General features: G+C 43.7%; 3 protein-coding genes across 3 annotated transcripts; 1 reads left to right on the top strand and 2 right to left on the bottom strand.

Annotated features, from left to right (window-relative positions):
* Positions 1-58,858: 58,858 nt before the first annotated feature.
* On the bottom strand, positions 58,859-64,680 carry LOC147095614 (uncharacterized). The gene is made up of 2 exons (XM_085973976.1): positions 64,589-64,680; positions 58,859-59,763 (listed from the first exon to the last, which is right to left on the bottom strand). Exons 1-2 carry the CDS (start codon positions 64,656-64,658, stop codon positions 58,859-58,861), a joined length of 975 nt encoding a protein of 324 aa, XP_085830102.1. The 5' UTR covers positions 64,659-64,680.
* A 9,304-nt stretch (positions 64,681-73,984) lies between these two features.
* On the bottom strand, positions 73,985-123,930 carry LOC147095613 (zinc-alpha-2-glycoprotein-like). The gene is made up of 3 exons (XM_085973671.1): positions 123,702-123,930; positions 74,883-75,158; positions 73,985-74,352 (listed from the first exon to the last, which is right to left on the bottom strand). The coding sequence occupies exons 1-3, from the start codon at positions 123,928-123,930 to the stop codon at positions 73,985-73,987; spliced, it is 873 nt and encodes a 290-aa protein (XP_085829797.1).
* Positions 123,931-136,419: 12,489 nt separating this feature from the next.
* On the top strand, positions 136,420-139,121 carry LOC147095612 (uncharacterized). The gene is made up of 2 exons (XM_085973670.1): positions 136,420-136,489; positions 138,384-139,121. Exons 1-2 carry the CDS (start codon positions 136,420-136,422, stop codon positions 139,058-139,060), a joined length of 747 nt encoding a protein of 248 aa, XP_085829796.1. The 3' UTR covers positions 139,061-139,121.
* Positions 139,122-144,179: the final 5,058 nt, after the last annotated feature.

Below are 144,179 nucleotides of genomic sequence, written 5' to 3'. Positions count from 1 at the left end.
AACACGACCACCTACATGTCCCCCTCTAAGTTACGCACCATCCTGACTTCAAATTATATCGCCGATCCTTCATCGTCAATGGCTCAAAATCCTGGAACTCCCTCCCTCACACCACTGTGGGAGTGCCTTCACCACACGGCCTGCAGTGGTCCCAGAAGGCAGCTCACCACCACCTTCTCAATGGCAATTAGGGATGGGCAATAAATGCAGGCCTTGCAAGCGACACCCGCATCCTGGACTGAATAAAAAACAATTGGTGGCCTATTGTGTACACCCAGCAGCACAATAGTTAATCTATTGTTCCTAAATCTGCCCCTCTTATTTACATCGCGATTTTTCCTGAGTAAATTGATACACAAACCCGACAGGATCGCATTCATTTTAATACAGGGCCTATTTATGTGGGTGAGTAGTGATGTGATGATCTAAAGAAAAGTACATTTTTAAAAATCATTTTTCCCCAGCTCCCTCACTCGCAGCCCCACGCCTCACAGTCTGATTGACAGTCCCACCCCTCACAGTCTGATTGAAAGCCCCGCCCCTTACAGTCTGATGGACAGCCCTGCCCCTCACAGTCTGTTTGACAGCCATGCCCCTCACAGTCTGATTGACAGCCCCGCCCTTCACAGTCTGATGGACTGCCCCGCCCCTCACAGTCTAAATGACAGCCCCGCCCCTCACAGTCTGATTGACAGCCACGCCCCTCACAGTCTGATGGACTGCCCCGCCCCTCACATTCTGATTGACAGCCTCGTCCCTCGCAGTCTGATTGACAGCCCCACCCCTCACAGTCTGAATGACAGACCCGCCCCTCACAGTCTGATTGACAGCCCCGCCCCTCATTCAAATGGACATCCCCGCCGCTCACATACTGATTGTCACACAACACCAGGTTATAGTCCAACAGCTTTATTTGAAATCACAAGCTTTCGGAGCACTGCTCCTTCTTCAGGTGAAGTGGAGAAATGCATAAAGACACAGCTTATATAGTCAGAGAATCATGTCAGATGTTTACAAGTAACCTTTCCAACTGCCATTTATCGCACCTCGGCAGAGAGATAATCACAGCAGTCAAAGGTGTGAATGGTGTCCAAACAGGTCAGTCAGGGAAACATTACATCAAAGAACAATGAGGTGGGGTCACAAGGGGTCAAATATTGCAGAAGCTGGGGTCTGTATGAAAAACAAAAAAACAGACAAAAATATTTTTTTTGGCTGGAAATCACAGCAGGTCCGGCCGCATCTGTGTAGAGAGAACAAGCCAATGTCGACTCGAGTCTGGATGACCCTGCATCAGGTGGGGTTACATGTAGCGTGACATGAACCCAAGATCTCGGTTGAGGCCGTCCTCATGAGTGCGGAACTTGGCTATCAGTTTCTGCTCGACGATTTTGCGTTGTCGTGTGTCTCGAAGGCCACCTTGGAGAATGCTTACCCGATGATCGGAGGCTGAATGTCCTTGACTGCTAAAGTGTTCCCCGACTGGGAGGGAACACTCCTGCCTGGTGATTGTTGCGCGGTGTCCGTTCATCCATTGTCGCAGTGTCTGCATGGTCTCGCCGATGTACCATGCTCCGGGGCATCCTTTCCTGCAACATATGAGGTAGACAACGTTGGCCGAGTCACATGAGTATGTACCATGTACCTGGTGGGTGGTGTCCTCACGTGTGATGATGGTATCTGTGTTGATGATCTGGCATGTCTTGCAGAGGTTGCTGTGGCAGGGTTGTGTGGTGTCGTGGCTGCTGTTCTCCTGAAAGCTGGGTAATTTGCTGCGAACGTTGGTCTGTTTGAGGTTAGGCGGCTGTTTGAAAGCCAGTAGTGGAGGCGTGGGGATGGCCTTAGCGAGGTGTTCGTCGTCATCGATGAAATGTTGAAGGCTGCGAAGAACATGGCGTAGTTTCTCCGCTCCGGGGAAGTACTGGACGACGAAGGGTACTCTGTTGGTTGTGTCCCGTGTTTGTCTTCTGAGGAGGTCTATGCGATTTTTCGCTGTGGCCCGTCGGAACTGTCGATCGACGTGTCGAGTGTCATATCCCGTTCTTACAAGGGCGTCTTTCAGTGTCTGTAGGTGTCCATCGCGTTCCTCCTCGTCTGAGCAGAGTTTGTGGTTGATACCGTCTGAACAATATAGATGTTGTTTCTGAGCTAGCACCATTTAATCTTGATAAGCATCGAGACCTTGTGGTCAGCATGTCGGGGCTGTCTCCGCCGGTTTCTGTCTCAGCCGTTGATGTTAGTGTGCAAGCTGCATTGTTAACCCCTTAAATCATGAAGGACGCGATGTCCCACTTCAGTCCCCCCTTTTGGTCCTTGGCTAAGCTACCTAAGATGACCAATTAATACTACTACTTCCTTAGGTGCCCCGCCCCGCTTGCAGTGGCCAGCTGCTAGTTTGGGGGCATCTATTGCTTCTAGAGCTTCATAATTCCTTTGTCTTGCACACGTTTGAGCAGCTTACTCTGTTCCTTAACTATCGCCTTTGCCTTGTTTTTGCTCCTGCGTTTCGATCAAGCAGCACAAGTCATTGTAAGCCAACCTAATATTAATACTAATTGTAGTGGTAGCAGCGCGTGAGTGATGATGCGGATCCAAGGGTGGATATCTACATCCAAGCCCCAGTTCTAGGCCTTTTCATACCATGGGATCTTAGGAATTCAGTTTCCATCTCCTTGTCTAGCTCCTGCAATTCTTGGTCTAGGATGTTGTGCCGTTTAATGTTATCCTGTAGAGGGTCGCTAAGGTTTTTTGAATCCTCTGAGAAATGCAGGATGGACGCTCCAAGGTGTTGCTCATATAGCCCAGGTCCACTCTGATCTCGTCTGTTAGGTTCCGGGTGACCGTTTTTCGTGCGTGAATGTATGTCATCCGTGCACGCCCGATTGTCATGGGTAAGCTGGGGGCGAAGCAGAAGTTGGGGTTAATGATGTTACATGTTAGTCCACCATTGTCGTACGTCCGTTGGGTTGTCTCCACACAACACTCACACTTTCCCCGGTAGGCAGATTGGGTCGGATCAGATTCTGCTGGGCTTATTTCCAGCGCAAATCAGATAGTTTAACTGAACTTGCATTCATCTTTATTACCTTGTGCCACCGGGTGTGGGCAGATCGTTAGGCTTCCTTCCCTGTGGCACCCAGTCAATGAGGCCCCTCTCATGGTTCCTTTTGTTTTGATTGCGTATTGATCCATTGGTTAATACTGCACGTAGTCCCTTCCCCTGATGAGTCCTATGTTCTCTACCTCATACTGCGGGTATGGTTTCGCATCTCCAGTCATTATCGCGATCATAAGCATCATTCCTACTAGCGAGGTGTGAGAGTCAGTGCACCCACCCGTCATAGGGTAGACCCTTGTCATGCCCTTTAGTACACAGCTATCCAGTGATCCTGGGTGACGAGATCATCTTAAAGTGCCTCATCTTTCAATAAGGCACTTTACAGCATTCTGGACTCAACATAGGTTTCAACAATTACAGATCATAACCTCATATACATATTTTTTATCCACACTTTTTGTCTGTGTCTTTTTTTCTTCTCTCGCACATGGCAGCTGCCTTTTGTTCTGCCAGCGCAATTTAAACTTCATCTAGAGCCATCCTATGTTTCTTAACGTGTCCCACCCAGTACCATCTCCTTTTGCCTTGAATATCTCTGAATGTCTCTTAACCTCTCCTGCCTTCTATCCTATCTCAGACCTTCCCTTTTGTTGTTGAATCCCCTCCCCGCTTTCCCAGCCCCTACACTTGTTAAAAATCTGTTCCATTTCCTGCTTTTCTCCAGTTCTGACGAAAGGTCATCCACCTGAAACGTTAGCTCTGTTTCTCTCTTCACAGATGCTGCATTATCTGCTGAGTATCTCCAGCATTTTCTGCTTTTATATCAGTGATCCTGGGTGCTGTGCCAGCTGAAGTTGGTGGGTACTATTGCTCCAGTCGGGGACCCTACCTGCCTGCATCTGTTCGAGGTTATGTCGGGCTTGTCCTATCATCCATTCCCCATATGCATGACAAGTGTCCCACTTCAATCCATTGGTGGCATCCTCGTATTCTCGATCAATTACGCGGTTAATGGTGGTCGCATGCCGCTCCATTATCGGAAGCCCCTGTAATAATATCTTGGTGGTCTGCTGCCCCAAGTCTACTCCATTCCGGACCTCCCCCATGTGCCTCTGGAGCAAAATCTGCATGGTCTCTTTAAGACTCTCTGAGCTTGCTTTCACGGATTGGATATCCAGGGCATTTATAAGGTATGTGCCGTTACTTAAGCCAGTCAGTATGTCAGATAACTGGGTCCCCTCCACTCGCAAGACCACACCGCTCGGTGTCCATTGGTTAGGATTGGGAACTCTATTGGAGGAGGGGATGTCATAGACTTTGTGGGAGCTCGTGTTGTTGGCCCTGGGGCTGTTGGCCAATGTTCAGCCCACCCTAACCGGATTAGTGGGGATTGACAGGTCTCATCATCTTGTGCACAAATGTACAACGTAGGCTTAAACCTCTGCATGGCCTTAACGCACATTGCAAATACGTGAGGCTGGTGTTCGTCCAAATTCGGGAAGATTTCCCTGTCTTGTATCCGGCAACCCTCCCCGATGATGTCTGATATATTCATACCTGTGTGGGTACCCTGTGCGGTAAGGCACTGCACATAGTTAACGCGCGGCCACACGTTTCTACAGGTATGTAATACCTGTGACATTCCTGGTAAATACTCAAACTTAGTCTGTATACATCTCTGATAGGTCCGGAGATTCATCCATACCCTATTACTATCAGATTCAATACACAAGGTCCTATTGTACATTATCGCGACGCCCAATATCATGGGTTGTGTTCCCATACACCCGCGAAAAGTTCGACGCATTCCGAGGGGTGTCTCGGTGCCCTCCCACCAGAATATACATGTCAAATATATTCCCTCCCCCACGAGGACCTGCTGGCATTTCGGGTCTCCCTGGTCCTCTGGATGATCGCGATTTTTCAGGATGTGTTCTGTTCCTTGGGCAGCTTGTGGTGTCCCTAGTATTATCAGGAACGTGGTGATTAGAGGCAACATTCTCTTGGTAGAACTTAGGGAGTGTGCCTCGAGTGTCCGCCGTACGAGGCCCATGTTAACTGTAAATAAAGCAGAAATCTGGTCGCCCCCAGGTGTTAGTACATCTTTGGCGTCTGGTCCATCATTCCTGTGTGATTTAAGATCGTTTGGGTTAATGCTATATCGTTTCAGTTGTTTCCAATGTTTCCGTCTACCCATTCCTCTCATGTCTACGCATGCGCACGTGTCACTGGTCATGATGACTTCCAATGGTCCGGTCCATCTAGGGGAGAATCCTGACCATTCTGTTGGGACTTTGACAAACACTCGTTCGCCCACCTGTGGTAAGGGCTCTAATAACCCTTGGGGTTGATAATCCTTATTTCTAATGTCCTGTAGCACCTTTACCTCTTATCTAAACTGGTTGTCTAATGTTTGAACATAACTACTAATTCTATCCTTCTTGGGTCCCAGTCCGTCGCTGTCGGATGCTACTCCCTCTGGTAAGTGCATTGCTCGTCCGGTCATGAGTTCATACGGTGTTAATCCGGTTACTCTATTTGGGTGTCTCTTCGTCTCATTAGGATACACGGAAGGACGTCCACCTATTCCTGTCCTGTTTCAGCTATAGCTTTGTCTAATGCTGTTTTTAGGGTTCGGTTCATGCGTTCCACCATTCCTGAACTTTGTGGGTGATATGGGATGTGGAGTCTCTGCCTTATTCGTAGTAGTCTATATGCTTCCTTCATGACCTCTCCTGTGATGTTAGTTCCCTGGTCCGAGTTGATCTGCAGTGGGAACCCGCATCTTGGGATTACATCATATGTGAGTATTTGGCCCACTGTCTTCGCACTGCACTCTCAGGTCGGGAATGCTTCTTCCCACCTAGTGAATTGATCTATAATCACCAAGCGGTATTTCTTCCCTCGAGTACTGGGTGTGGATCCGGTAAAGTCTATCCGGATAGTTTCACAGGGGCCCTTGTGTCGAGGCTGGTGTGCCATTCTAACATTTATAGGCCTTCCAGGGTTATGCTGTCCACAAATGATGCAACGTCGGCAATGTCTTGCTACCTCCTGTCCCTTGCCACTCCACCACCAATCTTTGCTTAACCTGTTTATCACTCCGTCCCGCCCTCCATAATCAGGCTCGTGGTATACTTATAACAAGCTCTCTTGGATACAACGGGGAGCTCCATATTCCATCCCCTCCCCTTACAGCTCTGATTTTTGTCCAATGTTCTTGCTCCTCTATATCAGTTTCTTCCTGTACTCCCTTAATGTGTACCTCCTCTTCTCCTATTCTGCATTCTGCTGTGGATACTGGGATTTCGGTGCCTGCCGCTGCTCTACCTGCTTCATCGGCTCGCATGTTCCCTTTCTGGTGCTCCTTCTCTACCTTGCGGTGAGCTTTTATCTTAATCACTGCTACCTCCTTCGGTCCCTTTGCTGCTTCCACTAATTCTCTAACAGTTTCTTTATGCCTTATATGCCTCCCACCGGAGGTTACATATCCTATCCTACTCCAAGCTGTCATTTAATCATGTATCACTGCAAATGCATATCTACTATCCGTATATACATTTACTCGTTTCCCTTCTGCTAATTTTAATGCCTCAATGAGGGCCAGTAATTCTGTTACGTGTGCTGTGACTCCACATTGTTTCACTCATCTTTGCTCTTACTCGTCCTGTAACATCTCGATTGTGGAAGTTATTACATAATCTCATTTCTCTTCGTTTTTACCAAAATTCTGCAATACTCTGTCGGCGTTTTCAAACCGGCAGTAATTGCAGCAGTTTCAATTTATCTCCGGGGGGAAAAGTATATATGTAAGTGGCTTTTATCTGTGGAGGTACTGCTGGGATGGGCACTGTACCGACGGCTACTCCGGCTGGCACTGACAGTGCTGGAGTGCCTGGGATAAACTCCACTTTAATAGGTGCCATTTTCATCCTGTCATATGGGGGTGGTATCCTCCAGCCGTCATTGTCGAGATTACTTTCAGATGCCTTTCTGTCTATGTCATCGCAGTTCACTACTTTTACCTCTGTAGGCCTTACAGGAGCTGTTGCTATTACTGACACCCGGTTACATTGTGGGCACCCTTTTTTGGTCCATATTCGAGTACATCTACAAAGTTTAAATATGCTCCAGTAACTAAAATGAGGGCTTTCCCCTCCCTTAGTTTAGCTTCTTTGTCCCACCACTCTCTCCGTTTTGTGGGTGGGTCATAAGGTTGACAAATATTTTTAAACATTTTCTCAATTAATTTCTTATTCTTGTCCGCTAGGCACTGCATCAAAGACCCCTCTGGTCCCCATTCGAGTTTTTCCACTTTCCATGTCAAGTTCCTGTTAGCAGTATGTCTCTTACGTACTCCTGTAGAGTGAGACCATACTTGCAACCGATGTTGTCAGAGGTACGTCGCTTATGTACTCCCACAGAGTGAGACCGTACTTGAAACCTATGTTGTCAGAGGTATGCCTGTAAAGTACTTTGTCCCAAAGTCAGCGCACTACTTGCAACTTATACCACGCCAAAACATTCCGCGTATTTTGCCCTAACTCCAAGCCCGTTTGACCTACCGATCAAACCTTCAGGTTTCTTTGATTCCTAGGGGCGATGGTCAGGGAATGGTGTTGTCTTGCCCTAACTGAACGTAGCAGTTTAAAGGTACTCACGATTTTGGCTTGATTTCACACGCTCATGCCTCCCATCCATTTGGAATCCTGTTCGTGACGCCAATTGCCGTGGAGAATTTTAAACCAACACTAGACACAAGGTTCCAGATCGTTATTCAAATGGTCTTTATTACACCGGTGGGGAGATAATCTCTACTGGTGCACCAGTAGAGACTTCTCTACTGTTGCAAATTTTAAGCAATCTTTTATACATTCAATCATACAAGTTCAGTCCCGTGCACGATCCCGTTACACAGTTTAATTGGCCTAAAGCCCGCATGCACAGTTGCTGATTGGCTAATTCCCTATCGCGCGTCACATAATCTTTTGCCTATATTCAAGTCCAGCTCCTGTAGCGTTAAGGTACCTCCTCCCTTATCAATAATGCACATGATCTTTATGATCTCACCTTATTGTTGCAGCTTGTAACCTTTGCTCAAACCACATGTATTTCAGTCCCATAGGTTGTTGTTGATACCGTCTGAACACCATAGATTTTGTTTCTGAGCTAGTACCATCTGATCTTGAAAAGCATCGATAACTTGTGGTCATCATGACTGGGCTGCCTCTGCCGGTTTCTGTCTCAGCCGTTGCTGTTAGTGTGCAAGCTGCATTGTTGGCCCCTTAATTCCTGAAGGACGTAATGTCCCACTTGAGTATCATCTATAAATTTCAACACTATACTTCGAAATTCTGAGTCCAAATCATTTATGTTTATGTTGAACAACATTGGTCCAGCACGAATCTCTGCAGGACACCCATCCCCACTGTCTACCAGTCCAAAAATATTGCCTTAACTCCGACACTCTGTTTTCGGTTCTATAGACATATTTTAATCCTTATTGATGGCCTACTGAAAGTCGATGTATACAACAATCAAACTGGTCGGTTATTTCTTCAAACAATTCAATAACGATCGTGAAACATGACCTTCCATTTAGAAATCGATGCTAACTGCTTTTACTGTATAAATCGTCTCAAATTGATTTGTGAAAAAAGAACGCATGCATTTATAGAGCGCCCTTCACTATCACCGGACGTCCCAAACTGCTTTACAGCCAATGAAACACTTTTGAAGTGTAGTCACTGTTGTAATGTAGGAAAGGCGGCAGCCAATTTGCACGCAAAAAACTCCTGCAAAGAGCAATGTGATAATAACCAGATAATCTGTTTTTGTTATTTTGGTTGAGGATTAAATATTGGCCAGGAACTCTGGGGATAACATAAGAACATAAGAAATAGGAGCAGGAGTAGGCCAATCGGCCCCTCGAGCCTGCTCCGCCATTCAATAAGATCATGGCTGATCTGATCCTAACCGCCAATCCACTATCACAGAACCATCTCCTGAATCTAACAGAATTAGACACATGAAATAGGAGCAGGATCAGGCTACATGGCCCCTGGGCCCGCTCCGCTACCCACAGGGCCATGAACGATCCGAACCTAGACTCATGTCCAAATTCCTGCCCGCTCCCCGTAACTTTTAATTCCCTTTACTAACGCCCCCGCTCTTCTTCAAAATAATTCCATGGGATCTTTTACTTCCACCTGAGAGAGAAGACTGGACCTCGGTTTAATGACTCATCTGAAAGACTGCATTTCCGACACTGCAGCATTCCCTCGGCACTGTACTGGAGTGTCAGCCTACTTTTTTGTGCTCAAGTCTCTGGAGTGGGATTGAACCCACAACCTTCTGTCTCAGTAGCGAGGGAGCAACACACGGACCCACAACTCACTTCGTTTATGAAAGATGCTTGAATCTTTCCCATTACTTACGTTAAGATAATAGTTTCCTGGATGTTTTGTATCTCACATTTTAAAGAAAGCAATTGCATTTGCTGTTTGCCAGTCCTCTGTCAGTACTCCTTGATGTATTGATTTTTTTATATAAGGTTACTAGACGCTCTGATAACTCCTCCCTAGTGTCTTTGCATTTCCGTGGGTGCAATCCACCTGAACCCGGGAACTTGTCCTCCTGAAGTTTGTATATTGTCTTAATTGTGGTAATAACCCTCTTAAATTCTTCTACTCCTGTACTTTCCTCTTTATTGCCCTCTTCAGTGAAGCCTGAGGTGAAGAATCTATTCAATATCAGTATCATCTCCTGTGAGTATATCTTGCTTTAACATTGCATCGGCCTGGATATAGAAATACAAACCCACAGCAGTAGCTGGTTGAATTCAGTGTGACCTGTAGCACTGTGCTTTGCAGACCATAACATTGGCGCCCTTCTGCAATATAATTGTGGCTCAGTTTCAGAATCACAGCCTTTATTTTCCATTGAATTCAATAGAAAAGAAAATTGTTCCAACTTTATACCTGGCTGCTGATTCACTGTCGTCAGTTTTGTGCTACCACTGAGATAAATTTATATTCCATAGTATCTAGTTATGGCTCGATAGAATATAACACAGAGCAATCGGTTGCTGTGTATTTAAGTATTGCTGAGAAGGCGTATAACCGTCTTGCTCCAAAAGCAGTTGTATCTATTGTTACCATTGAATATTTTCCTAGCTTCATCTTGTTTTGACTCTGCTCGAAATGAGCTGGCTAGGGCACATAGGTTCTGTTTATTGGGAGTCTGCCGCAGCTGTCATTTGTAGCTGGAGCCTCTTGCCTGGTCTACGATTCTATAAGATGCTGTTCTTTGGAACATATGAAGATAGGAACAGGAGGCGGCCATTCATCCCCTCGAGCCTTTTCCAGCATTCAATGAGATCATGGCTGATCTGTATCTTAACTCCATCCACCTGACTTGGCTCCAGATGTTTTTATACTCTTGTCTTGCAACAATCTATCCATCTCAGATTTAAAATGATTAATTAAGCTCGCATCACCTGCTTTTTTGTGGGAGAGCGTTCCACACTGCCACCATCCTGTGCGTGAAGAAATATTTCCTAACTTCTTGCCTGAATGTCCTGACTCTGATTTTAAGGTTTTTTTCCCTTGTCCTAGATTCACCCACCAGCGGAAAAGGTTTCTCAATATCTATCCTATAAATTCCTTTTAAATCCCAACAACTTCAATGAAATCACCATTTAACCTTCTATATTCCAGGGAGAACAAGCCTATTTTATGTAATCTCTCTTCATAATCTATCCCTTGGGGACCTAGTAACATTCTGGTGTATCTGTACTACACTCCTTCACTCCTACACACCAAGGCCAATATATCCTTTGTAAGGAGCGGTGACGACACACATATTATATTATTCAACCTCGACAAATTATGTAACAGAACCTAGACTGGAAGATGTCACTCACTGAGTTGATCTAATGTCTTTACAGATTTGTTTGATTCTTTCCTTGAGAAGAGAGTTTTTGCCTTCTTTCTCAGTCCGACTGGGTCAAAATCCAGTTTTTCTATTTTGATCAACTGTCTAACTAATTAACTGAGTAGGGATGCTACCCAAGCATCATAAAGAAAATGTCGGCCTCTACTGCCCCAGCTTTTCCTCACATCACAATACCCTCGAAACCTATCTGTGTTCTGGCGACCGCCTCCTACTCCAAATATACTGCTTCTGTCCGCAGGCCAGCTGTTGCTTCCCGCCGGTTTCAGGCAGACTACCATTAAGGAGCATACAAATGAGGCCCGGGAGTTAAAATTGCCTGGAACTAATGCTACCGAGATTATGGGTGTTGTCGCTTGCCTCAGCCCCCGCACACAGGATTCTAGCCGGGAGTAAAAGTGTTTTTACGTCCTCATTTTCTACTGACATATATAAATCAGTATGCTCATGCATTTCTACCTCTACATTTACAGCCCATGTGCAGTAAAATCAGATGGGATTTAAAACGGGCAGTCGAATCGTCCCATCAGTTTTACGCCTGGTAGGTTATTTAAAATCTGTTGAATGGTATTTTCCCCTGTGATGAACTAATTCACTGCTTTCAATGAATGTGAAAACGACATCAATTTGAAGAATTACTTTAAAAAAATAGATCAGGAAGGTAATTGCAAATTAATTTTCCATGGAAAACAGATAATCTGTTTTAGAACAAAATCCTGCTGAAACACTTGCTCCCTATGTCGTTTATATTTGTATAATTTATAATTTTATATGAAGATTATCCATATTTTCTTATACAAACATTTGTAATGCACATTGAATTTATTTTTCTGGAAATATTCTCCCTGATCCACTTCACAGCCCAATATTCACTTGCCATCAGTATAAAAAAGGATTTATTAAAAAGGTTTTGTTTGAAATTTTCACGTAAAATGATACATTCTCTGAACATTGGCACATAGGAACAGGAGGAGGCTAGTCAGCCCCTCGAGTCTGTTCCGCCATTCAATTAGATCACGGCTAATCTGTATTTTAACTCCACCTAAATGCCTTGGTTTTGTAGTCTTTAAATCACTTGCCTAACAAAAATCTATCAATTTCAGTTTTGAAATTTTCAGTTGGCCTAGCCTCAACAGCTTTTTGAGACCAGATTGCCAGTTTCCACTGCCCTTTGTGTGAAGAAGTGCTTCCTGACATCAATGCTGAGCAGCCAATCTGTACTTTCTGTACTGTGAGACGAAGGAGCTGTACCATTGGGACAGGCTCCACCTGAACCGGATTGAGAATAGAGTGCTAGCAGAAAACATAGATAGGGCTGAGGATGAGGCTTTGCATAGGCGAGGGTTTTGGTAGAAGTAAAATAAGGAAACAGGAGATGAGAGTAAAGGGCAGACCAAGGTAAGATATAACGATAAAATAAACAGTAAGGGGAGCAAATATAGTTATAGTACAAAAGCTTAAAAGGGTGTTAAAATAAAGTGCGAGGAATGACTCATAAAAACGAATTACATTACCTGTAAAGCAATGGGCACCATGTCTGGTATAAAACGGGAGAAATGGAGACAATAATTCGGAGTGAGGAATCAGGTACAGCAGGGATAACTGAATCATAACTACACAAAGACCAGGACGGGCAATTAAATATTGCAGGTTACAACATAGTTAAAATGGATGGGGAAGGAAGAAGGGCTGGAGTAGCTGCACAAATTGGACTTGATAAATTGGCATTAGAAAAAAGGGACCTAACTAACAGAAACATAGAAACATAATACATATGTATTGAGATAGATGATAAGAAGGGCTTGCTCACGATTATACGGGATTTGGACCGACCTTCCAATAGTAGAACGGAGGTAGTATCATAGAATAGTAGAATCTTATAGCACAGAAGGAGGCCATTCGGCCTATCGTGCCTGTGTTGGCTCTTTTAAAAAGCTGTTCCATTGTCCCACACCCAAGCATTTTCTCTGCACGTTAGCACTCTTCAAATACATGTCCAAATTTCCTTTGAAAATTCTTATGTAATCTGATTCCAACAACCATTCAGGAAGTGCGTTCCAGGTCTTAATAACCCTTTGTGTGAAAACATTCTCCTCCTTTCCCCTGAAGCTCTATTGTCAATTATTATTAATCAATGACCAATGGTTTGCGACACCGTGTCAGAGAAAACAGTTCCTCTCTGCTTGCTCTAACAAAACCTCTCAGAATCTTGAATACCTCGATTAGGTCTCCCCTTATGATTTCACCTCTGAAGAGAACAGTCACAGTTTCTCCCATCTCTCCACACAAATAAATTCCCTCATTCCTGGAGGCATCCAATCCGACCAATTGCCGCTCGACCAGTCTACTCTCAGTCATATCAAGAAACGGCTGAGTGCACTGGATACAGCAAAGGCTTTGGGCCCCGACAACATCCCGGCTATCGTGCTCAAGACTTGTGCTCCAGAACTAGCTGCGACTCCAGCAACGCTGTTCCAGTACAGCTACAACACTGGCATCCATCCGACAATGTGGAAAACTTCCCAGGTATTTCCTGTCCACAAAAAGCAGCACAAATCCAATCCAGCCAATTACCGCCTCATCAGTCTAATCTCAATCATCAGCACAGTGATGGAAGGTGTCATAAACAGTGTTATAAAGCAACACTTACTCACCAATAACCTGCTCACTGTTGCCCATTTGGGTTGTGCCAAGACAACTCAGCTCCTGATATCATTACAGCCTTGGTCCAAACATGGACAAAGCTGTTGAATTCCAGAGCATCTCCACGATCTACAAGGCACAAGTAAGGAGTGTGATGGAATACTCTCCATTTGCCTGCATGAGCGCAGCTCCAACAACACTGAAGAAGCTCGACACCGTCCAGGGCAAAGCAGCCCGCTTCATTGGCATGCCATGCACAACCTTAAACATTCACTCACTCCACTACCAGCATACCATGGCTGTTGTATGTACCAACAACAAGATGCGTTGCAGCAACTCACCAAGGATTCTTAGGCAGCACCTCCCAAACTCGCTACCTCTTACACCTAGAAGGATAATGGCAGCAGGCACATGGGAACACCACCACCTCCAAGTTCCCCTCCAAGTCACACACAATCCTGACTTGGAACTATATCGCTGATCCTTCATCTTCGCTGGGTCAAAATCCTGGAAATCCTAACACCACTGTGGAATAACCTTCACCACCACCGTCTCAAGGGCAATTAGGGATGGGCAATAAATGTTGGCCTTGTCAGCGACACCCACATCCCATAAACAAATAATAATCAAAATCCTCCAATCTACCCTCTCCGAGACCTTGACATAATTTCTAAAGTGTGGTGCCCAGAACTGAATACAATACTCCAGCTGAAGCAGAGATTTGTAAATATTTAGCAAGATTTAATTGTTTTGTTTTTAATTCCTCTATTTACAAAGCAAATTATTCCATATGCTTTTTTAATTGCCATACCAGCTTGCACTGCCACCTTCAAAGATTTCTCAATTTGCTCTCCAGGTTTCTCTGCACTTGCAACCACCCTCAGTATTCTACCAATTAGAATAGATTGCCTCTCCATGTTGTTTCTGCTATGGTGCACCACGTCACACTTATCCACATTAAATTGCATTTGCCATGTATCTACCCATTTCACCAGTCTGTCTATGTCCTCCTGAAGTTTTCTACTATCCTGCTCACTATTTAACATGTTATCAGTTTTTGAATGATCCATAATCTTCTTTCCTACTCACTTTGTACTCCCTCTCTCTTGTTACCCTCTCAATTGTTTTCTCTGTATTTACTGTAACCTTTTAAATTTAGTTTAAATTTTGCCCTTATGTCTTTAATCGTCCATGGTGTGTCATTATTGACTAGTTTGTTATTGCTTTTATGAAGTCAAAAAATAACAATTATGCTTGAAAAGATGAAGTACAAAATTAATTATCAATGAATATAAAAAGAAATAGTAAAGTATTCTACATACACATAAATTATAAAATAAAATCGAGATAGGGATAAGGCCACTAAGGGATGCAACAGAAAAACTCAGTCAATGACAGCGACATGGCAGAAATATTGAACAATTACCTCTCCTCAGTATTCACCAGAGAGACCGCAGTGGACATGACAAAGGAAGAAGAGATAAAAAAAATATATAAATACATTTAAGAAAGAATGAGGGGAGATAATAGATGAACAATCAAACTTAGAGTCGATAAATCTCCTGATTTGGATGAATTGAATCTATGCATTTAAAAGAAGACACGGAAGGCATAGAAGAGGCACTATTGCTTATGTATAAGAATTATTAAAGAATAGTTCCAGAGGACTGGCGTACACCTAATGTCATAACTATATTAAAATAGAACAAGTCCTGGGAACGATAGGCCAGATTGCTTAACATTGGTACTAAGAAAAATAATGAAATATTTACTGAAAGATGCGAAAGGAAAAAAACACGGATATACAGTAAAGAATAGTCAGCACGGATTTCATAAGAGAAGGTCATGCGTGGACAGCCTTATTGATTTTTTGAAGAAGTGATAGAAAGAGTAGACAAGAGTAATATAGTAGATTTAATCAATTTGGATTTTAAAAATACCTTCGATAAGGCACCATATACTGGACTCATGATTAAGGTCAGAGCATGAGGAGTCACGGAACATGTAGCAGAATGCATAGCAATGCAGTTTTAAGATTATGTCCCTTGTTCTCGACTCGTCCACCAGAGGAAATACATTTTCGTTATCTACTCTATCAAATCTTTAACCATCTTAAATAGGCTTATACATTCATCCAATATTTGTCTGTTAAAGCAGTCATTGGCTAACTTGTTCATAAAGTCGAAAATCTTTATTTATTATCCCAGCACCAATGACAAATCGCTAAACTACAAAGAGATACCAGTTGGCGAATTGTTTCTGATTTGTTAACAGTGGTTAGTTTGTGTATGACGGTACAGCAAGGCAGGGAATGGCAGCGCGGGTCAGGTCTAGAATGTCAGCCAGTTGAGGTCCGAGAACGCAGTTGTGAACTGCAGCGTGGGCCATGTGGGACACGATGGTCATCCAAGTCGAAAAAAAAATAGCCACCCTCTGATAAGGAATAGCGTCTACTGTTAGTTCTGGTATATCTGGTAGCGGGGACATGTCAGAAATTACAGCATTATAAACGTCTCTCCCTACAGAATCCTACCTACAGATACTCCACCAAGTGTAAAGCTAGTACAGTTTCAAATCTGTTTTTGCAAAGTCCAATGGCGGTCCCTTGCATCCTTGGAAACTATCGAACGATAATCCGTACTGCAGCTACTGAACTCGAACTATACTCAATGCTCTGCAACATGCACAACCTCTTTGCAAAGCTTAGGATAAAATAATTATTGTGCCACATTTCTGGGCACAGACAGCATGAAATAGGCGACCTGCCGGCGGCTATCGCCTCTTCAGAAGCAGCTGGTCTCTTGTAAGGATTTCAAATTCCTGCAGTCTGGCTTGTGAGCGGCTGGCCTATAATAACTCCTGGAGGGCGGTTCGAAAACAGGCTGTCCGGCCGCGATTGTAAGTTATCAGGTGCTGTGCAGCTGCAAGGGGCACTCCTTCTCCTCCTGGCTCCACAGGAACGTTTTAAACACTCAGTCATTTGTGACGGCAACTGCTGAGATCGCAATCAATGATGAAGGCCCGTCAGCGGAGGGCCCACAGCCTGGTCCTCACATTGCGCCCAATACATAGATAGATAGAGAGATAGATAGAGTTAGAAAGAGAGAGAGAGATCGATGGAGAGAGATAAATAGACAGAGAAATAAAGAGAGATAAAGAGAGAGATAAAGAGAGAGATAGATAGATAGATAGATACTCATGTTAAAGTGTCACAAAATTATACATGAGATTAACAATCTACGATGATTGCTATTGTACAGTCTAAGGACTCAGTGAGGTAGAATTGAGATCAGTTATTTCAACCGTTGCACTTGCTTAATAATTCGATCAAAGGGATAGTTAATCACATTCATCAGTTGCCCTCTAAATTTATGCTGCGCTATTGCATAAATACATGTGCTTGTGCAGGAACTCAGACTCTGAATCATAAACCCAATTTCTTCCATAATGTTGAGAGGGCCACTCTGATTTGCGAGCACAAATTGAAAGTCTGTAATTTGTGCACAGATATAATGTGTAAAATTAACCAACCATAACAGGATAGAACTGCCTGTGTTGGCGAGCAGTAAAATTCTAGATTTTCTCCGAGTCTCCATTTCTGGATCAGTGCGATTCTCAGTACTGTTATTGCCCCTGAGTCCCCTCCTGACTCTACTGGTCACTAGAGTGTGCCTGATGGTCAGAGCATTGAGCATGAGAATCAAAACAAATGGAGCGAACGGGGTTAAAACAACATCAAACCAGAGGAATGTTATCCACACGGGTGAGGTATAGAAGCTTGACTTTACATCACAGAACCACGGTTTGTGGTCAATTAGTTTCCGACGGTCAAAAATAAAATACATTGGAATGTTTTCTACAAAGATTAGCCCACACACTGCTGCTATAACGACGGCTGCAGTTTTTTCGGTGCAATATTTGAATCTCAGCTTCTGGAAACAAATGGCCACAAATCGATCCAAGGTGAAAGAGATTGTTAGCCAGACCGAACAATCACTGGCAGCAAAACCCAGGTTGAAGCTGATACTGCAGACAGGAGTGTAGTTCATTAATGAATTTTGTAAGTAAATATTATTAACCTCATACAATATCAAAGGAACTGTAGATCCGCCGATGCCATGGCTGTTATAAATCTCATCATTCATCAAGAAACTACTTGTGAAATAACGCTGGACGGCCAGCTGGTGGCGCCGTCCAAGGAGTATAAATACTCGGGCGTCAGCCCCAGCTTGCCTGGGACATTTTGTAAGACAAGGAACTAGTGAAGTGCAACGAGTCCTCCATGTTCTGAAACAAGTTGATTAAAGCCTTGCTTTATGCTCAAACCAAGTGCATAGTGAGTTTTATTATGTCAATTTAATCAACTTGATATCGACTCCACACTTTGGGCGATTTGGGAACAGCCAGCTATGACTGGAACCGCAGAAGGGAACTCAGACAAATAATCAATCCATCATGGAGAAACTGCTCAGACCCGCCCGTCTCGACCTGGACTCGAATTCACTTACAGCCGCTAAGGTATGGAAACACTGGTATCGTACATTTAGCATCTTACTTGAGGAGTGTGGTGAGAATGTTCCTAACAAGTTATGAATGCTTGCCCTCATATGTATCCCCTTATGTGTTTGATTATATCAAAGACTGTGTAGGCTATGACGCTGCTATCCAAATACTACTGCAGTTATATGTCAAGTCCCCAAATGAAATTTTTGCTCAGCATCTACTGGCCACAACTCAAAGCAACCCGGGGAATCAATTGACGAATTCCTTCAGAAGCTTCGCAGGTTCAGCAAGGATTGTAATCTTAAAGCTGTTACAGCTGAGCAGTACCAGGAAGAGTTAATTCATGATTCCTTTATTAATGGGATTGCGTCTCCCTTCATACGTCAGCGTCTGTTGGAGAATAACACCCTCAAGTTACAGGCTGCCTATGACCAGGCATATTCTCTGGACTTACCAAAGAGGAATGCAGACACCTATCTTTCACCACGTGCATGGGCTGCTGCTATCACTTTTAGTGACTCTTTCGATAGGCCTCGGGCGGAAGCCCTCACAGATGACAACTCCAACCCGGCTGATGACAACCCTACCCTAGAAACCTACACTGATGACGACCCCGCCCTAGCGGCATCTTGGCAATCTGGAAGGAAGTGTTTCTTCTGTCGAGGTGGCTTCCATTATAGGAAATTTTGTCCTGCTCGTAAAGTGACCTGCAATCATTGCAGCAAGAAAGGTCACTTTTCTAAGGTATGCCAGTCAACAGCCGCTGTTAGTAAGAAAGGCCACTTTTCTAAGATATACCGGTCGAGAGCTCCTGTTAGTTTTGCAGCTACTATCTATAAAACTGCTCCTCCCCCAAGAGCCACTACTAAGGTTACAGCTGCAATGTATAAAACTGTTCCTCCCCCAAGAAATACAACCAAGGTTACAGCTGACATAGGTAAAACTACCCCTCCTCCATCACAGCTGTTTGTCCCCAAAGTCTGTCCCATGCAGCCACAAAGGTTTCGGTAAATGGACACATTTTGAGTGCACTAATTGAATCATGCAGCTCTGACAGCTTCATTAGTGAGCGGGCTGTCAGTAAGTAAAAATTGCATATTTACCCCTCAGACAGGGAAATTGCAATGGCTCTGACGACACTGACTACCAATTCTTCTGGCTTTTGTCTTGACGACCTTAGCTCAATGGCCGCACTTATTTCTCCACCCGGCTTGGGGTGCTCAAGGACCTATGCAGTGATGTGCTCCTGGGACAGGATTTCCAGAAACAACACAAAAGACTCACTTTCGAGTTTGGAGAGTCAAAGCCAGAGCTTACTACTTCCAAAGTACCATTTTGTGCGCTTTCGGCGGCTTTGCTCGACGAGCCCTCCTTGTTTGCTAACGTTTTCCCCCAATGTGAGCCCATATTCACTAAATCACGACGTTTCAGCCATAATGATCGATCCTTTATCGAGACAGAAATCTCTCGCCTTCTGGCTGATGGTATCATTGAGCCACGTGCATCTTCCTGGCGGGCTCAAGTCGTCGTTGGTAAAAATCCTCTGAAGCAGCACAAGAAAGGTCTTTGCATCGATTACTTGCAAATTATTAACCAGTATACCGAACTGGATGCCTAACCACTACCACGCCTCGATGACATGGTCAATGACCTTGCCAACTACAAGGTATTTTCAACTTTTGATGTAAAGAGCGCATATCATCAAGTGCCGTTAAAGGACTCTGACAAGAAGTATATGGCCTTTGAGGCCAATGGTCGGCTTTACCAGGTTTGTCGCCTTCCATTTGGGGTCACCAATGGGGTGGCCGTCTTTCAATGGGCAATGGATAGCCTAGTCAAACAGGAGAACTTAACGGACACTTTTCCATATATGGATAACAGCACCATTGCTGGTCATGACCAGAAGGAGAATGATGCCAACCTCCCGAAATTTGTTGATGTTCTCCGTGATCACAACTTAACCTTAAATGAGTCCAAATCTGTGAAATCAGTACCATCACTCAACATCCTTGGCTACTGGGTGGGCAACGGTGTCATCAAACTGGATCCGGAGTGACTTTGTCCACTTCAGGAGCTCCCTCCCCCTACAAATCTCGGCTCTCTTCGTCGGGCACTCGGCATGTTCGCCTGTTATGCAAAATGGATAACCCACTTCTCCGACGAGATCCAGCCTCTGCTTCACGCAAAGTCATTTCCATTAGAGGCAATGGCTATTCCAGCATTCAACCTCCTCAAGAGACAACTGGAAAAAGCCACGCTTCATTCCATTGATGAAAATCTTCCTTATGTGGTCGAGTGCGATGCATCGGATTTAGCGATCTCTGCTACCTTGAATCAAGGTGGTCGACCCGTTGCATTTCTGTCCAGAACTTTGCAGGGTAGCGAGCTCAATTAACCTCCTGTCGAGAAGGAGGCTAAGGCCATCATCGATGCCATACATAAATGGAGTCATTTTCTCGCTCATCGCCATTTCACACTTAAACCAATCAGTGCTCCGTGGCCTTTATGCTGGATAACCAGAAACTCACTAAGATCAAGAATAACAAAATACAACTCTGGAGGATGGAATTGGCCGTCTTTGGATAAACCATACATTATCGACCCATCAAAGAGAATGTGGCCCCAGAAACCCTCACGCAGGCATTCTGCTCTTCTATATCAACTTCTACTCTGGCGGATCTTCATACTGACTTATGCCATCCTGGCATTACCCATATGTTGCACATCGTGCGTTCTAAAAATCTCCCATTTTCTATAGAAAATGTGAAAAGAACGTGCTCCTCCTCTAGAATCTGTGCAGAATTAAAACCACAATTCTTCCATCCATCGGATGGCTCGCTCATACACGCTATGCAGCCTATGCAGTGACTCAGCATTGACTTTAAAGGGCCATTGCCTTCCTCAACGCGAAACACCTACTTACTGACTATGGTGGACGAATATTCACGCTTTCCCTTTGCTTTCCCCTGTCCCAATATGCTTACATCTACAGTGTTCAAATGCCTTGATCAAGTCTTTTCCCTTTGCAGTACGGCCAATTTCATCCACACTGATCAGGGTCCCTCTTTCATGTCAAGTGAACTGAAAAGTTATCTGTCCCAATGGGGAATCGCCCTAAGTAAAACAACACTGTACCATCCCATCGGTAAGGGACAGGTTGAGAGATACCACACTATCATTTGGAATGCTGTTCATCTTGCGCTGAGGTCACGCAACCTACCAAACCAGCAGTGGGAATCTATGATCCCTGACGTGATGCATTCCATCAGTTCTCTCCTTTCTACATCTACCAATGTCAAACCTCACGAGCGATTCTTCAGCTTCCAGCGTTGCTCCACCCATGGGATGTCTACACCATCCTGATTGGCAGCTCCCGGACCTGTGCTACTCTGAAGATTTGTATGATCATCTAAAACTGATCCTCTCATCGACGAGGTAGAAATCATGGACGTCAACCCCACAGACACACACTTGCAGTACCCTGATGGCTGGGAGTCCACCATTCTTCTCTGGGACCTGGCTCCCTGTCCGGCCGGTTACGCAGACCCAACCGATAGAGGGGCCCACGGGGATGATGCCAACACTGTGCGTTCCCCCAAAGATGACACCCTACCTGGGGCATCGAGAGATCTGCCAGCTGCCTCACCGGATCCACTCAGGGAGCCGAGCGCTCCCCGTGGGTGGCCACCCGAGGCCAGGACTCTGGTCCACCCCTGGCTCTCCAACAGGAAGAAGCCAGTTCTGCACCTGTGGGGACCCGCACCCGGAGTCACGATCTCACCAGCCTCCCTCGGTTCAATCAGAGCAACACGGGCCCTGTCGATCTCCCGGTATGGATCAAGCATCCCAGTGACCAAGACATAATCTGGGGATACATGCCTTCTAGCCATAAACAAATATCTAAAAGACTGTGGCTATTCGTGGTCGGGCTGATCCGCTAAGAGGAAGTCGTCAGACTTCCAAATCATTTGGGCAGGAAGAATGTTATAAATCTCATCATTCATCAAGAAAATACTCATGAAATAATGCTGGACGGCCAGCTGGTTGCGCCGTCCAAGGAGTATAAATACTCGGGCGTCGGCCCCAGCTTTCCAGGGACATTTTGTAAGACAAGGATCTAGTGAAGTACAACTAGACCTCCATGTTCTGAACCAAGTTGATTAAAGCCTTGCTTTATGCTCAAACCAAGTGCGTAGTGAGTTTTATTACGTCAATGGCAACCAGGTAACGAGTGATGAATTTGGAGAGACCACACTTTCCTCATGAAAGAATCACAATTGTCATAAATTTTGCTGCAGGAAAGAGGAAAAAAATGAGAAGAGTGATTTTCACAAGGGAAGAATTATCATTGTATTAAAATGAAATCACATTATGTTGGATGGTTTTTGCTTTCACTCAACTCGTTCTGTCTGTTCATTAATTAACAGAATAATTCGATAACAAAACAATTAATTTTCCAGGTACATTAATATATTCCCTCCAAGAAAAAGTTAAATGCTGGAATGGTTCTGAGTGATTTCCCGGACGTAATTCAAACTATATCTTTTTAGTTGCAGAGGTCTCTTCTCACAATGTTGTAGGAAGTACAGATATTTTAGAGCAACATCCATACTTACCCTGTATCTTTATCATAAATAACCTTAGTGAGAATGTGCACCGTCCACACAGGCATGCTACCTTTATTAAACATAGCCTGAATAATACAGCAATGCAGAGTTTAGTTGTGTGATAACAGAACTCACAATGTGACACTTGACGCAGTGCATGAGGAGACAGACGGAAGCCACTAGAATGGTGTTGCACTGCTGCATGGGGATAAAAATCGTCTTGGTGCTAGCAGGAAACGGCCGATAACACATGGGCAGCAATTCACTACAAGGTAGGTATCCGTCTTAGGTGCTAGCACAAAGTGAGTGATATAGAACTGGTCGCAAGTCATAAGCCTCATCCCAGAATCAGTGCCATTGACATTAATGGAACTAACAATCTGGTGGGGCGGATACGGGCGATGGATTGGAACTACAGTCTAAGACGAATTTCTACCACAATTAATCCTTTTTGCACTATTTGAGAAGGTGAACGTGATCCCCAATACAGCTGTTTTCCAAATCCTTGCATCTGCCACTCTCCGGAACGATTGTTCTTCTCAGGGCCATTGCCCGCCACGTTCCAACCACTTTAGTTCTGCTCAGGGATGTGCCAGGCAGCCTGATGTGAGCATGCAGTCGGTACATGCCCAAGGCATTTATGGTAATGAGGCTGGGATGGAATTTCCAGCCTCTGCCTCATTGCCCTGTTATACCTCATGCACTGTGCCACAATACAGGGCAGGGGTTTGGGTGGTGGGACCACTGGAAGAGGGACCATGATCTTCCCCAGAGTCCTGCTAACCCAAGTCTCAGGAAAAAGGCGAAAGACTGAAGATTGTAAACTAGGTTTCTAAAGTTAGTCTACTCGCCAGAATCCTGAAGCCTAAGCGAGAACCCTAGGCTGTTAGTGGAGATCAGTATCCTGAAGGGCTGATCCTCGAGGCCAGAAACCTGCAGGTCCGGTAGGACTCTCTTGTGTTCTCTTAACCGTCGGGGCCATGCCTGTTGTGGGCTGTCCGCAGATCATTTAAATGGCCTGGACAGCCAAGCATGCTGACCCCAGAGCTGTGAAGCTAAAGTGCTGTTTAGTTGGGCTACTTCTGTCGAATGCTTGGAGATGGGAGGCAATAATCTTCCCAAATATTATTACTGGAAAATATTGATGCAGTTGTAGATTTTGGAACTGCAGAAACAAATCCTGTTAATAATCTGAGGATTATATTGAGAACATGCTGGAATTTGTGATCAAAATTCTCTTTAAACTGCTATCAGAAACTGGTGACATCTAACCAAACAAATGACATTATTAGACAAACAGCAAGAGCTATAATACAATTAACACAGACAAAGGTTAATAACAAGTGTGACTTACCAAGGAAACCAACCACTGCCAGAATGGGATAGAAAATTGCTGATATCTGACCAATTATTGGCCGCTCCATTTACTCTGAGAGGTAATGTTGCCCGTCGGTATGATGGCACACAGATCAACTATCTTCAGGTCAAACCTTCCTTTATATCAGAGAGAAATCTCAAGTCTACAGGATAATTGGCATTAGTTACATTCATTAAACAAGCAGAGTAGGTAACTGTTTCACTGCTACATTGATCTGAGAATAGATTATTTTAGTAATATTTCCCATTGAGATTCAGAAAAAATAATAGACTAGTAGCTTACTGTATTTTAGATTCAAAATATTTCTAAAACGCCCCTTCAACGGCACTAAACGTATCGAGTGAAATAAATGTATCTATTTAATCTACTTTATTCCAATTTGCATATCATGAAGATAAAGAATATGTTTTCTATGTTTTACTGCTGTACTCTACAGAGTTGGTAAGTTACGCGGTACACATGACATCCAAAAATATTCACAAATTCATACAAATATACAAAAGCTTGTGCATAGTAGATAGTGTGCAAAAGCTTTAGGCTCCCTGTGCCGACTGCTAGTCAGGTGCAGTGCACTTGAAGTCAGTTACACCTGAAATGACCATGCCAGGATTTGTGAAGTCAGGTCTTTAGAATGTCCCATGAACACCCAGTGTGGACGGGCACCTTGGCAGCTGGCCACGCCCATCGTCGGCAGCAGAATGGCAGCTGCTGCTGAAGGCCCGAGAAACCTGCAACAATCTGAAGCCTTCCAGCCTCGAGCATCAAATGGGTTCCTGTTACAAAGAAAGGCCAATGCATTTTTAGACTTCTTCACTTTGTTTCCCGGGCCTGTGATGCCCTCTGATCTGTGTGAGGGGGCGACTGTCATCCACAAGAGTGAGCGATGGCTACTTCAATTATGACTGTTTCTGGGCGCCCTTCCAGCGGACCCTGAGGAGGAACAGGCGGAGGGACCAGTGCTTCATCCTGGCAAGACAGGTGTACATTGGAACTGACTCTGGTGCACTCTCCCACCTCATGCTTCTTGACCCGTCAGCAGCCTTTAACATGGTTGACCACACATTCCTGCTCCATCGCCTTGCCTCCATTGAACAGCTGAGTGGGAGTACCATTGCCTCGTTCTATTCTTACCTCTCCGTTCATTCTCAGAGAATCTCCTGCAATGTCTCCTCTACCCGATTCAAACTGTTACCTCTAGATTCCACCAAGATTCTATCCGAGACTCACGCTTATTACTCATCTAAATGTTGCGCCTCGTTGACATCATCCGAAAACGCACTAGGCTCCACATGTAGACTGATGACATGCAGCTCTACCTCACCACCACCTCTCTCGTCCACTGCCTTTGATTTGTCACGCTGCTTGTCCGTCCAGCCCTGGATGAGTTGCAAGTTTATGCAATTAAACATGGCGAAGATTGAAGCCATTGGCCTCGATATTAAATACTTAAAAAATCCACTTGCTCCCAAATTCCGGAGCCATTGGCTTTGGCCCGCGCCAACAACTTCCTTCCCTGGACATTGGCTGAACTAGATTGTTTGCAACGTTGGTGTCCTATTTGACCCTGAACTGAGCTGCCGACCACATATCCTCTCCATCACCAAGACCGCCTACATCTTGCTCCGTAATATCGACCTCCTGTCTCAGCCCATCTGCTGCTGAAACCCGCATCCGTGCATTTGGTACGCCCCGACTCTACTATTCCAATACTCTCCTGGCCGGCCTCACATCGTTCATCCTCCAAAAAGTTAAACTCACTCGCACCAAGTCCTATTCATCAATTCGTATTTTTTGGAAAATTATTTTCCACAGCTAAAAGCAAAATTAAGTTACTTGAATATGTGGGTGGCAGTGCACGCCTAGTACATAGGTTTCTAATTTGCAACAGTTCCCACTAATACCTGTGAATCAAATGAAGTAAAAAGGGACATAAGAGCAGGAGTCGGCCTCTCAACCCCTCGAGCCCATTCCACCATTCAATTAGACCATGGCTGATCAGAACATCAACTCCATTTAACCACCTTTGATCCATCTTTCTTGATATCCTAACCTAACAAAAACTATTAATCCTATTCTTGAAGCTTTCAATTAACCCAACATCCTTCGTCTTGTGAGGGGAGTGTTCCAAATTTTTAAAATCCTTCGTGTGTGAAAGTTTTGCCTGATTTCCCTCCTAAATTACTGAGCTTAAATTTTAAGATGATGCCCAATTGTTTCTGGATTCGCCTACCAGAGGAAATAGTTCTTCTGTACCTATCCTATCGAATTCACAGAATATCATTTTAAATACCTCCAGTAGACCAGCCCTCAACCATCTGTAATCAATGGAATAAAAGCCACGTTTATGTAACCTGTCCTCATAATTTAAACCTTCAACCCCCTGTATCATGATTAATCTACTCTTTTCCGCTGAGATGTGATGCCAAGAACTGAACGTAGTATCTCAGATGGATCTGACCAAGACTGTATAAAAGTAATTTGTTTAAGTTTGGTTTGCTGTTCGGCCCTTTAAATGCAGGCACAATATATTGGAAGCTGTGTGTTTTTTTATTAAACAAGCTGTGACAGAATCTTGACCGAAGCGTTTTCCGGCCAATAGGTGCAGAATTTTACATCGACTGGAGCTCCTGAAGCTACAGTTAATGGTAGAACTGAGCATCTGCAGGTGCCACAGTGGGACAGATGATTGTTGCCGACATCTGTATGTTAAGCGTTATTGGGCGGAACACAGAAAATACATTTGGAAGTCGGGGGTGTGGTGTGTTACACCATACAGAAACCACTGAATTAATTTCAACAGATGGAAAATCTGCCGTAAATTCAGCTTGCGATTCTCCCCACCAGATGTTCCTGTCTCTATCTTGTCCAGATGATTCATACTTAAACCTGCCCCATGGAGCCAAGTTTACCAAAGTGCTGCGGGCACGGACGTGCCAATTGGGGCAAATAGGTAAGTGGTGGGTGCAGTGCCAACATGATCTGTGCAACGGCAGTAGGACCTCCCAGTCTGTGGGCAACCTAACAGAAAACCGCGGATGAACTTCCTGTGGTTTTTCATCCATAGATATTAATACATTTAAATTTGTAGGCAGTGCACCTGTTACTTTCTGATAAGTTGTCCGCTGTATGTAAGATGTTGCCAATGGCATGGGTCCTCAGACAATTTATTTTCAAATCTATCTATCTATTATGTCTCTATCTAGTTATTGGTGAAAAATATATTCACTCGAGTCTGTCTCAAAGTAAAAGCTCACCGTTTATTGTTCAGAGCGCTCTGGGAGAAGAGCCATAGACCCCACGGTCTAGTGATCACCTTCTCGCCGTTAGAGTGATATCGAAACTCCTTTTATACATTACAGCAAAATATTACACACAGGTGTCTTCAACCAATCACGCTCCCTTAGCAACAAGGTATTGAAACTTCTTTTCTACATTATAGCAAAATATTACACACAGGTGTTTTCAACCAATCACGCTCCCCCAGCAACAACTCACCTGTCCTCACAGGATACTAGTTTGGCAACTTAAAATGATATGGAACCTTCCAGAAGTTTGAGTGCTTTTTAATAGTTAATTACAAAATGGGCAGTTTTGCAGCTACCAATTACTGTAACTCATCAATACACACAATTTTGTTTCATCGACTTTGCATTATAGAATAGTAGAATTACATTAATACATCCAAAGGGCTTCCAGCAAATAGTTTGCAAAAGGCTGCACCACTGAATAAATGTGAAATATTTAGTTTTTCCCAAATGCAATAACTGTTCAACAATACTGTCTAGTCGGAATTTTATTTTGCTTCATATGAATACATTAACCTGACTGGCTGAAGGGTACTGATGTAATTTGATTGGAGGCCTTCTATCAATTATCTTGCCTACCCTCAATCTGGCAAGAAACTACTTTAAAATGTCCACTATTCCTCAATTCAATTAATGTCAAGCACAATGGTTTTAATGGGAGCAGACACAAACAGTTAATTCCTGCCCCTGGCCCACCACAACAGCACGTGGACATGCAATGGGAAATCCTCATGCGACAAAGATGGAAGCTTTGTGAATTAAACACAAAATGAGGGCAGCTAATGTTATAAAGCCTAAGGTGGGAATTACAGTTTGTGCCCCAAGCTGAGCCTGCCCCGTCTTAAGCTGAGTTTGTTTTGTCTTGTGCCCATGTTTCTTATTTACAAGTTCACTACTTACAATATATTCTTTAACTCTTTATGTCGCTGCTTTAATCTATATAATTTTCACCGTAACATAGTTGTCTGTCAGCTGATTTTCCGGTGGTTACCATCGCAACAAATGGTTGTCAGTCCGGCGACAATAACCCCACTCATGATTCACCCCGAGCGGTGTTTATCAGCAGCTTTAACACACTGACTTTACGTTAAATAACGTGCAAATAATGCAATCTGGATCCCAGGCTCCGACTACCTCCTAACTGTTTCTAAGATCAAGAGAACAACACAGCCGGTTCCCAGGCCTGGAGCGACCATTCTGGGTGTTCGAGCAGCTACGTGGCTTCTGACCACCGCCAGAATGCTCTGCCCCTGGGGGTGGGGATTCAGGTTCTATTCCTATACTATAATCCAAACTAGGTATCAAGGTGCGTGGAGAGGAGGGTTTCATTGGTGGTTTGTTTCAATGGGAGCGCGGTTCACAGAGGGAGTCTCACAAGGGTGGGATGCGTAAAGGGACTGGGAATTCAAAGGACATGGATTGTTTCTCTTGGAGTATTCTGACAGGGGTGGGAGTTTAACAGGAGAGGATTTTCATGGGATTCTTTCACTGGGGGAGACTCTCACGGTGGATCGAATTTGTAAGGAGGAATTTCACAGAGGGAGTTTCAGAGGGCAGCGGCGGGTTTCACAGGGCAGGAGTGTTTCACAGGGGAAGATTCACAGGGCATTTCACATGGCAGGGGGAGATTTACAGGGGATGTTTATAGGGTCTTTCACAGGGGGTTTCATGGGGCAGGGGGAGATTCACTGGTTAATTTCACAGGGGTTTCACAGGGGGAGCTCACAGGAGGTTTCACAAGGCAGGGGGAGTACCACAAGGAAATTTCACAGGGGAATTTCACAGGACAGGGGAGATTCACAGGGAGAGTTTCACAAGGAAATTTCACAGGGCTGGCGGAGATTCACAGGGAGAATTTCACAAGGAAATTTAACAGGGCAGGGCAGTTTCACAGGGAGAGTTTCATAGGGGAAATTCACAGGACAGCGGGAAATTCACAGGGGGAGTTTCACAAGGAAATTTCACAGGGCAGCGGGAGATTCACAGGGAGAGTTTCACAGTGGAATTTCACAGCGCAGCGGGAGATTCACAGGGAGAATTTCATAAGGAAATTTCACAGGGCAGCTGGAGATTCACAGTGAGAGTTTCACAGGTGAATTTCACAGGGCAGGGCTATTTCACAGGTCGAGATACACAGGGGGTGCTCACAGGGCAGGTGGAGTTGCACAAAGGGGCTTCACAGGGCAGGGGGCTTATCACAGGGGTGTTTCACAGGGCAGGGGGAGTTGCACAAAGGGGTTTCACAGGGCAGGGGGAGTATCACAGTGAAGGGGTGTTTCACAGGGCAGGGGGAGTTTCACAGGGCAGGGGGAGATTTACAGGTGGGTTTCACAGGGCAGGGGGAGTTTCACACGGGTTTTCACAGGGCAGTGGGAGTTTCACGGGGGTTTTATCGGGCAGGGGCGTTTCACAGGGCAGGCGGAGTTTCACAGCTGGGGTTCACAGGGCAGGGGGAGTTTCACAGAGCAGGGGCAGTTTCACAGCGTGGCTTCACAGGGCAGGGGGAGTTTCACAGGGCAGGGGCCGTTTCATGGGGGTCTGACAGGGCAGAGTGTGTTTCACACAGCAGGGGGCGTTTCACAGGGTGGCTTCACAGGGCAGGGGTAGTTTCACAGGGCACGGGCCGTTTCACAGGGGTTTCACAGGGCAGGGGTTGTTTCACAGAGCAGGCGATGTTTCAAAGGTTGGCTTCAAAGGGCAGGGGGCGTTTCACAGGGCAAGGGCCGTTTCACAGGGGTTTCACAGGGCAGGGGTTGTTTCACAAAGCAGGCGGTGTTTCACAGGGTAGCTTCACAGGGCAGGGTGCGTTTCACAGAGCAGGGGAGTTTCACAGGGAGGTTTTACAGGGTAGGGGCGTTTCACAGGGAAGAGAAGTTTGACAGCGCAGTTTTGCAGGGCAGGGGGTGTTTCACGGGGCCGGGGCAGTTTCACAGGGTGGCTTCCCAGTGCAGGGGGAGTTTCACAGGATTGGGGCCGTTTCACGGTGGTTTCACAGGGCAGGAGGAGTTTGACAGCGGAGTTTCACAGGGCAGGTGGTGTTTCACGGGAGATTTCACCGGGCAGGGGGAATTTCACATGGGTGTTTGACAGGGCCGGGGAGGTTGACATGGAGAGTTTTCCAGTCGGTGAGTTTCACTGCGGGCAATATCACAAGGGTGGGTGGGGGAGGGTCAAGTAACACAGAGGCGGATTTTCATGGGTTGAGTATCACAAGTTTGGGGTGTTTCACGGAGTGGGGAATTATAACCAGGGGTGGGGCGAATTTGACAGCTGGTGAGTTTCACCAGGTGACATTTCAAAGGAAGGTGGACTTACAAGCTGGAGCATCTCCGGGAGTGGGGTTGTTTCACCGGGTTTGGGGGCGGGAGGGTGTTTCACAGTTGGGGGAGTTTCAGGTCGGAAGGTTTAGAGACCAGTTTCATGGGGGAGAATTTCACTGGAGAAGTTTCACAAGGTGGGGGGAAGGGTCGTCACAGCTGATTGAGTTTCAGTGTGGAAGTTTTAGAGCAGATTTTAATCGGGGATTTTCACGGGGGCATTTCACGGGCATCAAAAGGGGAATTAGACAGGAGACGATTTTCATGGGGGTGTTACACGGGGGGAGTCTCATTGAGGAGTTTCTCTGGGGATTTTCACAGGGGTAGCTTCACGGGGGTTTTCACAGGGGCGAAGATTTAGAGTTCAGTTTCATGGGGGGAGCTTCATGGGGGGAGATTCACGGGGGGATCTTCGCGGGGGCAGTTTCACAGGGGGCTCTTCATGGGGGGAGCTTCACAGATGGGGAGTTTCAGAGAGTGGATTTCACAGAGATGTATTTCACGGGGTGGGGAAACTTTCAAACAGGGCAAGTTTAACTGGAGAGGATTTTCATGGGGGTCCTTTGCAGAGGAAAGTCTCATGGGGGGAGGAAATTCTACAGTGGTGAGGAGTTTCACGGGGTGGGGGAATTTTCAGATGGGGGAGAATGGGGGGAGTTTCTCAGGAGTCTTCCACAGCGGGAGTTATAGAGTCATTGAGTCATAACGACACAGAATGAGGACATTCTACCCATCGAGTCCATGCCGGCTCTCTGTCGAGCAATTCATTCAGTCCCATTCCCCCGCTCTATCCCCATAGCCCTGCAAGTTTAATTCCTTCAAGTATCTATCCAGTCTCCCCTTGAAAACACTGAGTATCTCTACTTCCACGAATTCTGTCGGCAGCGAGTTCCAGGTCCTCAACATTCACTGCATAAAAATGTTTCATCACATTCCCCCAGTATCTCTTGCCCAAAACCGTAAATCTGTGTCCCCTAGTTCTTGCACCATCAACTAATGGGAACAGCCTTTCCCATCTAGCCTATCCAAACCCATCATAATCTTCTACAACTCTATGAAATCACTCCTCAACCTCCTTTGCTCTAATGAAAACTAATCCGGCCTCTCCAACCTGTCCTTGTAGCTAAGATCCCCCATCCCCGGAACCATTCTAGTAAATCACCTCTGCACCCTCTCAAGTGCCTTTACATCCCTCATAAAGTGTGGTGGCCAGAACTGGATGCAATACTCCAGTTGTGGCCTAAACATCACTTTATAAAGTTTCAGCATAACTTCTCTAATTTTGCACTCAATACCTCTATTTATGAGTTTCACTGGGGGTGATTCACAGGTGGACGTTCACAGGGGTAGTTTCTCAGGGGTAGTTTCACAGGGGGAAGTTTTATAGGGGGGAGTTTCACAGGGCGAGTTTGACAAGGGGGCTTTCACGGGGGGAGGTTCACATGTGGGAGATTCACAGGGCTAGTTTCACAGGAGGGAGTGTCATGGGGAGGTTCACAGGGAGATTATCACAGCGGGAGTTCCGTGGGAGCAGAGTTTCAATGGGGGATTATTCGGAGGGGCTAGTATCACTGGGGGATTTTCACAGGGGGCTAGTTTTGCAGGAATGTGTTTTACGGGGGGCGGGTTTCATAGTGGGAGTTTCAGGGAGCTTGTTTCACAAGTGGATTTTCACAGAAGGGGAGATTTGCTCGTGTGGGAGCTTTATAGGAGCGAATTTCAAGATGGGGAGATTGACTGTGGGAGTTGCACAGGGGGTTGTTTCACAGGGGCAAGCATCACGGGGGGAGTTTCATACTGGGGAATTTCACTGGGGCGGTGTTCCGCAGTGGGTCGATTATTTGAAGGTGGAATGTAAATAGCAGCAATATAAACTGGCAGATTTGGGGAATGTAAAAGCAGTACTATACCAGTTAGGAGTGAAGTGATCCTTTTACCCACTTTTACCATACACAGGAGCTGATACTGAGACACACATGCACAGCCACTGTATTCAGCCTCAGCTTTATCAATCTTCCTCTGTTGGTGTGACTCTGGATCACTGTATTCAGTCTCACCTTTATCAGTCGCCCTCTGTCGGTTTCACTTTGTATCACTGTACTCCGTCTCTCCTTTATCAATCGCCCTCTGCTGGTGTATCTCTGTATCACTGTACTCAGTCTCACCTTTATCAACCTCCCAATGCAGGTGTCCCTCTGTATCACTGTATTTAGTCTCACTTTTATCTTTCTCACTCTGTTTGTGACTCACAGTATTAATGTTCAAAGCGACCAGACATTGTTTTTAAATTGAAAGCAGATTTTAACTCCCGTGATGAATCTTTGCACATGATCAGTCTGCTGCAATACCAAGATGCCTTATTCTGTTTACAGATCTTTACAGAGATGGGAAAGTGAGAGAGTTGGATGATTGTGATAAAAGTGAAAGGTGAAGAGGAAATTTATATCTTGCTGTGAAATTGAATAAATTCTAGAGTTTAATTGAAACATTTGGCATTCAATTGTACAAGCAACTTTATACACGAATCAGGCAACACACATCTGTTAAAGAACCACACGTACAAATTCGAGGCCTTGATTAAAAGGACATCGACGATCATAAACATGGGATATACAGGCATTTATGTACCTTTTCTGCAAAGAACCTTCATGATTTAGAATTGGGAAGTGTAATATTGTAATAATACTAATCACCTCTTTATATGCAATCCTATCTTTTAAGTAAACACATACAAACAGCGAGCATGGTGGTACCCCTGTGTTTGACCCATATACATAGGGTTGCATAGGATTTTTGGTACAGAAGCAGGCCATTCAGCCCAACCAGTCAACTCTGGCATTTATACAATCATAGAATCGTAGAATGGTTACAGCACAGAAGGAGGCCAGTCGGCCCGTCGAGCCTGTGCCCGCTCTCCACAAAAACACTTCAGGTAGTCCCACTCTCCCACACTTTCCCCGTAGTCCTGCCTTTTTCCCTTCAGGTACTCATCCAATGTCCTGTTGAAAGCCACGATTGTATCTGTCTCACCACCATTTGAGGAAGTGCCTTCCAGATCCTAAACACTGGCTGTGTATTTTTTTTCCTCATGTCGCCTTTGGTTCTTCTGCCAATCACCTTAAATCTGTGTCCGCTGGTTCTTGACCCTTCCACCAATGGGAACAGTTTCTCTCTATCTACTCTGTCTAGACCCATCATGATTTTGAACAACTCTATTAAATCTCCTCTCGACTTTCTCAGCTCTAAGGAGAACAAACCCAGCTTTTCCAGTCTATCCACGTAACTGAAGTCCCTCATCACTGGAACCATTCTTGTAAATCTATTCTTCACCCTCTCTAAGGCCTACACATCCTTCCTAAAGTGCGGTGCCCAGAACGGAAAAATACTTCAGTTGAGGCTGAACCAGTGCTTTATAAATGTTCATCATAACTTCCTCATTTTTGTACACTATGCCTCAATTTACATAGTCCAGCATCCCGTATGTTTTTTTAATAACAACTTTCGCCACTTGCCCTGCCACCTTCAACGATTCGTGCACATATACCCCCAGGTTTCTCTGTTCATGCATCCTCTTTAGAAATGTACCCTTTAGTTTATATTACCTGTCCTCGTTCTTCCTACCAAAATGTATTACTTCGCACTTTTCTGCATTGAATTGCATCTGCCACGTGTCTGCCCAGTTCCACCAGTCTGCCTATTTTCTCCTGAAGTCTATCACTATCCTCCTCACTGTTCACTATACTTGCAAGATTTGTGTCATCTGAAAGTTTGAAATTGTACCCTGTACACCCAAGCCTAACTCATTAATATATATCTAGAAAGGTTGTGGTCCAATAACGACCCCTGGGGAGCACCACTGTGTACTTTCCTCCAGTCTGCAAAACAACTGTTCACCACTACTCTCTGCTTCCTTTCACTTTGCCAATTCTGTATCCAGGCTGCTGCTTTCCGTTTTATTCCATGGGCTTCAACTTTGCTGGCAAGCCTATTATGTGGCACTTTATCAAACGCCTTTTGGAAGTCCATGTACACCACATATACCGCATTGCCCTTATCAACCTTCTTCTGTTGCCTTATCGAAAAATTAAATCAAGTTAGTTAAACAGGATTTTCCTTTAACTAATCCTGCTGCCTTTGTTTAATTAATCCACACTTGTCGAAGTGACTGTTAATTTTTTCCCGGATTATCATTCCTGAAAGCTACCCACTACCGAGGTAAAACTGACTGGCCTGTAGTTGCTGGTATTTCCTTACACCTTGTTTGAACACGGATGCAGCATTTCCAATTTTCCATCCCTCTGGCAGCACCCCGTGTCTCATAAGTATTGGAAGAATATGGCCAGTACTTCCACAATTTCCACCTTTATTTCCCTCAGCATCATAGGATGCATCTCATCTAGTCCTGGTTACTTATATATTTTAAGTGTATTCTCCACTCGAGCCGCCTTCCGTCATTCCACATCTAAATCTATAAGCATAACCCTCTGTTCCTTTCTCCCTCATATGCTTGTCTAGTCTCCCCTTAAATGCATCTATAATATTCGATTCAACCACTCCCTGTGGTAGTGACTTCCACATTCTCACCACTCACTGGGTAAAGACATTTCTTCTGAATTCCCTATTTGATTTCTTTGTGACTAACTTATATTGATAGCCTCTAGCTACATGTCTCTGCATCTACTCTATCAATATCTTTCATAATTTTAAAGGACTCTGTAAGTTCACCCCTCAGCCTTCTTTTTTCCAAGAGAAAGTAGACGCAGTCTGTTCATTCTTTGCTGATAGGTATACCGCCGCATTTGTGGTTTCATCCTTGTATATCTTCTCTGCTGCCTCTCCAGTGCCTTTATATCCTTCTCTATAACATGGCGACCAGAATTGTACGCTATGCTCCAAGTGTGGTCTAACCAAGGTTCAATATAAGTTCAGCATAACTTCATTACTTTTCAATTCTTCTCCTTTAGAAATAAACCCTCGTGCTCGGTTTGCTTTTTTATGGACGTATTAACGTGTGTTGCTACTTTTAGCGATTGGTGTATTTGTACTCCAAGATCCCTTTATTCCTCTACCCCACCCAGACTCGCACCATCCAAGTAATAAGTGACCTTTTTATTCTTCCTACCAAAACATAATACCTCACATTTATCTGTGTTGAAGTTAATTTGCCAATTATATGCACGTTCTGCAAATCTATTAATGTCCCCCTGTAATGCCTAGCAGTCCTCAGCATTGACTACCCGCCCCCACCCCGCCAATGTGGTGCTACCCGCAAATTTAGATACGGTGTTTTTGATTCCAAAGCCTAAATCGTTAATGTAAAGTGTGAGCAACAGTGGTCCCAACACTGATCCTTGTGAAACCTTCTGCCACAGTGAATAGCTATCCTTTACCCCTACTGTCTGCTTTCTGTTTTGAAGCCAGCTAGCTTACCATTCTAAAATAAAAACAGAAAATGCTGGAAATACTCAGCAGGTTAGGCAGCATCTTTGAAGTAGAAACAATTTTAACGTTTCAGGTCGATGACCTTTCGTCAATTTAATTTCATAGTTCCTCTCATTAGTTATTAGCTTTCCATTCTGCTACTTACCCCCTGACTCCACATTTTCTGACCTTGTTCATTACTCTATTATGTACTACCTTATCGAGGCCTATGAAAACCTAGATAAATTACATCCACTGCATTACCGCTCTCGACTCTCTCTGTTAACTCATCAAAAAATTCACTGAAGTTGGTCAAGCAAGACTTTCCCTTTTGAAATCCATGCTGACTATTCGTTATTTTATTTTTGGTTTCTAGATGTTTTTCTATTTTTTGCTTTAGTAGGGAATCCATTATTTTTCCTACCGCTGACGTTAAGCTGCTTGGTGTATAGTTCTCTGGACATGTTCTAACTCCCTTAAATATAGGTATTACATTAGCTATCTGCCAGTCCTCTGGAACTACATCTTTTCTGACATATTATTAAATATGTGTCGTAATGCCTCTACTATCTATTCACTAGATTATTTTAGAATGCGAAGATGTAATCCATACGGCTAGAAACATACGAAACATAGAAGATAGGAGCAGGAGTAGGACATTCGGCCCCTCGAGCCTGCTCCGCCATTCAATGTGATCATGGCTGATCATCCAAATTCAGTACCTGGTCGCTGCTTTCTCCCCATACCCATTGATCCCTTTAGCCTTAAGAAATATATCAAACTCCTTCTTGAATATATTTAATGAATTGGCCTCTACTGCCTTTTGCGTTAGAGAGTTCCACAGGTTCACCACTCTCTGGTTGAAGAAATTCCTCCTCATTTCTGTCCTAAATGGCCTACCCCTTATCCTTAGACTGTGACCCCTGGATCGGGGCTTTTATCCTCTTTCAGTTTGATTAGTTCATTTAATATATATTTTTATTTCCAATGCAGTTACCTCATTCCTAATCTCATCATATGATGTCATGTCCACTTGTTCTCGCTCCCTGGTAAACACTGAAGCAAAGTAATCATTTAATATTTCTGCCATCTTTCCATTGTTGTCTGTGGTATTAGCCTGTCCCTACCTTAGTGGCCGAATTCCCATCACGGCCTTCCATTCTTATTGATGTGCCTGTAAAATATTTAACAATTTCTTTTTTTATTCCTCGATAATGTAATTTCATAGTTCCTCTCATTAGTTATTAGAATTCATGTGATGTGTGCGATATACGAAATATGTTTATAGATAAATTTATTAATGGTGTTCGGAATATTTTGTTGTGTCTCTCATTTCATCTTTGTGCCCAGGAAGACGCTGTGATATGGCAGGTGACAGGGATTGAAAAATCAGGATGTGATGAGCTCCATGGATCTGGGGTTTCATTCATGTGAATCGGAGTCTGATGAGCCTGTCATGAACAACCCATCTGGAAGGACGATTGTATGTCTGCCTCCACCCTCCCTCCCGGTGATTACTGGAGTGCTCCTCCTGAGCGGCTAGTGCAGCAGTACCATTGCTTCAGTAGGTCGATGGTCTGCTCAATGATGTACCTGGTGGCAGCATGGCTCTCATTATATGATTGCTGGGCACGAGCGTTGGGTTTTTGGAGGGGACACATGAGCCAGGTGCAAAGCGAATAGCCCTTGTCACCTAGCAGCCAGCCGTAAGCTTGACCTGGTGGTTGGAAGAATGCTGGTACAGGAGGAACGCATCGTGGCTGGTGCTGGGATATCGGGCATTGGCGTTGAGTATTCACTGTGTGTGGTCGCACATTAAGTGAGTGGTAGCCTTTGTAGTCACTGATGATCTCAGGATTATGCATTGCTCAAAAAGCCACGTTAGTTCAGTAAATGGCATCCTGCACCCTCGGGAAGCACGCTATCCGGGCATAGCCACATGCACGCTCGTCCCGTTTCTGTCTGGTGATCGTGAAGCCAATGTAATCCCTTCTCCCGCTGCAGATTGGAAGGAATTGAGTGCCACGTTGACCTTGCCACTGGGAGAGCCGTGGTCCCCCTGACCTGAGGCTCGAGGCGAGGTTGCAGGAGGTAGCAGAGTTCAGTGACCAGCTCCTTGGTGAACCTGAGCCTCCATATACACGTCACTTAATTGAAGGTAGGAGAAGTGCTGTTGGAAGGCCCTGGGAGGATAAGGCCTCCTGTTGAGAGCCCGGATGGCCCTCTACCTCACTCTGTGCACATGATTCCAACTTTCACACTGCCTTCGCTCCCTCCACTGTATATCCTGGAGGGCGAGATCGACTGCCAGTAAAGCCCCTGTATCTTTTCGCAAGTGTTGTAGTTTGAAGTGTTTCAAAATAATGAGGGAGTTTTGCCCTTCCCAGAAGACTCTCTGACACCAAATAACCTTGAAATGACTAGAGAAAGCTCTTGCAGTAGCAGGAATTAGCACACAGCCATTCTAACTGCAAAATATTATCAGATGCGAGTGAGTGGTGATGAACCCTTTTAATAGCATCACTGGAGCCGGCTTCCTGCTGCTGCACACCATCTCAACCTGTCATTGCTTCCTCCAGACGGTAAGTTCAAAAGCCAGACCGAAGATGGGAGATCGGGTGTCAAGTGAGCATTGCACACTCACTGATTAATCATCTCCGTGATTGTCATGTCCTTGGTGATCGAGTTTACTTGCAGTGCTACTGGAAAGACGGATTCAACATGCGGCGCTAGAACTGACGTCAGATGGTGGTAGTGCTCTGATTGGCAGTTTACCAACATCTCGTGGCGCTAACGTTTGGCGCAAAACACACAAATTTCTCCCCTCTATGTCCTATTGAAGACTGTTACTATCTTCCTCATTGTTTACGGCGGCCCTGAAATTGCGATCGGAGTCTTCCCGTGGACAAATGCCTCCGACCAGCAAAGAAGTTCCCTCCCAGCTGGAGTCGCTGCGCCCACGGAGAGTTGTGCTTTCAACTTGAGGAACCCCGCCCAGGAGCGCAGTATGCACGGAACCTCGGGCTTCGTGTGTAGTAGAGGCTGGTCCACAAGCCCTGTCAAAATTTATATTTGCATAGGCCATGCCCCTGTATTTTTTTTACCTCTCCAGAGCCTTCACCATTGAAAGGGGCTGCGAATCTCAATGGTAAGTTCGTTCTTTATAGCTTTAAAAACCCGTTGTAAAGTTTTAATAAATGTTAAAGACTTTTAACTGGATTTGAAGAATTTTAAATAGGTTAAAGACTTTGAAAGAGATTTAAAGACATTTAAAAGCATTGAGATAATTTTCATTAATTTTAATTTAACAGCAAAGTTAAAGGAAAGGAACAAGCACACTTGTGATGTTGAAGAGAGCTCAGAATTTAACTGACGATGACATCAACACACTCCTCAGTGAGGTTGAGGTGAGGCACCTGCAGATCATTGGGACCGAGAAGTCCAGAGCACTACACAAAGGACAAATGACAGCGTGGACAGAAGTTGTCCAGGCTGTTAGCATGAACTCCATCATTGTACAGAGAGTGGAACAATGCTACAAAAATTGAATGATTTGATGCAACTGCAGAGGTTTGTTAAGTTATTAGAAATGCCAACTGTAAAATGTGTTAAAATTTATCTTTACTATTTCAAAACATGTTTAGTTGCATAGCTTTTGGAAAGTGATTTGATTATCTAGGCATCTGAGCCAGTGGTAAAATTTAATGGTTATGGATCAGGTCAGGGTCAACGACTGTGCTTCTAAACATCTTATTTGTACTCCACAGACTTGAGGTGTGAAATTTCAATCAGTGAACAATACCCTGTCTCCAAAGCAGCATCTGCTACTGTTTCCAAAGCAGGTAGGTGTGTGGTCTCTGCAGGAAAAACTGAAGATTCATTTTCATTTATGTTTCAAATTTAGAGTAAAACGGCACAGAACGCCAGGCAGGTGGTGGTGTTGCCACTGTGAGGGTGCTATCGGAGCAAGAGGAAATGGTCACCCACTTACTTGGAATAAGTCATGACAGTTCAGTTTCTGGTGCCCAATCCGACATTGGGGTAAGGAGCGGTGAATTGATCTGTCCAGCTGTATGTTTAAAACTGTTAGGTGTGCGTTGAATATCAGCTTCTATGATGTGGCAGATCGTGCTTCACCTTTGTAAATATTTACTGTTTCCTTCCCACACGTGGACATCTGTCTTCTCATACACGGAATGAACAGTGCATTGAATCTGCGGCTGCAGGGTGCATTGGGGAAGGGTATTACAGATGCAGTGCGAGCAGTTCGTGAGACGGAGGAGGATGAATTTGTGGTGTATCTGCTAGGGAAGGCGAGTATATGAACCCTGTGTGGCTCCATCTCCTGGTCCCTCTGGCTCTGTACCAGCCACAGATGACTGTCATTCCACAGGCAGACACAAACCAGATACTGCAGAGCAGGTGGGAGAAGCAGCAAGACGTTTGAAGCAACAGAATGGTTTTGAAACTCAGGTGCAATATGTTGAAGGGTTTATCTTCATGCGGAGAAACTTGACTCTCTTGCTTCCATCAGGCAGGGGATTGATTTAATGGGGAGCAATATAAGCAATGAGGTGGACATAGTTGATAAAGAACTCGCCAATATTACTCTGGTGCTTAATCAGATGAACGAGTCCCGCGTTCAAATATTCCAGTTGAAGAGAACAGTTTCTGCTGCCTCTGCTGGCACAGAAGCCCCCTAGCCAGTTCACAGTCCTGGCCCACGAGACAGCAGCTCCGCCAATTATGTTGGAAGCAAATGTTGCCTTTCAGCAGCAGCAGCAGCCCTGTCACGAGCCAGCTACTGAAGGGGAAGAGATGATACTCAGGGATCATTCACTAGGCATGAGAGGGCTCCGGTAACAGGAAAGGCAAATGAGCTGGAGACAGAAGGGTGCCATATTTTGCACAGCTCACCTCCTTTGACACTCAAAAGGAGATGGGATAGCTATTAATTCTTCAATGTTTGCTATTATTTAAATGTTGGTGTGTTGTTATATTGCGAAAGTTATATTTGTGAGTGATACTGCATTTAACCACTTCGTTTCATATGTATAGCCTGTACTCACTTTAAAACAATTCAACTTTTTTTTAACAACATTACAACTGTTTAAAGTTGAAAATAGCTAGTTTACATCTTGAATGCCTTTATTGCACTAAGAAACACAAAAAAGTCGCTTTAAACAGTTTACATTTTTATCAACAAATTTATCTTTGCAAATATTTACAAAGTAGAAAATAGCTAGCTGACAATTTGTATTCAAAGACTGATAACATCAAAGGAGTACATCAAAAGTCTTTGATGTTGCAAAACAAGTACACTGTTTCACTTAAATTTGGTGTTTTTTTAGTAAAGGATGAAATCAGAACAATAGTGAGAAAGGATATTGGCTCAGAAAATAAAGATGTAGAAACAGTCTGGGTGGAGCTAAGAAGCAAAGGGCAGAAAACATTGGTGGGCGTTGTCGATACGCCTCTAAACAGTAGTGGTAATGTAGAGGATGGCTTTAAACAGGAAATTAGGGATGCATGTAACAAGGGTACTACAGTAATAATGGATGACTTTAATCTACATATAGACTGGTCAAACCAAATTTGCAATAATACTGAGGAGGATGAATTCTTGGCGTGTGTACAAGATTTTTTTTTTAGAACAGTACATTGAGGAGACAACTAGGGAACAACTAGATTGGTTATTGTGCAATGAGAAGGGGTTAATTAATAACTTTGTTGTGCGGTATCCTTTAGGAAAGAGTGACATACCATGATAGAATTCTTTATTAAGATGGAAAGTAAAGTATTCCAATCCGAAACTAGGGTCCTAAACCTAAACAAAGGAAACTACGAGGATGAGGAGTGAGTTGGCTATGATAGTTTGGGAAGCTTCATTAAAAGGCATGAAGGTGGCTAGGCAATAGCTAACACTTAAGGAATGAATGCATGAATTCCAACAGTTATGCATTCCTTTCTGGTACAAAAACACCAAAGGAAAAGCGGCCCAATCATGGCTAACAGAATAAATTAAGGATAGTATTAGATCCAAAGATAAGTCATATAAAGTTGCCTGAAAAAGTAGCAAGCCTGAGGAGTGGGAGCAGTTTAGAGATCATCGAAAAAGCACCAAAAGATTGATTAAGAGGGGAATAATGGATTATGAGAGTAAACTTGCAAGGAACATAATAGCGGATTGTAAAAGCTTCTACATATATGTAAAAAGAAAAAGATTAGTGAAGACAAATGTAAGTCTCTTACAGTCAGAAACGGGAGAATTTATAATGGGGAACAAGGAAACGGCCGAGCAATTAAACACATACATGTGTTCTGTCTGCACGGAAGAGGACACAAATAACTTCCCCGAAATGCTAGGGAAACAAGGCTCCAGTGAGAAGGTGGAATTAAAGGGAATTAGTATTAGTAAAAAAATAGTGCTGAAGGAATTAATGGAACTGAAAGCTGATAAATCCCCAGGGCCTGATAATCCACATCTCAGAGTACTAAAAGTTATAGCCATGGAAATAGTGGATGCATTTGTTGTCATCTTCCAAAATTCTATAGACCCTGGAAAACTTCCTGTAGATTGCAGGTTGGCAAATGTAACCCCACTATTTAAAAAAGGAGGCAGTGAGAAAACACGGAACTACAGACCAGTTAGACTAACATCATTAGTAGGGAAAATGCTAGAGTCTATTATAAAGGATGTGATAACAGGACAGTAAGAAACTATCAATGGGATTAGACAAAGTCAACATGGAAATATGAAAGGGAAATCGTGTTTGACAAACTTACTGGAGTATTTTGAGGAGGTTACTGGTAGAATAGATAAGGGAGAAACAGTGGATGTGGCGTGTTTGGATTTTCAGAAGGCCTTTGATAAAGTCCAAAATAAAAGGTTAGTGCGCAAAATTAAAGAACATGGAATTGGGGCTAATATACAGTCATGGTTTTAAAATTGGTTAACATACAGGAAAAGGAGAGTAGGAATAAATGGGTCTATTTCGGGGTGGCAGGCGATGACTAGTGGGAATTTTCTTCACTCAGAGGGTGGTGAAGCTGTGGAATTCTCTACTACAGTGCTTGGGCCCCAGCTATGCACAATATATATCAATGATTTGGATGAGGGAACCAAATGTAATATTTCCAAGTTTGCTGACAATATGAAACTAAGTGGGATTGTGGGTTGTGAAGAGGATGCAAAGAGGCTTCAAGGCGATTTAGACAAGAAGAGTGAGTGGGCAAATACATGGCAGATGCAGCGTAACGTGGACAAATGAGAAGTTATCCACTTCGTTAGGAAAAACAGGAAGGTAGAGTAATATTTAAATGGTGCTAGATTGGGAAATGCTGATGTACAAAGGGACCTGGGTGTGCTTGTACAACAGTCACCGAAAGCAAACATGCAGGTGCAGCAGGCAGTTAGGAAGGAAAATGGTATGTTGGCCTTCATTACAAGAGGCTCTGAGTACAGAGCAAGGATGACTTACTACAGTTATACACGGCCTTGGTGAGACGACACCTGCAGTACTATGTAGAGTTTTGTGTCATTAACTAAGAAAGGGTATACTTGCCATAGCAGGAGTGCAGCAAAGGTTCAGCAGACTGATTCCTACGATGGCAGGACTGTCGTATGAGGAGAAATTGGTTTGCGTAGGCTTGTATTCACTAGTGTTTAGAAGAATGAGAGGGATCTCATTGAAACGCATAAAATTCTGACAGGGCTAGACAGGCTGCATGAAGGGAGGATGTTTCCCCTGGCTGGGGTTCTAGAACGAGTGGTCACAGTCTCAGGATACGGGGTGGGACATTTTGGACTGAGATGAGGAGAAATGTCTTCACTCAAAGGGTGGTGAACCTGTGGAATTCTCTACCACAGAACACTGTGGAGGCCAAGCCACTGAATATATTTAAGAAGGAGATAGATAGATTTCTAAACACAAAAGGGGCCAAGGATTATAGGGACAGAGGGGAATATTGTATTGAGATAGAGAATCAGCCATGAACATATTGAATGGTGGAGCAGGCTTGAATGGCCGAATGGCCTACTCCTGCTCCTATTTTGTATTTTTCTATGTTTCTATGTTTCTTTTCTGTGCCTTATTGGGCAGGGCAGGTGCAAGGCGACACAATCATCACCACGTGAACGTCTCGCATACTAGCATTTCCCTAGCAGCTTTGCTTTCGGCAGCACTTGGCTTCTCCGTATCAGGCCAGGCCACAGGCACATTTGCATCGTCCATGTCCTGCATTTCACTAGGGAGCTCGTATCCAGGGTTAAGGATCAGTCCTTCCCGCAGGGCAAAGTTGTGCAAAGCACAACAGGCCACCACAATCCTTGAAACTTTCAGAGGATAGGAGTGCAAAGTTTCCCCTGACCTGTCCAGGCACTGGAAGCGTGAATTCAGAAGCCTGATTGTCCTCTCCACCACTTTCCGTGTGGGCAAATGTCCACGTTTGTATCTCTCCTGAGCCTCATTATTGGTCCTGCAGTAAGGTGTCATCAGCCACGTTTAAAGCAGATAGCCCTTGTCGCCCAATATCCATGCGGATCCTTGAGGCAATGTGCTGATTGCGCCCTATCATTCCGAGTGACGGAGGACGAAGGAATCATATGCACTTCCCATTTAGAATCCTGAGTTGTGCATCACAGACTATCATAACATTTAATGAATGAAACCCCTTCCTGTTGATGTATGTCACAGATGCATCAATTGGTGCATTCAATGCAACATGGGTTCCATCGGCGGCCCGAATCACTTTGGGGAATCAGAAATCCAAGAAAATGCAAGTGCCCTCTCCTTTTGCTGCCGAGCAGACATGTCGAAGTCTTTGAACTCTGAAGCCCTATGGAAAATGGCATCTCTGACCGGGTGAATGCAGGCCTTCGCAGCACTCTGGGAGATGTTTGAAATGTCACTGGTATCAAAGATGTTCAGCGCTGTGGTTATCTCCATGGACATTGAAAAGGCAGTGTGGATTTCCGAGCGTGTTTGAAGGTCATCCTTTAACATGTCACATAGTCGGTTTACTGAAGCGCAGCCTCCTCACACACAACTCCTCCGACAGCATCTCAAAAGACAGTCTCTTCCTGTACACTCTCTGCGGTGGGTAGTATTTCCTCCTGATAAGACGATGGTGATGGTTCCTCAGTCTTCTTTGTTCTTTCCTTATGTTTTCGATTCTATGATCCAGAATCACGCTGATGATCTGGGCAACATCGTCAAAGGGCATGTTTCTCACTCACAGCCTTCCTCTTTAAACAGATGAAGTACATGTAAGGAAAAAATGGAAAGAGTTGTAAAAGTCATTTTAATAAAGTGAGTGGCTCGAAATTCACGTCGGGCTGTGCTGGGAAATGTGCGCTATCGGTTCAGGCTCACGTCATACCCGCCTGATGAATATCACGGCCCGATATGATTTTGTAAGAACATTAACATTTTCAGAACGTCAACCATAACATTTTTATAGGGCATAGTACATTTAACATAGAAATAATTCATTTTTCTGGCATAATTATTTAAAACATTATTAAATATGAAACAAATCATGTTTAAACAGTCATTTTCACTTTAAGAAATGAAATTTAATTCATTAGAATGCTTACCTTGCACACAGCGAGAGTTGCTCCTTAAATTACCTACACTCCTCAAAACAAGATCCAAAATAAATAACGTATTTAACAAATTAAAGTTGTTAAAATCTTACATCTGGTTTTGCACAAAGAACTTTGCTCACTTTCACAGTTAAAATGTTCCGTTTCCAAACCTCCTGCTGAAAAAGGTCTTCTTCCTGCAGCTTCTTCTGGTAGAATGCTGGCGGTCCGACTGCTTTTAATGTCGCAGCTGTTTCGGTCGTACCTCAAATCAAGCAGTTGAGACATTATCGGAACTTTGTGCCAGTACTGCTGCCTTTCCTGCGCATGTGTATGATCTTGACAGATCGGAATTACCGGTTTTCAGCGGATGCGATTCGCATGCCTGAAACCGGCACTTGCGAGCCCACTGCGGGTGTGTACGCAGCTCGTGCTCACCCGTAGGGGTCGGAAAATACGGCCGAATTATTTTAAAATACTTTCCTGGAGAGTCTGAAGCAGTAAATCAGCACAAACTCTTACAAAAGATGCATCCATTAAGTGTAAAATCATTTCAAGTGACACAAAGGCTGAGGTCAAGCATAACCGTTTTACAAATCGTACAGAGAGTGCGGTTATTAGGTACAAGTTCGCACAAATTAGAACATTCATTAGGTGCACTGGAACATTGAAAGGCAACAACAAAAATGTCATGATTAATTTGAAGAAGGGACACGAATTATTGAAGGTGAAATAGAGAGAGAGAAGAATCCCAGCTGCAGTGCTGAAGCCTGTACACGGATAGTAACTAATCCCCTCATCAAGCTGTTCCAATTAAACTATGGAAATAGCAAGCGTCCGCCAACGTGGAAGGTTCCCGAGGAATGTCCTATCTGATAATAACAGGACAGATCTAACCCAGTAAACTGCCACTGTATCAGCCTCTTCCCAATCAGTACCTCCGTTAATGATTTGAAATCGGAGATTGATGGATTTTTTCTAGCCAAGTTTATTAAGGGATACGGAGCCAAGTTAAATGCAGTTAGAATATTGATCAGCAATTTAATGGCAGAACGGGGTTGAGGGGTGAACGGCCTACTCCTTTTCAAAATTTCCGTTGTTCCTAAGTATAAGTAAAGATACGGAATGAGACATCACTGCTGCATTCAAAGAACACCTAATACCAATTAACGTCATCATCGACCCTCATTTCATGTTGTGCCAGTATCATTGGACTCCAGAACGTGTTGCAGACTTGATACAAACATTAAGTAATTCCCAGAAGAGAGATGAGGGTAGGTATTCTCAAAAGCGAGACAGTATTCAACTGAGTACTACACTGAGGACACCTAGAGAAAGTGTGATCAATATGAATCAAAGGGAAAATCCTCCACTGGATGCTTAATACCTGACATAAAGAAAGATGGTTTTAGTTTTTTAAAGCAGAACACCGAGTTTTTCATTGCAGCGTCCTTGCCCCAACCATCCACAGCTGCCTCATCAATGACCCTCCCTCCAAAGTAAGGTCAGTTGTGGTGCTGTTCACTGATGATTCCACAGTGTTTAGCTCCATTGTAAGAACAAAGGAACAGGGGCAGGCCATTCAGCCCCTCGAGCCTGTTCCGCCATTCAGTGAGATCATGGCTGACCTGCGATCTAACACCATATATCCGCCTTTGGCAAATATCGCTTAATACCTTTGGTTAACAAAATGTTAACAATCTCCGATTTAAAATGAACAATTGAACTAGCAACAATTGCCGTCTGTGGAAGAGGGTTCCAAATTTCTACCACCCTTTGTGTGTAGAAGTGTTTCCTAATTGCACTCCGGAAAGGTCTGGCTCTATTTTATAGACTATGCTTCAAGAACTAGAATCCCCAACCAGTGCAAATAGTCTATTTCTACCTACCCTATCTGTTCGCTTTAATATCCTCAAAACTTCGATCAGATCAGCCCTTTACCTTCTAAGCTCTAGGGAATGCAAACCTACATTATGTAATCTCTCCTCATAACTTATCCCTTGAATTCAGAGTATCATTCTGATAAACCTACGTTGCACTCCCTCCAAGCCCAATATATCCTTCCTAAGGTGTAGTGCTCAGAACTGTTCACAGTACTCCAGGTGTGGTCTAACCAGAGCTTTGTATAGCTGCACCATAACTTTTACTCCCTTGTATTCTAGTCCTCTAGATATAAAGGCCAGCATTCCAGTAGACTTTTTGACTACTTTCTGTACCTGTTCTTGACATTTTAAAGATCTATGTACCTGAAACCCAAGTCTCTTTAGGACATCCACAGTTTTTAGCTTTTCACCATATAGAAAGTACCCTGTTCTATCCATTTCAGGTTCAAAGTGGATGACCTCACATTTGCTTACATTGAAATCCATTTGCCACAGATTTTCCCATTTACTTAATCTATCAATATGCCTTTGTAATTTTATGTTTTCATATACACTACCTATAATACCACCTACCTTTGTATCGTCGGCAAATTTGGATATGTGACTTTTTATGCCATCATCGAAGTCGCTAAAAATGTCATGAATATTTGAGGACAGAACACAGATCCCTGCAAATTTGAGTACCTACGCAAATTTCAAATTCAGAACCCGGTCCCTGCTTTCTCCCCATATCCCTTGATCACGTTAGCCTAAAGAAATATATCCAACACCGTCTTCAATATATTTATTGAATTGGCCTCTCCTGCCTTCTGTGGTAGAGAATTCCACAGGTTCACCACTCTCTGGGTGAAGAAATTCCTCCTCATTCCTGTCCTAAATGGCTTACCCCTTATCCTTAGACTACGACCACTGGTTCTGGAATCCCCGACCATTGGGAACACCCTTCCAGCATCTAGTCTGTCTAGTCCTGTTAGAATTTTATAAGTGTCAATGAGATCCCCTCTCATTCATCTAAACTCCAGCGAGTATAAGCCCAATCGACCCAATCTATCCTCATACGTCATTCCTGCCATCCCAGGGATCAGTCTGGTGAATCTTCGCTGCACTCCCTCCATGGAAAGAACATCCTTCCTCAGATAAGGCGACAAAAACTGCACACAATACTGAAGGTGTGGTCTCACCAAGGCCCTGTACAACTGCAGCAAGACATCCTTGCTCCATTACTCAAATCCTCTCGCTATGAAGGCCAACATACCATTTGCCTTATTAACCGCCTGCTGCACCTGCATGCACACTTCAGCGACTGGTGCACAAGGATGCCCAGGTCTCGTTGCACTTCCCCTTCTCCCAATCTATTGCCATTCAGATAATAATCTGCCTTCTTGTTTTTGACATCAAAGTGGATAACCTCGCATCTGCCTAATCACCCAACCTGTCCAAATCATATTGAAGTTTCTCAGCATCCTCCTCACAGCACACACGCCCACCCAGCTTTGTGTCATCTGTAAACTTGGAGATATTACATCTAGTTCCCTCGTCCAGATCATTAATATATATTGTGAATAACTGGGATCCTAGCACCGATCCCTGCGGTACCCCACTAGTCACCGCCTGCCACTCGGAAAGAGACCCATTTATTCCAACTGTTTGCTTCCTGTCTGCCAACAAGTCTCTCTCCAAGTCAGTACCTTAACCCCAATCTCATGTGCTTTAATTTTACCCGCTAATCTGTTATGCGGGACCTTATCGAAAGCCTTCTGAAAGTCCAAATATACCACATCTACTGGTTCTCTCTTATCTATTCTACTAGTTACATCCTCAAAAAATTCCAGTAGATTAGTCAAGCACGATTTACCTTTTGTAAATCCATGTTGACTTTTCCGATCCTGTCACTGTTTTCCAAGTGCCCCGCTATTACATCTTTTATAATGGACTCTAGCATTTTAGTAGCTCTTGCTATCTATTTTGTGACCCTTTGCTGTTCTTTGTATCTTTCCCATTCGCAGGATCTGCTCTAATGTTTGCATTTGTGAATGCCCTTTCCTTTAGTTTTATGCTGTCCTTACTTCTTTAATTGTCTATCGCTTTCTTTGGCAAGCAGAGTCTTTCCATGCAGGGATATAATCTAGTGCTCTATCAAATTATTTTTTTATAACATCTCCCACGGATCTTCAAAAGCAAAATATTGTGGATGCTGAAAATCTGAAACAAAACAGAAATTGCTGGAAATACCAACAGGTGAGACAGCATCTGTAGAGAGAAAAACAGAGTTAACATTTTACGTCGATGACACTTCGTCAGAACTGGAAAAGTTGGAGATGTAACAGATTTTTAAGCACGTGTAGGGGCAGGGACAGCGGGAGGGAGGAAGGAACTAAAGGGAAGGTCTGTGATAGTCTGGAAGACAGGAGAGATTAAGAAACAAAAGGGATGATGATGGTGAAGGCAAAAGGAGATGGTAATGGCGTTAGTTAAGAAACAAAAGATGACTCTAGATGAAGTGTAAATGGCAATGGCAGGATGATCAACAGCTGCCATGTGAAAGACAGAAAATAAGATGATTGGGGCAGAGGTTATGATCTGAAATTGGTGAACTCGATGTTGAGTACAGAAGACTATAAACTGCCTAATCGAAAGATGAGGTGCTGTTCCTCGCAAATAACGCACACATAATATATATACAGAGATAGTAAGTGTGTTTTATCCATTTGTTAACTTTTTCCCCATTGCCATTTTTACAAAGGATTACATAGGCTATATTGCATATACAGCAAAGAAACAGGCCATTCGGCCCTGCCAGTCCCTGTCGGCATTTATGTTCCACTCGAGCCTCCTCCCGTCTTTCCTCATCGAACTTTATCAGCATAACCCTCTATTCCCTTCTCCCTCATATGCTGGTCAGGCCTCCCCTTAAATGCATCCATACTATTCGCTTCAACTGTGGTAGTACCACGTGCTCACCACGCTCTGGGTAAAGAAGTTCCTTCTGAATTCCCTGTTTGATTTCTTGGTGACTATCTTATATTGATGGGCTCTGGTTTTGCACTTCCACACAAGTGGGAACAATCTCTCTGGGTCTAATGTATCGAAACTTTTCATCATTTTAAAGACCCCTATTAGGTCACCCCGCAGCCTTCTCTTTCCAAGAGAAAAGATACCCAGCTTGTTCATCCTTTCCTGATTGATATGCTCCCGCTTTTCTGGTATCATCCTTGTAAACCGTCTTTGCACCCTCTCCAGTGCCTCTATATCCTTTTTATAATATGGCGACCAGAAGTGTTCAAAATACTCCAAGTGTTGTCTAACCAATGTTCGATACTAGTTTAGCATAACTTCTCTACTTTTCAATTCAATCCCTCTAGAAATAAACCCGAGTGATTTATTTGCTTTTTTACGTCCTTGTTATGCTGTGTCGCTACTTTCAGTGAGTTGCGAATATTTACTCTGAGATCCTTTTGCTCTTCTACCCCAATAGATTCGAATTTTCCAATATTTGACTTCCCTATTTTTCTTACGAATATATAATACCTCATATTTATCTGTGTTGAATTTCATTTGCCAATTATATGCTAATTTTTCAAGTTTATTAATGCCTTTTTGTAATTTGTTGCATTCCTCATCAGCATTGACTACATGAACAATTATGTGTCATTTGGAAATTGAGAAATTGTGTTATGCTTCCAAAGTATAAATCGTTAATTTAAATTGTGAAACACAGTGGTCGCGGCTCTGACCCTTGTGGAATACCACTTCTTACTGTCTGCCACTCTGAATAGCTAACCTCTACCCCTGCTCTCTGCATTCCGTTTTGAAGCTAGTAATCCATTCTACTACTTGCCCGGTGACTCTGCATGCTCTGACCTTATTCATAAGTCTATTATGTACTATCTTATCGAAGGCCCTTTGAAAATCTAGATAAATTACAACTGCTGCATTTCTCTTATCTACTCTCTCTGTTACCTCTTCAAAAAATTGAATGAGTTTGGACAAGCCAGACTTTCCCTTTTGAAATCCATGCTGACTATTCATTATAGATGTCCTTCTGTTTTCTCCGTTAGTAGGGAATCCATTGTTTTTTGAACCACTGATGTTAAGCGGACTGGTCTAAAATTTCCTGAAAATATTCTATCTCCCTTCTTAATAAAGGTATTAATTCAGATGGACCTGCCAACTCATTCCTGCATCTTCATATTATTTTCCCTTCTGTTTGAGGTTGTTCGCTTTCTTCATAGCCATTCTGACCTAAAATGCTGTTTGGAGAAAATCCCCTCTAAAGAGAGAGACAGAGCGAAAGAGAGATTTGATTACAGCGACAAAGAAACAAAATGAGACTGACACAGAGAGAGAACAGGAGAATCGCTATAGAGAGGAAACCAGAGAGATAGTCAGAAAGAGTGACAGTGAAGCAGTAGAATACAGATAGACATATAATTAGATCGTGAGAGTCAAAGTGAGAGAGAATGAGTTGTTCAATAGATAAAGATGTGCTGTAACCTCATACATTGTCATCAACTGTCGGTCCATTTGTTCTGAGTACAATAATTATTTTCATTTTCCCCACTTTTATTGCAGCAAATTTATGGACAATCTTGATTCTAACCCGTGGAAAGAGCGGTCTCTCCAAATGTGTCAACCTTTATTTGGTGGGCATGGCAGTCGCCTAGTTATTGGTCATATTTGATGTAATTCTGCATGAGATTAAATAAATTTATTTCCCTCGTTTATTCCTGGACTGCACTACCATCTGCAGTCTCAATCTCACCCTGATGCTTGATGTCATTGATTGTTCTGTCTGGCTAACAGCCGCCTTCACCGTTGATCGATTCATTGCTATTTGTTACCAGAAGATGAGAGCAAAGTATTGCAACCGTAAAACTGCGGCTGTGGTTATAACGGTGGTGTATGTTCTGAGCAGTTTACGGCGCATTCCTGCTTACTTGGTCAACGAACCAGGTGAAGTAACTTATAATGTACAATGGTTCTGTGCTGCAAAATCCCCCTTCGACACCTTGCCAACCTGGATGGCTTATATCTAGCTCCGAATTATTTTAAACCCATTCGCTCAATTTGTGTTGATTGTACTGCTTAATGCTCTGACTATCAGGCACATTGTACAGGCCAGTAGAGTCAGGAGGGGACTCCAAGGGAGCAAGGTTGTTTAGAGTCAAAATGATCCAGAGATGGAAAACCGAAGGAAATCCATCATGTTATTGCTCGCCATTTCAGGCAGTTTTCTCCTGTTTCGGATGGTATGTTTCCTCTATCTAGTATGAGTACAAATTACAGAGACTCAGTTTTTCGAAATAGATTATACTGACTCTTTCACTATCATGGAAAAAACCGGATATCTGCTCCAGCGTTTGAATTCCTGCACCAACACGTTTATTTATGCAGTGGCCCAGACTAAATTAATGAGATGAATTAATGAATCTGATTAACTATCCCTTTCTTCAGATGATAAATTTAATGACATTTTATTAATCGGACTAAACTTAAAATATGACTCCCCGGAGCCAATAACTGCTTAGAGCTGGTTATCAGTACCTGTAACGGACCTAGCTTTGTGGTTTAAAGATGGCTCTGGCGATTTTGTGACAGTTAAGTGCTGCTGGCTGTCGGTAAAAAAATCCTCCACTTTACACCACTTACCTCAACTTACACTTACATGCCTTTCAATAATAAAGATCGCAAATTTGGGGCTTTGCAAAAGAGAGACAGCTATTGTGGCCATGAAATCTAGTAATTATACAAACATATTCTCTGTTAAGTGAATACGACGACGTAGAAAGGCATTTTCCCTTAACCTAATTCCTTCAACTCACTGTCCCGTGTTTAGGTTGAGTCTCCACAGTGAGTGCTGACCGTCCATTGTACAGAGGCCTATTGCAGGCCCCCTACTTCTGGTGATATTGAGATCCGCTAACTCTGCTCAGAGCAGGGATCGACCTTGGAACCTTTATAAGGCAGAATTCCGACTTTGGTCCTCTGAGCACTGAGCAGGAGCACCGATTGAAAAAACACGCCCTCAACTAATGATTCACCATCCACTTTTTAACTGGAAAGACAGTCAGAGCCTGGGAAACACAAGCACGAATTATCAATATTGCGGCTGAGACTATGTGCCTGGTGTGTGAAGTCGATGAATCAGCCCTGAGATGTTTATATGGTGGCTGATTAAAATAAAATCAATGTGAGTGAAATGAACGATTTGTAAATATGCGTCATTTCATCGTGTTACTTCTAAATGTCTCAAAATGCCTCAAGTACAATTATTTGAACACAGCGAGTGTTTTTTTTAAATAGATAGTCATCTTGTACACATCGAAATCTCACATAGAGCCTGGACAACTGTAAGGATTGAGATTATGGCCATCAGGTTAGGATGAGAAACATTAGCCAACTTTCCCGTTCCTCCTTCAACTAAACATCTGTGAACGTCTGATGAGGTCTGATTCACCAGAACAAGCCTCCTGCCATAAAATATCAAACTGAAACTTAAGTTTATATTTTCCCCTCTTATAGTGGCCAGAATGGTTGTTGGAAGATTCAGAAAGACTCACGGGAAAAGGTGGTATAGATTATTATCTTCACTGTCTGGTTTGTAAGCCCATTACACAACCCACCTCATCTTTCTCCCTTTAATTTCACTGAATACTTAATGTCCAGGCAGTAAATGTCAATGTCTACCCGCTCTGTTTACAAAAATTCAAAATGGTTACTCCACTTACATAACGTCCAATTCAGGTTGGACAGATTTAAATTTGCGACGAAAATTTGAGGAGAGGTTTTTTCAAAAAATGTATTCATTATCAGGTATTTTAATGTTGTCATTGTACAAAGCGGTTAAAAAATGCTCCACTCAGAGAAATCTTGCCACAGTTTTTCTTAACACACTTTTGCTCTGATTGTTCAGCTTGTTGCAGGCAGTTTGCTTGAGATAGGAAAGAGGCCATTAATTTCGAGTATATCTACACAGTGCGATTTGTTCAGGCTTTTGGCTGCTATTAAAAAAGATAACAGAGATTTTTTTTTAATCAGGAAGCTTCAGGACAATTCATATCTGGGGCTTTTAATATTAGGGCAAATTCTTCTGCGAGGTTTCTCAATAGGACAGTAGGCAGATGTTTCCACTCCTGTACCTGATGTTCAAGGATCACCTTTACACATTAAATAGAGGAAATCGGACAGAGTGGGTTAAATGACCAAAACGGACCCTATTTTCTGACATTTAAATGCGGGTGGGTACATTATTGGCGTGTGCTCTGCCTTCCCAAATTTTCCTGTACACATTAGATCGACCCAAACCAATAGCCCCAACCACAGGGACAGGAACTACTATCCGTGTCTGTCTGGAGCGTTTAGAAAGAGTTAGTTGAGAGAGATAACTGCCAGATTTGATGAGAAATATTAAAAGTGTCACTACTTAAAAATATAATTAGAGCACAGTTTTACCACAAGGTTGGGAAACAAATTATTACATTGAGTAATGAAATAATGAATAGACATAAAAGGTTGTAAACAGCGTCACCGGCAATTTGAATGCCTGCATTTTATAGATAGTGTTACTTAACCAAATAAATAGGCTGTAAAGGCAGGTCATAGTATCAGTGAAATGTAGCATTAATTGAATCGTTGATTGTAAAACTATAGCTCAAATTAGTAACTGACGTTACTGCAAAGTGGTGAGATAAATGTGTGATTAACTCCTTAAATAGATTATTAAAATTTAGCTGCATTAGATAGCCAATCTACTGAATAGATTAGAGTCTATGGGCCGGAATAAGTATGTGTTACGCCTGTTTTACGCCGCTGCATATGTAAATTATGAGCAGTAACAGCTGTTAAGAAGACAAAAAAAACTTTCCGGAAATAATGGAGAACCAAGGCTCTAGCGAGAATCAGGAGCAGAAATAAATTAGTAATATTTTGGAAACTTTGAGTTTTCTAATTGTTGTTTATTTGCTGGCGGTAAGTAATTTCTGCACATCAACCACATCAAAATAAGCAGATAATATTATTACACCGACAGCAGACGCAGTGATACAGTCAAATACTGCTAGAGGCGAATATTAACAGATAATACGTGACTTACTCTGAACACCAACTTTGGCAATAGTACGGCAGTATGTGCTTTCCTTCTGTATGATTATTACCGATTGTCCTATATTCAGGGCGATGCGACGCTGTCTGTCAGTGTTATGGAAAAACAGATATTCTGCTTTCAAAATGAAGTCTTGTTAAGAGGTGAGAGAAAGCTCAAGTGTTAAAAGAGCATTGCACATTCAGTATCAGTTAAAATCATTTGAACAAACAGATTAAGCCGAGCCGTATTGCAATAATAAAAGTCAAGAATATTACACTGATCATATTTTAAAATAGAATAATGATGAAATCTGCACCCCTAAAGTAAAGGTGCAGACTCCTGAAGCTGAGGTTATTCCATTATAGGTTCATGGAAGACATTTTATGAAATAACTGTACATATTAGCGGTAGATAAACAACACCTACATTTTAGGTGCAGCATATTTTTTCTTTGTTAATTTCTATACTATATAATAGCAATAGCAGGATGGTCCGTGGTGCACGTGAGATCGAAATGAGTTCACAGATACACACAGAAAGTGAGCTAGTCACTTGTATACGGATGACCAGCCCCACGGAAATGCTGAGATGTTGGATTTCTGCATCAACAGGCTTTGGGAGGTGGAGAGGGAATCAGGGCCTGGCCTGATATATACCGGGTTTGAGATAGATAAGTGTGGATAACCATCTCAGTAGCTGTTTGGAAGGGCTACGGGGATTAATGGCCGGCAGATTCTAAGGTGTTGGAGGACAAAAAGGAGTCTTTCAAGAAGTACAGTCAAATTGTTCCCAAAAGTGATTATGATTCTCAAGATGCTGGGATTGAGGGTAAGGTTTGGATGGCGGGAGGAGTTGCCAGTTTTGAACATGAAAGTTAGATTGCCCACTTTGTACTATTAGAATGCTATTTTCATAATCTTTCCAAAGGTCCTATCCAAAATATCCCGAAAGTTGCATCCCCAGTTGAAACTGAGGTAACTGATCCCAGTCAGGTCGGCGATTTCAGGCGTTACAAATCGTCTCAGCTCCCTTCGATTATTTTCAGAAATTTTCTCCGCTTCCCTCTCCGAATTGATATTAGCGACCCCTCATAAAGAGTGCATGCTGCGAAAGTTTGATTGAACTTGTTTTCTGTGATTCTGCAACAAAATGTTTTTTTGTGTGCTTTAATTTGCATGTTTTCCAATACAAAGGGGAAATATGACATATATTGATTGACCAAACTGTATCCTTACGAGAATTCCATTGATGACATGACAATGATGACGTTAACTGTGCAGATCTGGCAGTCTGAGCAAAAACAAACATCGAATCTGATGGGGTTTCTATGCTTTTGTTTGTGCCTTTGTTTGGAAATAAATGAAGGGGGAAATTATGTTTAGTGAAGAGAGCAGCCTAGATGTAAAGCGAATGCACATGGACTGAGAACCAATGTAGTTGGCGGTTTTAAGCTCTCTAATTGTGGATCAACTAAGGCCACTTGTAGTGGAAGGACGCAATACATTTAACATTGTCTCACTAGTTAGCGGTCAGTTGAACTCCGATGTTGTTGACTTCAAGGTAATTTCTGTAGCTGGATTAATGTTCATTGAAACAGCAAGTCTCACTTTTCCCTTGTTTTGAGGCTGACTGGAGATCTGAACTCTGCGTTTACATAGAATTACATAGAATACAGAGCACAGAAATAGAGTATTCGATCCGACCAGTCCATACCGGCGTTAATTCTCCACTCGATCCTCCTCTCATCCTTCCTGATCTACGTCTATCATCGTAAACCTCTATACCCTTCTCCCTCATTTGCCTATCTAGCTTTCAATGAAATGCATCCACGCTATTCACCTCAACTACTTCCTGTGAGAGCGAGTTGCTTATTCTCACCACTCTCTGGGTAAAGAAGTTTCTTCTGAATTCCCTATTTGATTTATTGGTGACTATCTGTGATGACTGCCTTTAGTTTTGCTCTTCGCCACAAGTGGAAACACTCTCTCTCTCTGTCTACTCTATCAAAACTTTTCACAATTTCAAAGAACTCCATTATGTAACCCCCGCAGTCTCTCTTGTCAAGAGAAAAGAGACGCAGCCTGTTCATCCTTTCCTAATATGTAAAACCTCGCAATTCTCCTATCATCCTTGTAATGTTATTGCACCTTCTCCAGTGCCTCTATATCCTTTCTCATAATATGACGACCAAAACTGTACAAAGCAATCCAGGTGTGATCTAATCAAGGCTAGATACGTGTTTAGCATACTTTCTCTAATTTTCAATTATATCCCCGTGGAAATAAACCCTAGTGCTTTGTTTCTTTTTGCTATGGCTTTATTGACCTACGTCACAGCTCTTGGTGATTTGTGTTTTTGTACTCCCAGACACATTTGCTCCTCTAACCAATTTATATTTTTATTTTCCAAATAATATGTAATATGCTAATTCTTTTTACCAAAATGTGATACCTCACACTTACCTATGTTAAAATTAATTTGCCAGTTGTATGCCAATTCTGCAAGTAGAATAACGACTTCTTGTAATTTGTTGCTGTTCCCCTCAGTATTGACTAATCCCTCCCCCCAATTTGGAAACCTTCACAAATTTAGAAATTGTGTTTCTGATTCCAAAGTCTGAATTGTTAATAAAAATTGTGGAGAAATGTCGTAAACTATCAACTTGGAAACAAATTATCAGGTCAGGTAGGACCTATTCACTGTAAGAATCAGACACTCGGGGATCATTTACTAAATGAATCCATTGCTAGGAATCAATGGTTCTTTCCACAGTTAACTACACGTGTTACTGACGGGAGCAGGGTTTTAGGGGCATGTTAAGGAAACCAGTGTTGCACTTAGGTCAGTTAAAAGCAACAAATATATTTGTTGAATTGATTTTATTTCGGATCTCAAACTTTATTGTTTGTTTGTTCAGATCTGACTTCGCCTAACTTACATTTTCGGCAATAGATAATAATACCCCAAGCACCTTTGATCTCCTGCAATAAGAAATCTAATATGGTAAACAGATGACAGCTTCCATTTGCTTTAGAGATTCCAGTTTGTAGGTGTCAATTGAACAATTTCCGCTCACTTTCGATTCATGTAATTGCATTTTAGTTCTGTGAAGCCATTTAACTTATTTGATTAAATTAGTGATGAGAGCCAGAGGACGCATAATCACATTCTTCAATTCATCTCTGAATTTGCTCTGGGACACTGCATAAATGAACGTGTTTGTGCAAGCACTCAAGCACATCAGCATATACCCGCATTGTTCCGCAATGGTGAAAGAGTCGTTGTAATCTGCTTCCGTAAATTGAGTATCTGTAAATTGCACACATATGAGAACTATGAGATGTACCATCCATAACAGTATAAAACTGCCAGATATAGCGAGCAGTAAAATGATTGATTTCCTTCTGTTCTCCATCTCCGGATCAGTGTGACTCTGAAACTTGTTGTTCCCTCGGAGTCCCTTCCTCACTGTATTGGCCAGTAGAATGTACCTGATGGTCAGGGTATTGAGCAGCACGATCAACACAAATGGTGCAAATGGGGTTAAAATGGTTTCCACCCACAAAAATGCTACCCATATGGCTAAGGTGTAGAAGCTCGATTTAACATAGCAGGACCATGGTTCATTGTCAATTATTTTCCGAGGTTCATATATAAAGTAGATTGGAAAATTTTCTAAAACACTTAAGGAACACACCACTGCTATCACCACAACCGCAGTTTTTTCGGTGCAATATTTTGTTCGCAATGTTTGGTAACAAATAGCGACAAATCGATCAAAGGTGAAAGCCACAGTTAGCCAGACAGAGCAATCAATGAAAACATAATACAAAGCGTTATTGAGACTACAAATAGGAGTGTAACTCAGGAATGAATATGGGAAAAAAGCATCGTTTACCTCATAAAGTATTACATCAACTACCAGGATCATTAGATCAGCCGCCGTCATGGCCGCCAGGTAACGGGAGATGCATTTGGAGAGACCGCACTTTCCACGGGAGAGAATGATGACTGTCACCAAATTAGCTGCAAAAAATGGAAATTAAATTACTAACACTCCTTACTCTGAGAGGATGATCACTCAACAGTTCTTTGTAGGAAATTCAAATGAAAGTTTTGTTTTTGCTCAAATCTCTCTCTCGCTATTTCTCCCAATCTCACGGATAAGCCAGTAATTCTAAAAAGATTCATTGTTTTTATAAATGCACGTCACTAAGTTATTCTGAGTAACTTCAAAAGAAAAAAGATGCTGCAGTGAATGCCGGAACATAAATGGGGTTACCGATTGGCGGCCGCAATTGGATCCACAGGATTTCCATTTTCATTCATATCAGCATAAAGGAATGTGAAAGCTAGTTGCAAAAAGGTCCAAAGGGCAGATGATCTGCTTATCCCTGTCCCTCCACATACATTGTCCTGTAGCTTTCTATCTGTCTATTCAGGTGGAAACCAGCGTTACTGATCTACTAAGTGATAATATCGGGCGGACGAACCTCAACACAAGATTTAAGCCAAACGTTCCAATGAAAATGTTACCCACTATCTCCTCATTTCAAATCTCCTCAATTATGATGCATTTTAGGTTTCAGTGTGATAACACGATTCTGACAGCATTATCGTTTAGTCTTCTGGTAACAAGTGAACACTCTTCGGGTCCTTTCCGTGCTTTTCCTCAGCAAATGGCTAGCAAAGAATTATTTCTCAGTGATACATTGTTTCATAAGCCCAATATAATGGAAAACATTCAATGTTGGTTTGTGCCCAACTATGGACCGTCCGAATCGCTTACAAAAAAAAGCAGCCAGTTAAACAACGGGAGTTATGCGCGTTCTGAGCATGAACAGAGTGAATTTCGGTGATTTATCAGTTATTGGGTCGTATTTTCTGATCGGAGGCCTCCTGCGTGTGGAGGCCTCCGATCTGGAACAATCTAAGAACTTACCTGAGGGCTCCCGAGGCGCCTATACTTCCGATCCAAGGCCTCTCCAACACGAAATGTGCAGGGTCCAGGTATCCCAAAGGCGGATCAGTTCGCAAGCGTCCCTGGGGTCACGTGAGCCACGGGGAGCCGATAGAAGTAGGGATTCTCCCTTCATACACTTGACAGATAGACCTGTCAAATATATGAATGGAGATCACCCCAAAACAAATGTAAAACATTTTTTTAAATCACCTTTTTAAAGTTAGTTGAAATTACAATAAATTAAATATTTTAAACCTAAATTTAATGTTTTGGACTAAATAATTAAATCTTTTTACGGGTCTAAAATAAAATTAGCTTTTAAAAAGAACTTTAAAATGATAAATGACTGAAACTTTAAAAAAAAACTTTTCCCCCACTCTTATCCTGGTAAAAGCAGGCCTTACGCATGCGCTGTGCATGCCTGAAACCGGTATTTCTGATATCCCTACGGGCAGGAACACAGCACGTATAAAGCCGTAGGGATCGGAATATACGGCCGATTATTATAAACGTGGACGCTGGATTGCCTCAGGTGCAAAACACATTTGAAATGTATTTTAGTAATAATGTGCAATGGATATTAATATCAAGCGGGGCTTTGCAAACAGGACCAGGATTGGCTTGCGCGGTAATGCGTGGGCCGCCTGTTATCTGCCCGCTCGATGTCCAGTTACTTAGACCAATGGAGCTGAATATTGGGAGGGGCCTTTAACAGGCAGCCTGTTCCATTCCGCTCGAGAATTTCTACCCCCAGATAACTGCTGCTTCATGAATAGCTCTCCTTAAATAATTTTTCAACAGTAATCCAAAATATATTTCAAGCTGTGTATTTGAATCCACATATAATTAATGCCAAAAGCAAAACACTCTGGATGCCGGAAATCTGAAATAAATGCGGAAAATGCTGGACATATTCAGCAGACCAGGCAGCTTCTGTGGAGAGAGAAAGAGAGTTAACGTTTCAGCTCGATGACCTTTCGACAGAATAATTATTGTCCCCCATTTGACGACATAAAACAGTTCTTTGGCATCTAATCCGAGATGAATAATGTAAAAAGCAACAGCTTCTGTCTCAAATCCACATCTCTTTCAAGAGTGTAAACCTAACCTTTGGGAACTGCAGCTTGTACAAACAGAGCACTGGAAATCCGTGTGACAGAATGGACATCCTTTATAATTAACATCTCACATTTTATATATCATCCATCTGTGCTGGATGTGTGACGCTGTATTACTCTTCCCTCCAGTTTTCATAAATACTAAACGTCTTCGTAAAAACTACCAACAGATGAGTTAAAGTCTATTGTTGATTTGAACTATTTTTCTATTAGTTTATCGAACGGAAAAATAGGACCAGTAAAGAGGGTAATTTTCACCTTTACCACATGGAGGTTAATGTGAAGAACGGGCCGACCAGCCCATTGGAAACACCGCCCGACTTTCATTCCATTGTTGAGGGTGGAAACGACCCGTGCATCATGGTTGTAGTACCTGCAGCAGCACTATTAAATACAATTACTGGGGAGGAATCTGCCGATTTCCTGCGGTAAATTCAATTCTTTACAAAGTTACTCCCGGATTACAAAGCTCCTTTATCGAAGCTATGGTAGGATATCGGGAGCAGAGCAGTGGATATTCCATTGCACTTACTGTACTTCTACGATACATAGGAAACTTGGGAGAGATTGTAGTCTTTATCAACTGGGCATTAAAACATAGGCCGACTCCGTGCATAGAAATTGGTTTTGGGCGGTAGCGCTGAACAGGAGGTAGCGCATCGGCTGCCTTTCAAACGACTCGATAGATATTGAGTTCTATTGAAGTTAATGGAACTGAATATCAGACAGGGAGTGAGATGCAGACACGATAGCGCCGCTCCACCACTGTAGGTAGAAAGAGAAATCTGGCAGCTATGACCGCAGGTATTAACAGAACCCGCTCGATTTTCTTCCATTGATAGTAATGGAGGACAATCCGCTGTTCTTAGGGTATCCCATGCTCCGCGGAGGATATTGCTTTTAGTTCTTGGCCGAGGCAATGCAGAACACCTCGGATGTAAAGATAAAATCTATCCCATGTTTCCAGGGAAATCACCACTTGGAATTAGAATTACAACAGCGCAGCAGAAGCTGGACGTGCTTTAGTGGCACTTATCTCACTTGTCTTCGAACTTACCTGAGGGCTCCCGAGGCAACTATACTTCCGCTCCTGGGCCTCTCCAACTAGAAAGGTACAGGGCCCACGTATCCCGGAGACACATGCAGGTCGCAAGTATCCCTGGGATCACGTGGGCCATGGGGAGCCAATAGGAGAAGGGAAGCTCCCTTCATACACTTCACAGATCGACCTTCCAAATATATGAATGCAGATCACCCCAAAAACATAGTAAAATATTAAATATTTTATTTTAAAAATCACCTTTTAAAATTAGCTAAAATTACAATAAATTAAATATTTTAAACAAAAAAATATTTTTTGTAAAAAGCAATTAAAGTTTTTAACGTGGCGAAAAGTACACTTACCTTTTTTAAAGTACGTTTAAAAGATAAAAATAACGAAAACATTATTTTTCTTTTTACTTTTTTTCAACTCTTATCCTGGTAACAGCGGGCCCGTTTTAAAGAGTTTTCTATGGGTGGAGGTTCTCCAGAAAGCAGAACTGTCTGCCCACAGAGGCCCTTGTCTAGTGCAGGCATCCGATCTGTCAATAGCATTCTTGACAGATCGTAAATGCCGGTTTTCAGCGCATTCGCTGTGCATGCCTGAAACTGGCAATTCCGCTGATTTCCCTACCAGTGGTTAGACAGCGCATACCCACACATTGGGGTCGGAACATACGGCCCAATATATCGAACAGTTTCAGAATCCAGCACTTCAGGTTTCACTATAAGCTCTATTACCGAGTAGTTGCCAGCGATAAATGACCTCGCCTTCCACCAACACATACTGGCCACATAAACCCGCTGTTTTCCACAGTCAGTAGCAGTGATAACACTCCATGCTCCTGTCCCAACTCAGAAGACTAGTGACCGTGGGGCGTGAAATTGGTCTCGGGAGGAGGCGTAATACTGGTGATAACGAATTTACCACACGTTTTACCCAAATTACATTTCGATTGAGTTCCCCCGCATCACTCTGCGCTCCACCAAAGTGACTCAAACTTACCAGGTGGAAAAGACCAACATCTACACCATAGTCTATAGATCTGGTATAAACACAACGAAAACTTCGAGTTGCATCAAAAATGTTTTCTGCACACAAAAAATCCCAGATGGGGCTCGGCTTTCAGACATGTTTACACGCTGCTGGCCAGCTGCATGCAACACAAGGGCTCCCGGAGCCACTCCCTGTTGGAAAAGGGGGGAATCAGTCAGCTCCGGTGCTGATCTGAGAGTCGGTTACGTCTGCGGGTGGTAAGCAATCCCAGGGAGGCTACAATACGCCAGCAGTGGGTCAGAGTTTAATTATGGGCCCGGGATAATCATTTCTGGTTCTTCTGGTTTCACAAAAATGTAACAGATAATTTCCTTTGCCTTTTCTTGAGCTGTCTTCGTGAATCCCTTTCAGAATTGTTGGTTTGGCTATTCAATCCGATACCAATAATTGTCCCAGACATATAAGTACAGGAAAGTCTATCCAAGCCGAGAGATTCCCAATAAATTGCTGAAATTAAATACTTAGAGTAAACTGTGCTTCCTCTCAGGTTGTTACATTAACAATATGAGAGAAACGTGGAGCCAATTGAGTTATTTCTTTGATGACAGTAACCAGCATCTGCAAATCAAAACACATCAAAACAAACAGATAATATCATTACACCGACAGCAGGAACAATGATACAGAGAAGCACTGTTAAAGATGAGTATTAACTGATAATAAGCGGCTTACTAGGTACACCAACTACTGCAAGAATCGGATAGTAAATGTTTTCTATCTGTATGATCACCGGCTGTCCCATATTTGGAGAGAAGCGTCGTTGCCAGTAACTGTTATGGCGAGGCTGATATTTTCTTTCAAACTAAGATCTTATTTATATCTAAGAGAAACCTCAAGTGGCTCATGAGCATTACACAATAATTCTCATTAGTTACAGTCATTTTAATGAACAGTTTAAGGCGTGTCATGTTCACTGCTACTAACCAGGGGTATTTTGCAATGATTTTGCTTGTTAAAAGAGTAATGACTCTGGAATATTATTGTCATCATACGTTCCAAAAAAATATTTCGACATCTCCATTACTGCTGTCATGGTACAAGACTCCTGAAGCTGAGGATATTTAGTTATAAATTTAAGCAAGGCATTTGATGGAATAAATGCAGTTATTTTGATGGATTAGCTTTGTCTAGATCTTAGGTACATAAAGAATGTACTCTGTCCTCTTTAATATAATATATATATAATTTATATTAAGGGGGCTCAATGATACATGTGAGATTGAAGAACATTCAGATAAACACAGAACGTGATATAGCCTGTTGTATACAGCTGAGCAGCCACACAGATATGTTAAATGTTAGATTTCTGGAGGTATTAACAGGCCTATCACGGAATTAAAAGAAGGATTAAGAGTTAGATGAGCAGTTTGACCATTCGAATGTCATTTGAGTAAACCCTCTAAAACGCTGAGCCATACGTGATCCTGAATATCATTAAGATAATTCCATTGTTCTCCTGCCAGTGATGACGTTAACTGTGCATACTTGTCAGTCTGTGAAAAAAAAACTACGGATAACATTTAAGGCGTTTTATTGGTCTTTATCCGTGCCTTTGTTTGAAAATTCATCAAGCAGAAACCTAACTAGTTGTGTTTTGAAGAATGTTAATGCACATGGATTAACAATCGGCGGATTTAATGTCTCTGATTGGGGAACGATTAAACTATTCTTTATTGGAAGGAGCGAATCTATATAGATATTAAACCAATGACTCATTAACTGTGAAGTCTGTCGAGCTCCCACTTTCTTGAATTGAAGGGATTCAGTGAACGCATCCTGCATCAAGATTTCATGTCCTTAGTTTTGACTGGAGATCTGAAATGCTGGACACAAACGACAGAGCGAGTAATGTTTGGGCCAAAGCAGTAGCGGAAATGACATCTCTTCTGGACTTTATTTTAACTGTAGGGCGGGAGAGTGAGTGGCCCGCGTGTTTGGGAGAAGCAGTGCGCAGGCTCCGCCGATTTTAACGGCCGGGAATAATTAGTCCACCACCTGCTGTGTGACATCCCGAAACTGCCGAGAATCGGTGGAAAGCTGCTGTCAGGTCGGTAAAACCACGTGGCAGAAGGGTGCAGCTTGGGACCTTCAAGGAACCGCTTCCTAACACAAGGTGGTGGATGGACGGAGAAGGGAGGAGTCCAAGTTAGGGGAAATTTAAGGATTCCTTGTGCGACTCAGAGGAGAATTCCTGCTCCTACTGATCCACAGGCAAGAGTAAATATCAGATGGCTGGATCGCTTGCGGTACCGGACATCACAACCTCCGACAGCAAAGAGATCTGTTGCATGTTACACAGTGCTGCGAACAACCCGGTGATTCCGAAGAGGTCCTAGATGATGCCGCAATAAATCAGGGTCAGTAGACTGATGTCAAAGGGGCAGAGTAGAAGTACGAGCTTGGGGGACAAACCTGGGAGCCTGGTCATGCGCTGGGGCGACAACAGTTGATTAGGAACAACTTCACCTGAATAATTTCCAAACCCTCAGTAACAATAGTCCTTACATTATAGTGACCACTATGACAACAGTTTGATCTAAACCACATTATCACTGGTGACTCTTAAGCACTAGCACCATGTCAGAAGCCCATGTTACTTTTTCCTGACATTGGATCAATCTCACTAATCTGTCGCAACAAACCATTTCAGTGGTAAATGTTAGCATTCAGTTTCTGTCCTTCTACGGTTCATAACAACACGTTTCGAATAAGCAAAAGACAGTTGATGGTAGAATATATGGAAAATACTTTATTGATATAGAGCACAATAGCAAGAAATCAGATACATAAAGTATTATCCCGCCCCCCTTGTGACAGTATCCATCTTGTAGATATTTTTGCTAAGTATTTTTCCCACTTCCTTGCAGTCATCCCAAGTTCACTGTCAGCTCAAATGAATTCAACCCCGGATATTGGAAAATGAAATTCCATGCCCCTCTTTACTTTACTTTATTTCACATCCCTCTGATAGATAACAGTGCGTTTAACGCCATATTGCTTCATTAAAAATTTAGTTCCGCTATGGAGCTGATGCCATTGCATTTATTTAAAAAAATCTTACGTTCCTTGGCCAAATTAATCATTTCAGGTCGCACTGAGCTGAAGTAACTGAGCATGTCTGAGACTCATTCCTCAGTGCATCATTACCATGCATTAGCACATGCAAGTTGCCTCATGCGCAATATAACACATTTGCACACACATCCCAATGACATACCACATTTGACATCAGATACAATCCATTCCTGATCTTTTAAATTATCTTATCAAAAGTCTGGAGACTTGTCGCAGCACCCCTGCAAGGTCCCAATATCGGGTAGTTGCCAGACTTTCCAATACATTATTCTTTCTGTAGGTAATAAACAAAAATCTCGAATGGAAACCTATCAATCAATGATTCTCACCTACACATTCCTGACTTTCAATAAAATGTATATCGATACCAAATTGAAATCCTTTCATGAATGATGCCCAGGTGATTCTCGTTACTCAGGTATGCACTCACGCATTTTTTCACTATGCATTCCTCTCACGATGCTTCAAAGCCATCCTGTATATCTTGAAAGAACTGTTGTTCTAAGAGGCAAAGAAGTTCGATTTTAACCCTTAACTCCCCAAGATATCTAACATACATCTGTCCAGGATGTCCAATGTTCATAATACTTTTGTAAAACTAATATTTTTTTTAACTTTCACAGTGCCCAGCTTTGCGACTAAACTCTTCATAATGTAATGTCCATAATCTTACTTGTCTGTGTAGTACCTTCAGTGGCAGCATGTTCAGAGGGGGATGGCTGATGCCTTGCAGCTGGAGCCCCCTAGAAATGAATTGGGCTTTTCCTCATGGCAGCTGTGAACCATGAGAGATCAGCTGGTGGTTGCAACTCCAATGTCAAAGTAATGTCTGGAATGTGGGGCATGGATGGAGTAAGGTTGGAAAAAGCGCATAAAAAGTTGAGGAATCCGGTGACAATGGGCAAAGTATTACACTAATAGCCTCTGAAATTGACTTTACATTAGAAAATAGTTTAGAGGTAATGTCCAATAAAGCAGATTTATATAAGAAGGAAACAACTTGAATTTATCTAGCAACTTCCGGAACGCTGTGACAGATTTTAGGCGGCTCCAGGGTCCACTCCCAATTCCAGGCACCTCTCGGACTGGCATTCCACTTGGGACACACACCAGCCCAGGAATTTTGGGCTGCTTCAAAGGAAAGCGTTACACCAACTGGGCCAAGGTGGCTCTCTAGAGTGAGATTGGTGCTAATTTGGGCAACTTGGCTGTTGAGGTCCAAACCAGGAATAGCTTCTCTCCCCTCAACCAAAGGAATCAGGGGGAAATATAAATGAATGTTGGAGCTGGGAACTCAGATTGAGCTGTTTCAGTCACTCCCATCTCTGAATTTTGCTGCACTGAATATTATTTTTATTAAATATACGGAACCATTTAGTAGTTTTATTGGGGTACACAAGTCAATTTCTTAGTGAATCAGTGTTTTTACCTGTAGAAACTTTTATACCGTGCCGACTGGTGCCTGTGCGCCTGAAAAAAGCTCAATTCGAAGTCCCTCCTGGAATGGACGCAATCGGCGGAAACTCGCCAGGCTCAATATTTCCATCTGGGGCGTGGCCAGCGTTGTGGGCGGGGCCGACTTCGGGAAAAATGACTTTATAAACAGCGTTAAAGATTGCAGAAATTTGGTTTACGCTTGACGTAGCTCACGTTTGAATTTCCACGAGCTTTTGGACAGGTTCAGCTAATTTCACCAGAAGCAGTTTAGGAGTCAACGAAGGAGGACAAAGGGACTAATTAAAAAAGGGAAAATAGAATATGAGAGTAAGCTTTCAGGGAACATAAAAACTGACTGTAGAAGCTTTTATAGATATGTGAAGAGAAAAAGATTGGTGAAGTCAAGCATAGGTCCCATGCAGTCAGAATCGGGGGAATTTATAATGGGGAACAAAGAAATGGCAGACCAACTAAATACATATTTTGGTTCTGTCTTCAAAAAGGAGGACACAATTAACCTCCCAGAAATACCGGGGAACATAAGGTCTGATGAAAGGGTGGAACTGAAAGAAATCAGTATTTGTAGGGAAATGGTGTTACGAAAATTGATGGGACTGAAGGCCGATAAATCCCCAGGGCCTGATAAACTACATCCCAGGGTACTTAAGGAAGTGGCCCTAGAAATAGTAGATGCATTGCTGGTCATCTTCCGGAACTCAATAGACTCTGGAACAGTACCCATGGATTGGAGGGTAGCTAATGTTACCCCACTATTCAAAAAAGGTGGTAGAGAAAAAGCGGGGAATTATAGACCGGTAAGCCTGACATCGGTAGTGGCGAAAATGCTAGAGTCCATTATAAAAGATGTAATAGCAGAGCACTTGGAAAGCAGTGACAGGATCGGACAAACTCAACATGGATTTAAAAAGGTAAATCATGCTTGACTAATCTACTGGAATTTTTTGAGGATGTAACTGGTAAAATAGATAAGGGAGAACCAGGGGATGTGGTGTATTTGGACTTTCAGAAGGCTTTTGATAAGGTCCCGCATAAGAGATTAGCGTGCAAAATTAAGGCACATGGGATTGGGGGCAAGGTATTGACTTGGATAGAGAACTGGTTGGAGGACAGAAAGCAAAGAGTTGGAGTAAACGGGTCATTTCCGAGAGGCAGGCAGTGACTAGTGGGGTACCGCAAGGATCAGTCCTAGGGCCCCAGCTGTTCACGATATATATTAATGATCTGGACGAGGGAATTGGATGTAATATCTCCAAATTTGCAGACGACACAAAGTTGGGTGGGAGGGTATGCTGTGAGGAGGATGTCATGAAACTCCAGTGCGATTTGGAAAGGTTAGGTGATTGGGCAGAAACATGGCAAATGCACTCTAATGTAGATAAATGTGAGGATATCCACTTTGGTGGCAAAAACAGGAAGGCAGATTATTATTTGAATGGCAATAGATTGGGAGAAGGGGAAGTGCAAAGAGACATGGGTGTTCTTGTGCACCAGTTGCTGAAGGTAAGCATGCAGGTGCAGCAGGTGGTTAAGAAGGCAAATGGTATGTTGGCCTTCATAGCAAGACGGTTCGAGTACAGGAACAAGGATGTCTTGCTACAGTTGTGCAGGGCCTTGGTGAGACCGCACCTTGAGTTTTGTGTGCAGTTTTGGTCGCCTTATCTGAGGAAGGACGTTCTTGCCATGGAAGGAATGCAACGAAGATTCACCAGGCTGATACCTGGGATGGCAGGAATGATGTATGAGGAGAGATTGTGTCGATTGGGCTTATACTCACTGGAGTTTAGAAGATTGTGAGGGGATCTCATCGAAACCTATAAAATTCTGTCAGGCCTGGACAGACTAGATGCTGGTAGGACTTTCCCGGTGGTCGGGGAGCCCAGAACCAGGGGCCATAGTCTAAGGATAAGGGGTAGGACATTTAGGACTTAAATGAGGAGGAATTTTTTCACCCAGAGAGTGGTGAACCTATGGAATTCTTTGCCACAGAGGGCGGTGGAGGCCAGTTCATTAAATATATTCAAAAAAGAGTTGGATATATTTCTTTAAGCTAAAGGGATCAGGGGCTATGTGGAGAGGGCAGGGACAGGGTACTGAATTTGAATGATTAGCCATGATCTCTTTGAATGGCGGAGCAGGCTCGAAGGGCCGAATGGCCTACTCCTGCTCCAATCTTCTATGTTTCTATGTTTCTATTGCACTGATATAACAAGCAGAAACTCTACTCCTTTAAATTTAACTTAATGGTTCCTTTAACTAGTAAGACACGTCAAACATAACCTTTGGTTTTATAAGGCAAATAATGATTTGTTATATGGCAGAAAACTATTGCATGAGTATTAATCAATATCTATAATTGATGCAGGATTTAGAATTATATTAACTACAATAAGAATTCAAAGGCCTGTCCCAGAATAACATATTGGCCCAGAAATTTGGGTCTCCACGGGCGAGTACGCAGGGGCTACTCACCCATAGGCCCAATGGAAGTGCCGGTTTCGTGCATGCACTGCGCATGCATGGGAAACCGGAACGTCCGTTCCCTTGAAAGAAGGGGTTCAGAGGTGGAACACGTGTGCCCAAGATGCACCACATGTGCATTGAACTTACGCTTTTTTCCAGCTTTTCCCGGGAGGGAAAGTCTCCAGGAGTTACACATATAAAAAGCAGGGGCAAGGCTTGCTTTTAACAAGGTAAGTGGTGAATTAATTAAAATTAAAACATTTTTTCCCACAGGTTTATTTTTTTTCAATACTTTAAAGAAAGGTAAGTTTATTTTTAGCCCCGTTTAAAATAGTTATTTTATATAATTTATAATTAATTTAAAAATGTGATTTAAAAAATAAAATTATTTTAAGTTTTCGTGATATTTTGGGGCTTATAGTATTTATGGTTTTGACAGGTCTTCCTGTCAATTTTATGAATGGCCATTTCCCTGCTACCATTGGCTCTCCATGGGCCACGTGATCCCAGGGGACTCATCGAACTAACTGTGCCCCTGGGATACGCAAGCACTGCGCACCGGCAGTTGGAGCAGGCCCAGGATTGGAATCCCACGCGGGCTCACAGCTCAACGGCCAGCGCGCTAGGTAAGTGCAGGTCGGAGGCTTGCACCCGCGGGAAGCCTCCAACCCGAATTTCTGAGCCATTATTTCACTAAGTTGAAGCCAGGTTTCTTTAAAGCCACAAAGTTCGCTTTTTGTGAATAAACACACATTCTGGTGAGCGAGAGGTGGGCAGGCTGTACAGGTGTCTGGGGTGGTGGTGAGAAGAAGCAATGGCTGTGAAGAGTGAAGCATGGTTTCTAGACTGATCGGGGCTGGGCTAGCGATATGAATGTGCTGCTGGGAGGCCAATGGAAAGGGTTGTGTTAGTGGTTTTCAGCGAGACGGGGGGAAAGCTAGCGGGATCCTCCCCCACAACCCCCCAAGGATCGCTCGTTGAGGAGAGCCAGGTAGAAAAGTGGCGGGGGCCTGGTGAAATAGGCAATATGAGGGGTAAATAATGGCAGTTAAATAGATGATATCACTATGCCAGCTCCCAGGGATCGAGCTTCTGACCGTCCCCACAGCTCCGTGTGATGGGAGGGGGCTCAAGATGCAAAGTTTACTTTTAATGCACACGGTTAAATGTTTACCTTCTTTTACTTATCGATAGCAATATGGCTGCTTTCTCCAAAACCCAGAATGCTCCGCACTGACACTCAGTGGTCAGGGTCTGTAACTGCATACATAATCCGTTTCTATTACTGCGACACCCAAAATACTGCAAGGGCAACTTTGTGCTGTCGCTTAACAATAGGCGACACCCGATCATTTCCAATCTGTCTCTTTTGTAATGTTAGATTGGGGCAGCAGCTTCGGAATCCTGAACACACTCACTACTTTCAAAATTGAAAGAAAGATAGATAGATAGATAGATAGATAGACAGATAGAGAGATAGAGCGACAGATAGAGAGCGAGATAGACAGACACACAGACAGACAGACACACAGACACACAGACAGATACATAGTTTGATAGTCAGACAGACAGACAGATAGACAGATAGATAGATAGATAGATATGATTATATGAAGCTTTGTATATGCAGCCCATAAAACAGACCTTTAATGAACCGATTGTCTAATTACAGGGATTGTGTTAAACAGCTGGGACCTGAACAGGTTGGGCCAACGCATCTGGAAATTACCCTCAGCAGAGGATCAGCGCAGTAACCGACAAGAAATACTTTTCCAGATCATAAGGAACATCGTACCTGTTCCCCTGAGGGAGGCACCTTTCCACGGAGAGACCTGAATGAGCAGTACCGATATCTATTGAATAATTTGTGGTAGACTTTCACCGTGCCGCACTGGTGTGAAACTGCCGCTAAGGATCAGCCGCCTGTCACAGAACCTGCCCGCTTTGCATCCCATTGGTGGCAACTCCGGTTTTACAACAGGGCGGCAGGTTGGAAATCTATCCCGCTGTGTCTAAACCAATAGCAGGAGGTTCCCCTGGAGACATTTGGTGACCCTGTTAATCACCAACAGCAATTTATAGGCTAATTTCCTGTGGTCTACTCACACCCTGCTTTCCCAACCTTCATTTTTACTGCAGATTCTTGCTTTCTGGGCAAAGCTCACCGCCCCCACCTTCCCTGCCTGCAGCTCCCAATGCACTTCGGCCCATCCTCGCCTCAGAAGCCCAGCCTCAGACTCACCCTTACTGCCAGGCCGCTTTATTTTATCACCCCTCACCCACTGCACGACATTTTAGTGACCTTTCCTCGCAACACTTCCCCTCTCCTCCTCTAATATCGCAAAGTGACCCGTCCTTTCATTCCCCACCAGAGCAAAGAGACAAGAGACGAAAAACCACACTGAAGCTAAGAGGGAAATAGCTCAGCACAGAGCAAAAGTTCAAGCTCAGAAATCGAGCAGCTCCATCACCACAGTGAAAGGGAAGAACAATAAGAAAGCAGAAACAAACAGTGAAGCAACAGCAAGTCGGGCAAATAAAGATTCTGATGTCTGAGAGTGGGTGGTGAATGTAGATGAATCCATTCTCTAATCCAGATAGACTCTGAACAGCGATTGATTTGCTATCTAACACTGAGACCGTGCGGTGTGTGGGGGGTGTGGGTACAGAGTGGAGATAGACAGCAAGAAGCAATGGGAAATGTATGTAGAGATCGCAAGTGTGTGAGAAGCTCACAAGGAGGGGCGAGTGAAGATTATGGAACAGTCAGAAGATAACAGACATTTACAAAACGAGAGTAAAAGATTGAGGAACAGTCACAGACAGCCTAAAGTACAGAGATAACAAAAGTGTTGTCAGATGTTTAAAGAAAAGAGAGAGAAAGAGCAAGACAGAGAAAAGTGACGGACAAGAAATGACAGTAGCAGGGAGTGGAAGATTACAGTTTTCCTTTTCTTGTCCATTAGCAACAGAACAGAAAAGCCAAAAGTAACAAATAAAAATCACCGAGAGACAGAATATCTGGTTGATTTCTAGAGGAATAGTATAGCGCAGGAGGGACGTGTGCAATTTGGTTCAGTCATTAATTTCATTGATCTCTTTCTGCTCTCTATCTCTGTATGGGTGAGTGTTGCTAATATTGATGGTTTGTTCAGTGTTGCTGCTCATGTCCTTACCCCAGGAGACAGTCTTCCCACCCAGCAAGCTGCTGTACTCAATATGACAGGAGTATTGTTTCCCATCATCCGGATCAAATTCAAGTGTTGTCGATAATTGAAACATCCCATCTTCATTGTGTAATAACCCAGTAGATTTGCTCTCGGGGACATGTTCTCCATTCTTCAACCAGGCCACACTGATGGACTGCGGGTAAAATCCAGTCATAATGCAGTGGAGAAACCAACGATCAGCAGCCTTGGCAATAACTGAGAACTCAGGGGAAACTACATGATAGAACGACAGTTATTCTCAACTTCAATAAATGTCACACATTTCACAATAGAATGAATGAAGTCATTTTAACTTCACCACTAGTGTAAAACAGATGATATCGGATCACAGAATCACAGAAACCCCACAGTGCAGATAGAGGCCATTTCGGCACATCGAGCCTGCACCGACACATGTCCCACCCAATCCCCGTAACGCCACGTATTTAATCTCCCTAACACTAAGGGTCAATTTATCATGGCCAATCAACATAACCCACACATCTTTGGACTGTGGGAGGAAACCGGAGCACCCGGAGGAAACCCACGCAAACACGGGGAGAATGTGCAAACTCCACACAGACAGTCACCCGAGGCCGGGTTCGAACCCGGGTTCCTGGCGCTGTGAGGCAACAGTGCTAACCACTATGCCAGCCGCCTGTTAAACAAGAATAGGGAGAGTGTATAACGGAAGCTGGTCCAGTATTGCCAGTTCTACACTGTCGCCAAACCTTAAAATTACCCCCAGATTGTTCTGAACTTACCATTTCTGGTTAGTGATGCATTTCCAATTGAATAGTGTGTCCTCCATAAATCCACACAGTCCTTCCCTAAAAAGCTCCTGAAATAAAGGTTCATCTTTGTTTCCTTATCCCATTTCACATTGACTGTCTGAGCTACTGGATCGTGTACAATCCAAACCAATTTGTCTTTATCAAACCTAAATGCGTATCTTCCATCAAAAGCCAACTTCAAAACCACTACACTAGGATTGGCATCATTCAGCTGACAGCCAAACAGTCCTTGAATGTAGTGAGTACCTGGAATAGTAATTGAATCGATCAATAGCTACATAATTATCGCATCGATTCACACCAAGTCTGAGAATTTCAGTGATTTTCTAGTCACTTCACATCCAGTCATTCTTTCCATTAGTAAGGGTAGAAATGGAGTTTAGTATCTAAAACGAGCATCATCGCACAGGGACATAGAATTCACAGCACAGAAAGAGATCAATTGGCGCCAAAGCTAAACGGCAGCTATTTGCTTTAATTCCATTTCCCTGCTGATGCCCATTTCCTTCCATAATCCTCCTTTTCATATATTTATCGAGTTCCCTTTTAATTATGTTGTTGTAGCTGCCGCATTAACATTGCATATTCTAACGAAGAAAATCGTAATGTTTACCACTGTTCTTCTAGTGACCAACAGGGGAACAAGCTTGCACTGTTTGCCCAATCAAATACCTACGTAACTGCGACAACCTCTCAGATCCTCCACTAACCTTGTCTATTTCTGTGAAAATATACCATTTTCAAATCTTTCTTCATAACTACAATCACTCGTTCTAGTGAAGCACTTTTCCATGGTATTAATATACTTGCTATAATATTTGGCCAGAACTGCATGTATAACCGCAACAGTGTCCTAACCAATGTCGTCTGTAAATCAACATGAAGTCCCTGATGTTATATGCAATGCCCGTTTGAATGGGCTCAGGCCGAGTCAGCAGCCTGGTTTACACTGCACCCATTTTCTCTATTGACTTCAAAGATATAAAATGATTTGCCAATTTACCATTGCCCCAATGGAAGGGAAGGTTGGGTGGAGTGTGTAATGGGTGACTGATCCAATATTGCTCATTTTACACTGTCACAAAAAGTTAATATTACCCCTCATATATGCAACGCCACAGCAAATTAAGTATAAAATTAAACAAAGTTAGATGTGTGTGCTTTTCCTGTCCACAAAAACATACTTCTGTTGTCAAGTTTTTGTTAGATTTGTGTTCACATTTCCCTTTATACATTCCTTTGACTACCTTTACAATGGAAGCTGCCACCGCAAACTGGTCATGCTGTAATTACACCTGCCCACCGGTGGTGGCACTGTCGGACTTAGCTTTGCATTTCCCAGAGAAGCTGCTGTACTCCAACCAATTCTACTGCTCTGCTTCCCAAATTGAATCAATGTTGCTGTTTAACTATAAATCTCTCTGTATTATATTAGAAGGCGTATGTACTGCCTGTCTACACAACCGTACATGCTGTTGTCACATTTTATATCAATTTTGTCCATTATCAATGCCTATCAATTCTAAGTGCTCGAAGTGTGGTCTAACCAAGGTTCGATACAGGCTTAGCATAGCTTCCCAACTTTTCAATTATATCCCTCTAGAAATAAATCCTAGTGCTTGGTTTGCATTTTTAATGGCCTTGCTAGCCTATGGTGCAACATTTAATGATTTGTGTATTTGTACACCGAGATCCTTTTGTTCCTCAACCCCACCTAGACTCACACCCTCCAAGTGATAAGTGACCTCCCTATTCTTCCTACCAAAATGCAGCCCTCACATTTATCTGTGTTGAAATTAATTTGCCAATTATTTCCCATTCTGCAAATTTATTAATCTACTCCGGTAATTTTTTGCAGTCATCCTCAGTATTGACTATCCCATCCCAATTTGGTATCATCCACACACTTAGAAATTGTTTGCTTGATTCCAAATACTAAATCGTTAATGTAAATTGTGAACAGCTGTGGTCCCAGCAATGATCCTTGTGCAACACTGCTGCCCACCTTCTGCCACTGTGAATAGCTACCCTTTACCTGTACTCTCTGCTTTCTGTCTTGGAGCCAGCTAGCAATCTTTCTGCTGCTTGTCCTCTGACTCCACATTCTCAGACTCTATTAATTAGTCTATTATGTGGTAACTTATCGAAAGCCTTTTGAAAAATTAAATCTACTGCATTACCACTGTTTATTCTCTCTGGTACCTCTTCAAAATACAATGTTTGGTCAAGCATGACTTTCCCTTTTGAAATCCATGCAGACTGTTCTTTATTATGCTTTCCGTTTCTAGATGTTCTTCTATTCTCTCCTTTAGTAAGGATTTCATTATTTTTCCTACCACCCATGATAAGCTGACTGGTCTGTAATTCCCTGGAAACGTTCTATTCCCGTTCTTAAATATAGATATTACGTTAGCTGTCCGCCAGACCTCTGGAACGACACGTTTTTCTAATGAATTATTAAGTATATGTAGTAATGTCTCTGCTATCTCTTCCCTAGATTCCTTTAAAATGCGTGGATGGAATCCATCCGGACCAGGAGTTTTATCTTCTTTGTGTTTGATTAGATTACTATATTCCCTTTTTATTTTAAATGCACTTATCTCATTATATATCTCATCATCCAATATCATGTCCACCTTTTCTATCTCCCTCTTAATTATCGAAGTGAAATAATGATTTTATGTTTCTGCTGTCTCCCTATCGTTACCTGTGGTATTGTCCTGTCTATCCCTTAATGGCCATGTTCCCATCCCAAATTTCCTCTTTTATTGGTGTGCCTGTAAAATATTTTACTATTTTGCTTTATGTTCCTTGATAATTTAATTTCATAGTTCCTCTTTGCCTTCCAAATTGTTTTTGATTATTTCTCTCTAATCCCTTCCTATTCTCTCTTATCATGCACTCCTCTGCTGTCTATGTACTTACTTTATGCCAATTTCCTTATCCACAATTGTTCCCTTATGTCTTTATTCATCCATGGAGTCCCATTAGTGTTTAGTTTGTTCTTTCCGTTTAGCAGAATATATTTTGCTGCACTCTGTTGAAAACCATTTTAAATGTTTCCCATTGTCGTTCTACGTCGTTCTCTGCCAATATTGATGCCCATCTTATCTCCCCAAGTTCTATTCACAGCCCCTCAAAATCAGCTTTTCTCCACACTTTTTTTTGTCACACTTATGTCCTTCGCTATTATTATCTTAACGTGTATTATATTAAGTTCAGTATTGCCTTTATGTTCCCCTACTTCATGCTCTCATCTGCTCTGGCTCATTCCCCATAAATTGATCCAATATGAATCCTGCCTTCCTGGACGTTTTACATATTGGGTTAGAAAGGAGTCCCATAGATATTGTAGGGACTCCATTCCCTTAACCCCTTTACCTACCGATGATGCCCAATTAATATTGGGGTAGTTGAAATCCCCCATTGTTAATATTCTACGTTTTGTACAAATTTCTCTGATTTGACTGTATATTTCTTCCTCCCCCTCCCTTCTACTATTTGGTGGTCTGTAGACTACGACTATTAGTGTGATTGATCCTTTATTATATTTTATCTCCAACCATGTGAATTCTATTTTTGTCTTGCTGATATCTATGTCTCCTTTTCCTACCGCCATTATGTTATCCATTATGAGTACAGGTACTCCACCTCCTCCTTTCCCTCTCTATCTTTTCTAAATATGTTATACCCTGCAATGTTTAACTCCCAGTCCTGAGTTTTCTGTAGCCATGTCTCAGTAATCCCTAATTTGTCTGGTTCCTCCCAACGCATTATTCCCTCCAGATCACCTGTTTTATTACAGACATTGTGTGTATTGCTGTACAAACAGTTTAACTAATTTTCAATAGGATTTCCTCTCACTTTTTATTTAACTACCTTCTTAGACTCCTGTTCTATAACTATTTATTCACTTGCCACCAATTTCCTCCATTAATTTGTTTTTTCCTTTGTGCACTTTTCCTGTTTTGTTAATATTTAGGCTGCTTACGTTTCTGGTAGATCCCTCCCCTGTTCTTACTTGTTTGAAGCCTTTGCCACCTCCCTATTTACACTTTCTGGTAGGAGACCAGTCCCATCCCTGTTCAGGTGGAGCCCATCCAATCGGTACAGCTTCTTCCTGCAACTCAACTGCTGCCAATGCCCATGAAAAGGAACACTCTTTCCCACACCAGCCCTTTAGCCCCATGTTAATTCTCCTGATCCGTCTGCTTCGATGACAATTTGCACGTGGCTGGAGCAATAATCCAGAAATTATTACCCTCAAGGTCCTGGTTTTTAATTAGAGCCTAACTCCTGAACTCAGAGAATGCGCAGTCATGCTAGTACATGCAGAATGGATTGATAGCTGGCTTCAATACAGAATGCAGAGAGTTGGAGTAAAGGGTAGCTATTCACAGAAGGTTGATAGTGGTGTTCCACAAGGATCAGTGCTGGGACCATTGTTGTTCACGATTTGCATTAACGATTCAGACTGGAATCAAAAATATAATTTCAAAATTTGCGGAATGTAGCAAATTGGGGTGGAGGTCTAGTCCATACTGAGGTGGACTGCAAGAAATTAAAGGAGGACTTTAATAAAGTTGCAGAATGGGCAAATAATTGGCAAATGAAGCTCATTACAGATAAATGAGGTATTTCATTTTGGTAGGAAGAATAGGGAGGTCACATCACTTGGAGGGTGTGAGTCTAGGTGGGGTAGAGGAACAAAGGGATCTCAGAGTACAAATACTCAAAACGATATAAGTTGCACCATAGGTTAGCAAGGCCAAAAAAACTAAACACTAAGGTTTATTTCTAGGGGTATAGAATTGAAAAGTTGTGAAGTTATGCTAAACCTGAATCGAAACTTGGTTGACCACACTTATAGTACTGCGTGCAGGTCTGGATGCCATGCTATAAAAAAACATATAGAGGCACTGGAGAGGCTTCAGAGAAGATTTACAAGGATGATACCAGAAATGCTATGGTATACATATCAGGAGAGGTTGACCAGTCTGGGTCTCTTTTTTCTTGAAATAATAAGGCTGAGGGGTGACCTTATAGAAGTCTTTGAAGTTATGAAAAATTTTGATAGCGTGGATACAGAGACAATCTCTCCACTTGTGGGAAAGAGCATAACTAGAGGCCATCAATATAAGATAGTCATCAAGAAATCCTATCGTGAATAAAGAAAAAAAATCTTTACCCAAAGAGTATTGAGAATGTGGAACTCGCTACCACAGGGAGTGGTTGAAGAGAATAGTATAGATTCATTTAAGGGGGGGGTTGCACAAGCATATGAGGGAGAAGGGAATAGAGAGTTATGCTGACAGATTTAGATGAGGAAAGACAGGAGGAGGCGCGAGTGGAGCATAATGACCAGTTGGGCCGAATGACCTGTTTCTGTGCCATATATCCTATGTGTGAATTTAAAATCAAAACCATAAAGGGCTTGGATGGAGTGAATAAGGAGCAACTGTTTCCTGTGGAAGAGAGCTCGGTAACCAGAGAACAAAGAGTTAATGTAATTGGAAAAGGAATCAGTGGCGATATGAGGAGAACTTTTTTTATGCAACAACTTGTGACCTGGAATGCCCTGCCGGAAAGGGTGCTGGAAGCAGATTCAATAGTGACATTCAAAAGGGAATTGGATAAATATTTGAAGGGGGAAATTTGTAGGGCTATGGGGAAAGGGCAGTGGAGTTGATCTAATTTCATAGCTCCTTCAAAGGCCTGGCACAGGCACGAATGCCCTGTTTCTGTGCTGTATAATTTTATTATTCTATTATTCTATTTGCCGACCTATAAAAAAAGCATCATTGGCGTATCAAATATTAGAAATGTCAGTTTCCTAAAGAATTTGGGAAAAAATAATTTATTCAGAAAAATGCGAGATCACTGAATTTTTTGCCATCGCTCCCGTGTTAAACCATTGCAGAGAAGGCAAAATGAACCTTAATATTAAATATTATCCATTTACAAGAATATTCACATTTCCAAATAAATGTAAAATTTTATGGTTCGAATATAGTACATCATCTCATCTCATTTGTAAATCGTAAGTTTAAGATCTTAGTCCCACGTCTGACCTGGGGATTATTTGGTGACTTGGTGAGGAAGTGCACCCAGAATTATGGTGCGAAGCCGTGCAGAATCCATCCCTGGTGTGTGCACAGTGATCTGTTCCCAGCCTGCTGCTTGTAGGGAAATAAAAATTGGCCTCAGATTTGCTGAGCGAAAGAGGGGAAAAAGCAGCTTAAATATATGTAAATTGGGGTTAAAGGACGTTGTCAAGCCCCTCAACAACATTTCCCTCTCTGCCCACATTGTTACTCCTAGTTCCTGATCCTACGCGAAAACTGGAATCAATCAGAATGCAGATATTAAAGGGACCCTCAGTTGTTCTCATATAAAATGCTGGAATATTTGGGAGACATTTCTCTTCTATTATGTTGTGGGATTTCACTACTGAATGCATTTAGAATGCTTGTACTGGCTGCTGAATAATTAGCACTGTTAATGGGCTTCTGGTAATTCCACTCTGGAATGTAGTGAAGGGTCTGTTGTGATTGGAGGAGAGCCATGGGCAGTGGGGAGGAAAGGATTAGTAGTGCAGCAGCTAACTTCAGGCGGTACGAGGCTGTGCAGACAGTAAGAGAGATGTGAAGCCGAGTCTGACTTTGGCAGTCCTGGTGAGGTAATTAAGTTTCTTCCTGCAATGCAGCCAGATTCATGGGAAAAAGGTGTGTAAATTCATCTTGGGCGGCAGCGCAGAATGAGCGATAGCAAATCAGCAGCCAGCTTTGTCCACCATCTGAATTTCTATTGGATTGAAGTCAATGGAAAAGAAAATTGGGCGATAGACCAAAAAGGGCTATCGATAACCATCAGCCGCTTTCGGCTACCGCCCACTTTATACCCAATGTTGCTGCCATTGGCTTTCTCATCCACCTCTCGCCATTACTGTTGACTAAGTTGATGGGCCTATCATTACCTATTAGTGGAGACGAGGACATCAATACCGGTGCTAACTTGCTCTACAAGCGCTTCCACCGCTGCCCCAGAGAATCAGAGGACACCTGACCATGTCATGCGGCCTGATGCTCCAGTAAGATCGCTCTCCACTAACCACCCTTGAATAGGCACCATCCCTTTAAGCGACTGCAGGCTGACTTTAAATCAATAGAATTGGCGCTCAGTTCATGTATCTGAAGCCGGGTCATGAAAATTATACAGTCCGCACCAACTTTATCAATCGGACGGGCGGACTTTAGCTGGCCAACCCACCAGAACTATCCCGGAGTCTCCAGGAATTAAAGATAAATTTCCTGGACAGCACTACAAGAAACTCGGGAGAAAGATAACAATAACATTTTAAAAATTCGCAATTATAACAACATTGGAGATGGGGAAGAAAGGCGGGTTGACTGGGCTGGAGGTCATGTGATGCATGCTCCTGGAATGGTCCAACCAGAGTTGGCAACACATCGGCCTGATTCATCGCACAAATCCCCATCTACGAATGAGGGACATTACTTCAGCCCTGATGTAAATCTCTGGCAACTTTTTTAAGCGTCTAGCGCCACACCAGCCCCTATCACCGCCTCGCCTCAGGAGCTACCAAAGGGCAACTGCAAGGTCCGAGCCAGTCAGTGTAACCCGGAATAAACACGGCGCAGTCGGTGTAACCCTGACTAAACAAGAGGGCAGTCAGTGAATCCCGGACTAAACACAGGGCAGTCAGTGTAACCCGGAATAAACACGGGGTTGTCAGTGTAACCCGGACTAAACACATCACCGTCAGTGTAACCCGGACTAAACAGAGCGGCAGTCCGTGTATCCCGGACTAAACACAGGGGCAGTCATTATATCCTGGACAAAACGGGTCAAATACATTGTTCACGATGGCGGTCCTGTCGTGTAATAAAGAATATAACCGCACAAGTCCAGTCATTTGACTTACCAGGAACCACCCGTTGAAAAAAGTAAAGGCTCAGTAAAGAAAAGAGGAACATGTTTAAGGGAGTCACACAGTGAAAACCCTGCACAGCGAGACGGGAAGGATTTGTAGATGTCCGAAACCCTCCCCCATTATTCTACTTATTTCGATCAGTGAAACTCATTCTATCCAATGAGAACTAAATCAGCTCCCGTCACTGGGGAGGGAACCTTTGGCTCTATTCCCAGCTTTAGGAATTGCGGGCAGAATTGGATTAGAAAAGGATACTCTGGTCAATGACAAAGACTTGAAACTGGAGGAAAGCTGTGACACTAATTCAAAGCACCGGCGAGAATATTTCCCACTGAACTTGACCGGTAGCGATTATACAGCTGGCTGTTTAAACAGCAGCAATCACCAATCCTGTGTTTGCACCTTATCAGAACAGGTGCAAACCTCACTGGCAAATAAAGCCTCACCTTGTTAAGGTCAATGAAAGCCCAATCATAGCCTGGATACTTTCAGTGTTTCTGCTGGGTGATAGAAAGTTTACAAGCTACACAATCTGAAAATTCAACCATCCTCCCTTTCAGTGGTGGTGTAAATCTATCGGCTGTGAACAGATTGAGGCTCTGCTAAAATAGTGAAAAGAGGAATTTCAGGCCAAGCTACAAATACACTTGTTCAATGACTCTTATCACTCGCTGTACCGCTGGACATTTTCTGCCTAAAATTACTGTTGGCAATATTAGTGAGACATGTTAATGTCCACTGCTGTCACACAGGTGATATCCCACTGGTTTAAACAGGCTGCACCATTGAAATAACAGGCAATGGAAAGTTATAGCAATATGTTAAGCCTTTCACTTCCAATATCACCCATATTGAATTAGGAACAGGAGGAGGCCATTCAGTCCCTCGAGCCTTTTTGCGCCATTCCATTTGATCATGACTGATCTGTATTTAACTCTATCCAATCATGGAATGACACAGCACAGAAGGATGCCATTCAGTCCATTGTGCCCATGTTGGCTCTTTGTAGAACGAGTCAATTATTCCCACTCACCTGTTCTTTCTCCATAGATCTGTATTGCTGTTTTCCATCTAAGTATTTGTCCAATTCCATTTTCAAAGTTCCTGCTAAATTTGCTTCCACCACCCTTTCATTCAGTGAAGTTCAAATAACAACAACTCGCTGTAAATTTTACTTCCTCATGTCGATTCTGGTTCTTTTGCCAATCACCTTAAATCTGTGTCCTCTGGTTACTGACCCTTCTGCCACTGGAAACAGTTTCTCCAGATTTACTGTACATGATTTTGAACACCTCTATCAAACCTCCTCTGAAACTTTTCTGTACTAAGGAGAACAAGCCCAGCTTCTCCAGTCTCTCCACATAACTAAAGTCCCTCATCCCTGGTGCCGTTTTAGTAAATCTCTTCTGCATCCCCTCCATGGCCCTGACATTCTTCCTAAAGTGTGGTGCCCAGAATTGAAAACAATATTCCAGCTGAGGCCTAATCAGTGTTCTATAAATGTTTGACATACCTTCCTTGCCTTTGTTCCTTGATTAATAAAGCCAAGGATCGCATTTATTTTAACAGCATTCTCAACTAGTCCTGCCACCTTCAAAGATGTGTGCACATACACCTCATGTTCTCTGTTCCTGCTGCCCCTTTAAATTGTACCATTTAGTTTATATTGCCTCTCCTCATTCTTCCTACCAAAATGTATCACTTCTGTGCTTCAAATTTCATCTGCCATGCGTCTGCCCAATTCACCAGTCTGTCTATGTCCTCCAGAAGTCTGTTGCTATCCTCTTCATTGTTCACTACATTTCCGAGTTTCATATTATCTGCAAACTTTGAAATTCTGCCCTGTAATCAAGTCATTAATATATATCAAAAAGAGCAGTGGTCCTAATACTGTCCGCTAGGAGACAACACTATATAATTCCCTCCAGTCTGAAAAGTAACCATTCACCACTAAATTCTGCTTTCTACCCCTTAGACTATTTTGTATCCATGCTGCCATTGTCTCTATAACCCCAAGGACTTTAAATTTGGTAACAAGTCTATTATGAGCTTTTTCTTCAAACACCGTTAGAAAGTCCATATACACAACAGCAACCCTCGTCAACCCTCTCCGATACTTGCTCAAAGAACTCGATCAAGTTAGTCAAACACGATTTGCCTTTAACAAATCTGTGCTGCCTTTCATTTATTAGCCTATACCTTTCTAAATCCCATTTAATTGTGCCCTGGATTATTGTCTGTATAAGGTTCCCCACCACCATTAGGCTGACTGGCCTTTAGTTGCCAGGTTTATCCTTCTCCCCCTTTTAAACAGGGGTGTAACATTTGCAATCCTCCACTACTCTGGCACCAAACCCCTCTTTAAAGTTTGTGGTGCGACCATTCGCAATTTACACCCTTACTTCCCTCAGTAACATAGGATGCATCCCATCTGGAGCAGGTGACTTTTCTACTTTAAGCACTGCCATCCTTTTAATTACCTCCTCTTTAACTATGTTTTTATCTTTTCCAATAGTGCTACTGCCTCCTCCATTACTTCTACATTGGCAGCATCCTCTTCTCTAGTGAAGGCAGATACAAAGTATTTATTTATTGTCTCAATTGTGTCCCTGCCTCCAGAAGAATATTTCCTTTTGTTGTTCAATCCTTTGGCTACTCTTTCAATCTTTATATTTTTGGAAATTACTTTTGGGTTCCCTTTACGTTAGCTGCTAATCTATTCTCATGCTCTCCCTTTGCCCTTCTTATTCCTTATTTAGATCTCCTGTGTACTATCTGCATTCAGCTTGGTTCCCTACTCTATTATGAACCTGATATTTGTCATCGGCTCCTTTTGATGTCTTATTTTAATCTCTATATCTGTAGTCATCCAGGGAGCTCGAGCTTTGGATGCCCTTCCTTTCCACCTTGCTTCAAATGTGTCGAATCTGTACTGGAACTATCCCCTCTTTGAAGGCCTCCCAATGTTTAATTAGTGTGTTGCCTGCAAATTTTTGATGCCAATAAATTTGTGCGATGTTCCTTTTCATCGCATTGAAGTATTTATTTATTATCTCAATTCTGTCCCTGCCTCCAGAAGAATATTTCCTTTGTTGTTCATTCATTTGACTACCCTTTCAATCTTTATATTTTTAGGAAATACTTTTGGGTTCCCTGCGAAACTATTCTCATGCTCTCCATTGTCACTTCTTATTCCTTATTTACATATCCTGTGTACTATCTGCATTCCTCCAATTAAGTATTTGTATGCTAGATTGTTCCTTTTCCTTTGCCATAACTATTCTAAAGCTAATGATATTATGATCACTGTTCCCCAAGTACTCCCCCACAGAAACATTCACCAATTTCCCCCTTCATTCCCCATAACTAGATCCAGCTTTCTGGACTGGAAGCACGCTGATTAAGAAAGTTCCTTTTTACAGATTTCAGTAATTCCCACCATCTCTTTCCCCTTTGTCTTTTACTATTCCAGTCAATTTTAGGAAAATTGAAGTCCCTCATTATTACTACTCTATAGTTCTTTCATTTTTCTGTACTTTGACTTAAGATTTGCTCTTCAATCTCCTTACCACTACGTGGTGGCCTATAGTATACATCCAATAGCGCAATAGGTCATCTTCTCCAACGCTAACCCAATAGATTCTGTCTTTGACCACTGAACTACATCATCCTTCTCCAGTGGAATAATAGTTTATTTGATCAATAATGCCACCCCTCCATTTGTTGCTTCCCTATCTTTCCTGAATCCCATGTGGTGACTTATGCCTGCAGTTCACGAACTATATTTACCAACCTGGTTATTTTTGCACATGCACTCCAAAAGACATACTTGCTCTCGAGTCAGTGCAAAGAAGGTTCACTCGGTTAATCCCGGGGATGAGGGGATGGACATATGAGGAGAGGTTGGGTAGATTGGGACTCTACTCATTGGAGTCCAGAAGAATGAGAGGCGATCTTATTGAAACATATAAGGTTGTGAAGGGGTTGGATTGGGTGGATGCGGGGAGGCTGTTCCCGATGATGGGTGAAACTAGAACTAGGGGGCATAGTCTTAGAATAAGGGGCTGCTCTTTCAAAACTGAGATGAGGAGGAACTACTTCACTCAGAGGGTGGTAGGTCCATGGAATATGCTGCCCCAAAAAGCTGTAGAAGCTACATTATTACATACATTTAAAACAGAAATAGACAGTTTCCTAGAAGTAAAGGGAATTGAGGGTTACGGGGAGCGGGCAGGAATTTGGACATGAGTCTAGGTTCGGATCGGTCATGGCCCTGTGGGTAACGGAGCGGGCCCAGGGGCCGTGTAGCCTGATCCTGCTCCTATTTCATGTGTCTAATTCTGTTAGATTCAGGAGATGGTTCTGTGATAGTAGATTGGCGGTTACGATCAGGTCAGCCATGATCTTATTGAATGGTGGAGCAGGCTCGAGGGGCCGATTGGCCTACTCCTGCTCCTATTTCTTATGTTCTTATGTTCTTCAACCCATCTTATCCTGCCTTACATTTGCCCTGGCTTAGCACCCCTATATCTGAACTATCCTTTACTTTAGTGCGATTAGTCTCTCCCAGTCCTCTGTGCACCTTGTTTCTCCTCTATAATGTGCTCATCTTCCTGCGAACTTAGTTTAAACCCTCTTCCACAGAACACAAAATGCTAGAGTCCATTATTACGGATAAAATAGCGGAGCACTTGACAAATGGGGAAAGGATCGGACAGAGTCAACATGGATTTACAAAGGGTAAATCGTGTTTGACTAATCTGCTGGAATTTTTTGAGGAAGTAACTGGTAAAATAGATGGGGGAGAGCCAGTGGATGTGGTGTACCTTGAATTCCAGAAAGCCTTCGATAAGGTTCCACACAAAAGATTATCATGCAAAATTAAGGCTCATGGGATTGGGGGCAAAGTATTAACGTGGATAGAGAACTGGCTGGCGGATAGAAAACAGAGAGTTGGAATAAACGGCTCGTTTTCGGAGTGGCAGGCAGTGACCAGCGGGGTGCCGCAAGGATCTGTCCTGGGACCCCAGCTGTTCACAATATATATAAATGATCTGGATCAGGGAATTGGATGCAATATTTCCAAATTCGCTGACGACACTAAACTAGGAGGAGGGGTGGGCTCTGATGAGGATGTCAGGAGGCTACAGTGCGATTTGGACAGGTTGGGGGAATGGGCGGATACGTGGCAGATGCACTATAATGTGGATAAATGCGAGGTTATCCACTTTGGGGGTAAAAACAGGAGGGTGGATTATTATCTAAATGGCAATAGATTGGGAGATGGGGAAGTGCAGAGGGACCTGGGTGTTCTTGTGCTCCAGTCACTGAAGGAGAGCATGCAGGTGCAACAGGCGATTAAGAAGGCAAATGGTATGTTGGCCTTCATATCAAGGGGGTTCGAGTATAGGAATAGGGATACCTTACTACAGCTGTACAAGGTGCTGGTGAGACCGCATCTGGAGTATTGTGTACAGTTTTGGTCGCCACATCTGCGGAAGGATGTTCTTGCCATGGAAAGAGAGTAGCGGCGATTCACCAGGCTGATACCTGGAATGGCGGGAATGACCTACGAGGAGAGATTGAATAGTTTGGGCTTGTACTCACTGGAGTTTAGAAGATTGAGAGGGGATCTCATCGAAACATATAAAATTATGGCAGGCCTGGACAGGCTGAATTCAGAGAGAATGTTTCCAATGGCAGGGGAGCACAGAACCAGGGGCCACAGTCTAAAAATAGCGGACAAATCATTTAAAACAGAGATGAGGAAGAATTTCTTCACTCAAAGAGTGGTGAGCCTGTGGAATTCCCTGCCACAGACGGCTGTGAAGGCTAATTCAATAAATATTTTCAAGAGAGAATTGGATATATTTCTGAAGGCTAAGGGGATTAAAGGTTACGGAGAAAAGGCGGGGACGGGGTACTGAACTGGTAAGATCAGCTATGATCTCAGACAAAGATCAGCCATGATCTCATCGAATGGCGGAGCAGGCTCGAAGGGCCGAATGGCCTACTCCTGTTCCTATCTCTATGTTTTCTATGTTTTCCCACAAGGGCATTTGTTACAGCAATGTGAGGCGCAACCCGACCACCTTAAAAATTCTCCTCCTGCCTCAGAGCTGATTCTATTGCCCCAGAAATCTGAGGTCCTCCCTCCAGCACCATTTCTCAAGCAATGCGTTAACCTGTCTTATCCTATTATTCCTATACTCACTAGCACTGTGACACTGCAGGAATCCAGAGATAACTACCTTTCAAGTCCTGCTCTTTAATTTTCCTCTGAGCTCTGAAACTTTGACTGCAGGACCTCAGCCCTTTTCCTTCATGGGTCATTGGTTCCCACATGACCACTACATCTGGCTGTTCCCCTTCTCTGCTCAAAATGTTCTGCACCCTCTCAGTGATGTACACGCCTTGGTTCCATAACCTGTAATAACATTGCCTAAAAAAATCTACCAATCTCAGTTTTGTCATTTTCAATTGATCTAGCCTCAACAGCACTTTTGGGGAGAGGGTTCCAGGTTGCCACTAACCTTCATGTGAAGAAGTGCTCTCTGACCATCGCCCCTGAAATGTCTAGCTCTAATTTTAATGTTATGCAACCTTATTCTGGACTCGTACCAGGTTAAATACTGTCTCTCTATCTACACTGTCAAATCATTTAATCATCTTAAACACCTCAGTTAGATTACCCTTTAATGTTTTATAGCCAAGGGAACATAAACCTAGACTATGCAACCTGTCCTCATAATGTAATTCTTTTTTGCTTCGGTTTCATTCTGGAGAATCTGCATTGCATCCCCACCAAGGCCAAGATATCCTTTCGGAGGTGCGGTGCCCAGCAGTGAACTCAATACTCCAGATGGTGCCTAACCAGAGCTCTGTACAGCTGTAACATAACTTCCACCACTTTGTATTATATCCCTGTTGAGAGAAAGGCCAACTTTCAATTAGCTTTTAAAATATTTGTTTGACTTGTCCACTAGCTTGTAGTCATTTCAGTACTTGGACCCTTAAATATCTCTGCTATTCCACAGCTCCTAACTTCTCGCCGTTTTGAGAATACTCTGATCTCTCTTCCTTATGTCCAGGGTGGATGACCTTGTGGGAGACTACAGTCTCCCGCGTAAAGAAATAGGCAACACAGCGAGCTACAAGAAATAGGTCTTTACTCCAACTCTCACAATACAGCACTGAATTCGTAAAGCCCGCAAACCTGTGATGCCTCACGGATTGGTCACCTGCTGGAACCTGATTGGTTTTCCTTCTCTCAGCAGCAGGCAAGTCTGAACATGACTTATTCCTCTCAGCTTGCAACTGTCTTGTGGGGGGACGGGAATACATCAGTTAAAAGGGGATTATACAGGTTTATCTACATACACACAGTGTTTCCCCTATCACATACCCACCCCCAGAATCCTCGTTAACTGTAAAAGTCTGTCTCTGCGGAGGTTTGACCAAATGGCCGTAGCGGCTGTAGTACCCATTTGGCGCATGAGGAGGGCTGTCTGGGAGGTCGGCCGGTTGGTTCATCGGCTGGTCTGGTGGCTGGTCTGCCAGTGGGCTGGCTGGACGGGCTGCCGGAGAAGGTGCGGCGGTGGCCGGGAAGTAAGGTTCTGGCGTGTCTTGGTCCTCTTGTGGGGCCACCGCCAATGCGGGAGGTCTGCCCCGCCGTGTGGGAAGAGCCGGACGAAACGGGAAGCTGAGGTCCAGGTGCGCCGGTTTGAGGCGGCCTGCTGAAATAAGGTCCGGCTTCCCGCCGACGTCGATAAGAAAAGCTTTGTCCCCCATCTCCAATACTGAGAAGGGGCCAGTGTATGGTGCCTGCAGCGGGACTCTGTGCGCGTCCCAGCGCACGAAGACGGACTCCACATGTCGTAAGTCCCGAGGCATGTAGGATGGCTGCGGGCCGTGTTGCGAAGTGGGCACTGGACGGAATTGCTGGGCCACGTCCTGGTGCAGGGAAAGCTGTCTGGCAGTCGTCCACGGCTCCGTTGTCAGGGTGAGGAAGTCGCCTGGTACTCTGAGCGGTTGGCCGTAGACCATCTCGGCCGCGGAGGTGCGGAGGTCCTCTTTGGGCGTGGTGCGCAATCCCAGGAGGACCCAGGGTAGTTTGTCGATCCAGCTGGTGTCGGCCAGGCTGGCGACGAGGGAGGCTTTCAAGGAAAGATGAATGCACTCGCAGAGCCCGTTGGCCTGCGGGTGGTAGGCTGTTGTCCGGTGCAACTTGGTGCCGAGGCCGTCGGTGATGGCATTCCACAAGTGGGAGGAGAACTGGGGGCCTCTGTCCGAGGATATGTCGGTCGGCACGCTGAACCGGGCCACCCATGTCGAGATGAATGCTCACTCGACGTCGGTCGTGGTGGTGGAGGTGAGTGGAACTGCCTCGGGCCATCTGGTGGTGCGGTCGACGATCGTGAGCAGGTGTGTGAAACCGTGCGACGGCAGCAAGGGGCCTACCAGATCGATGTGGACGTGGTCGAAACGCCTCTCGGGCACCGGTAAACACTCCAATGGCGCCTTGGTGTGCTGCTGGCCCTTAGCACGCTGACATGCCATGCATGTGTTGATCCAGTGTCTCACATCCTTGTGGAGTCCAGGCCAGACGAACTTGGCGGACATGAGTTTCTGAGACGCACGCATCCCTGGATGTGAGAGGCCGTGGATGATGTCGAAAACTCACTTGCGCCAGGCGGATGGGGTGACCGGCCTAGGCAAGGGGACTGAGACGTCGCACAGGAGGGTATTGCCGGCTGCGTGGAAGTGGATGTCGGCCAGAGTGAGGCTGGTGGTTGACGTCCTGAGGGCCTAGATCTCCGCATCGGCGGCCTGGTCTCTCACCATGCTGGCGTAGTCGACGCCCAGGTGCACTGCGTGGAGCGAGGGTCTTGAGAGGCAGTCGGCCACCAATTTGTCCTTGCCGGCGACGTGGCGGATGTCCTTGGTGAACTCCGAGATGAAGTTGAGTTGGCGCTGTTGGCGCGCGGACCAGGGTTCATGTTACTTTGGCCATGGTGAAAGTGAGCGGCTTGTGGTCCATGAATGTGGTGAATGGCCGGCCCTCCAGGAGGAAACGGAAGTGCCAGATTGCCAGGAACAGGGCCAGGAGCTCTCTGTCGAACGTGCTGTAGGCCTGCTCATTCTTGCGCAGCTGTCGGCAATAAAATGCCAGTGGCTGCCACACGCCTTCGACCCACTGTTGCTGGACAGCGCCGACGGTGTAATCCGAGGCGTCCGTGGTGAGGGAGGTCTTGGCGCCCGGGTCGGGGTGGGCCAGTAGTGTGGCGTTGGCCAAGGCGCTTTTGGTCTGGTGGAAGGCTGTCGCCATCTCGCTGGACCAGGTGAGTTGCTCTTTGACCGTTTTGCCCCTGGTGGCTTCGTAGAGGGGGCGCATGAGTGAGGCAGCCTTGGGCACGAAACGGTGATAAAAATTGACCATCCGCAAAAATTCCTGCAGCGCCTTGACCGTGGTGGGCTGGGGAAAGTCCGCCACCGCCTGCACCTTGGAAGGTAGGGGAATGGCTCCCCTTGGTGAGATTCTGTGGCCGAGAAAGTCAATTTGGGCTGCTCCGAACTGGCATTTGGCCGGGTTGACGATTAGCCCGTGTTGGCTGATGTGCTGGAAAAGAGAGCGCAAATGCACGATGTGCTCGGCCTTGCTGGTGCTGGCCCCGAGGATATCGTCCAGATAGGCGAACAGGCAGCTCAGGTCCCGTAGGACGGAATCCATGAGCCGTTGAAAACCTGTGTGGCGTTCTTGAGCCCGAAGGGCATGCGCAGGAACTCGAACAGTCTGAAGGGGGTGATGACCGCCGTCTTCTGGACGTCTGCGTGGTGGACGGGGACCTGATGGTAGCCGCGAATCAGGTCGACCTTGGAAAAGGTGAACTTTCCTGCTAGGTGTGCCGAGAAGTCTTGGATGTGCGGAATGGGGTATCTATCGGGCGTGGTGGCATCGGTGAGCCATCTGTATTCACTGCAGGGGTGCCAGCCACCGCCCGGCTTGGGCACAATGTGGAGGGGGGACGACCAGGGGCTGTTCGAGCGGCGGATGATGCCCAGTTTCTCCATCATGGCGAATTCTTCTTGGCCACCGCCATCTTGGCTGGGTCCAGGCGTCTGGCTCGGGCGAACACTGGTGGTCCCGTAGTGGCGATGTACTGCTCGACACCATGCTTGGCTGCCATGGCTGAGAAGATCGGTTGTGTGAGCCTCGGGATATCAGCGAGTAGGTGGGCATAGTTGTCATCCGCCGGGACAGAGCAGGACCTGACGAGGGCCGGGCTGTTGCTCTGCTGGCAGGCCAGTGAAGCGAAAGTTGCTGCCTCGATCAGGCGCCTGTCACGGGCGTCGACCAGGAGTCCATGGGCGCAAAGAAAATCGGCGCCCAGCAAGGGATGTGCCACCGAGGCCGTCACGAAATCCCACGTAAATCGCTGGCCGTTGAAACAAACCAAGGCCCGTCGCTTTCCAAAAGTAGCGATGGCTGCGCCATTTGCCGCCATGAGGGGTGGGCCGCTGCAGCCTGCCTGGATGTCGAGCTGGGAGGCAGGAATTATGCTGCATTGGGCTCCGGTGTTGCAAAGGAATCTGCGCCCTGAAAGGGAGTCAGTTATATACAGCAGTTTACCTGCAGTGCCGATGGCCATCTTGGCGGCGGGGGTGCGGTCGAGCGGGCCTAGACGGCGGCGCGGGGCTGGCGCATTGGGACGGGTGGCCATCTTGGTTTGATCAAAAGTGCAGGGTGCTCTGCAGCGTTGGGCCTTGTGGCCGAAACGCGCGTGGTAGAAGCATAGTTCTGTGGCCTGGCGTGGCGGCGCACGCTCGGTGGTGTCGGGGAGCCTCGCGGCTGCACAGCCGAGTTGGGCGATGGTGAAGACTTTGTCTGCGGCGGCTGCCAGTTGTACGCAGTCCGTGATCGGGGACCCCGCGAGGGCAGTCTGTACCTGCTTAGGAAGCAGGCTGAGGAAAAGGGCCCAAAACATGAAGCACTGCGGCTCAGAGCCCAGGAGCGCAAGCAACCGGCTCATCAACTGGGTCGGGGTAGAGTCGCCGAGGCCTGGTAGTGAAAGAAGCCTACGGGCCCTCTCCTCCCCGGACAGGCCGTAAGCCTGCAGCAAGCGGCCCTTAATGGTTCAGTACTTGCCGGTCTGTGGTGGATTCCCCAGCAGGTCGAGAACTTCGGCGGCGGTGGAGCTTGCTAGTTCTGAGACTATGTGGAGGTACCTTTCTTCATCATCTTGAACCCTGCGAAGGGTGAATTGGGCCTCCGTGTGCACGAACCAAGCTGGTGCTTGGTGTTCCCAGAAGGTGGGGAGCTTCATGGACGCGGCGCCGGCCGACATCGGGCTGCTGCTGGTTGCTGTCGTGTCATTGCTGGCCTCTGTAGGGCTACGTGAGTCGGGGGCTTCGGCCGCCGACATTCGGGGTCACCAATGTGGGAGACTACAGTCTCCCGCGTAAAGAAGTAGGCAACACAGTGAGCTACAAGAAATAGGTCTTTACTCCAACTCTCACAATACAGTACTGAATTCGTAAAGCCCGCGAACCTGCGATAACTCACGGATTGGTCACCTGCTGGAACCTGATTGGTTTTCCTTCTCTCAGCAGCAGGCAAATCTGAACATGCCTTATTCCTCTCAGCTTGCAACTGTCTTGCGGGGGGAGGGGAATACAGCAGTTAAAAGGGGATTATACAGGTTTATCTACATACACACAGTGTTTCCCCAATGTGGCAACGCCACGACCTCACATTTTCCGAAATATAAGTCATCCTGCCACGGTTTTCCCTCTAACTTAATCTCTCAATGTCCCTTTGCAACTTTCTTCTCCAATCTTCACTATTTACTGTGTGACCTAACGTGGTATCATCAGCAAACATGGATATATGACTCTCTACTCCTTCATTCAAGTAACTTAGAAATATAACAAAAATCATATCTGCCAATCTGTGTACATACCAATAACTCTATTCTCTCTCTCCTACATTCTAATCAATTCTCTATCCAACCCAATAAGTTGCCTCCAATTCTGTACACTCCCATTTTTGTTACCAGCCTCCTTTATGGAGCCTTGTTGAATGCCTTCTGGAAGTCCATATAAATAACATACATAGACAATAAATTACCTACCATGTTATTTACCACCTTACAAAATTCAATTAGGTTCGTTAGGCATGACTTGCCATTTACAAATCCATGCTGGCTTCTCTGATCAGCTCATATTAGTCCAAATTCTCAATCAGTCTGTAAATGAGTAACACATTTCTAGGCGTAGCTTTCAAGATATTCACTGAAAATGCAATTCTAAAGTAGCAAACGAGTCTTCACTGCAAGAACTACCAGCTAGCCTTACATTCTTCATCAGAAGGTGGCTGCTTACATCATCTCGGTCCTGTCTAATTTGCCACAGTGTGTTTTTGAGCCAAGTCCTTACCCGACATATACTCCAGCAAACCCTTCATTGTAACCTTGTATGAGTGTAGGAGGGTCTTTCTATAACATTTGAAAACCATTATTGCAGATGATATCTCCGCTCATAATGTTCTCTGAACACGGCCAGTTGAGGTCAAAGGAACTGAGGGTCACGCATCATGATGTCGTGGCTAACACTGGGTAGTGTAACTTGGAGGACGAGGACAGTTATGTCCCTGAGCATGGCAGCAATAGGAAGTGCAGTTTCCCCAGCTTTTATTCTGCAATGTGCTCAGGCCATGCAGTTTTGCAGAATTGGTGATTAACAAGGCCTTAACAGGGCGAGCACAATTTACACACAAATTGGGACTCCTGCAGTCAACAGCAAAGATACTTCCATCCCATTCATTTGGACTGGATATCAACTGAGCACCATGGGGTAAAAAACAATTGCAGCACTCACTATTCCTGCAATAATGGATTTGTATTTCATAACTGCAATTTATGGCCATTTTATGCATATGATTCTACAGGGAGGCATCTGGAAATCCTCAAAACTACACAATAAAATCTAATTGGAGAGTACTTTTATCACTCACGAATCAGTTAAACTTTTTATGGTATATTGCTATTAGTCAATGTATTGCTTTTGTTTATCAGGAACCACATGATGGCACTGATTATGCAATGCTGGCTGTTGGACTTTGTACCTAGAAACCTTTACCTCACTGTGCTATTTCCTTGGCAGGAACATTGAATTGTTTGCAGTTGCTTACCCAAATAAATTAATATTTAAATTATATTTCCATTCTGATTCTTACAGGTTTAGAATTTGATAAAACTAGTTCCATTTGAATCCCAAAACAACTTTTTCACACGAAGTATTGTGAGAGTGTGGAACACTGTGCCCAGAAATTCACAGATGCAGTATTAAGTGAGGTGCTTAGAAAACAGAAATAGCGACTTAATCTCCCCCCATCAGCATATCCCTCCATTCTTGTCCATGTGCCTATATCGCTTCCCCTTTAAGAGTTCAATGCTATTCACCTCATCGACTCGACGTGGCAGCAAGTTCCACATTCTAACCACTCCTTGGGTAAAAATGCTTCTCCTGAATGCTTTACTGGATTTACTAGTGAATATTTCATATTTTTGGGCTCTGGTTTTGGACTCCTCCACAAGTGGGAAACATCTTCTCTACCTCTACTCCATCAAGTCCCTTCATAATTTTAAAGACCTCTATCAGGTCACCTCTCAGTCTTCTCTTATTCAGAGAAAAGAGCCCCAGCCTGTTCAGTCCGTCCTGATAGTTATAACCTCTCAGTTCTGGTATCCTTGTCAATCTTTTTTGCAGCTTCTTCAGTGCCTCTATATCCTTTTTGTAATATGGAGACCAGAAATGTAGGCAGTACTCTTGTGTGTCGTCTAACCAATGGTTCTGTACAAGCAGAACATAAATTCTCTGCTTTTCAATTCTACACCACTAAAAATTAACCCCAGTGGTTTGTTTTCAAGTTTATGGCCTTATTACCTTGCATTGCTCTTTTTCTGATTTCTGAATGTTTACCCGTATGTCCCTTTGCTCCTCTGCCCATTTAGATTCTTATTTTCCAAAGAGCATCTAGCCTCCTTTTTCCTCCTACCAACATGAACCACCTCACACATATCTATGTCAAAATTCAGTTGCCATTTGCACACCCATTCTACAAGTTTATGAACATCTTCTTGCATTGTGTCGTGGTCTTCCTCAGAAATAACAATGACCCAAATTTAGTGTCATCCGCAAGTTTAGAAATTGTACAAATCATTAGTAGAAATGGTGAACAGCATTGGTCTCAGCACCGATCCCAGTGGAACACCACTTCCCACCTGCCACCAGTCTGATTAACTACCTTTAACCACTATTAACTGTGTTCTGTTTTGTAGCCAGTTTGCTCTCCATTCTGCTACTTGTCCCTTGACTCCTTAAGCACCGAACTTTCTCTCGCCTTTGTCACTGTTTCTTTCTCACTGCCAATGTTTCTTTCTCTCACTCTCTATTCCTTCTTTCTCGCTCTGTCTCTGTTTCTGACTCTCTTTCTTTAGCCTTCTGTCTCTATCCTTGTCTTTTCGGTTCCCTTTTGTCACTCTCTCTTTTCTCTCTCTCTGTCTATCCCTATCATTTTATCTTTCTCTCTCTGCCTCTGTAACAACCTCTCTCCCTCTCAGTCCCTATTTCTCACTCCCTCTCTCTCTCTGTCACTGTCTCGCTCTCCATCCCTGTGTCTCTTTCGAACCCCCTCTCTTTCTCGCTGTCTTTCTCTCTATTTCAGTCCCTATCTTTCTCTTTCACTTTGTCTCTTTCTTTAGCTGTCCCTCTTTCTCTCTCTCTGTTTGTACCAACGTCTCTCTCTCTCTCGGTTGCCTCTCTTATTTTGTATTAATTGAAAAGTATCCTGAAACACTTCAGACTCACAGGAGGGGTGGGAGAGAGTGAAGGGAGAGTGAGAGCTGAGGGGAGGGGGGGTGAGAAAGTGCAGGGTAGGGATGGGACAGAGTGGAGAGGTGAGCGAGGGGGAGGGATGAGAGTGGGATGTGGGCGAGAGTGGAGGGGAGTGAGGGGAAATTACCGAAAGGGAGGTGGTGATTGGAAGGGGTGGAGAGTGGAGGGATGGAAGAGACTCGAGGGGGAAAGTAGAGGGGAAGGAGAGTGTGGAGGGATGGCAGAGACTCGATGGGGAGAATGGAAGGGAGGGAGAGAGACAAGAGGAGTGGGAGATTGAGACGTGGAGTGGAGAATGGAGGTCAGGAGAGAGTGAGGAGGAGGAGAGAGTGGAGAGGTTGGGTGGGAGAGTGGAGAGGAAGGGAGAGTGGGGAATGGAGTGAAAGTGTGGAGAGGTGGAGTGGGAGAGCAGACGGGAGGGGAGGGTGGAGAATGGAGTGAGAGAGTGGAGAGGTGGAGTGGGAGAGTGGAGGGGAGGGGAGAGGAGAGGGAGATAGTTGTTAGGGAAGGGGAGAGTGGAGGTAAGGGAGAGAATGGAGGATGTTGGAAAGTGAGTGCAATGTAGTGGAGGGGAGAATGCTGGGAGACTGGGGGGGAGGACGAGACTCGAGAAGGAGAGGGAGAGTGGGGTGATGGAGATGGTGGACGGTGTAGGAGAGGGATTGGACGGGGAGGGGTCAGAGTTGAGGGGAAGGGAGTGGAGGGGACGTGTCGAGAGTGGATGGAGTGACGATAGGCAGAGTGTTGAGAGGGAGGGAGAGAGTGTCGGGAGGGAGCGGGAGCAGAGGGGATGGAGAGTTTGGTGGTGAGGGAGAGAGTGGAGGGGAGGGAGAGAGCGGAGGATAGGGAGAGAGTGCATGCGGTGGGAACAGATTGGATGGGAAGTGGGGCTGCGCAGCAAGAGGAGCATCAGGGGGAGGGTTTGGGAGGGGATTGGGTGAGTTTGGATGGGAGGGCAGGGTGAGAGAAGAGGGGAGGGGAAGTGGACTTGGAGGGAGAGGGCAGAGAGCGGAAGAGATGGGACAGAGAGGGAGCGAGTGGAGTGGGGAGGGAGGCAGCGAAGTGGAGAGAATGGGGAGTGGAGAGGGAGGAAAATTCCTTCATCTGGTGCTATACAGGAGGCAGTAACTCGGGTTTGTAAAATGTTTAAGGGCTCCAATAAATACAATGGGGATTGTTTTATAAATGCATCGTTCTCCACATCGGTATACAGAGCTGGAATCCAGAAAAACATTACAACAGTGGACAAAATATTAAACCGGTTCACTGCTTCCCTGAGACCCTGATTATCCTCCACTCAGGGTTCCTGAACTGCTGATTATCTCCAGCAATTTCTGTATCTGCTCAGCTTTCCAGCATCTACAGTATTTTGTACTGGAATGTATCCCTGGTTTACTGAGTCCTGTAAGTTTCACAGATTCCCTCAGACCAGGGCCTGGAATGTATCCCTAGTTTACTGAGTCCTGTAACTGTTAAAAACTCGAACACACCAGGCCTGGAATATATCCCTGGTTTACTGTGTCCTGTAACTATCACAGACTACAACAGGCCAGGTCCTGGAATGTAACTCTGGTTTAATGTGTCCTGTAACTGTTACAGACTCCCTCAGACCAGGGCCTGGAATGTATCCCTGGCTTACTGAGTCCTGTAACTGTTACAGACTCCCTCAGACCATGGCCTGGAATGTATCCCTGGTTTACTGAGTCCTGTAACTTTTACAGACTTCCTGAGACCAGGGTCTGGAATGTATCCCTGGGTTACTGAGTCCTGTAACTGTTACAGACTCCATCAGACCAGGGTCTGGAATGTATCCCTGGTTTACTGAGTCCTGTAACTGTTACAGACTCCATCAGACCAGGGTCTGGAATGTATCCCTGTTTAACTGAGTCCTGTAACTGTTACAGACTCCCTCAGACCAGGGTCTGGAATTTATCCCTGGTTTACTGAGTCCTGTAACTGTTACAGACTCCCTCAGACCAGGGCATGGAATGTATTCCTGGTTTACTGAGTCCAGTAACTGTTACAGACTCCCTCAGACCAGGCCCTGGAATATATCCCAGGTTTACGGAGTCCTGTAACTGTTTCAGGCTCACTCGGAGCAGGGCCTGGAATGTATCCCTGGTTTGCTGAGTTCATAACTGTTACAAACTCCCTCAGATCACGGCCTGCAATGTACCATTGGTTTACTGAGACCTGTAACAGTTTCAGACTCCCTCAGACCAGGGTCTGGAATATATCCCTGGTTTACTGAGTCCTGTAACTGTTTCAGACTCCCTCAGGACAGGGCCTGCAATGTATCCCTGATTTACGGAATCCTGTAACTGCTACAGACTCCCTCAGACCAGGGCCTGGAATGTATCCCTGGTTTACTGAGTCCTGTAACTGTTACAGATTCCTCAGACCCGTGCCTAAAAGATAGTCCTAGGTTCATGAGTCCAGTGCTGGTAAATGTTACAGGGTCTTTGACTCACGTTTCTCTGCCTGTTCCCATCTCTCATTCCCTTCTTTCTCTCTCTCTCTCTTTCTACCTGTCTCTTTCACTCGGTTCCTTCATCTTGCTCGCTCTCTATGACTGTCTCTCTTTCTTTTTGTCTCTCTCACTCTCCCTGTCTCTCACTACCTCTGTGCTTGTCCTTCTCTCTCACTCTGTCTCTGTTTCACTTTCCATCTCTCTATCTGCCTCTCTTTCACTCTCTCATACTCTCTCTGTCTCTATCTCACTTTCCCTTTCAGTCCCTTTCTTGATCTATGTCCCTGTTTCTCTTTCACCGTACTCACTCACACCATCCCTCTATGTCCCTTCCTCTGTCTCACAGATTATTGTCCCTGTGACTTTCTCTCTCTCCGTCCATGTCTCTCTTTTTCCAGCCACTCCCTAGAATTGTATTCTTTCCTGTCTCTGTCTCTCTGACTTTCATTGTATCTCTCTCTGTCTCGCTCTATGTATTTCACTCAAGGAGGCGCTCCTTTCTATCTCTTTCTTTATCAGTATCTTTGTGTCTCTCACTTCTTTCTCATGCTCTCTCTGTCCCTGTCTTTTCTGCCTCTCCCTCTCTCTCTATTTTTCTCCGATTTATTCTTGAATGAAAGGTACTCTGAAATATATGAAAGTGACAGATATTGAATCACATTTCTGTAGCATTGTTATACGTTCAACATTCAATTAGGTACTGAAACTCTGTCAGGTAAATGTAGTTTCTGAACCTGAAAGATTTTAGCTTTTAACGTTTTGCTGGGCCCTGAGATCAAATGTTGTTTCCATTCAGACAATGCAGCATTTTGGAACTGGCGGTTATCTTTGAAGAGACAGGAGATGGGATTGTTCAGTGTAGCCTCAGGCCTCACCATTCAGGCGTGGGGTGTGGGAACTACACCACCCGCCCCACAGCCCAACCACCACCCAGCGGCCTAAAAGTGATCGTGGCCCAATTTCCAGGCCCATGTTTTAAACCAAACGGCTAAAACGAGGCCCATTGCCGACTTCAGCGCCCCTGGTGCAGGCCAGCAGACCGCATCATGAAGTTCTACACCATCAGGCCGTGATTTTTTTTGACCATGTATCTCAATGATAGGAAAATATCCCGGACTGAAGGTGCTGAATTTCCTCATCTGCAGTTTAGCCGTGATTCAGGATTGGGAAATTCCTGTCATATTTCCCTGAAGTAGTGAGCAATCGGGCTGATTAAGGAAAATAAACCCACCTTCCAACTATCAGTCACCAGCCCCTGATTTAGCGGATGAGAGTGTGAGGATCGGCTGATTACAGCGTCAGTCTGGCCTGTGATGCCACCAGGGTTGAATTGCCCATTGACACATTGCTGGATAGTTGACCAGAGCAGCACACGTGATTGTGGACAATTTCATATTATCTGTAAATCGAATCCAATTTCTGAAAAGGCGAATGGAAGCGAGAAACGTTGTGCAAAGCGGAATTTAAACCATCATCATCAGAGGATTTGCCTTTTGTGATAACAGGGCCAGTGGACACCCCCCGACTTGTGGCGAAAATTATTGGGATTTCTCCCGGACTTTCAGCAGAAAAGATCATCTTTTTACTCACTGAAGGGATTGTGTGTCAGAGAAATGTCATGAAGGGAGTTCCCCCCGTTGTTATAAACTCTTCAGCTCCAGCCTGACATTTCCCAGGCTTCAAGGCAATGACATCTTGGTGGATTATTTCCTGATGTGGGTGCCGGTGGCCAGGCCGGCATTTATTGTCCAATGGCGGGTTGCTGGGTCACTTCAGAGTGCGGCTAAGAGCCAATCAGGTTGGTGTGGGACTGGAGTCACATGTCAGCCAATCCAGGCAGGGCTGGGAGTTTTGAGAGTTCCTGAGGTGGGGAAAGGCGCGGTAGAAATGCGGGTCTTTCTTTCTCTCTTTCTTCCACAGCAGCTGTAACAGGTGCCGAAAGCTGCCTCTGGTATTCACCCCGAACAGCTCCAGGCTGTGAGCAGCAGGCGCCGATCAATTCCAACAGTCAGTGGGCTCGATCTGGACTTTGTGCGATAGTAAAACGGGTGATAGCCAGTCGGCAGGCCCTTTTACAGCTCTCCAGATTTTTACTGCCATTGAACTCAATAAAAGGGGGAAACGGGGAGAAAGATGGAAAACTGGTGAACGACTCGCTCTCGCCCTCTTTACGCCATCGCACAGTGTCAACATGAGCCCGAATGGACACGCACATGGTGGGAATCCACTACAAACAGCAAATGTTGCAAATATGCAGCAGGTCAGTGTGAAAGGGACAGAGAGGTTAACTCTGGGAGCTCAATCTTCACCAGAACCTGCACGGAACGCCTCAAAGCTTCATTCTAAAGTGAATTGAAAGGTGTAAAAGAGTTTCCCGGGTCGCTGGAAACCGTTTCCCCCTCTGATAAAATAGTGAACCCCTCCCTCTGTATTTTTTATGGTTTGTCCTATTTATCGGGAGGTTTACAATGTTTTCCAAGTTCCCAGCAGGTAGAAAGAAGCTTTTAAAATGCAGCTTCCCACCGGCTGGAGTTACACTGAAACAGGTGTAAATGCAAACCAACCAGGCCGCTTTCCTGCCGGAGTCTCGCCGCTGGGCTCTGGGTCACTCGGTGTCAGGTCAGGACTGGGCTCGCAGTTATACTGACACTTCCGTACCCGCAAGCCGCTTAATGGGAACACACTGTTCGTCCCCCTCCTGCTTATCAGAGCGAACATAGAAGCTGTCACATTAACTGAGCGGTAATTACAGGCTGTCCGGACAGTAATGGGCATCATCTAATCCAAGCAAAGGGAGAAGCGAGTCTGAGAAGCAGGATGAAGATTCCAATCCCACTTCATCGCTTCACTTCAGCATTCACTGTCCAATTTCCCTGTGCGAAAGAGTGGATGTGACCGACAGGCCTGCCGATTACAGTCTGAGATCAGAGGGTGAGCCTGGAGACATTCAATGATGCAGCGGGAACCGGCTACTCACCAGATAGGGATCGGGTGCAGCACTGGTCTTACACTGCACCCAATGTTACTCTCCATTGAAGTCAGTGGAGAGTAAGATTGCGCGCTAGCGGGAAAGCAGTGTTCCACTCACCCTGTCGGATCCCACTCAGCCACTTTGGTTAAAATTCCCTTAACTTCGGCTACCATTACAGCAGCGGTGTGTGGGCTAATGTTTTATTTTTTTCTTTCCAACTTACTTTACATTTGAACTGCTATCATTTTGTGCTTCTGAGCTGGGAAACCAAACTGTAAAATATAAATTCAAAGTACTGAGTAAACATAAGGACCGAATGTAGTGACTTTCAAATGGGGACTGAGTTATTCTAGGATGCTCCAACCATCTCAATTATTCCACTTCCTAAATTACCCTAAATCTTCGTATTTAGCTTTGAATTATATAAAACCAAATGCATTTGTAGAAATTCCTCAATTAAAGATTCTGTGGAACTTCCCAGTTCCCTGAGAGCACAACAATCATTTCATGAGCACTTTAAACTGTAAACTTATTTCTTTATTTTTCTGTTATTGTATATTCGTACAGAAACAAATTTGATAAAGCAGTAAATCCAATTACTCAACATGGATTTACAAAAAGTAAATCATGCTTGACTAATCTACTGGAATTTTTTGAGGATGTAACTGGTAAAATAGATAAGGGAGAACCAGTGGATGTGGTGTATTTGGACATTTAAAAGGCTTTCGATAAGGTCCCGCATAAGAGATTAGCATGTAAAGTTAAGGCACATGGGATTGGGGGCAAGGAATTGATTGGATAGAGAACTGGTTGGCAGACAGAAAGCAAAGAGTTGGAATAAACGGGTCTTTTTCCGAGTATCAGGCAATGATTAGTGGGATATCGCAGGGGTTGGTCCTTGGACGCCAGCTATTCACAATAGATATTAATGATCTAGTCGAGGGAACTAGAAGTAATATCTCAAAGTTTGCAGACGACACAAAGCTGGGTGGGCGTGTGTGCTGTGAGGAGGATGCCAAGAAACTCCAGGATGATTTTGACAGGTTGCGTGATTGGGCAGAAGCAGGGCAGATGCAAAATAACCTGGATAAATGCGAGGTTATCCACCTTGGTGTCAAAAACAGGAAGGCAGATTATTATCTGAATGGCAATATATTGGGAGAAGGGAAAGTGCAACGAGACCTGGGTGTCCTTGTGCCCCAATCGCTGAAGGTAGGCCTGCAGGTGCAGTAGGCAGTTAAGAAGGCAAATGGAATGTTGGCCTTTGTAGCGAGAGGGTTTGAGCACAGGAACAAAGATGTCTTGCTGCAGCTGTACAAGGCCTTGGTGAGACCACACTTTGAGCATTGTGTGCAGCTTTGGTTGCCTCATCTGAGGAAGGATGTTCTTGCCATGGCGGGAGTTCAGCGAAGATTCACCAGGCTGATACCTGGGATGGCAGGAATGACGTATGAGGAGAGAGTGGGTCGGTTGGGCTTATACTCGCTGGAGTTTAGATGAATGAGAGGCGATGTCATTGAAACTTATAAAATTCTGACAGGACTGGACAGACTAGATGCAGGAAGGATGTTCCCGATGGTCGGGGAGTCCAGAACCATGGGTCACAGTCTGAGGATAAGTGGTAAGCCATTTAGGACAGTAATGAGGAGGAATTTCTTCACCCAAAGAGTGGTGAACTTGTGTAATTCTCTACCACAGAAGGCAGTAGATGTCAATTTATTAAATATATTCAAGAAGGAGTTAGATATATTTCTTAAGGCTAAAGGGATCAAGGGATATGGGGAGAAAGCAGGGACAGGGTACTGAATTTGGATGATCAGCCATGATCTCATTGAATGGCAGAGCAGGCTCGAGGGGCCGAATGGATAACTCCTGCTCCTATCTTCTATGTTTCTATGTTACTCCTCCGATACCTAGTGCTCTGCCGTGACTCCACCAAGCTTCTGCATCTGTGTTGTCTGAACCGATTACAAGGAATTACATGATAGAATCTTCAACACAGGAACAGGCCATACGTCTCACTGGTCTATCTGTTGTTTATACTCCACAGGGGTGTTATCCTAATCTAATTACCACTTCATACCCTGCCCCTATGTATCCCTAAATTCCCTCCCCCCTCAGGTATGTATCAAGTCCATTCTTAAAAATAGTAATGCTCTCTGCTTCAACCGTTCCACTTGGCATCGAGTTCCACATTCTCATATCTCTGTGTGTAAGGAAATGTCTCCAAAATTCTTTACTTATTCTGTCAGTGTCTACAAGAAACCAGCTCCAGCCTGTCTAATATATCCTCATGGTGGTGTCCTCCCAAATCTGATAACATCCTTGCAAATATTTTCTGTACATTCCCCAATTCTTCAATATCCTTTTTGTCGCATGGAGACCAGAACTGCCCACAGTACTCCAAGCCTAGTCTAACCAAGGCTCTGTATCAATGTAACATTACCTCCCAGTTTTATGTTATGTTCTGCTGGAAATGAAACCTAGTAATTTTTTGGAATTTTTTTTGGTCTTATCAGCTTCCGTTGCTACTTCAAAGGATTTGTGCATGTCATTTTCTAGGTCTGTTTGCTCCTCTACCGCATTTGCTTTCTTACCATCCAATGAATAATGAGCCTCCTTGTTCCTCCTACCAAAATGAGCCACCTCACACTTCGCCATATTGAATTTCATTTGTCATGTATCTGCCCACTCTGCAAGCCTGTTTGTGTCTTCTTGTATTTTATTGCAGTCCTCCACATTATTGGCTGGACACCCCAATTGGTATCATGTGCAAATTTCGACACCAGGGGGGCATACACTTCCCGGGAACTTTATAATGGATGGCTGATTACCAAATTCAAAATCATCCCCCATACATCGACACTCTCAGTCCAATTCATTGATGTTTATGGTGGACAACAGTGGTCCCAGTACAGATCCCTGCGGGACAGCACTTCCCACTTGCTGTCAGTCTGGGAAACTTTCCTTATCACCCACCCCCATTTTATGTATTCTAACCATCTTTCAATTAATTCTGATACTGGACCTCTGACTCCACAGGCTCTGACTCTTGCCATGAGCTTCTTATCGAGCACCTTATGGAAAGCCTTTTGAATGTCCATGTAGATCACACCGACTGCATTGCCGTTTTGTATTCTTTCCATTAATCCTTCAAATTATTCAATAAGGTTGGTTAAACATGGCCTTACTTTTACAAATCCATGCTGACTATTTTATATTATATTCTCCGGGGGAAATTTTTCTTGGGCCCAGCGCAGAACAGGCGATGGTGAAGTGACTGGAAAACATTTAATTTATGTGGCATTAAGTGGGATATCCAAAAATGAGTAAATTATATATTGCAACCTGTAGACTTCTAGCATTTGATAATCAAGTCAAATGTGTTGTATTGTAATTCTTTTACTGAATTCAAAACTGGAGACTGTGAAACAGGCATCTGACCTGAACTTGCCCCGACCTGCCGCGTTAGTTTAAAATTACTCCCACATTTTCTCCTTCCTGTAATTCATCATCGGGTAGCAATATATGTCATAATGACGTAGAGAATTATGAACACAGATTTGTAAACTAAGGCTTCGCCTGATATTCCATCCTGCTAATCAACTTCAAGATATTTAATTTATTTCCCCTATCTATAGCAACAATGACACTAAATATTGAGGCAGAAATTGCGATCCCTATGGGTATGTACGCGCCGTGTACTCACCCGTAGGGACATCGGAAATGCCAGATTCAGGCAAGCATTGCCAATGCGCTGGAAACCAGCATTTCCAATCTGGCAAGAAAGCTCTTGACAGATCGGACGCCTGCCCTGGAGCAGGGCCTCTGCGGGTGGAGAGTTCCATTTTTTGGAGACCCTCCGCCCGCAGAAAACACTTACAATTCTTGTGCTTGTAAAAGCAAGGCCTGCTTTTACCAGGCTAAGAGTTGAAGGAAGAAAGAAAAATGTTTTCCTCTGATTTATCATTTTAAAATACTTTAATGAAAGGAAACTTTATATTTACCCCCGTTTAAATCTTTAATTATTTTTTTCAAATATTTAAATTTTTATTTAAAATAGATAATTTATGTTATTTCAAGTCATTTTAAAAATGTGATTTTTTTTTTAATTTATTTGAAATTTTGCTTATGTTTTGAGGGTGATCACTATTCATAGATTTGACAGGTCTTCCAGTCAAATCTATGAATGGAGATTCCCTGCTCTGATTGGCTCCCCATGGCCCACGTGATCCCAGGGACGCTGCAAACTACCTGCGCCCCTGTGATATGTGTGCCCTGCACAGTGGCAGTTTGAAGAGGCACAGAAATGGAACTCTGCGCCGCCCCGGAGCCCTCCGGTACAGGCAGAGATTTTTCCCAATCGCACCCCTCCACCCGTGAAAACCATACATTTCAATTCGGTCATAGTGAGTAACAGACCTGGAGATATAAAGCTGTTGGTTATTTCAAATCATTCTGGTTAGTAATAAGAAATTAAATTCATGAAAATGAAATATTAGCTGAGAGTTAGCTTTCTTGAGTTATACAGAAGATGCTTTGGCCCATCTACAAATTGAACACGTTGCTTCACACAGTACATTACATCGTGTTTACAGCACAGAAACAAGCCATTCGGCCCAACTGGCCCTTGCCAGTGTTTATGCTACACACCAGCCTCCTCCCACTCTATTTGCTTCATCTCAGCCTATACAGTTATCCTTCTGTTCCTTTCTACCTCATCTACTTATCAAACTTCTTCTTAAATATGTCTATGCTATACGCGACAACCACACCATGTGGTAGTGAATTCCACATTCTCCCCACTCTCTGAGTAAATACGTTTCTCCTGAATTTCTTGTTTGATTTATTAGTAATTATCTTATATTTGTGGAGCCTAGTTTTGGATTCCATACATGTAGAAACATCTTGTCTAAGTCTACTCTATCGAACCCCTTCATAATCTTAAAGACGTCTCTCAGTTCACACCTCAGTCTTTCCCTTTTCTAGAGTAAAGAGCCCCAGTCTGTTCAAGTTTTCCTGATAAGTTATAACCTCCCAGTCTGGTGGCATTCTTGTAAAAAATACATTCTCCAGTGCATCTATATCTTTTTTTATAATATGCAGACGAGAACTAGCATAATAATCTAAACGAATTCTGAGCAAGATTCAATACAAGTTTAACATAACTTCTCTGCTTTTGACTTGTTGTTATCTAAAAATCAACCCCAGTGCTTTGTTTGCATGTTATGGCCTTATTAACCAGAGTTACTGCATTTATTGATCTGTGAAAGTTTAAACCTAGATCACTTTGCTGCTCTACCGCATTTAGACCCATATTTTCCAAGGTGAATGTGGCCTCCTTACATCAGAACATAAGAAACAGGAGCAGGAGCAGGCCATTTGGTACTTCGAGCCTGCTCCACCATTCAATAAGATCATAGCTGGTCTTCTAACTCATCTTCACTTTCCTGCATATCCCTTGATTACCATAATATTCAAAAATCTGCCCATCTCTGTCTTAAATATATAACGACGGAGCCTCCATAGCCCTCTGGGGTAAATAATTGCAAAGATTCACCACCTTCTGAGTGAAGACATTTCTCCTCATCTCAATCCTAAATGGCCAATTCCATCTTCCCTGTCAAGCTCTGTAAGAATGTTGTATATTTCAATGAGATCAGCTCTCATTCTTCTAACCTCTAGAGAACATAGACCTAGTCTACTCAACCTCTCCTCATAGGACATTCCCCCATCCCTGGAACCAATCTGGTGAACCTTCGCTGTACTCTCTCTATGGCAAGTAGACCCTTCCTTAGTTAAGGAGACCAAAACTGTACACAATACTCCATATGTGGCCTCAGCAGGTCCCTACATAATGGCAGTAAGTTTTTAGTCTTATACACAAATCAACATACCATTTTGTTTCCTAATTGATTACTTTACCTGCATGTTAACTTTCAGTGATCCGTGTACAAGGACTCTCAGATCCCTCTGAACACCAACATTTCCCAATCTCGCACCATTTAAAAAATACCCTGCTTTTCTGTTTTTCCTACCAAACTGGATAACTTCACATTTCTCCATGTTATATTCCATTTGCCATGTTCTTGCCTAGTCTCTTAGCTGTCCATATCCCCTTCAAGCCTCCTTGCATCCTCCACACAACTTACAATCTCACCCAGCTTTGTATCATCAGCAAACGTGAATATATTACATTTGGTCGCCTCATCCAAATCATTGATGTAGATTGTGAATAGCTGAGGCACAAGCATTGATCCTTGCGGTACCCCACTAGTTACAACCTGCCAACACGACAATGACCCTTTTGTTCCTACTTTCTGTTTTCTGTCCTTTAACCAATCCTCAATCCATGCTAGTATTTTACCCCCAAACTATGATACCTAATTTTGTTTACTAACCTCTTGTGTGGCACCTTATCGAATGCCTTCTGAAAATCCAAATAAACCACATCCACTGGTCCCCCCCTTATCTATTCTGCTAGTTACAACTTCAAAAAACTCTAACAGATTTGTCAAACGCGATTCCCTTTCATAAATCCGTGTTGACACTGCCCAATCCTATTACTATTTTCTAAGCGCCCTGTTACCAGGACATAATAATAGATTCTCACATTTTCCTTACTACTGATGTCGGGCTACCTGGTGTGTATTTCTCAGTTTTCCCTCTCCCTCCTTTCTTAAATTGTGGGCTGACATTTGCTACCTTGCAATCCGTGGGAACCGTTCTAAATTCTATGCAAATATGGAAACTGAGAACCAATGCATCCACTATCTCTATAGCCACCTCTTTCAAAGCCCGAAGATGTAGGCAATCAGGTCCAGGGGTTGTATTGGCTTTCAGTCCGATTAATTTCTCCAGTACTATTATTTTACTATTACCAATTTCTTACAGTTCCTCATTCTCACTAGACCCTTGGTTCTCCACTATTTCCGGCAAGATTTTTGTGTTTCTTCCCTGAAGGCAGGCACAAAGCATTTCTTTAATTTCTCTACCATTTTCTTATTTCCCATTATAATTTCTTCTGTCTCAACCTCTAAGGGACCCACATTTACTTTCGATCTACTTTGCTTTTTTATGGACCTGTAAAAGCTTTAACCATCTTCGTTTATGTCTCTAGCTAGTTTACTCTCATATTCTATTTCCCCTTTCTTTATCAATTTCTTGGTCATCCTTTGCTGAATTCTAAAATCCTCTCAATCCACAGGTTTACTACTCTTTTTGGCAACATTATAAGCCTCCTCCTTTGATCTAATACTATCTTTAGCTTATCTTGTTAGCGAAGGTTGTACCACTTTTCCTGTAGTGTTCTTGGCCCTTAAAGGAATGTATATTTTTTGTAAATTATGTATTTATTTTAAATGCTAACCATTGCTTGTCTACTGACATAACTTTAAATGTAGTTTCTCAATCTACCTTAGCCAACTCGCCCCTCATAACTATGTAGTTTTCTTTGTTTAGATTTAAGACCCTAGTTTCGGTCTTAACTACATCACTTTCAAAATCAATATAAAATTCTATGATATTATGGTCACTCTTCCCTAAAGGCCCTTTAACTACACGAATATTAATTAACCACTTCTCATTGCACAATCCTAGATCTAAAATAGCCTGTGCCCCAGTTGGTTCCTCAACATACTGATCTAGAAAACTATCTTGCATACATTCCATGAATTCGTCCTTCACACTAGTACTGCAAATTTGGCTTGCCCAGTCTATATTTATATTCAAGACCCCATAATTACTGTATTACCCTAACCCTAACCCTAACCCTAATTTTCTGATTTATTCTCTGCCCTACAATACAACTACTGTTTGGGGGCCTTAAAACAAATCCCACCCATATTTTCTGCCCCTTGCTGTTTTTTACCTCCACCCAATCTGATTCTACTTCTTGATTTTCGGAGCTAAAATCCTTTCTCTCTACTGTCTTTATCCCATCCTTTATTATCAGGGTTATCCCTATTCCTTTCCCATTTTGACTAAAATCTGTCATTGGGAAAATGCAGGAGTCCATTATTAAGGGGATAGTAGCAGGATATTTAGAAAATCATAATAAAATCAAGCAGAGTCAGCATGGTTTTATAAAAGGGAAATCATGTTTGACAAATTTGCTAGAATTCTTTGAGGATCTAACGAATAGGGTGGATACAGGGGAGCAGTAGATGTACTGGATTTCCAGAAGGCATTCAATAAGTAGCCACATAAAATGTTGCTGCACAAGATAAGAGCTCACGGGTTTGGGGGTAATATATTAGCATGGATAGGAAATTGGCTAACTAACAGAAAACAGACAGGCAGGAGAAATGGGTTATTTTCAGGTTGGCAAACTGTAACTAGTGGGGTGCCACAGGAATCAGTGTCGGGGCTCAACTATTAACAATCTATATTAATAACTTGTATTGTACGACTGAGTGTGATTTAGCAACATTTGCTGATGTTACAATGATAGTTGGGAAAGCAAGTTGTGAGGAGCACACACAGAATCTGCAAAGGATAAGTGAGTGGGCAAACATTTGGCAGATGGAGCCTATTGTGAGGTTATCCACTTAGGTAGGAAGAATAAAAAAGCAAATCATTATTTAAATGTAGAGAGACTCCAAACTCCTGCGGTACAGATGGATCTGGGGATCCTTGTACATGAAACACAAAAGGTTAGCATGTGGGTACAGCAAGTAATTTGGAAGGCAAAGGGAATGTTTGCCTTTATTGCAAGGGGGTGGAGTATAAAAGTAGGGAAGGCTTGCTACAACTGTACAGGGCGTTGGTGAGACCACACCTGGAGTACTGCATATAGCTTTTGGTCTCCGTTTTTTTAAGGAGGGATATACTTGCATCAAATCAAATCAAATCAAATCAACTTTTATTGTCATTGTTAGTGCACAAGTGCAGTACAACGAAATGTAGGCTGGCGGCTCCCGAGAGTGTACAATTTGGATTAGGACACTTAAACATTTCAACATACATTTGTACATATATATTAGCATAAATATGACCATAATAAAGTTCACAGAAGATTCACGAGGTTGATTCCGGAGATGAGGGGTTTGTCATATGAAGAAAGGTTGAGCAGCATGAGCCTATTATCATTGGAGTTTAGAAGAAGCAGAGGTGATCTTATTGACATATGTCAGATTCTGATGGGGCTTGAAAGAGTAGATACAGAGAGGATGTTTCTGCTTGTGGGGAAATCTAGAACAAGTAGGCATAGCTCCAGAATAAGGGGTCGCCCATTTAAAACGGAGATGAGGAGGCATTTCTTCTCTCAGAGGGTCGTGAATCTTGGAATTATCTACCCCAGGGAGCTGTGGAGGCTGGGTGATTGAATATATTTAAGGTGGAGCTAGACAGATTTTTGAAATGTAGGGGAGTCAAGGGTTTTGGGGAGCGGGCAGGAAGGCAGAGTTGAGGCCAGGATTAGATAGCGATGATGTTATTGAATGGCGGGTTAGGTTCGAGGGGCCAAATGTCCTAGCCCTGCTCCTATTTCATACGTTCCTATAAATTGCCTATCTCTTCAAAAGTTAAGTGTCCGGGATTATTTAGTTCGCAACATTTGCAACTTTGCAACCACGCCTCTGTTATGCTAATCGATCAGATGTAGTGCCTTTAGCTTTGATTTATTTCTATTTTCCCTTGTCACCTTCGTCACTGATGCCTTAGTACCGTTGTTAGTCTCTCTGCCCCTTCCTGACCCATTGTGCTGGTTTCGAGCCAATGCTGTACTCTGTCCTACAGCCTTGACATTTCTCTCACTGCTTTTAAATTTAGACTTTCCTGAGTCCTCCCACACCCCCTTCATTCGTTAAAACCCTGTCTACTGCCTTTGTTATTCGGTTCACTAGGTCACTGGTCGCAGCCCAGTTTAAGCGGAGCCCATCCCAATGGAACAGCTCCCTCTTTCCCCAGTACTGGTGCCAGTGCCCCATGAACTGAAGCCTCTTCCAACCACAACAGACTTTGAGCCATGCATTTAACTTCTAATCTATTTGTCAATATGCCAATTTGCGCATGAGATTATTACCTTTGAGGTTTTACTTTTTCATTTGGATCCTAGCTTCTCAAACTCCCTCAGCAGAGCATAATTCCTAGTTCTACCTATGTCCTACATGGACCACGACAACTGGATCATCCCCCTCCCACTCCAAATTCTCCTCCAGCCATGAGAATATGTCTTTAACCCTGGCAGGCAACACAACTTTCAGAGCTCTCTGTCACAGCTGCAGAGAACATAGAAACATAGAAACATAGAGATAGGAGCAGGAGAAGGCCATTCGGTCCTTCGAGCCTGCTCTGCCATTCAATTAGATCATGGCTGATCATCAAAATTCAGTACTCTGTCCCTGCCTTCTCCCCATATCCCTTGATCCCTTTAGCCTCAAGAAATATATCCAACTCTTTCTTGAATATATTTAATGAACTTGCCTCCACCGCCCTCTGTGGCAGAGAATTCTACAGGTTCACCACTCTCTGGGTGAAGAAATTCCTCCTCATTTCAGTCCTAAATGCCTTACCCCTTATCCTTAGACTACGACCCCTGGTTCTGGGCTCCCCGGCCATCAGAAACATCCTTCCTGCATCTAGTCTGTCCAGACCTGACGGAATTTTATAGGTTTTGATGAGATCCCCTCTCAATCTTCTAAACTCCAGTAAGCATAAGCCCAATCGACACAATCTCTTCTCATACATCAGTCCTGCCATCCCACGTATCAGCCTGGTGAATCTTCGCTGCACTCCCTCCATGGCAAGAACGTCCTTCCTCAGGTAAGGTGACCATAACTGCACACAATACTCAAGGTGCGGTCTCACCAAGGCCCTGTAAAACTGTAGCAAGAATCTAACAGTATCTATCCCCCTGACCATATTTTCCCCTAACACAACTACATTATGTTTCAATCCCACCAGTTGAATGGCCTCCTGCACCATGGTGCCATGGTGACGTTGTTCATCCATCCTGCAGGCTTTCCCCTCATCCATGCAGGCAGCAAGAACCTCATACATGTTTGACAAGGGCAAAGGCTGTGGCTCCTCCAGCACTGCACCTGGTGTCCCCTTAACCGCTTGAGTTGCAGTAATGCCCTCCTGTCCCTGACCACTATCCATACCTATACCACTACCTAACCTAAGGGGTCTGACTGCCTCCTGGATCAAAGTGTCCAGGTATTTCTCCCCATTCCGGTTTCCCCACAATTTCTGCACATCAGAATCCAGCTCAAAAACTCTGAACTGAAGTTCCTCAAGATGCAGGCACTTACTGCAAACTTGGTTGTCTGCGATCACAAAGCCCTCCACAACCTTGCACATCTCCAGTTGCGGCACACCAGCTGCACTGCCATTCCCATATGACCTTGTTTTATTTAATTAAATTTAATTATGTTTGTATTTAGGTAATTTAGTTTACAGTGTAGTTTCTTGAATAATTATTTGATGTAGATTTAGTTAAGGATACTGAAGTTAAATATCTAATTGTAACATGAAGCACTACACGTAGTGTAATCAAAAGCTACAACTCCTTCCCCGACTTCTCTGAATTCCCACTCTGTACAAATTCCCAAATAAAATACTCTGTTCAAGTTTACTCCATTGAATCCCGCTTTGTATAAGATACAAAAGCCTCTGAGTGAAGAATTTTCTCCTCCTCTCAGCCCTAAATGGCTGAGCCCTTCTCCTGAGACTGCGCCCCCAAGTTCCTGTCTCTTCAGCCAAGGGAATCAATCTCTCAGCATCTATCCTGTCAAGCCCTCTCAGAATCACTCTTCCTCTGATACCCAGTGTTATTAACAAGCGCAGGTGAATCAGGTATTTGCCGTTGGAGGCAGAGTAAAGCTTCCCTCTACCATGTCAATAAAGTTCCTCAGCTGCAACCTCGGAGGAGCGCCCCCATCTGCATCACTGTGCAATGTTCTAATCCTTTTGGTTCAAACTGCATCCATTTACTCCAATATAAGTCACTGTTCAAATTACAGTAAACATTAGTTGGTGTACCTTTATTCTCAGTGTTATACTAAATAAAATACTTACTTCCGTGTTTATCTGTAATGCATCACATATGCTATTTACCAAAAACACGTACTGTATTAAGTCTAGTAATGAACAGCACACGTTAGAATCTAGTGACTGACTGTGGGCATGAATTGTATTCAACTTTAAAAAGTGTACAACATCGTACATGTTGCAGTCATTGGGTATAAATCATTCAAAACTATACAAGGTGCACTTTCAGTCAGTATAAAATTCATTAGGTTTAAATCAACACAGAACCATAGAGGGGATGCTTCCATTTGAGGCAGAATTAGATCAAAAGGTAGCAGAGAGTGAGAGAGAGAGAGAGGGAGAGAGAGGAAAATAAATAAACTAGTGAATGATTCTAGAATCACAAAAGTCAAAGAGAAAAATGAGACAAATTTAACTAAAAGAAAGGAGAGGTGATGAATATAAGGAGAGGAGAGACACACGTGGATGAGAGTAGCAGAGATCAGAGGCGAGGAGAAGAATGGAGAAGAGAGGGTAGAAGAACAGAGGAGATGAGGGAGGAAGGTAGAGGAGAGTAGTGGAGTGCAGAAGAGAAAATAGCAGAAAGTAGAAGAGTGGGCAGGAGCAATGGGAGGAGAGGAGAGCAGAGGAAAGGAGAGAGGAAAGGAGGAGAGGAGAGGACAGGACAGGAAAATGGGAGGAGAGCAGAGGAGAGGATAGAACGTGGAGTAAAAGAAGAGTGCATGGAGTGAAACATAGAAACATAGAAGAAAGGAGCAGGAGTAGGCCATTCGGCCCTTCGAGCCTGCTCCACCATTCAATGAGATCATGGCTGATCATCCAAATTCGGTACCCTGTATCAGACTTCTCCCCATATCCCTTGATCCCTTTAGCCTTAAGAAATATATCCAACTCTTTCTTGAATATATTTAATGAACTGGCCTCCACCGCCCTCTGTGGCAGAGAATTCCACAGGTTCACCACTCTCTGGGTGAAGAAATTCCTCCTCATTTCAGTCCTAAATGGCTTATCCCTTATCCTTAGACTATGACCCCTGCTTCTGGACTGTCCGTCCATCAGAAATATCCTTTCTGCATCTAGTCTGTCCAGGCCTGACAGAATTTTATAGGTTTCGATGAGGTCCCCTCTCAAACTTCTAAATTCCGTGAGTATAAGCCCAATCGACACAATCTCTCCTCATATGTCATTCCTGCCATCCCAGGTATCAGCCTGGTGAACCTTCGCTGCACTCCTTCCATGGCAACAACGTCCTTCCTCAGATAAGGCGACCAAAACCGCACACAATACTCAAGGTGCGGTCTCATCAAGGCCCTGTACAACTGTAGCAAGACATCCTTGTTCCTGTACCCGAACCCTCTCGCTACGAAGGCCAACATACCATTTGCCTTCTTAACTGTCTGCTGCACCTGCATGCTTACCTTCAGCGACTGGTGCACAAGAACACCCAGGTCTATTTGCACTTCCCCTTCTCCCAATCTATTGCCATTCAAATGATAATCTGCCTTCCTGCTTTGCCACCAAAGTGGATAACCTCACATTTATCCACATTGTAGTGCATTTACCATGTTTCTGCCCAATCACCCAACCTGTCCAAATCGTGCTGGAGTTTCTCGACATCCCCCTCACAGAATACCCTCCCACCCAGCATTGTGTCGTCTGCAAATGTGGAGATATTAAATCCAATTCCCTCGTCCAGATCATTAATATATATTGTGAACAGCTGGGGTCCTAGGAGCGATCCTTGCGGTACCCCACTAGTCACTGCCTGCCACTCAGAAAATGAGCCGTTTATTCCAACTCTTTGCTTTCTGTCTGCCAACCAGTTCTCTATCCAAGTCAATACCTTGCCCCCAATCCCAAGGGCCTTAATTTTGCACGCTTATTTCTTATGCGGGACCTTATCAAAAGCCTTCTGTAAGTCCAAATGCACCACATCCACTGGTTCTCCCTTATCTATTTTACCAGTTACATACTCAAAAAATTCCAGTAGATTACTCAAGCATGATTTACCTTTTGTACATCCATGTTGACATTGTCCGATCCTGTCACTGCTTTCCAAGTGCTCTGCTATTACATCTTTTATAATGGACTCTAGCATTTTCCCCACTACCGATGTCAGGCTTACCGGTCTATAATTCCCCGCTTTTTCTCTACCACCTTTTTTGAATAGTTGGGTAACATTAGCTACCCTCGAATCCATGGGTACTGTTCCAGAGTCTATCGAGTTCTGGAAGATGAACAGCAATGCATCTACTATTTCTAGGGCCATTTCCTTAAGTACCCTGGGATGTAGATTATCAGGCCCTGGGGATTTATCGGCCTTCAGTCCCAAAAATGTTCCTAACACCATTTCCCTACAAATACTAATTTCTTTCAGTTCCACCCTTTCTTCAGACCCTATGTTCCCCGGCATCTCTGGGGGGTTATTTGTGTCCTCCTTTGTGAAGACAGAAGCAAAATATGTATTTAGTTGGTCCGCCATTTCTTTGTTCCCCATTAGAAATTCTCCTGATTCTGACTGCAAGGGACCTATGCTTGACTTCACCAATCGTTTTCTCTTCACATATCTATAAAAACTTTGACAGTCCCTTTTTATGTTCCCTGAAAGCTTACTCTCATATTCTATTTTCCCTTTCTAAATTAATCCCTTTGTCCTCCTTTGTTGAATCCTAAACTGCTCCCAATCCTCAGGATTATTGCATTTTCTGGCCAATTTATATGTCCTCTCCTTGGATCTTATGCTACCCTAATTTCCCTTGTTAGCCACGGTTGAGTCACCTTTTTTGTTTTATTTTTATGCCAAACTGGGATGAACAAATTCTGTAGCTCATCCATTCACTCTTTGAATGTTTGCCATTGCCTATCGACCGTCAACCCTTTGAGAGAGAGAGGGAAGATTGGTGTAAATGAGGGGAAAGAGATAAAGTGAACAGTAGTGAATGAGATGTAAATTGCGTGTCTCAATAATTCCAGTAAATACAGTGTTATATTTTGCTGGGCCTGCTCCAGTGGCTATAGGATCACCTGGGCCCAGTCAATCCAAATCTGTCACCAATTCCAGATTGTCACCTGCTCCAAACTTGTTGAAAACCACAGATTTGCTGCCAACTCCACGTCTGTTAATACCTCCAGATCCACCACCAGACCTTTTCTCAATGCACCTCATTGGCTTTCAATGTAACCTGGCATCTGGAAGTAAACAGCGATTGGAGGTCAGTGATGAATCAGCAGCTTTGTATGAAGCGACAGATGCTTAAATGATGACGTTGTCTGATGTTACAATTGTTAATTAGCTGTTACAATATCATGCTTGGAACATATGCAGTCACCTGTTAATGGTGGTGATCTATTCTGTCTTGTCTCCTGACTGTTTACAGTGAGTGCCCCCTCGGGAATGTGGCTAGTGTTAAAATAGCAAGTCCAACCCACAACTCCTTGTATGTGCTGTGAGGTGCTGGTCTCTCCATGTAATGAGAAGATGTGGAACTGGGCCTCTGGCGCTCTACTCTAAACCTAGAAATTCATCTCGGGTGGTGGCGCAAAATGGGTGGTGTCGGATCGGCCGCTCGTTATATACAGCGCTCGATATTACAGTCTAGAATGATAGACTGGTTACCGCATGGAAGAAGGCAATTTGGTCGTCGAGCCCGTGCTGACTCTCAGTTAATCCCATTCCCCCTCCCTTTCTCTGTAGCCCAAATGTTTTTCCTTCAGAAAATTATCCAACTCGCTTTTGAAAGGTAAGATTGAGTCTGTCTCCACCACCCTTTCAGGCAGGGCATTCCAGATATTTACCACTCGCTGTGAGATAAAACCCCTTTCTTCCATGGTCTCTTGTTCTTTTGCCAAACAATTTAAATCTGTTTCCTCTGGTTCCCGACCGTTTTTCCAATGGGAAAAGTTTCTCTCTATCTACCCTTTCCAGATCCCTCATGATTTTGAATACTTCTATCAAATCTCCTCTTAATCTTCTCTGCTCCAGGAAGAGCAACGCCAGCTTCCCCTGTCTATCTAAGTAACTGAAGTCCCTCATTCCAGGAATCATTCTTGCAACTTTTTTCTGCACCCTCTCTTAGGACTTCACATCCTTCATAAAGTGTGATGCCCAGAATTGGATACAGTGCTCCAGTTGGGGCCGAACCAATGTTTTATACAGGTTCATCATAATTTCCACAATTTTGTACTCTATTTATGAAGCCCAGGATCCCGTAATCCTTTTAAACTGCTTTCTCAACCTGCCCTGCCACCTTCAACGATTTATGCACATATACCCGCAGGTCTCTCTATTCGTAAACCCCCTTTAGGATTGTACCATTTAGTTTATATGTCCTCTCCTTATTCGTTCAAACAAAATGCATCAATTCACACTTTCCTGCGTTAAATTTCATCTGCCACGTGTCCACCCACTCCTACACCCTGTTTATGTCTTCCTGAAGTCTCCTCCTCACTGTTCACTGCACTTCCAAGTTTTGTATCAAATGCAAATTTTGAAATTGTGCCCTGTACACCTACGTCCAAGTCATTAATATATATCAAGAAAAGCAGTGGTCCTAGAGCCGACCCCTGGGGAACAGCACTTCCACCAGTCCGATAAACAACCGTTCACCACTACTCTCTGTTTCCTGTCACTTAGGCAAATTCGTATCCATGCTGCCAATGTTCCTTTTATTCCATGGGGTTCAATTTTGCTGGCAAGCCTATTAGGTGGCATTTTGTTGAACGCCTTTTGGAAATCCATTTACACTAGGGCAACCAGATTACCCTTATCAACCCTCTCTGTTACCTTAGCATAAAGCTCGATCAAGTTGGTTAAACACGATTTGCCAGTTCTGACGAAGGGTCATCAACCTGAAACGTTAACTCTGTTTCTCTCTACATAGATGCAGCCTGACTTGTTGAGTGTTTCCAGCACTTCCTGTTTTTATTTTTGCCTTTAACTATTCCGTGCTGGCTTTCCTTAATTAATCCACCCCAACCCAAATGAATTGATTTTGTCCCTGATTACTGTTTCTAAAAGCTTCCCCACTACCGAGGTTAAGCTGACTGGCCTGTAATTGTTGGGTTTTTCTGTACACCCTCTTTTGAACAATGGTGTAACTTTTGCAATTCGCCAGTGCTCTGGCACCACCCCGTATCTTTGGAGGATTGGAATATTATGACCAGTACCTCTGCGATTTCCACCCTTAATTCCTTCAGCATTCTAGGATGCATCCCGTCTGCTCCTGGTGATTTATCTACTTTAAGTACAGACAGCCTTTCTGATACCTCTTTATCAATTTTTATCCTATCAAGTGTCTTTACTACCTTTTCCTTTACAATGTCTATGGCAGCATCCTCTTCCTTGGAGAAGACAGATGTAAAGTACTCATTTAGTACCTTAGCTACACCCTCTGCCTCTATGCATAGGTCTCATTTTTGGTCCCAAATCGGTCCCACCCCCCATGTCTTACTACCCTTTTAGTATTTATATGCCTATAGAAGACCTTTTGATTATCTTTTATGTTGGCTGCCATTCTATTCTCATATCCTCTCTTTGCCCATCTTATTTTCTTTTTCACTTCTCCTCTGACCTTTCTATATATCGCCTGGTTCTCAGAGGTATTTGCAACCTGACATCTGTCATACATGCTCTTTTTCTGCTTCATCATATTCTCTATCTGTTTCTTCATTCAGGTAGCTCTGATTTTAGTTACCCTACCTTTCTTCTTCATGGGAATATACCTCGACTGTACGCGAATTATTTCCGCTTAATTGGTAACCCATTGATCCACAGCTGTTTTGTCTGCCAATCTTTGATTCCAGTTTAACCGGGGCCAGATCCATTTTCATACCACTGAAATTGGCTTTCCCCCAATTAAACATTTTTACTCTAGATTGCTGCCTGTCATTTTCGATAGCTAATCTAAACCGTATGATATTTTGATCACTGTTCCCTAAATGTCCACCTACTGACATTTGCTCCAATTGACCTATCTCATTCACCAGAACCAGATCCAGCAATGCCTACTCCCTCATTGGTCCGGAAACATACTGATCAAGAATGTTCCCGTGAACACACATCAGGAATTGTGACGAAAGGTCACAGACCTGAAACGTTAACTCTGTTTCTATCTCCGTGGATGCTGCCTGACCTGCTGAGTGTTTCCAACATTTTCTGTTGTTATTTCAGAAATTCTTTCCCTTCTCTGCCCTTTAGATGATTACAATCCCAGTCTATATTAGGATAGTTGAAGTCCCCCATTATTACTACTCTATACTTTTTGAACATCTCTGTAATTGCTCTGCAAATTTGCTCCTCCATATCTTTCCCAATATTTGTTGATCTACAGAATACACCTAGTAGTGTAATGGCAACTCTGCGATTTTTATGAATTCTTTCCCTGACCCCTCCAGGACATCCTCCCTCTCACGCACTTTAACATTCTCCTTGATCAATACTGCCACACCACCTCCAATTTTTCCTTCCCTATCTTTACTAAACATCTTATAAGCAGGAATATTTAAAACCCAATCCTGCCCTCTTGGTGCCAGGTCTCAGTTATTACAGCAACATCATATTCCCATGTGGCTATTTGTTCCTGCAGCTCACGCATCTTGTTTACTATGCTTTGTGCATTCACATACATACACAGTTAACCCATCTTAGACCATCCTGTATTCTCTCTTAGTTGGATCCCACCTAATACCTTACTATTTCTTACTTCAATGCTCTCTGCCTCTCCCAATCCTTTGAGCACTTTATTTCCACTTTCTAATGTTACATCTTGGTGCCCAACCACTACCAAATTAGTTTAAGCCTTCCCCATCATCACTAGCAAATCTGCCCGCAAGGATGTTGGTTCCGGCCCTGTTGAGGTGCAACACATCTGGACTGTAAAGGTCCCACCTCCCCCAGAACCGGTCCCAAAGCCCCAGGAATCTGAAGCCCTCCCTACTGCACCATCTCTCCAGCCTCACATTTTTCTGCAGTATCCTTCTATTTCTATACTCAGATGCACGTGGCACCAGGAGTAATCTGGAGATTATTAAAATAATCTTATGGGATCTGGGCATCGCTGGTAAGGCCAGCATTTATTGCGCATCCCTAGCTGCCCTTGAGAAGGTGGTGGTGAGCTGCCTTCTTGAACTGCTGCTGTCCATATGGTGAAGTTACTCCCACTGTGTTGTTAGGTAGGGAGTTCCACGATTTGGACTCAGCGATGATGAATGATCGAAGATATCATTCTAAGTCAGGATGGTGTGTGACTTGCAGGAGACCGTGGAGGTGGTGGTGTTCCCATGTGCCTGCTGTCCTTGTCCTTCTAGGTGGAAGAGGTCGAGGGTTTGGGAGGTGCTGCCGAAGAAGCCTTGGCGAGTTGCTGCAATGCATCTTGTAGATGGTACACACTGCAGCCACAGTATGCTGGTGGTGGAGGGAGGGAATATTTAAGGTGGTGGATAGCGTGTCAATCAAACGGGCTGCTTTGTCCTGGATGGTGTCCAGCTTCTTGAATGTTGTTGCAGCTGCACTCAACCAGGCAAGTGGTGAGTGATGTAATAAAGACTCACTACGCACTTGTTTGTACATAAAGCAAGACTTTAATCGACTTGTAACAAAACATGGAGGTCTAGTTAATAGTTACTGGCTTCCTGTTTCCAGATTGTCTCTGGTCAAGGTGGGCCCACGCCCGACTATTTATACTCCTCGGACGGCGCCCTCAGCTGACCATTCAGTAGCACTTCCTGAGTTACTTCTTGTAGAAGTTGCGATTTATGACAGTGTGTATTCCATCACACTCCTTACTTGTGCCTTGTAGATGGTGGAAATGCTTTGTGCGGTCAGGAGGTGAGTCACTCGCCACAGAATAACTAACCTCTGACCTGCTCTTGTTGCCACTGTATTTATGTGGCTGGTCCAGTTAAGTTTCTGGTCAGCGTTGTGCCCCAGGATGTTTAGGTGGGATTATCAGCGATGGTAATGCAGTTGAATGTCAAGGGTAGGTGGTTAGATTCTCGTTTGTTGGAGATAGTCATTGCCTGGCACTTCTGTGGTGCGAATGTTGCCTGCCACTTATCAGCCTAAGCCAAAAATTACTACCTGCAGGATCTCATCCTTCGTTCTACCCATATCATTGGCACCAATATGGACTACGACCTCTTGCAGTTCACCCTCCCCCCTCAGAATGTTCTGCAGTCGCTCAGCGGCATCCTTAACCTTGGCACCATGGAGGCAATGTACCATCCTGGAGTCACGTCTGTGGCCGCAGAAACGCCAGTCTACTCCACTAACTATCGAATCCCCTGCCACTATTGCTCTCCCACTCTTCTTCCTCACCACCTGTACAGCTGAGCCACAGGTGCTGTGGACTTGGCTCTGGCTATACTACCCAGAGGAGCAATCGCCCTCCCCAGTATTTGAACAGTATACTGTTTGGAGTGCAGGAAGAACTCACGGGATTCCTGCACTACCTGTCCTGGTCCTCCTTTCCTGTCTGGCGGTCACCCATTCCCTCTCTGCCTGCACACTCCTTAGCTGTGGAATGACAACCACCTGAAATGTGCTATACACGTAGCTCTCAGCCTCGCGGATGCACCGCATTGACGCCAGCTGCTGATCATGCTCTGAAACCCGGAGCTCAGGATCCTCCATCTGATGGCACCTCCTGCACACGTGGTTGTCAAGGACACGGGAAGCTTCCTGGGTTTCCCACATGGCACTGGATGTGCAATCTGTGGGACTGAGCTGCCCTACCATGCCGCTATTACCAGCAACATCACTACAAGCAGATTCTCTGGTCAATATTGCTGTTTGTTGGAACTTGCTGTGCGCAAATTGGCTGCTGTTTTCCCTACATTACAACAGTGACTACACTTCAAAAGTACTTCATTGCCTGTAAAGCTTTTTGGGACGTCTTCTGGTCATGAATGGCGCTTTATAAATGCTAGTCTTTTATTCTTTGTAACTCTAGAAAGAGAGGAATAATAGGGAAGAGGGATACAGAGACATAGAATTGAAGGAGAAATAAATGCTGGTAGAGGGGAGAGAGAGGTGAAGGGAAAGAAAAGGACAGGTGAATGAGAAGAGATAAAAGAGGCAAAGAGAACAGTAGTGACGGCGGAGTAAATATCATGGTTCAAGGATTACTAGAAATAATATTGTAAAATTATCTCATGCTGTGCCTGTAGTATTGCAAAATATATTTAAATTCCATGTTAATACTGAAAAAAAGAGAGAACAGTCAAATATAAAGGTAAAGAACTGGGCAAAGGTAGATTCAATTAGTAAAAGTGAACATTTTTTTATTCGTTTACAGGATTTGGGCGTCGCTGGCAAGACAAGCATTAATTGCACATCAGTAATTGCTCTTGAGAAGGTGATGGTGAGCCGCCTTCATGAACCGCTGCAGTCCGTGTGGTGAAGGCACTGCCACACTGCTGTTAGGTGGGGAGTTCAAGGATTTTGACCCAGCGACGATGAAGAATCGGTGATATACCTCTAAGTCAGGATGGTGTGTGACTTGGAGGGGAACTTGGAGGTGGTGGTCATCCCCTCTGCCTGCTGCCCTTGCCCTTGTGGGTGGAAGAGGTCGCAGGTTTGGGAGGTGCTGCTGAAAAGTCTTGGCAAGTTGCTGCAGTGCATCTTGTAGATGGTACACACTGCAGCCACAGTACACCGGTGGTGGAGGGATTGAATGATTAATGTGATGGATGGGGGACCAATCAAGGGGGCTGCTTTGTCTTGGATTGTGTCGAGCTGCTTGAGTGTTGTTGGAGCTGGACTCTTCCAGGCAAGTGGAGAGTATTCCATCACACATCTTACTTGTGCCTTGTAGATGGAGGAAATGCTTTGGGGAGTCATGAGTTCAGACACTCGCCACAGAATACCTAGCCTCTGACCTGCTCTTGTTGCCACAGTACTTATGTGGCCGGTCCAGTTACGTTTCTGGTCAATGGCAACCCACAGGATGTTGATGGAGAGGGATTCGGCGATCGTAATGCCATTGAACATCAATGGACTGTGGTCAGACACTCGCTTGTTGGAGATAGTCATTGCCTGGCACCTCTGTGGCGTGAATGTTACCTGCCACGTATCAGCCCAAGCCTGAACGTTGTCCAGGTCTTGTTGCATGCGGGCATGGAATGCTTCATTTCCAGAGGAGTTGTGAATGGTCATCAGTGATCATCCCCATTTCTGACAAAATATTAGATGGTAGGTCATTGATGAAGCAGCTGAAGATGGTTGGGCCTAGGACACTGCCTGGAGGATCTCCTGCATCGATGTGCTGAGGCTGTGATGATTGATATTCAACCACCACAACCATCTTCCTTTGTGCTAGGTATGACTCCCGCCAGTAGAGAGTTTTCTCCCTGATTCCCAACGTCTTCAGTTTTATTAGGGCTCCTTGATGCCACATTCGGTGAAATGCTGCCTTGATGTCAAAGGCAGTCACTCTCACCTCACCATTGGAATTCAGCTCCTATGTCCATATTTGGACCAAGGCTGTTATGAGGTCGGGAGTCTAGTGGTCTTTGCAGAACCTAAACTGATTGAGTGTAGACTGATGGGACGGTAATTGGCTGGATTGGTTTGGCACTGATTTTTGTGGACAGGACATACCAGGGCAGTTTTCAACATTGTCGGACAGATGCCAGTGTTGTAGCTGTACTGTAACAGCTTGGCTAGAGACTCAGCTAGCTCTGGGGAACATGTCTTCAGCACGATAGCCGGGATGTTGTCTGGGCCAATAGTTTTGCTGCATCCAATGCGCTCAGCCATTTTTTGATATCATGTGTATTGAATCGAATTGGCTGAAGGCTGGCTTCTGTGATGTGGGGACTTCAGGAGTAGCCGATATTGCTCATCCACTTGGCTATCTGGCCGAAGTTGTTTGCAAATGCTTCAGCCTTGTCTTTTGCACTAACGTCCAGGGCTCCAATATCATTGAGGAAGGGGATATTCATGGAGCCTCCTCCCCCATTAGGTGTTTAATTGTCCTCCACCGTTCATGACTGGATGTGGCAGGAATGCAGAGCTATGATCTCATTCGTAAATTGAGGGCTCACTTAGCCTTCTCTATAGCATGCTAATTCCACTTTTTAGCATGCTTGTGGTCTTGTGTTGCAGCTTCCCGAGGTCGGCACCTCATTTTAGGTAACCCTGGTGCTGCTCCTGGCATGCTCATCTAAATTCATATAATCATAGAAAGTTACTGCATGTAAGGAGGCCATTTCGGCCCATCGTGTCCATTCCGGCCAACAAAAAGCTGTCCAGCCTGTAAGAAGGGAACAGCTATAATCATGGGAGATTTTATGTTTCATATTGACTGGACAAATCAAATTGGGCAGGGCAGCCTTGAGGAAGTGTTCATAGAGTGCATTACGGATGGGTTCCTTGAGCAGTATGTTACTGAACCAACTAGGGGGCAGGCATTCTTAGATCTGGTTCTGTGTAATGAGACAGGATTAATAAAAAATGTCCTAGTAAAGGATCCCCTTGGAATGAGTGACCATAACATGGTTGAATTCCGAATCCAGTTAGAGGGTGAGAGAGTTAGATCTCAAACCAGCGTACTAAGCTAAAATAAAGGAGACTATGAAGGTATGAGAACAGAGCTGACTAAAGTAGACTGGGAAAATAGTTTAAGGTGGCTGACGGAACATGAGCAGTGGTGTACATTCAAGGAGATATTTCACAACTTTCAAGAAAAATATATTCCACTGAGGAAAAAGGGGTGTAAAAGAAAAGACAGCCATCCTTGGCTAAGTAAAGTAATAAAGGATAGTATCCGACTGAAAACAAGGGCATATAAAGTAGCCAAATCTAGTGGGAGGATAGAAGATTGGGAAGCATTTAAAAGCCAGCAAAGAATAACAAAAAGATTAATTAAGAAAGGGAAGATAGATTATGAAAGTAAACTAGCATAAAATATAAAAACAGATAGCAAGAGTTTCTGTAGTTATATAAAAAGAAAAGGGGTAGCTGAAGTGAATGTTGGTCCCTTAGAGGACGAGACCGGGAAATTAGCAGTGGGGATCATGGAGATGGCAAAAACGCTGAACAAATATTTTGTATCAGTCTTTACAGTAGAGGACACTAAAAATATCACAACACTGGACAAAGAGGGGGCTATAGGGGGGGAGCAGCTAAACACGATTAAATTCACTAAGGAGAAGGTACTCGGTAAGATAATGGGACTTAAGCTGGATAAATCCCCATGACCTGATGGCTAACATCCTAGGGTCTTGAGAGAAGTAGCGGTAGGGATTGCGGATGCATTGGTGGTAATTTTTCAAAACTCCCTGGATTCAGGAAAAGGTCCGAGCAGATTGGAAAACTGCTAATGTAACGCCCTTACTTAAAAAGGGAGGTAGACAAAAGGCTGGAAACTATAGACCAGTTAGCCTAACATCTGTGGTTGGTAAAATGTTGGAGTCCATTATTAAGGAAGCAGTAACAGGACATTTGGATAAGCATAAATTAATCAGACAGAGTCAGCATGGTTTTATGAAGGGGAAGTCATGTTTGACAAATTTGCTCGAATTCTTTGAGGACATAACAAACAGGGTGGAAAAAGGGGAACCAGTGGATGTGGTGTATTAGGACTTCCAAATGGCATTTGACAATGTGCCACACAACAGATTACTGCACAAGATAAAAAATCACGGGATTGGGGGTAATATACTGGCATGGGTGGAAGATTGGCTATCTAACAGAAAACAGAGAGTTGTGATAAATGGTTCGTTATCGGGTTGTGAATCAGTAACTTGTGGTGTTCCGCAGGGGTCAGTGCTGGGATCCCAACTCTTTGCAATCTGTATTAACGATTTGGAGGAGGGGACCAAGTGCAACATATCCAAGTTTGCCGATGACACAAAGATGGGAGGGAAAGCCATGAATGAGGAGGACATAAAAAACCTGCAAAAGGACATAGACAGGCTAAGTGAGTGGGCAGAAATTCGGCAGATGGAATATAATGTTGGAAAGTATGAGGTTATGCACTTTGGCAGGAAAAATCAAAGAGAAAGTTATTATCTAAATGGAGAGAAACTGCAAAGTGGTAAAGTATAAAGGGATCTGGGGGTCCTGGTGCATGAAACACAGAAGGTTAGTGTGCAGGTACAGCAGGTGATCAGGAAGGCCAATGGAATCTTGGCATTTATTGCAAGCGGGATGGAGTATAAAAGCAGGGAAGTCTTGCTTCAGTTATACAGGGTACTGTGAGGCCACACCTGGAATACTGCGTTCAGTTTTGGTTTCCATACTTAAGAAAAGATATACTTTCACTAGAGGCAGTTCAGAGAAGGTTCACTCGGTTGATTCCGGAGATGAGGGGGTTGACTTATGAGGAAAGGTTGAGTAGGTTGGGCCTCTACTCATTGGAATTCAGAAGAATGAGAGGAGATCTTATCGAAACATATAAGATTGTGAGGGAGCTTGATCGGGTGGATGCGGGGAGGATGTTTCCACTGATGTGTGAGACTAGAACTAGGGGGCATAATCTTAGAATAAGTGGCTGCCCCTTCAAAACTGAGATGATGAGAAACTTCTTCAATCAGAGGGTAGTAAATCTATGGAATTTGCTACCTCAGAGAGCTGTGGAAGCTGCGACATTAAATAAATTTAAAACGGAGATAGACAGTTTCCTAGCTGATAAGGGAATTAGGGGTTACGGGGAGCATGCAGGGAAGTGGACGTGAGTCTAGGTTCGGATCAGTATGATACGATTGAATGGTGGAGCAGGCCCGAGGAGCCGTGTAGCCTACTCCTACTCCTACTTCTTATGTTCGTATGCTCTTATGACCCCACTTCCCAGCTCTTGGTCCGTAGCCCTGCAGGTTCCAGCATCCCAAGTGCAAATCCAAGGACTTTTAAATGCGGTTAGGTTATATGCCTCTACCACCCATTCAGGCAATGAGTTGCAGACCCCCACAACTGTCTGGGTGAAGAAATCTCCCCTCAAATCTCGTCTACACCTTCCAACAATTACAGTAAATCTGCGCCCCTGGTATTGACCCCTCTACTAAGGGAAATAGATCCATTCTTTCCACTTTTTCTAGGCCGCTCATAATTTTATACACCTCAATAAGGTCTCCCAGCAGCAGAAGCGAGAGCGGACCTGGATGGAGACTGAGCACGGACATCAAGGAGTTAAAGAGCAGGGAGCGAGAGTGGCACAGACACACCGTCAGCAGCAGCGAGAGGTAAAATGCAATCAAAGTGCGACATTACCAGAAAGCAGGTAAGTGATTAGCTGGTGAGTATTTCTCACTTTATCGCTTTTTTCCAAACTTAATTTTTGTGGTTTAAAGTTTCGAGTGTCTCTGTTGTATAGCGGGGAGTGGTAGTAAACAATTGCCCTTGAGCATATCCTTTAATTGTAGTGTAATTAGTGGTATTGATTTGATTTAATTTAATTTCAATTAAATAAAGGATAAGTCATTGCAGCACAGCTCGGTCTCGTGGCATGCTCCTCCTGCACTATGTGGGAAATCAGGGACAATTCCTGTGTCCCTGATGACCATTTGTGCGGGAAGTGTATCAAGCTGCAGCTACTGACAAAATACATTGTGGCGCTGGAGCTGCGAATGGATACATACTGGAGCATTTGCGATGCTGAGGTCATCATGGATAGCATGTTTAGGGAGTTGGTCAAACTGCAGGTAAAGGCTGCACAGGCAAGAAGGGAATGTGTGACCAACAGGCAGATTAGTAGGCGCAGGCAGGTAGTGCAGGGGTCCCCTGTGGCCATCCCCCTTTCAAACAGATATGCAACTATTGTTGAGTGAGATGGCTTATTGGGTGAAGGCAGCAGCAGCCAACTTCCTGGCACCATGGGTGATCCTGTTGCACAGGACTGGAGGAAAAAGAGCGGGAGAACAATCGGCATAGGGTATTATATTGTAAGGGGAAAAGATAGGCGTTTCTGTGGCCGCAAATGAGACTCCAGGATGTTATGTTGTCTCCCTGGTGCAAGGGTCAAGGATGTCTGAGAGTGGCTGCAGGGCATTCTGGAGGGGGAGGTGAACGGCCAGTTGTCGTGGTGCATATAGGTACCAACGGTATAGGTAAAAAACGGGATAAGGTCCTAAAAGCTAAATATAGGAAGTTAGGATGTAAATTAAAATATAGGACCTCAAAGGTAGCAATCTCAGGGTTGCTCCAAGTGCCACGTGCTAGTCAGAGTAGAAATAGAAGATATTTCAGGTGAATACGTGGCTAGAGGAATGATGCAACGGGGGGGGATTCAATTTCCTGGGACATTGGAACCGGTTCTGGGGGAGGTGGGACCAATACAAACTGGAACGTTTGCACCTGGGCAGGACTGGAACCGATGTCCTCGGGGGAGTGTCTGCTAGTGCTGTTGGCGAGGGTTTAAACTAAAATGGCAGGGGGTTGAGAACCTGTGCAAGGAGACAGAGGAAAGGGAAGCAAGGATAGAACAAAATACTGGAATGAGAAAAGCAAAAGTGGAAGGCAGAGAAATCAAAGGTGTAAATCAAACAGGGCCACAGTAAATAAGAATTCTAAAAGGACAAAGTGTGTTAAAAATGAAGCCTGAAGATTCTGTGTCATAATGTGAGTAGCATTTGTAATAAAGTGGATGAATTAGCTGTGCAAATAGATGTAAACAAATACGATATCATTGGGATTACGGAGACATGGCTCCAGGATGACCAAGACTGGGAATTCAACATCCAGGAACATTCAATATTCAGGAAGGACAGGCAAAAAGGAAAAGGAGGTGGGGTAGCATTGCTGATTAAAGAGGATATTAACACAATAGTAAGGAAGGATATTAGCTCTGATGATGTGGAATCTGTATGGATAGAGCTGAGAAATACCAAGGGGCAGAAAACGTTAGTGGGAGTTTAATACAGACCCACAAAAAGTAATTCTGAGGTTGGGGATGACGTTAAAAGGGAAAGTAGAGATGCGCACAATAAGAGCACAGCAGTCATCATGGGTGACTTTAATCCACACATAGATTGGGCTAACCAAATTAGTAACAATACTGTGGAGGAGGAATCCCTAGAGGGTATATGGGATGGTTTCCTGGACCAATATGTAGAGGAACCAACTGGAGATCAGGCCATCTTAGACAGGGTATTATATAATGTGAAAGGATTAATTAGCAATCTTGTTGTGCGAGGCCCACTGGTGAGGAACGATCATAATATGTTAGAATTCTGCAATAAAATGCAAAGTGAAGTAGTTGACTCAGAGACTAGGGTTGTGAATTTAAATAAAGTAAACTACGATGGTATAAGGCACGAGCTGGCTAGGATAGATTGGATAACTTACTTAAAGGGCTGACGGTGGATAGGGAATGGCAAACATTTAAAGATCGCATGGATGAACTACAGAATTTGTTCATCCCTCTTTGGCATAAAAAAAAAATAAAAAGGAGACACATCGGTGGCTGACATGGGAAATTAAGGATAGCATAAGATTCAAGGAGAGGACAAATAATTTGGCCAGAAAAAGCAGCAAACCTGAGGATTGGGAGCAGTTTAGGATTCAGCAAAGGAGAACAAAGGGATTAATTAAGAGGGGGGCAATAGAGTATGAGAGTAAGCTTTCAGGGAACATAAAAACAGACTGTAAAAGCTTCTATAGATATGTGAAGAGAAAACATATACTGTAGTCAAGCGTAGGTCCCTTGCAGTCAAAATCAGGGGAAATTATAATGGGAAACAAAGAAATGGCAAAACAATTAAATACATACTTTGATTTTGTCTTCACAAAGGAGGACACAAATAACCACCCAGAGATGACGGAGAACAGAGGGTCCAATGAGAGAGAGGTATTGAATGAAATCAGTATTTGTAGGGAAATGGTGTTAGGCAAATTGACGGGATTGAAGGTTGATAATTCTCCAGGGTCTGATAATCTACATCTTAGGTTATTAAGAAAGTGGCCATAGAAATAGTAGATGCATTGCTGGTCATTTTCCAAAATGGTATAGACACTGGAATGGTTCCCATTGATTGGAGGGTACCTAATATAACCCCACTATTTAAAAAGGTTGGTAGAGAGAAAACGGGGAATAATAGGCTGGTAAGCCTGTCATCGGTAGTGGGGAAAATGCTAGTGTCCATTATAAAAGATGTAATAGCAGAGCACTTGGAAAAGAGTGACAGGATAGGACAAAGTCAACATGGATTTAGAAAAGGTAAATCATGCTTGAATAAACTACTGGAATTTTTTGAGGATGTAACTTGTAGAATAGTGGATGTGCTGTATTTGGTCTTTCAGAAGGCGTTCAATAAGGTCCCGCATAAGAGATTAGCATGTAAAGTTAAAGCACGTGGGATTGGGGGTAAGGTACTGTCTTGGAAAGAGAACTGGTTGGCAGACAGGAAGCAAACAGTTGGAATAAATGGGTCTTTTTTCCGAGTGGCAGGCAGTGAGTAGTGGGGTACCTTAGGGATTGGTGCTAGGACCCCAGCTATTCACAATATAAATAATTATCTAGACGACGGAACTAGATGTAATATCTCCAAGTTTGCAGAGGACACAAAGCCGGGTGGATGTGTGTGTTGTGAGGAGGATGCAGAGAAACTCCTGTACGATTTGGACAGTGTGGGTGAATTGGCAGATGCATGGCAAATTCAGTATAATGTGGATAAATGCAAGGTTACCCACTTTGGTAGCAAATACAGGAAGACAGCGTTTTATCTGAACGGTAATAGATTGGAATATTGGGAAGTGCAACGAGACCTGGGTGTCCTTGTGCACCAGTCACTGAAGGTAAGCATGCTGGTGCAGCAGGCGGTTAAGAAGGCAAATGGTATGTTGGCCTTCATAGCGAGAGGATTTGAGTACAGGAGCAAGGACGTCTTGCTGCAGTTGTATAGGGCCTTGCTGCGACCACACCTTGAGTATTGTGTGCAGTTTTGGATGCCTTTTCTGAGGAAGGATGTTCTTGCCATGGAGAGAGTGCAGCGAAGATTCACCAGACTGATACTTGGGATGGCAGGAATGACGAACGAGGAGAGATTGGGTCGATTAGGCTTATATTCGCTAGAGTTTAGAAGAATGAGAGGGGATCTCATTGAAATTTATACAACTCTAACAGGACTAGACAGACTAGATGCAGGAACGATGTTCCCGGGGAGCAAAGAGCCAGGGGTCACAGCCTAAGGATAAACGGTAAGCCATTTAGAACTGAGATGAGGAGAAATTTCTTCACCAGAGAGTGGTGAGCCTGTGGAATTCTCTGCCATACAGTGCAGTTGAGGGCTATTCATTAAATATATTCAAGAAGGAGTGGATATATTTCTTAAGGCTAAAGGGATCAAGGGATATGGGGAGATAGCAGGGACAGGCAAATGGATTTGGATGATCAGTCACGATCTCATTAAATGGTGGAGCACGGGCCGAAGGGTCTACTCCTGCGCCTATCTTCAATGTTACACCCCTCAGCCTCCTCTGTTCCAAAGAAAACATACCCAGCCTATCACGTCTTTCCTCATAGCTAAGATTCTCTACTCCTGGCAACATCCTTGTAAATCTCTGTACACTCTCTTGTGCAGTCACATCTTTTCTGTAATGTGGTGACCAGAACTGCATGTAGCACGCTAGCTGAGGCCTAACTAGTGTTTTACACAGTTGTAGCATAACCCCCTGCTCTTGTACTCTATGCCACAGCTAAGAAAGACAAGCATTCCGTATGCTTTCTTAACCACATTATCTACCTGGTCTGCTACCTTCAGGGATCTGTGTACATGCACTCCTATGTCCCTTTGATCCTCTACATGGCTCAGTATCCTACCATTTAATGTGTATTCCCTTTCATTGTTAGCCCTCCCCAAATGCGTTACCTCACACTTCTCTGGATTGAATTTCGTTTGACACTGTTCTGCCCACCTGTCAAATTTATTGATATCTTCCTGAATTCTATAGCTTCCTTCTTTAATATCAACCACACAGCCGATTTTAGTAACATCTGCAAACTTCTTAATCATACCCTCTATAATTCAAGTCTAGATCATTGATATGTACCACTAATAGAAAGGGACCAAATGCTGGCCCCTGCGGACTCCCACTGGAAACAGCCGTCCAATCACAAAAACACCCATCAACCATTACTCTCTGCTTCCTGCCTCCGAGCCAGTTTTGAATCCAACTTGAAATGTTGCACTGGCTTTTAACTTCGTGATCATTCTGCCATGTGGAGCTTTATCAAAAGCCTTGCTAAAGTCAATATACACTACATCAAACGCACTACCATCATCTACCCTCCTTGTTGCCTCCTCAAAAAATTCAATCAAGTTTATCAGACACGACCTTCCCTTAACAAATCCGTGCTGACTACCCTTGATTAATCCGTGTCTTTCTAAATGAATATTTATCCTGTCCCTCAGAATTCTTTCCAATAATTTTTCCACCACCAAGGTTAGGCTGACTGGCCTGCAATAAGTCGTACTATGCTTTTCTCCCTTTTTAAACAAGGTTACCACATTAGCAGTCCTCCAGTCGTCCGGTAACACACCTGAAGCGAGAGAGGATTGGAAAATGATGGTCAGGGCCTCTGCTATAATGAATCATGTTTGGTCCTCTGGCTTGATGGTAATGGTAGAGTTCAGGGTATGCTGGGCCATGAGGCTACAGATTGTAATATATTTCTACTGCTGCTGATGGCCCACAGCGCTTCATGGATGCCCAGTTTTGAGCTGCTAGATATGTTCTGAATCTATAACATTTAGCACGGTGGTAGTGCCACACAACACAATGGAGGGTGTTCTCAGTGTGAAGATGGGACTTCGTCACCACAATGACTGTGCGGTGGTCACTGCTATCAATACTGCCATGGACAGATGCATCTGTGAGAGGTAAATTGGTGAGGACGAGGACAAGTAGTTATTTCCTCATGTTGGTTCTCTTACCACCTGTCGCAGGCCCAGACTGTCAGTTGTGTCCTTCAGGACTCGGCCAGCTCGGTCAGTAGTGGTGCTACTGAGCCACTCTTGGTGATGGACATTGAAGTGCCCTAACCCGGGAACATTCTGTGCCCTTGCTACTCTCAGTGCTTCTTCGAAGTGGTATTTAACATGGCGGAGTACTGATTCATCAGCTATGGGAGGGCGGTAGTTCGTAATCAGCAAGTGATTTCCTGGCCCATGCTTGACCTTGAAACATCAGACTTCATGTGGTCCGGAGTCAATGTTGTGGAGTCCCAGGGCCAACTCACTCCCAACTGTATACCACTGTGCCGCCACCCCTGCTGGGTCTGTCCTGCCGGTGGGACAGGACATACACAGGGATGGTGATGGAGGTGTTCGGGACTATACAAGAAAATGGGAAAGAAAGCTTTACAATAAAGCAATGCAGAGACAGCCAAACCGTGGAATATTAATCTACAGCCTAGACATATTCCCACAAGTAAAGGTAACTCACCAGAAGCTGGAATTCCTAGAATGTGTAGTGAATTAAAAAATAAAATGAGTTAAAAAATCATGTGACATTTCAAATGTATAAGTAAATCAAACTGAGAAAAAACAGACTGGAAAAAAGATTAGAACTGTAATATGATGTATGATGGAAGACTGGCAGCTAAATAGTACAGGTCCTTACGAACAGATTAAAAAAACAAAATAATAGTTAAAGGGGAGGAATCATTAAATGGACAAGGTAATAATCTTCCAGAGGAAGATAGCATCGTAGAGATACAACAGAAACCAATATTCTGCCCCAATTCTCACCAAGGAATGCGATAGCTGGAGTGAAATGATATAAGTGGAGGACATGGGTCGATTAGATTCGTCGTGTGACATCTTCTGGAACCAGAAAACAGGACAACATTGAAGCAACCCTGAAAGTTGTGGGCTCGTTAAGGAGAACAAATATCAATCTGTAAAAATCAAGCGCTGTCAGCCAAATGTAATAGTTATTTGAGGACAAACAAGTGGCAAATTTACTTTCACAGTTGTGTGTGCGTTAATGGGTTAATACCTCTGTATAGTAAGTGCGCACAGGAATGTAGGGCAAATAGGTTAAAGTTCATCAGAGTGTTTCACTGATCAGGAGTTCCATCCTCCTAATAGACAAGAATCATTGGAGTAAAAGCAGCTACCTGATCTGTTTGTTTAAAAGACCGTAAGTAATGTCAGTCATTGTGTAACCTAATTATCTCACTTTAGATTTCACTCAGGTTTAAATAAAGGTTTAGATTGAAGCGGCTTCATCTTCTTGTCAAACTGAGCTATTGCCTCCAGCACCGGCATTGTGTGACTCAAAGAGATGGGTCGACCAATCCTTGCCCAGATTGAAGCGGTTTACTACCCGATTCTCGCAGTGTTTGGTGTTCCTGGTAAGTCATTACCATCAGTTGTCAATGTCACTCGGGGTTTAACTGTATCGCTGCTCTTGTTGATTCTGTGATCTGTTTGTTTTCACGGGCTTGTTTGTACTGAGATCAGTTAAATGTCACCACCTTCTACAGAAACCTTAATGCAATAACGTCACAGAAATTCCCAGGGAAACTACAATTATCTCTGCAGTTTCAGCACAAACAATTTTAAATACTTTCACCAAAGTCTCGCAGTACTTCGAGTGCAAGGTCTTCGGCAGCAGCTCGAGACGGGCTCATAGCAGTTCCGAAATCATTGTACTACGTGCCCAATTTGTTCCCATTGAAATAAAACGAAAAGAAATTCGGGCACGGTATGAATCTGCTGCCAATTCACGATCGCCAGTTTTGCGCTCCAGTCCGAGAGCAATTTCACCCACAAAGTCAGAATAGAAGCTGGCAGGGAGGGAGGGAGAGAGAGAGAAATAGAGAGCGACAGAATCAGAAATATAAAAAGAGATTAAAGAAAGAGGCAGGGGAAAAGGAAATCAGAGAGACAGAGGGTAAACTGAACTCTGATCGTCAGGTGTAAAAGCGGGGCTCACGAGCTGACAGCTTGTTTGGAAACTCACTGGATTATTTTTCCATTTGCTCCAAACGAATTTGGTTTTGCTCCTGGACTAGGAATCCAGAGACATGGACCAATGACCCAGAAACGTGAGTTCAAACCCACCATGGCTGATTGAGAATGTGAATTTAATTAAATAATACCTGGAAGTAAAAATAAATGTAGCATTCAAAATTGACCAGGTATCATAAAGAGCCAACTCATTCAGTAATATCCTTTTGCGAAGGAACCTGTCGTCCTGAACCATCTGGCCTATACGAGAAGCCAGACCCTCGCTAACTGCCCTCTGAAGCGGTCTAGCAAGTCTAGCACAACTAGGGATGGGCAATAAATGCCAGCCTTGCCAGCGATGCCCACATCCCATGAATCAATTAAAATATACACAGTGAAGGTGACTGTGCTTTCACCATTGATTTATTGTTTCTCCCTATTGCCACAACTCGCGGTCTGCCAACTTATGCCTGAACCTCGGGCTTCCTTTCTTTACATGGTTGCCTGTTTTTTCTCAGTCCTCGATTACTGCACCCTGGCCAAGATGGATAACAGGTTGAGATGCCTTCTGAAACTCTCCGAACAATCTCAGAATCTCTGGCCCCTATTCTGACACTCCCTTTTAATGTTCCCATCTCTGTAATTTGAATTATACCCCTTTGCCTTCTTCTAAACCCGTCCCAATCCGCAGTTCAAGCTGGACTAGTGATTAGACCTGGGTGTTAAGAGCGCACTTCTGGTTAATACTGTACATTAAACCGTCCCTCATAGCCATTCTGTCCTAAAATACCCTGATAGAAATATCCCAGCTAAAGAAAGACAGAGAGAGAGAGAGATGATTCGAGCGACACAGAAACAAACTGAGACATAGAGGGAGATGCAGGAGCAAGGCAGATCGTCAGAAAAACAGAGGGATGGTCAGAATCAGTGACAGATATAGAAGTACAGAGTCGGAGAGAGACCATGGGTTGAAAATATGTGCTGCAATTTGATAAACTGGCATTACCTGTCAGCCAATTTGTTATGACTGCAATGATTCGTTTATGTTTCCCTCTTTTATTGCAGCGAATTTATTTACATATGTGATTCTCTCCCGTGGAAAGTGCGGTCTCTCCACATGTATCACTCTACCTGGTGGCCATGGCAGCAGCAGATCTACTGGTCCTGATCTTTGATGTAATCTGTATGAGATTACAGATATTAATTTCCCTCATTCATTCCTGAACTATACTCTCATCTGCAGTATCAATATCAGCTTGGCATTTGCTGCCATTGATTGTTCTGTCTGGTTTACAGTCGCTTTCACCTTTGATCGATTCATTGCCATTTGCTACCAGCAGCTGAGTGTAAAATATTGCACTGAAAGAGCTGCGGCTGTGATTATAATAATTGTGTGTGGGTTGAGCTTTTTACAAAATATTCCACTTTACTTTGTAAACGAGTCTGGTGAAATAATTGATAACATACAATGGTTCTGTGTTGCAAAATCTACCGTCTACACCATGCTCATTTGGGTGGCTTACTTGTGGTTGTGCAATATTTTAACCCCTTTAGTTCCATTCGTGTTGATTGCAGTTCTCAACGCTCTGACCATCAGGCACATTGTACAGGCCAGTAGAGTCAGGATGGGACTCCGATGGAGCAAGAAGGGTGAGAGTCACAATGATCCAGAGATGGACAGCCGAAAGAAATCCATCATCTTACTGATCGCAATTTCAGGCAGTTTTATCCTGCTTTGGATGGTAAATTTCCTCTTTGAAATGTGCGTACAAATGACAGATACTCATTTCTTCCGAACAGATTACGCTGATCCTTTTACCGTCATGGAGCACAGCGGATATATGCTCCAGCGTTTGATTTCCTGCACCAACACGATTATTTATGCAGTGGCCCAGACTAACTTCAGAGATGTGTTAAAGAATGTGATTAAATACCCCATTGCTCAGATGATTAATTTAATAAAATTAAAATAACAGCCCTAAATTTAAACCACGATTCCCCATAGGAACATAGGATCAGGAACAGGAGTAGGTCATTTAGCCCCTTGACTCTGTTCTGCCATATCATGGCTGATCTGTGATGTAACTCAATATACGTGCCTTTGGTCAATATCACATAATATATTTGGTTAACAAATACCTATCAATCTCAGATTTCAAATTATCTATTGACCTCGCATCAATTGTCTTTAGCGGGAGAGAGATCCAAAGTTCAGCCATCCTTTGTGTGTAGAAGTATTTCCTAACTTCACTCCTGTTAGGCCTGGCTCAAATTGTTCGATTTTGCCCCCTAGTACTAGAATCCCCAAACCAGCTGAAATAACTTCTCTCTATCTTCTCAGTTCCCCACAATATCTTGAAAACTCGATCAAATCTTTTCTTAACCTTTTAGGTTCCAGGGAATTAAACCCTAGTTTGTGAAATCCCACCTCGTAATTTCACCCTTGGAGTCCAGGTACCATTCTGGTAAATTTACACTGCGGTTGTCCAAGTGTCCATATACTTTCCATGGTGTGGTGCTCAGAACTGTTCACAGTACTCCAGGTGTGGTCTAACAAGTGCTTTGTTTAGCTGGTGCATAACTTCTACCCCCTTGTATTCTGGTCATCTACATATAAATGTCAGCATTCCATTAGTCTTTCAAATTATTTTCTGCATCTGTCCATGAAATGTTGATGATCTCGGTACATGGGCCCCAAGTCTGCTTGGACGTCCACTGTTTCTAGCTTTTCATCATTTAGAAGGTACTCTGTTTTTTGCTTTCTAATTCCGAAGTGAATGACCACACATTTGCCTACGTGGAAATCCATTAATCAGTTATGCCCATTCAGTTAATGTATTAATATCGCTCTGTAATTGTATGCTTCCATCTACACTGCTTATAATGCCGCCTATCTTTGTGTCATTGGCGAACTTGGATATGTGGCATCCTATCCCATCATATAAGTTGTTAATAAATATGGTGAATAGTTAAGGCCCCAACACAGATCACTGCGGGACACCACTAGTCATATCCTGCCAATTAGACTACCTGCCCATTATCCCTACTCTCGTTCTTTCGCTGCTCAGCTAATTTCCTAACCAGGTCAATAACGTGCCTTCAATTCCATGAGCTTCAAGTTTAGCTAACAGTCACTTATGAGGGAATTTATCAAATGCCTTCTGGAAGTCCATGTAAATAAACTTCATAGACATTTCTCTGTCAACCACATCATCTGCAAAAAATTCAATCATGTTCTTCAGGCATGACCTAACATTTATAAATCCATGTTGGCTCTCTCTGATCAGCTGAACATTTTCAAAGTGTTCAGCCACTCAATCCTTAGTTATAGACTCTAGCAATTTTCTGATACCAGATGTTAGACTAACTGGTCTATAAGTCTTTGGTTTCCTTCTCTTAGCTTTCTTAAATAGCAGAGCGCCATGCACAATTTTCCAATCTAAAGGAACGGTTCCCGAATCGAGAGAACTTTGGAAGGTTATAGTTCGGGCATCTTCAATGTTCTCAACTATTTCCTTTAGAACTCTGAGATGAAAGAATCTCGTCCTGGGGATTTGTCACTCTGTGGTTCCGTTATGTTTTAAAATTACTGTTATTTTGCTTATGTTAATTTTGGTCAGACCCTGTCTTATGATGTCTGGCATGCTATCCTCATCCTCAACTGTAAATGCTGATACAAAGCAATTATTCAACATGACCGCTATTTACCTATTTTCATTTACAATTATCACAGTTATCAGTTTTCACGGGGCCCACACCATTCCTGATTTTCCTCTTTTACTTAATTTAATTGTAAAAAAATTTTGTGTTGATTTTGATATCCCTTCCTTCTAAGTTCCCCAGTCCCAATAACTGCCAAGAGCTGATTCTCTGTATCTGTCACTGAACTCGCCGAGGGGCTTATAGCTGGCTCTGGTGAGTTGTGACGGTTTAAATGCGGCCGCCTGTCGGTAAATGTCCTCCACAACAGAAAACCCACCTCATCATATCCAGTTCAATACTTAAGATGGCAGATTCGGGGCTCTGTCAATGAGCAGTCAGATACTCTGGCCATGAAATCTAATAACCACAATAACCAGGCGCTCTTAAAGGTGGAAAAGAAAATTTGGAAAAATATTTCCTCACCCTAATCATAGAATCATAGAAAGGTACAGCATGGAAGGAAGCCATTTTGGCCCATTGTGTCCGCGCTGGCTGACAAAGAGCTATCCAGCCTAATCCCACTCTGCAGCTCTTGGTCCGTAGCCCTGTAGGTTATGCCACGTCAAGTCCAAATCCAAGCACTTTTTAAATGTGTTGAGGGTTTCTGCCTCTACCACTCTTTCACGCAGTGAGTTCCAGACCCCAACCACCTTCTGGGTGAAGACATTTCCACTGAACTCCCCTCTAAACCTCCTACCAATTACTTTAAATCTATGCCCCATGGATGTTGACCCGTCTGCAAAGGGAATTGGGTCATTCCTGTCAACTCTATGTAGGCCTCTCATAATCTTATACAACTCAATAAGGTCTCCCCTCAGCCTCCTCTGTTCCAAAGAAAACAACCCCAGCGTATCCAATCTTTCCCCATAGCAAAATTCTCCAATCCTTTCAACTCCCTGACTGGGTTTATGGTCAGTGAGTGAAGATTACTGTTCCATGTCTCATTCTGTTGGCCAGTCTTCAGGTTGAGCCTTTCCTGTGAGTCCTGGCCGGCCATTGTAAAGTGGCTGATTGCAGCCCCTCTACTGCTGCTCCAACTGAGACCAGATAACTCAGCTCAGACCCCAGTGCTTGAACCTGGGATACTTTTGGTCTGGTTAAAGGAAAATTCCCACTTTGGTGTTCTGACACTGCCCAGGAGCACAGATTATAAAACCACGCCATCAACTCTCGATTCTCTATCCACTATTTTAATAGATGAAAATCAAGCCTGGGAACCCCCAGCACGAATTTCAAATTGGTGGCTTCTGCTCTCATTATATTCGGTGAATCAGCCCTGAGGTGCTTAAAATGAGGGTGATTAAAATGAAATCAGTTGGAGTAAAATGAACCATTTGTGAATATGAATCATCTCATCATGTTTCTCGTAAATGTCTCAGAATGCATCAAGTACAATTATTTTGATGCAGTGAGTGATTTTATTTCGACGGTTATCCTGTACACCTCGGGATCTCGTGAACAGCGGTATGGTTGATTAATCAGGTTAAGGGGAGAACTGAAGGCCAGGTTTACTGCTCCTACTTTTAGTAAGCGTCTCTGTACATCTGATGAGGTGTGATTGACCTGAACTGGCCTCCACTTCTTGACTATCAAATTGAAACTTAAGTCTATATGTTACCCTTATTAAGTTGTGGCCAGAATGGATGTTGGCAGATGCAGGTTAGATTATTATTTTTACTGCCTGGTTTGCACGCCCCTTACACAACCCACCTGATCTTCCTGATTTATTTCAATGGAAGTTTAATGCCCAGACAGTGAAGACGAAAATTTCGCCATTATGTTTCCCAAATTTCCAATGGGCACACTATTTACAGAATGTCCAGTGCAGGGTTGGACAGATTTAAACATTGCCTGTAAGGAAAATTTAAGCATACTTCTCTACAATTTTGCTTGGTATACACTTCTTTAATTCTGTCATGTTACCCAAGAGTTTAAAATCCGCTTCCCTCACAGAAATCTTGAAACACTTTTTTGTTAGGATTGATCAGTTGGTCTCGGGAATGTTTGTTTGAGGAGATCCACTCAGTTCAATTATATACATGCTGTGTGATTTGTTTAGGGTTGGCTGGTGTTTCAAATTTAACAGAGATTTATTAATTCTTGAAGCTTCATTAATTTAATGTCGGCACTTTTCAAATCTAAGCAAATTGGTGTGGATTGTTTCTAGAGCGTATATTGGGCAAAATTGCCTGTTCCTGTGTCTAAGGTTTTGTTTTAATCACCTGGACACCATGAATACATGGGAATGGACAGAGGGCAGTAAATGCCCAGAAGGGATCCTGCCCAATTTGTTGTCCATTTAAATCAATGGGCAGACAATCGGCTGTGTTCATTACAGACTTGTGCTCATTCTTCCCCAGTTTCCCTGTACTCGCGGTTCTGAGGCAATCCAATATTCCCTGGTACATGGACAGGAATATCTTGCCCTCTCTGTCTGAGCTTTTGAAACTCTTTCGGACTGAAAACTACCATATTTGATGAGAAAATATTAAAGGTATCACTGCATAAAAAGTTTAATTACAGTACAGTTTTGCCACAAGACTTGCAAACAAATTACTTTCTACAACACGATACAACTGCTGTAAACATGTGTTAAATTATTGCTGCTGTTTGCTTGTTTTATTAATGGTTGATAAATCTGTTTTGGGGATTAAAGCTAAAACAATGCTTGGTGTAATTTTACTCGACCACTTTACAACAACAAGGAGAATCCCACTAATTCAAAAGATAGATAAAACAAATCTAAACCACTCACGTTTTTTCTTTTTGAGGCGCTGTTACATTGTTGCCCTTTAGTAACCCATTGGCCAACAATAAAAATAACTTTTTCTGATATACCTGATCCAAATTGTTCATAATTTTGAACTCCTCTATCAGGTCACCACACAACCTGTTACCTTGAGTGCATATATGTAAAGCTAATGCCGATCAAAAGTACAATCTAGAATATTGAATAGCCGCTATCCCTTGGGATTAATACATGGAGGGTCAAGTTCAAGTGCATTCTTCAAGTGAAGCAAAGCCATACTTTCGGAAGTGTAATGGATCAAGAAACGCAGATACAATTCAATCTTAGTTTTATATTCCTTCATTATGCTCTTATTTTTATATGCTATTATAAATTCTGATATATATATTTGTATTGGAAACCATGGAGTGTGAAATCGGGTGTGGTGTGAAACATGACCTGAACCCATCCCATTCCGACCAGGTGACCAAGGTTAAAATCGGCGCTGCTATCATTATCTTTAGTGCAGAGATACAAGTTAAAATGACCCCCTAAATGCTTCTGAAAACCATGGTGGTGAAATTGACTTCAATGCAAAAGCAAATCGGGCGGAGTGTAATAGGAACATAGTACATACGAACATAAGAACAGGAATAGGTCAT

Source organism: Somniosus microcephalus, unplaced genomic scaffold, assembly GCF_052327205.1.
Source record: "Somniosus microcephalus isolate GS21.2 unplaced genomic scaffold, FLI_Smic_1.0 unresolved_chr1, whole genome shotgun sequence".
Taxonomy (NCBI): domain Eukaryota; kingdom Metazoa; phylum Chordata; class Chondrichthyes; order Squaliformes; family Somniosidae; genus Somniosus; species Somniosus microcephalus.
The sequence above is the reverse complement of the archived record's forward strand: the minus strand, read 5'-3'. Positions and strand labels throughout refer to the sequence as shown.

Bases quoted from the DNA above. Each gene is read 5' to 3' on its own strand.
- LOC147095613 (XM_085973671.1), bottom strand. From the start codon at position 123,930: ATGGTAGGGCAGCTCAGTCCCACAGATTGCACATCCAGTGCCATGTGG. The intron at 75,159-123,701 runs GTGTGCAGGCAG...TTACTATTCCAG, and splicing joins TGTCATTCCACAGCTAAGGA to GTACTCACTACATTCAAGGA. The intron at 74,353-74,882 runs GTAAGTTCAGAA...TCTATCATGTAG, and splicing joins TGCATCACTAACCAGAAATG to TTTCCCCTGAGTTCTCAGTT.
- LOC147095614 (XM_085973976.1), bottom strand. From the start codon at position 64,658: ATGGGACAGCCGGTGATCATACAGATAGAAAACATTTACTATCCGATT. The intron at 59,764-64,588 runs GTAAGCCGCTTA...CATTTTTTGCAG, and splicing joins TGCAGTAGTTGGTGTACCTA to CTAATTTGGTGACAGTCATC.
- LOC147095612 (XM_085973670.1), top strand. From the start codon at position 136,420: ATGGGTCGACCAATCCTTGCCCAGATTGAAGCGGTTTACTACCCGATT. The intron at 136,490-138,383 runs GTAAGTCATTAC...TCTGGTTTACAG, and splicing joins CGCAGTGTTTGGTGTTCCTG to TCGCTTTCACCTTTGATCGA.